The sequence below is a fragment of the Mustela nigripes genome, chromosome 14, assembly GCF_022355385.1.
Source record: "Mustela nigripes isolate SB6536 chromosome 14, MUSNIG.SB6536, whole genome shotgun sequence".
Lineage (NCBI taxonomy): Eukaryota > Metazoa > Chordata > Mammalia > Carnivora > Mustelidae > Mustela > Mustela nigripes.
The window spans coordinates 30,678,674-30,821,336 of NC_081570.1; the positions used below are offsets into that span (position 1 = coordinate 30,678,674).

The window sequence follows — 142,663 nt, forward strand, 5'->3', positions numbered from 1 at the left end:
GAAAGTGAAAAAGTCTAGAAGGATTGGCTTTGTGTTGGTAGCATCGATAAATAAATATGTAGCATCGATAAATATTCAAATGAGTTCTTGAATTATAAGGTTGTATAAAAACCCTACTATAAACTAGTTCTATTTTCTTTTTTAAAGATTTTATTTATTGAGAGAGAGAGAGTTGGCACACCCACATGAGCAGGGGGAGGGGCAGAAGGAAAGGGAGAAGCAGGCTCCCAGCTGAGCAAGGAGCCCCACATGGGGTTTGATCATGACCTGAGCCGAAGGCAGACATTTAACCAACTAAGCCACCCAGGCACCCCCAAAGGTAGTTTTAAAATACTGTACTTTCCCATTGTGGCAGTTAATATACATTGTAATTTCAGCAATTGCCTGTTTACTCATTTATTATCTGTGACTCAAATGTGAGTTCCATGAAGGTAAAAATCAAGCTGACTTGTATCCCCACTACTTTGTAAATAACACTACTTTGAAAGATGTGTACATTTTAATTTTAACATGGCTGTTTTTTTCCTGTGGATTTTGTGCAGAGGATTTGGGGTATCATTTATAAGACTGTGCTCTTGTCTTCAAGGAATTCATAGCTCAAAACAGGAAAATAAAAAGGCCAGTATGAGTCACTAGTTCAAAAGCTGGCCCAAAGTGGAATAAAAAATAGCCCAATTAAAAATGTTGATAAGATGCTGTGAATTCACAGCAGGGCAAGAGATCTTGGACACTAGAGTAATCTGTAAGGAAAACTTCGTGATAAAAAAGTTTTCACTGAGTGTTGAAAGATGGGGAGGATCAGCTTGTCATGCCAGAGGAGGAGAGCTCTTTGTTTAGGCTTATTATACCCTATCAGGTAGTGTTTATCTGTAGAGTATTTGTAATAAATGGAAATAATAGAACTATCTATGCCTTCTAACCTACTAATCTGGGGGCATCTGGGTGGCTCAGTGGGTTAAAGCCTCTGCCCTCAGGCTCGGGTCATGATCCCAGGGTCCTGGAATTGAGCCCCACATCGGGCTCTCTGCTAGGCAGGGAGCCTGCTTCCCTTCCTCTCTCTCTGCCTGCTTGTGATCTCTGTCTGTCAAATAAATAAATAATAAAAACTTTTTAAAAAAATAAACTAATCTGGATTTTTCATATTATTTCCTCCTCCCCCATCATTTAAGGTTAGTGAATTTTGACTTGATACCTGTATTTCTAGCTTACTTCACTTTTGTCCCCATTTTCTTAACACTTTGGTTCCAAGGTGAAAATTCTATCTCTGAATTGTACTCTTTTAAAATTTAAGAGCTTCCCTGTAGGAATAAAATGACATGAGATTCATTTTTCATTTTGTTTATTCTTCTGATTGTTAGCCACAGTTCTTTAGGCTCATCTTTTATTTGTGAAGTAGAAATAATATTGCCTGCCTTGCCAATTTTATGTATTTATCATGCTAATAAAATGAGATAATAAAATTATCTCATTCAAGTTACTTGAAATGGATGAAAAATGTTCTAGAATGGCAAGTTGTATGTTCATTCCATTCTAATTTATATGTCTGACTTAGAGAGATTTTCATGCTGTTTCTCAGTGTAGAGATGTTGCTGTTACATTGCAAAATCAAATTTAGAATTCTTGGTTTTGGACAGGAGCTTGAACACGGCCTAGACAGTAGATGGTTGCTCTGGAATAGCTGTTTTTATTTGCTGTAGAATTCTCATTTTGGTCCCTCAGTCACTTTAGTTTTAAAACCGCCCTGTGGTGGACCTTTGTCTCTAGATGACCCTTCTGATATATTTAGCTGTGAATGAGGTTATGGTTGTTTAGGGAGGGCATCAGTGGAATTCCATCTTCACTAAGTATGATGAGGTTTTTTTTTTCTCTTTTCCTTACCTGAAAACTGAATTTTAACTTTGTGTTTTAGGCTTTAGCAACTTAACTTTACCTCCCAGTACCCCTTAGATATAAATTTGCATCAGGTGTGATCTTGCATCTGAGAGTGATCTTTTGAAATGATTTCTAGTATTCTTTTTTAATTTTCTTTTCAGTGTAACAAAATTCATTGTTTATGCACCACACCCAGTGCTCCATGCAATACATACCCTGCATAATACCCACCACCAGGCTCTCCCAACCTCCCACCACCCACCCACCCACCCATCCCCCCCCACCCCTTCAAAATCCTCAGATTGGGGGCGCCTGGGTGGCTCAGTGGGTTAAAGCCTCTGCCTTCGGCTCAGGTCATGATCCCAGGACCCTGGGATCGAGCCGCACATCGGGCTCTCTGCTCAGCGGGGAGCCTGCTTCCTCCTCTCTCTCTCTCTCTGCCTTTCTTTAGGAAAAAACAAAAAAACTCTCAGATTGTTTTTGAGAGTCCATAGTCTCTCATGGTTCATCTCCCCCTCTAATTTCCCTCAAATCCCTTCTCCTCTCCATCTCCCCATGTCCTCCGTGTTATTTCTTATGCGCCACAAATAAGTGAAACCATATAATTGACTCTCTCTGCTTGACTTACTTCACTCATGAAATGCTTTCTAGTATTCTTAAGGTTGACTTTCTTTTTTTCTTTTTTAAGATTATTTATTTATTTGACAGAGAGACATCACAAGTAGGCAGAGAGGCAGGCAGAGAGAGAGAAAGAGGAGGAAGCAGGCTCCCCGCTGAGCAGAGAGCCCGATGCAGGACTCGATTCTAGGACCCTGAGATCATGACCTGAGCCAAAGGCAGCGGCTTAACCCACTGAGCCACCCAGGCGCCCTCTTTTTTTCTTTTTCTTACATGTTTCATGAAAAAGTTTTTAACAGCTCTTTAACATGCTCCCTATTAGCCAATTTCTTTTAGAACATATATATTTTTTAAGATTTTTAATTATTTATTTGACAGACAGAAATCACAAGTAGGCAGAGAGAGAGATTGGAGGAAGCAGGCTCCCCGCCAAGCAGAGAGCCCGATGCGGGGCTCTATCCCAGGACCCTGGGATCATGACCTGAGCTGAAGGCAGAGGCTTTAACCCACTGAGCCACCCAGGCACCCCTAGGACATATTTTTTAAGACTTAGCTGTAACTTTTAGTAGGCACAGATACCACATTTTTATTGAAGTATAATTGATATATTAACATTGTATTATTTCAGGTGTACAACATAATATTCGATATGTGTGTTAGTTGTGAAATGGTAACAAAAATAACTCTAGTTGATGTTCACAATTTTTTTTCTTGTGGTAAGAACTTTTACAGTCTATTCTCCTAACAGCTTTCAGATATGCAATACTATATTAGCTATAGTCACCATGCTTTACTAAAACATATTAAATTCTTATAACTCCATGAGGCAGGTCCTATTATTTCCATTTTACAGACGAGGAAACTGATACATAGAGTTACTGAGAAGTTTTGACTTACCCAGGGTCACACAGCCAGCAGCTATAGATCTGAGAAGAGAATATACACCATCTAGTTTTAGAATAATTGCTTTTAGGCACTATACTATACTGCTTATTGTATCATTGCATTATCTTTGAAAACATTAGAAACGCACAGAATTGTTTGAGGTTCACTTTGTAAACATGAACATTTTACTCCTCTGCTCCATTCATCAGCATCTACTTACTCTTTTACGTGTTTCAGACAGTATTAGGTGCTGAGTTTTGAGCAAGCTATACATAGCCCCTGATCTCATTAACTTTACGTATTAGCAGAGAAGACAAATGCTAATAAGTTCTTCATCTAATGATTGAGTTGCAGTTGTGATAAATATTACAAAGTAAGAATTAAGAGTAGAGTTTTTGTATGTGGTTTTGTCCTTTTTTTAATTAAAGTGTATGTAGTTGACTTTTGGAGGAATTATTTTTTTGTTTTTTTAATTGATAAGAATAGAGATTTTGGTGGGGATTCTACCATGGTCTTAGAAGTGAGATGATTCTATGAGAAAATGACATTTGAGCTAAACTTTGAAAGAAGCCTTTCTGTGTCTACCTGAGGGTCTGACTAAAATTACAGACTTAAAACCACCTATTGGAACTGCATAGCACTTGGAAGATATGAGCTAACTCTTAAATACCTCATTTGCTCTGATAATGCTTTATTTATCCTGAAATTTAACATTGTTTTGTACATTTGGTGTCTGGTATAATTAACATTTTATAATACTGACACATAGACAAATGACAAATTATCCTTCATCTTCTTTATTAAGATAGGGAAATGATAAAATAGAGTTGAGAAAGGGTCTTTAAAAGCCTTATTCTCCTGTTTTATTAGTATATAAAAAGAGCCCCAGAAAATTCTGATTTGCCCAGAGGTAATTTTAAGATTTCTATAAATACCATAGATGAAAAAGATAGATTTCTAAGTGTTTCAGTTGTTTGAAAATTCACTTACACCAAAAAATTTTTTTTCTTAACTCCATGAGAAAGTGATATGTTACCAGCATTTGAATTTAAAACAGTTTCTCAACCAGCCTCCTTTAGCCTTACTGGCAGTAAGGATAAGCCTTGTATTTTTCTGTCTGTAACTAGAGTGACTTGAATTATATTGAAACAGAAATAGAGGCACCTGGCTGGCTTAGTTGTAGGAGTATGTGACTCTTCATCTTGGGATCGTGAGTTTGAGCTGCGCATTAGGTGTGGAGATTATTTTAAAATAAAAAAATATTTTTTAAGATTTTATTCATTTGACAGAGAGAGCAAGGGAGAGGGAACACAAGCAGGGGGGTGGGAGAGGGAGAAGCAGACTCCCTGCTGAGCAGGGAGCCCAGTGATGCGGGGCTCAGTCCTAGGACCCTGGGATCATGACCTGAGTCGAAGGCAGACACTCAACGAATGAGCCACCCAGGCACTCCTCTTTTGGCGGGGGTGGGGGGGATTTTATTTTATTTCATTTATTTACTTTTTTAAAAGATTTATTTATTTGACAGAGAGAGATCACAAGTAGGCAGAGAGAGAGGAGAAAGCAGGCTCCCTGCCGAGCAGAGAACCCGATGTGGGACTCAATCCCAGGACCCCGAGACCATGACCTAAGCTGAAGGCAGAAGCTTAACCCACTGAGCCACCCAGGCACCCAAAAGATTTTATTTTTAGGGGTCTTGTGTAGCTGAGTCATTGAGCATCTGCCTTTGACTCAGGTGACCGAACCCCGTGTTGGGCTCCCTGCTCAGCAGGGAGCCTGCTTCTCCCTCTCCCACTCTCCCGCTTGTGTTCTCTCTCTTGCTGTGTATCTCTGTCAAATAGATGAGTAAAATCTTAAAAAAATATATATTATATATATATAACATGTTATATATATATAACACATACAGCATGTTATATATATAACATAATATATATATATATATATATAACAGTGGTACTTCAGGTGAAAATAATCTGAAGTTACTATGTTTAATCTGACTTATTTATATGGTAGCAGTGTTCATGAATAATTTTTTTTTAAGATTTTTATTTATTTATTTGGCAGACAAAGATCACAAGTAGGTAGAAAGGCAGACGGGGGCGGGCAGCGGAAGCGGGCTCCTTGCCAAGCAGGGAGCCCAGTGCTCGATCCCAGGACCCTGAGATCATGACCTGAGCCGAAGCCAGAGGCTTTAACCACTGAGCCACCCAGGAATAACTTTTTTTTTTTAAAGTAAGCCCTACACCCATTGTGGGGCTTGAACTCACAGACCAGAGACCACAGAGCCAGTCAGGCACCCCATGAATAATTTTTTTTTTAACTGTACAAGAATGTTTTTATCTGCAGTCTGCTCTTTTCTCTATAATATTTTCTTTTGTTTTTTTAAGATTTTATTATTTATTTGACAGACAGAGATCACAAGTAGACAGAGAGGCAGGCAGAGAGAGAGGAAGGGAAGCAGGTTCCCTGCTGAGCAGAGAGCCCGATGCAGAACCCTGAGATCACGACCAGAGCTGAAGGCAGAGGCTTAAACCACTGAGCCACCCAGGCGCCCTCTTTAGTATTTTCTAATTTGAAATATTCTAGAAGACTCAGCCATGAGTTAATAGAAGAAAATTATATCCTTCTAATTGCCTCATCAATTATCAAAGATAGAAAACATTAAAAGAAGCTTCATATTGCATAACAGAATTTACAGGAAAGTCACCATTTTCTTTTCTACTTGCATCTTCTCATTTTTGATAGATTGCAAAGGTCGACTGCAAGGAGATACTAGACATCATATGTAATCTGGAATCTGAGGGTCAGGATAACACAGCATTTGTTCTTTGTACGACGTACCTTACCCAGCAGCTTCAAACTGCAAGTGTATACTGTTCTTGGTAAGTATACTTACTTTTTATTGTTTGTTTAGCACAGAGTATGGCATTTAGAGTTGATGTAAAACTTAGGCTTGTTTCAAATCTAATGCCTAGCTGATAACATGTGAATTAAATCTTGCTTAGAAGCTAAACCATTTAATTAAAAAATGTTACTAGTTTAATCTTTTCCAGAAGAATCCAGAAGTAAAGAGAAAGTGAAAAATTTGAGCTCCTCTTGATCATCTTATAGAGGGTTGTCTGTTAAGATATGTTGTCTTTGAAAATAAAGTTAGGCAACATGAAACGAATTGGTATTAGGTCATTTTCCTTAACACTTACTATACTTTCTGATAGTCATTTTTCCACCTCATATTTGGAAACCCACTAATTATGTAGGTTTCTAGGTCAACCTGGCAGTAGAGAAGGATATCCATTTGAATAGTAATCTTGCAACTTTGGTACTAAATAGCAGAACCACACTTAAATTTTTAGTTTTAATTTAGTTTATATGTGTTTGCCTACAAAATAGTTGGTAAGAAAGAAACAGTAAGTGTAACCCACAGTTCTTTTATTCTAGCTGTATAGAATCTATTTAGACCAAAAGGACAGACCTGGTACACAGGAAACCTCTAGAATGTAAGACTGTGAATAAGTACCATATCAGTAGTATGGATAATGCTATAGGATACTAGAGAAAGTTACTCTCATAGTATGTTTAAGAAGGGTGTCAAGGAGGAGGTATTATCAGCTTTAATTCAAAGAGTGGATTGGATTTGCATGATCTTGATGGGATGAACCTTGAGCATTTTAGAACCTAAGGATGGCTTGAGGTTGAAGATGAGCATTTTGATTATAGAAAAACTTAGTAAAGCCCTTCATGTACTTTAGCCTTCATTGATCTCCTTTTGGAGCTTCTGTGTGTATTTATACAATTTTACTATTATTAGCATTATTTCTTTTTATTTACTATTTTGTATAGAAATATTATTTATATACTATAAATTATCTTACCCAATCCTCATAATTATCATTGTGCAGATGAGGCAATGGAGGACAGAGGAATCCGAAGTCTTGTGATTGCCCAGGGTCTTAAGGCAAAAAGTGACAGAGCTAAAATTCACATCCAGGATTTTTGACTGCTAATTCAGTGCTTTTCTTCTTTGGTTGTTTTCTTGGTACAGGGCAAGAATTCAGATTGTAATCTTCTGCCACTGAGTCCACTACGCCAGAGTTGTATCTCCTATGAGAAAGGAGATAGTGGAATAGGGAGTTAAATATATTTTGTAATAATCATTATGGGCATTTTGTTAAGAAACTAAAAAAGAGGTGATACAAATAAAAAGAATTAAGATAGCAGTGAGGGTTTTGTTTATTAATTTAAGTAGAGGAGTTTTGTTTTGTTTTATTTTTCATACGTTATAGATTAGAGATTTTAGCCTCAGTTAAAACAGATGTATTTCTTAAAGAACAAACAGCCAATTTTTTTCTTGTTACAGTTAATTTCTTTGCCTGTAATGAAAAAGTATCTGCTAATGATACCTAGGTTTTCAGGGCAAAGAAATGTATTAAATCACATATGGGATGTGTTATAAGTTACAGAGGTTTTTGTGTTTTTTTTTTTAAGTTTCAGATGTACAGTATAATGATTCAACATTCCTATACAGTACTCAGTGCTCATCACAATAAGTGTAGTCTTAATCCCCTTCATCTGTTTCACCTATCACCACTCTTGACTTTCCCTCTGGTAACTACCAGTTTATCATCTGTATTTAAGAGTGTTTTTTCATGTGCCACTTTTTTTTCTTTGTTCATTTGTTTTGTTTCTTAAATTCCACATATGAGTTAAGTCATATGGTATTTGTCATTCTCTGCCTGATTTGTATTGTACCCTCTAGATCCATCCATACTGTTGCAAATGGCAAAATCTCATTCTTTTTTATGGATAAGTTATATATAGATAGATACTACAAAAAATGTATATTATATAAAATATATATCATATATTTACATATATCTCACATCTTACACATTTGTCTGTTGATAGACATTGGGCTGCCTCCTTATCTTGGCTATGGTATATAATGCTGTAATAAACATAGGGGTGCACATATCTTTCTGAATTAGTGTTTTTGTGTCTTTTGAGTAAATAGTAGTAGAACTGCTGGATCATATGGTAATTCTATTTTTAATTTTTTGAGGAACCTCCAAACTGTTTTCCAGAGTAGTTGCACCAGCCTACATTCCTACCAACAATGCTTGAAGTTTCCTTGTTCTCCACATCCTGGCCAATACTTGTTATTTCTTGTGTTTTTTATTTTAGCCATTCTGGCAGGTGTGAGGTGGTACCTCATTGTGGGTTTGTTATTATTTTATTATTTAAAAAATTTTAAGCGAATACTCAAGCGGAAGGGAGGGGCAGAAGAAGAGAGAGAGGGAATCTTAAGCAGACTCCATGCCCAGAGTGGTGCCAGTGCTGGGCTCCCCCTCATGACCCCAATATCATGACCTGAGCCGAAATTGAGAGTCAGACACTCAGCTTGACTGAGCTACCCAGGCGTCCCTCATTTGTGGTTTTGATTTTCCCTGATGATTAGTGATGTTGAACATCTTTTCAGTGTCTGTTGGTCATCTGTGTGTCTTTAGAAAAATGTCTTTTTTTTTCATGTGTCAGAGATACAGAGAAAGAAAGAGCTAGAGCAAGAGAACACAAGCAGGGGGAGCAGCAGGCAAAGGGAGAAGCAGGCTCCCCACTGAGCAAGGATTCTGATGGGGACTCATTCCCAGGACTCTGGGATCATGAACTGAGCAAAGGCAGACACCTAACTGACTGAGCCACCCAGGCATCCCCTCTGCCCATTTTTGAATTGGGTTATTTTTGTATGTGTTCCATTGTGTAATTTCTTTAAATATCTTCTCCCATTCAGTAGCTTGTCTTTTTACTTTGTTGATGGTTTCCTTTACTGTGCAAAAGCTTTTTATTTTGGTATAGTCTCAGTAGTTTAATTTTATTTTTGTTTCCCTGGCCAAAGGAGATTTATCTAGAAAAATGTTTCTCTGGCTGATATCAAAGAGATTGATTACTGCCTATGTTTCCTTCTAGGAATTATATGGTTTCAAGTCTCACATTTAGGTCTTTAATCCATTTTGAGTTTATTTTTGTATACGGTCTAAGACAGTGGTGCAGTTTCATTCTTTGCATGTAACTGTTGGTTTTCCCAACATCATTTGTTGAAGAGATTGTTTTTTTCATAGTGTATATATTCTTGCCTCCTTTGTTATAGATTAATTGACCATGAAAGTGTAGGTTTATTTCTGGGTTCTTTATTTTGTTCCATTGAATAATGTGTTGATTTTTGTGCCAATATCATACAGTTTTGATTCCTATGGCTTTGTAATATGATCTTGAAATCTGGGATTGTGATACCTCTAGCTCTGCTCCTCTTTTTCAAGACTTCTTTAACTGTTTGCCTTCTTTTGTGGTTCCATGCAAATTTTAGGATTATTTGTTCTAGTTCTGTGAGAAATGCTATCAGTTTTTTAATAGGGATTACGCTGAATGTGTAAATTGCTTTGGGTACTATGGACTCTTTTTTTTTTTAAGAGAGTGGGAGGGGTTGAGGAAGGGCAGAGTGAGAGGGAGAGAGAATTCCCAAGCAGGTTGCACACCCAGCATAGAGCCTGACACAGGGCTCAATCTCAGAACCCTGAGATCGTGACCGGAGCCAAAATAAGAGTCATGCTTAACTAACTGAGCCACCAAGGTGCCCCAGGTAGTGTGGACATTTTAATAATAATTGGTTTTCCCAACTCATAACCATGGGATCTTTCCATTTGTTTATTTCGTCTTCAATTTCTTTGATTACTGTTCTATAATTTTTAGAGTACAGGTCTCTTACTTCCTTGATTAAGTCTTTTCCTATGTATTTTGTTCTTTTTGGTGTAACTGTTAATTGGGATTGTTTTCTTAGTTTTTCTTTCCACTATTTTATTAATGTATAGAAATGCAACAGATTTTTTATATATTAATTTTATATCCTGTGACTTTACTGAATTCATTTATCAGTTCTGATAGTTTTTTAGTGGAGTCTTTAGGGTTTTCTGTATATAGTATCATGTCATTTGTAATGATTTGGATACCTTTTTTTTTCCTTTTGTTGTCTAATTGCTGTGGCTGGAACTCTCAGTACTGTATTGAATAAAAATGGTGGTAGTGAATCTTTGTCATGTTCCTGATCTTAGAGGAAAACCTCTAAGGTGAAATGCCAAACATCTAAAGAACAGTTAGTACCTATTTTTCACCATTGAGTATGATGTTTGCTGTGGGTTTTTCATATATAGTATTTTTTATGTTGAAGTATGTTCTTGGCTAAATAAACCCACTTCATTCAGAGTGTTTATCATGAATGGACATTTTGCTTTGTCACATGCTTTTTCTGCCTCTGTTGAGATGATTATATGGTTTTTATCCTTCCTCTTATTAATGTGACATATCATGTTGATTGATTTGTGAATATCGAATCACCTTGCATCCCTGGAATAAATACCACCTAATCATGGTGAGTAGTTTTTTTTTTTATGTATTGTTAAATTTGGTTGCTGATATTTTGGTGAAGATACTTGCATCCTTATTCATTAGAGATACCATCCTGTATTTTTCTTTTTGTGTAGTGTCTTTGCCTGGTGTTGGTATTGGGGTAGCACTGGCCTGCCTTATAGAATGGATTTGTAATCTTTCCATCCTCCTCTGTTTTTTGGAACAGTTTAAGAAGAATAGGTACTAAAACAGATGTTTGGCATTTCACCTATGAAGCCATCTGGTCTTGGACTTCATTTGTTAGGAGTTTTTTGATTACTGATTCAGTTTCACTGCTATTTGTTGACATTCACATTCTCTATTTCTTCCTGATTTGGGTTTAGAAGATTATATGTTTCTAGGAATTTATCCATTTCTTCTAGGTTATCAAATTTATTGGCAGGTAGTTTTTCATAATATTCTTTTGTAATCCTTTGTATTTCTGTGGTGTCAGTTATTTCTTTCATTTCTGATTTATTTGTACCCGCCCCTTTTCTTTTTTAAATGAGTCTAGCTAAAGGTGTGCCAATTTCGTTGATTTTTTTTTTTTTTTTAAAGAACTGGCTCCTGGTTTCATTGATCTGTTCTATTTTCTTTAGTTTCTGTTTCATTTATTTCTTCTATAATCTTTTTTTATTTCCTTCTGTCTACTGGCTTTGATCTCTCTTCTTTTTATAGCTCCTTTAGGTGTAAGCTTAGGTTCTTTGAGATTTTTCATGATTACAAAGTAATTTTAAAACTGTAGTTACACAGTTCTTTTAATATTCCTGATAGAGTTTCCCCTTTAGAGTGACCCATCCCATAACTTTTTCTTTCTTTCTTTCTTTCTTCACTCAGCCACATTAGCCCTTCCAAGGATGTTAGTGGCTCTAGGATTAATGCTGCTCTGCTGCAGCAGGAAGGGATTAACAGGGATTTCCCTTTTATTGGCCTCCTGAGGAGCTGTAATGAGTAGAGGAAAGAAAATATAAGTCACTTCACACTTTGTTAAAAGTAAGCTTATTCCAAGCAATTCAAAGGAAAATAGGATCTAAAATTTTCAGATTTGGCAGCATTTTTTTTTAACCCTTTTGTTGTTTTCATAGGTGTTTGTTTTGTTCTTGGGACATTGGAATTAGAATAGCTATAACATAAAATGGTGAATTTTACTAAAGAAAATGAAACTCAGGAATTCTGTTTAGATAGGATAGATTCTTTTGTTGTGCTAGAAATTTCCTGTATTGAAGATAGTGGGTATATGGACTAGGACTATTTGTCTAGAAAAGAAAATTTCTTTAAATTAAATGGTATTTTTTATAGTCGGTATTTGTAAAAATGTGACAAAACTGGAATCTGACCAAAAAAGTCACTTATTTTTATTTTTTATTAATTTTTTAATTTTTTTATAAACATATAATTTATTTTTAGCCCCAGGGGTACAGGTCTGTGAATCGCCAGGTTTACACACGTCACAGCACTCACCATAGCACATACCCTCCCCATTGTCTATAACCCTACCACCCTCTCCTGACCCCTCTCCCCCCAGCAACCCTCAGTTTGTTTTGTGAGATTAAGGGTTTCTTATGGTTTGTCTCCCTCCCGATCCCATCTTGTTTCATTTTTTCTTTCCCTACCCCCACAACTCCCCATGTTGCGTCTCCACTTCCTCATATCAGGGAGATCATATGATAGTTGTCTTTCTCCGATTGACTTATTTCGCTAAGCATAATACCCTCTAGTTCCACCCACATTGTCGCAAATGGCAAAATTTCATTTCTTTTGATGGCTGCATTGTATTCTGTTGTATATATATGCCATATCTTCTTTATCCATTCATCTGTTGATGGACATCTAGGTTCTTTCCATAGTTTGGCTGTTGTGGACATTGCTGCTATAAACATTTGGGTGCCCATGCCCCTTCAGATCACTACGTTTGTATCTTTAGGGTAAATACCCAGTAGTGCAGTTGCTGGGTCATAGGGTAACTCTATTTTCAACTTTTTGAAGAACCTCCATGCTGTTTTCCAGAGTGGTTGCACCAGCTTGCTTTCCCACCAACAGTGTAGGAGGGTTCCCGTTTCTCTGCATCCTCGCCAGCAAGTCATTTCCTGACTTGTTAATTTTAGCTTTTCTGAACAGTCAACTTATTTTTAAAAACATGCACTGGGGTGCCTGGGTGGCTCAGTCAGTTAAGCATCTCCCTTCATCTTGGGTCTTGATCTCAGGGATCCTGGGATCGAGCCCCACATTGGGCTCCTTGCTCAGTGGGAAGACTGCTTCTTCCTCTCCCTCTGCCCCTTCCCTCACTTGTGCTCTCTTTCTCACTCACTCTCAAATAAGTAAAATCTGTAAATAAATAATTGTATGTATGTATATTTGTCTGCCTGCCTGGCTGCTTTCGGCTCAGGTCATGATCCCAGAATCCCATTTTGGTCTCCCTGCTCAATGGTAAGTCTGCTTCTCCCTCTCCTTCTGCCCCTCCCCTCTGCTTGTGCTGGCGTGCACTCTCTGTCTCAGGTAAATGAATAGAATATTTTAAAAGAGAAATTTCGTTCAGAGGTATTTATAAACCACAATAAAATATATTACTTTATAGCAGTCACCACATTATTGATTTCAAAAGGTATATTGCTTAGCTTATTCATTAACCCTGGCCCAAATGAGTTTTGGCTCTCTGCAAAAATCAAAGATGTGTTGGAGGAATGAGTTTCTTATAGCTGTTTACAGTGGTAGTGTTAGAGCAGCCACTAAAATAATAAAGATAACCATTTTTGAATGGGACAGTATGCATAAAGATGTGTAATTACTATTGCTACTTTTTTATTTTATTTAAATTCAAGTTAGTTAACATATAGTATATTATTAGTTTCAGGGTTGGAAGTTAGTGATTCATTAGTTGCATATAACACCCAGTGCTTGTTTATATATCAGGTGCCTTCCTTAATAAGCCCATCATTACCCACACCCACCCCCAGCAACCCTCAGTTTGTTCCTTGTAGTTAGGAGTCTCTTGTGGTTTGCCTCCCTCTCTTTTTTTTTTTTATCTTACTTTATTTTTACTACTGCTGCTTTTAAAATAAAGTTCATACAGATGAACCTTAAACCTCCACACAAAGTTTGCAGCAAGTGTTTGATAGGTTGACCTTTGCTTGCTTGCCTCTTTTTTTTTTTTTTTTTTTTAATTCATTTGACACAGAGGGAGAAAGAGAGAGGGACACAAGTAGGCAGAGTGGCAGAGACAGAGGGAGAGGGAGTGGGAGGAGCGGGCTCCCCGCTGAGCAGAGAGCCCAGTGATGCAGGGCTTGATCCCAGGACCCTGGGATCATGGCCCTAGCTGAAGGCAGACTCTTAACTGACTGAGCCACCCAGGTGCCCATGACCTTTGCTTTCTTAGAACTGAGTTTAAATCTTGTATTTTGTACATTTGTGTTTTTCAGATGTAATTTCATGCCTGTTCTCTCCCAGCTTAGACTATGATGTACCAGGGTCGACATATATGTTGCCCTCAGTGCCTGTCAAAGACCAGATGTCCATATATGTTTCATTTAACCCAATTTTGTTGGAAATAAAGAGTAAAAAAAAGTGGTCATGAGAATCAGCTACTGTTTTTGCAAGAGCCGCCTTTAGGGATGGTTACTCCTTAATTCCAAAGTTTTCTTTGCCTTAATCCCCAAATGCCTAAATTCTGGGTATCAGTGTGACATACTAGCTGGACTCCACGGGCTTCCTGTTGTGCCATAACACAGTGTAGCTTAAAGCTCTTGCTGGGTAGCTAGATCTCTGCCAAAATATGTTTCCCACTATTAATAGAACTAATTTCCTTTCCAGTTTTTATGAATTTGTATATAATTTATTGACTTATGGTAGGCAAGGGGCTAATCTGAGGCATTGGGTTAATAAATTATCTGAACACTAGAAGCATCCATATAGTGGAATCATTTTCAGTGTATTACTTAACAACTATTCATTTTTTAAAATCATGTGAGTGTGGTAATTGAAGAAGTGTTTGTCCTTCCTAGTGCTGCATATACGATCCAGCAGGCTGAGTTACTGTTTATTGGTGGTTTCAGTTTTCTAGTGTGCAGATTTGAATGGATGGCATCGTAGCATTTTTAGGAATAATACACTGTTTGTTTTGGTTTCATTCAGGCAAGTTTATATGTTTGGGTGGGTAATAGCAGTTCTAAATTATTGAATTGTAATTGTGTAAATAATGTATAAAAACAAAATACATGATAAAGATGACCTTTTTTGGTCATGGTTATTTGGATTTAAGATAACTATAGCTTGAAATATTTAATCAAAACCACAATGAGATATCACCTCATGCCAGTCAGAATGGCTAAAATTAACAAGTCAGGACAAAATGACAGATGTTGACGAGGATGCAGAGAAAGGGGAACCCTCCTACAAAGTTGGCAGGAATGCAAGCTGGTGCAGCCGCTCTGGAAAACAGTATAGAGTTTCCTCAAAAAGTTGAAAATAGAGCTACTTTACGACCTAGCAATTGCACTACTCTGTATTTATCACGAGGTTACAGTTGAAGTGATCTGAAAGGGCACATGCACCCAAATGTTTAGAGCAGCAACGTCCACAATAGCCAAACTATGGAAAGAGCCTAGATGTCCATCAGCAGAAGAATGGATAAAGAAGTGGTTGTATATACATACGATGGAAGACTATGCAGCCATCAAAAAAACCCTGAAATCTTGCCATTTGCAACAATGTGGATGGAACTAGAGGTTATTATGCTAAGCGAAATAAGTCAGTCAGAGAAAGACAATTACCATATAATCTCTCTGATAAGAATTTGAGAGGCAGGGCAGGGGTTTGTGGGGGTAGGGAAGGAAAAAATGAAACAAGATGGGATCGGGAGGGAGACAAACCATAAGAAACTCTTAATCTCACAAAACAAACTGAGGGTTGCTGGGGGGTGGAAGGGTAGGAGGAGGGTGGTTGGGTTATGAACATTGGGGAGGGTTGTCCTATTGCGAGTGCTGTGAAATGTTTAAGCCTGATAATTCACAGACCTGTACCCCTGGGGCAAATAATACATTATATGTTAATAAAAATAATTTTTAAAAATATTTAATTTGGAATAAATCAAGCCCTAGACATACTGATTTATTTTATTAAAAATGTATTTATTGGAGTTGGAGAAAGAGCACACACAAGTGGGGATGGGGTGGGGTGCAGAGAGAGAAGAAGACCCCCTGCTGAGCAGGGAGCCTGGTGCTGGGTTCAGTCCCAGGACCTTGAGATCGTGACCTGAGCTGAAGGCAGACACTTGAGTGGCTCAGTTGTTTAAGCATCCAACTTTTGATTTTGGCTCACAAGTCATTTTTGGTCATGGGATCAAGCCCCGTGGTGGGCTCTTTGCTCAGCAGGGAGTCTACTTGAGAGTCTCTCTCTCTCTCTTCCTCTGCTTCTCCTCCCTAAAATCAAAAAATCTTAAGAAAAATTATTTGAGGGGCGCCTGGGTCGCTCAGTGGGTTAAAGCCTCTGCCTTTGGCTCAGGTCATGATCCCAGAATCCTGGGATTGAGCCCCGCATCGGGCCTGCTTCCTCCTTTCTCTCTCTGCTTGTCTCTGCCTGCTTGTGATCTCTGTTAAATAAATAAATAGAATCTTTAAAAAAAAAAAAAAGAAAGAAAAGAAAAGAAAAAGTATTTGAGAGACTTTAATTCTCAGCTTTACTTAACAGTTTATTAGATTTGCCTAACTTTAAACCTCTAGCTGGTTGATGAATTTTAGATCCTAGGTATTCCTTATTTTTTTTCTCTTCATAATCCGATTTTTACTGGTTTTGGTAATTTTGTTCTTCTCAGATAGGATTTATTTTATACATTATTTTGATTGAACTCCTTTTTATCCCTGAGCATGTATAATTCTGTTTCCTTTGTTACTCTGAATTTTGCACTATTCTCAAAACTTTTTATTACTCAGGTACTTAATATCTAAAAGAAGCAATCTTGTGAGTTTAAAAGTGAATTACTTTGCCTGGCCCATCCCAATTACTTGCCTGGCCAGTAGCTATTTTCAAAGGAGACCTGTCTCACTTTTTAGTTTCCTGGTTAGAAAGCAACAGTAGTCACCAACGACAAATATTTAAAGGCATTTCAAGTTAATTTTATTTATTTCAACTCAAATTTGTCACTATGAAATATTATAAGCTTTCATCGTGCATCTTTTAAGGTGTATATCCATTTCAGTCTTTGAGACAAGTTTTATATGTTTGTAAGAATTTCATTATATGAGGGGCACCTGGGTGGCTCAGTGGGTTAAAGCCTCTGCCTTCTGTTCAGGTCATGATCCCAGGGTCCTGGGATCAAGCCCCGCATCGGGCTCTCTGCTCAGCGGGGAGCCTGCTTCCTCCTCTCTCTGCCTGCCTCTCTGCCTACTTGTGATCTCTGTCAAATAAATAAATAAAATCTTAAAAAAAAAAAAAAAGCATTTCATCCTATGAAAATCCAGTTTACCTCTTTATAAGTTCTGTTAAATATGTTTATTTTCTGTTATAAAAAGATATACATTCATTTGTTAAGCATTGTATTTGTGCCCAGCTTCCTAGAATAGTGTTTTAACAGCAGTAAGATATTAGTGTTCTAAAACTGGCTTGTGAAAATAATAATTTTTTAATGAAAATTATTTAACAAATATTACCCAGTAGATATTAGAGCACACAAAAAAAGTCCCTTTTTTTTTAAGTGATAACATTCTTTCTTTGGTTTTACTAAGTAACTTACCTTGCATTCATATTTCACATTCATATTAGCATTTTTATCACAGGCATTTTTGAGTTTCTGGTGCTTTTCCTTAAGAGTATTCTCTTAACCCATTCAGTGCTTTTAATTAATTTAATCTTTCCAACCTTTTGTTTCCATTAATGAATATTTGTAGGATTCTTGTATTTTAGCCATTTCCAAGAATGCAGTTTTACTAACTGTATTAGTAATATTTAAACATCCCCAAGTACATGCCTAAGTAGCATCATAACATTTTAGAGCTGGAAAGGAGCAGGAGATCAGTGTGGAGAAGTGTACTGTTAGGATATTTATTAGTTGTGTATATTTTCTTAGCACTGTAGGGATATCTGATGATCCCTGCCCATTAGGATAAGGTTTAATTCAGTCAATATAATTACCAGTGTAAGGGGTAAAATCTTTTGGAACACAGTGGGATCTAAGTGTTTTAAAATGTCAACATAAAGGGGCGCTTGGGTGGCTCAGTCAGTTGAGTATCTGACTCTTGGTCTCAGCTCAGGTCTTGACCTCAGGATTGTAAGTTTGGGCCCCTTGTTGGGCTCTACGCCTAGCCTAGTGTGGAGCCCACTTAAAAAAAAAAAAATGTCAACATAAAGGGAGTAGTCTTTGTTGTTTTTACTTTTCCCCGCCACAAAGAAGAAAGAAGTGGTGGAATTTTCAGGGAGGATTCTCAGCAATTTTACCAGTTTGAGAGGACACAAATAGGGAATAATAATAGCTTCCTCCCCCCTCTTAGATTTTGATTGCTATTAACTTATTTTTATAAATAAACAGAACACAAGAATGGGGTGGGGAGGTGGACAGCAAATACCAGTTACTTTAAATGTTTTACCTTAATCTTTCTTTTTATAGGGAATTGACTCTCTTTTGGAGTAAACTGCAAAGAAGAATTGACCCTTCTTTAGACACTTTTTTGGAGCGCTGTCGTCAATTTGGTGTCATAGCTAAAACACAGCAGCATTTATTTTGCCTGATTAGAGTTATACAAACTGAAGTGAGTAATTTTGCTTTTTTATGATTGTCCTGAAATGAAGAAATGAGTGGGGAGATAACTTCTCAGGCAGCTCCTCTTAGATGAGAGAAATAATGGGCTTTAATAAGATTTGGAATTGGACATACCTACCCATTTCTGCATATTGATCTTCTGGGATCCACAGCTGTTCTTAATGGAAAATAGTGATTTGAGGTGACCATTGTAGGAAAGGAAGGTTATGTTTTGGGGCTGTCACCTCAGTTACCCTATATCTACTTTTACTAGAACAGTTTTCTGTTTTTTATGGAGGCATGTTTGCCTATTAAAATAATTTTTCATAAATGAAAATATAATTGGATTTTTAATATTTTCCTTAAGAATGGAGTGATACATTTTCTAACTTTTAAAATAATAGAACAGTTCTAGAGTTAATTTTGTACAAATTATAAACTTTGGTTTAAATCAAAAGCAAATATTTATTTCCTGAAGAGAAATAAAGTGCTATATATAAAGCCTTGTGTTTTGAGGTCAGCCCTATATATGTATTGTATTAAGACTACCAGCCTGGAGATTCAGGATGAATCTTCTCCTGTGCTCTATTTTTATGTTGTTTTTAGTATCTGCTCATGACTGAGCTCTCAGTATACCCATATCTGTAGTGGCTAATGGATATGTTTTATGGGTTACTTCTTTGACAACATCCAAGGATTATTTATACTGAAGTCAAGGCACAGTTATATTTTGATACATCCTGCCTCCTTTAATGTTGTAAACATCTGTATCCTATACTTTATTTGAAATATGTTGTTCTGGTCTTCTCCGGTGAAGACAGGAAAAGGTAAAACATTAAGAGCAAATTTGTGGTCAGATAAGTTAGGTGGCAATTATTTCTAATCACTGTGAATGCAGTTGTATCTCCTATCACAGAAACAACATGTACAAATAATTATATTTTAAAAATTAGTTTTAGAACTGGTGTTTTAAAAGTTTTGTAATCTTTAAGGAAAGTATTAGTTTTTTTTATTGCTTCTTAAGAAATTACCACAAACTTAGTACTTAAGACAACACACAATTGTTAGCTGCAGTTTTGTATGACACAGTGTAGCACGGTGTGGCAAGGTTTGCTGCTCAGAGTATCACAAAGGTGAAATCAGGGTGTTGGCCAGATTGTTTTCTTACCTAGAAGCTTTGTAGAAAATCCGCTTCTAACTTCATTCTTACTGCTGACAGAATTCAGTTTCTTTCGATTGTAGGACTAAAGTCCTTATTTTTTTGCTGCCTGTCAGCCACATTGTTTTCAGCTACTAGAAGCCTCCCTGCATTTTAAGCCAGCAGAGGTACAAGGAATTCTCCTAATTCGAATCTGACCTTCTCTAAATCTGACTTCCAGGCCTAGATTTAAAGACCTTAAATGTTTAGGTCAGGCCCCCCTAAGTAATGCACCTGTTTTAAAGATCAACTCACTTGGGACCTTAATTACACCTGCATGGTCCTTTTTGCCATATGACATAATCATAGGAATGGGTATCATATTTACAGGATCCACTTAAACTTGAGGAGATCATTCAAAGGTGAGGGTTACTTGGGGTCATCTTAGAATTCTGCTTGCCATGAGGAACCACAGAGAATGGGAAAGCTACTTGAGGACTAGGGAAAATGGGTTTCTGACACAGGCTAAGGAACTTGCTATCTACTTGCATAACCAGAACCCATTTCTCTTTAATCCTAGTCTTAGGGTACTTTCCACTATAATCATTATGGTAAGTAGCCTGAATGGTAGAAAAGATGTGGACTGGTAGGTAGAAGGGGGAGTGAGTGTAGAATTACTTTCAAATTAAGAGACTTGCCTCTAGGTTTGTAGAGATGATCTAACCTATTGCAATTAAGATCTAGTTCTGTAATGAATGGTAGATATCCCACAAGAATAGTGGTCTAAAGAAGATGGAAGTTTCTACCCCTCTCATATAGGTAGATAATCTAGGCAGACAGGCCAAGGATGCTTTTAATGGCAGAAAGCCAGGGGTTTTTTTGTCTGTCTGCCATCAACACAGTTTCCATCTCATTCTAAGACCTATATATTCTAATCCTAGGTATCATGTCTCCATTCTAGATAGCACAGTGGCAGGGGATGAGGAGAGAGGGGTAAACCACACAAACCACACTATGATACATCTTTTCCTCACTCCCTCCAATACACATACACATGGCCATATGTATCTGCAAGGGAGAGGAGATAATGTTTATTATTTCAGATTATTTTGTAACCAGATAGAAAGCAGGCATTCTGTTTTTGTAGCAAAAGAGGGGAGAGGATATTGGGAGATAACTAGTAACCAGTGACATAGCCCTTGGAATGGAATATGTTAATGATGCTAAAAAGGTTGTGTGGAGTTTAGGCCTCTTGGAGGAGGCAACTGTGAGTATATAATGGCGAGGGCTTTATAATAGTACCTCTTTATTTTCTGGGCTTCCATTTTCTATAAAGAGCTTATACCAGATCATCACATAAAGGTGATGGGGCACCTGGGTGGCTCAGTTGGTTAAGCATCTGACTCTTAGGTCAGTTTAGGTCTTAATCTCAAAGTCATGAGTTCAGGCCCCGAGTTGGGCTCCACACTAGGCATGGAGCCTACTTTAAAAACAAACCAAAAGGTGCTTGGAATTGTTAGACTTTAAAAATAGTATAACAGAATGGATGTAGATGAGGTTATATTTTGAAATGAAAGTAACAAGAAGAGGGATCATCTTGAATCCAGTTTATTTGGCCATATGGGCCCTTTATGGTGGAACATGCGGTGCTTACTGTTTGCAAAACAAGACTTTGTCTAGTTTAATTCCTTCTCTTTAGTAATGATGAGGTTGAAAATTGGAGGTGTGTGACTTGTAAGGATCATAAACCTAGTTTGTAGCATAGTGAAGACTGGCCATAGGTCTTTAGACAAATTGCATAATGTGATAGAAGATTATCACTTCTAAATCAGAGCACAGGGGACTTGGAGGGTCTGATAAGTTTTAAAATAACTCATAGGTTCTCAACAAATTATTATTTAATAATTTGGAAGACGAAGATAAACAGCAAAGAATGCCCATTCTTTCTTTCTTTCTTTCTTTCTTTTTAAAGATTTTATTTATTTATTTGACAGAGAGAGATCACAAGTAGGCATAGAGGCAGGCAGAGAGAGGGGGGGGAAGCAGGCTCCCTGCTGAGCAGAGAGCCCGATGTGGGGCTCTATCCCAGGACCCCGAGATCATGACCTGAGCTGAAGGCAGTGGCCCAACCCACTGAGCCACCCAGGTGCCCCAAGAATGCCCATTCTTTCTTAAATAGCCAAATTTGTTTGAAATGGTAAAATCTATGAAATCGCTAAGCACTTTTCAAAAAACAGTCTAAAAACACTGTTATCCGTTCTGAATAGTTATAACAAGAAGTTACTTGTTAAAAGAGTGATGAATAAATTAGAATTAGGATATGGAATATGGAGCTGAATTTTGAAGGCATTGATGGACATGACTAAATTGATTTTAAACCAGGTAGCTGAATAAGAGTGGTGTGGCATATTATATACAGAGAACATAGATTATAGCCATGTTAGGTAACCTTTGGAATTCTTACTGGCTATAAAGTGGTTAAGAACTGAGGTCATGCACAAAGATTGCTTTAAGTTTAAATCCTTTTTCCTCTGCTCACTACTTGGTGATTTTGGGCAATTAACATGATGAGCCATGGTTTCTGCATCTATAAAATGGGGATAATAGGGGCACCTGGGTGGCTCAGTGGGTTAAAGCCTCTGCCTTCGGCTCAGGTCATGATCCCAGGGTCCTGGGATCGAGCCCCGCATCGGGCTCTCTGCTCAGTGGGGAGCCTGCTTCCTCCTCTCTCTCTCTGCCTGCCTCTCTGCCTACTTGTGATCTCTGCCTGTCAAATAAATAAATAAAATCTTAAAAAATAAAATAAAAAATGGGGATAATATATGAAAAAAAGTATTTGGAATAGTACCTAGAATGTAGTAAGGGTTCTATAAATTGATGATAGTTGTTTCTTTGTGTTCCTAGAATTTGGAATGGTGCCCAACACAGAATAATTGCTTAACAAATTGATGACCAGTTTGAACAGTAGAACTTATCCTCAGTCATTTTACATAGTATTCTGATGAATACTTAAGATGTGCTAACAATGTAGTAATTATATTATCTTACTTCATTTTTAGAATAATGTTAGGAGGAAAATCTGATATTATCACTGCTGTTAGCATTTTATAGATGAGGCAGCAACAGCTTGGGAGTTAAGAACTTGTCACTGCATTGAAGCTGGGGTTCAAAGGCCTTCAAAGTCTGACTGAAAATTCTGTGCTCTTGGGGCACCTGGCTGGCTCCATTGGTAGAGCATGCGAGTCTCGATCTCAGGGTTGTGAATTTGACCGCCACTTTGGGCATAGAGATTCCTTTTTTATTTGTTTGTTTGAGGTTACTTTTTTAAAAACTTTGTTATGCTCAAGTATTTTAAGCCACTGGGCCATATAATTCCACTTGTCTTTGTTTATAATATTTTCACATTCTATTTCAGCCTCTCACATAAGTTGTTAGTATGCACTAGCATTTTATCACATGACCAGATCTTTTTCCTGATTTTTGATTGGTTCTGAGAACCTGTTGCTATAGACAGATTTTTAAATTTCTGTTGTTTTTCCCATGGGAAGCTGAAATACATTACACCTATAGCTAATTAGTACTAAAGTACTAATTTCTTTAGGAGAAAATGCGGAGGTGCCCTTGGGTGGCTCAGTCAAACATCGGGCTCTTGATTTTAGCTCAGGTCATGATCTCAGGGTTTGTGAGACCCAGCCCCACATTGGGCTGGATGCTGGGAATGGAACCTGCTTAAGATTCTCTCCCTCGCTGTGCCCCTTCCCCCTCTCTTTAAAAAAAAAAAAAAAAGGTGGGGGAGGAAATTGGGAGAATCATTTATTTTAGCCTTAAGATTTTGAAAATACCCAGCTGTTCATTACACATGTGTTTCTTCAGTCGAATTGATTCCCAAACTCACTTTTATACAGGTATTTCCTCTTATACCCATTTAAGCCCTGTTCTTCCTAACCAGCTTAAGACAGTTCTTTTTTGAATCCTTCAGTGACTTTATTTATCCTGAGTTCCTTTGAGTTCGTGTACTTTATTGTTTATACATTTGACATATATTCCTTAAGGGTTAGAGATTGCTTTGGTATGCAGTGTCTTATAAAGTTGGACATTCTATAAATGTACATTGTAACTGTTCATGGTTGTAACATTTAATCCAGTCCTTTGCATGTTGAGACAAGGAAGGATCTAAATGTAACTTGCAGGAAGAAAGATTAAAGATAAATTTAAGAATTCTAAAAGCTTTGAGATGCATATGTCTTACTAGTGAAAGTTACGCAATATTTCCGTAATGAAAAAGAATAGTAACTCCCCTCTCTTCTCCTCCCGTTTTTCTTTATAGGCACAAGATGCTGGTCTTGGGGTGTCAATTTTACTATGTGTCAGAGCTCTTCAACTCAGATCAAGTGAGGATGAAGAAATGAAGACATCAGTCTGTAAAACAATTGCTTGTCTTTTACCGGAAGATTTAGAAGTCAGACGAGCCTGTCAGCTTACAGAATTCTTAATTGAACCCAGTTTGGATGGATTCAATATGTTGGAAGAACTGTATTTGCAGCCAGATCAAAAATTTGATGAAGAAAATGCACCAGTTCCAAACTCTCTCCGATGTGAGCTCTTACTAGCTTTAAAGGCCCACTGGCCTTTTGATCCTGAATTTTGGGACTGGAAAACTTTAAAACGACACTGCCACCAACTGCTCGGACAAGAAGCCTCCGATTCTGATGATGATCTAAGTGGCTATGAAATATCAATTAATGACACAGATGTTTTAGAGTCATTTCTCAGTGACTATGAGGAAGGTAAAGAAGACAAACAGTATAGAAGAAGAGATTTGACAGATCAGCATAAGGAGAAAAGAGATAAAAAACCCATTGGTTCTTCTGAAAGATACCAGCGGTGGCTTCAGTATAAATTTTTTTGTTTGTTATGTAAGCGGGAATGTATAGAGGCCAGGATTCTTCATCATTCTAAGATGCATATGGAGGATGGAATTTATACCTGTCCGGTTTGTATTAAAAAATTCAAGAGAAAAGAAATATTTGTTCCTCATGTGATGGAACATGTTAAAATGCCACCAAGCAGAAGGGACCGCTCTAGAAAGAAATTACTGTTAAAAAGCTCTCAAAAAGGAATTTGTCCCAAGAGCCCCTCTGCAACCCTGGAGCAAAACCAGTCGTTAGATGAACAAGCCAAAGGAGAGTCTCATGAATATGTCACATTCAGCAAATTAGAAGATTGCCACCTGCAAGACAGAGATTTGTACCCATGTCCTGGCACAGACTGTTCCCGTGTATTTAAGCAATTTAAATACTTAAGTGTGCATCTTAAAGCTGAACACCAAAATAATGATGAAAATGCCAAGCACTACTTGGATATGAAAAACAGAAGAGAGAAGTGTACTTACTGTCGACGACATTTCATGTCTGCTTTTCACCTGCGGGAGCATGAACAAGTGCATTGTGGTCCTCAACCATATATGTGTGTATCTATAGATTGCTATGCAAGGTTTGGATCAGTGAATGAACTACTTAACCATAAACAAAAACATGATGATCTGCGTTATAAATGTGAATTAAATGGCTGTAATATTGTTTTCAGTGACTTGGGACAGCTTTACCACCATGAAGCACAACACTTTCGGGATGCATCTTACACATGCAACTTTGTTGGCTGTAAAAAGTTCTATTATTCCAAAATTGAATACCAGGATCACCTCTCAATGCATAATGTTGAAAGTTCAAATGGAGATGTGAAGAAATCGGTGAAACTTGAGGAGGCTGCACCAAGTGAAAAGCAAGATTGTATTGATCAGCCCCATATACTTGACCAAACTGATAAATCGCATTTACCGGAGGATCTTTTCTGTGCAGGATCAGCTAGTTCTCAAATAGAAACTACAGAAAATCTGAAAGAAAACAGTGACAGTAATTCTAGTGATCAGTTAAGTCATAGCTCTTCAGCTTCCATGAATGAAGAGTTAATTGATACACTGGATCACTCTGAAACCATGCAGGATATATTATTATCTCATGAGAAAGTCTTCATGCCCTCCAGTTTAAAAGAAAAATGTTCCAATGTGGCAGTTTGTTTTGATGGGACTAAGTTTACCTGTGGTTTTGATGGCTGTGGGTCCACATACAAAAATGCAAGAGGGATGCAGAAGCATCTACGGAAGGTTCATCCATACCATTTCAAACCCAAAAAGATAAAGACAAAAGATCTCTTTCCCTGTTTGGGTAATGAACATAATCAAACAACTGAAAAGTTTGATGCAGAACCTAAACCCAGCTCAGATACAAATAGTGACTCTCCAGATGAAGGTCTTGATCATAATATCCATACTAAATGCAAACGAGAATATCAAGGTTATTCCTCAGAAGCCTCCATTTGTGCTTCTAAAAGGCCGTGTACGGAGGATACCATGTTGGAACTCTTGTTACGCTTGAAACATTTAAGCTTGAAAAACTCAATAACACATGGATCTTTCTCAGGGTCATTGCAGGGGTACCCATCCAGTGGTGCTAAGTCTCTTCAATCAGTTTCACCTACTATCTCAGACCTTAACTTCCAGAATCAAGATGAGAATATGCCAAGTCAGTACCTTGCACAGTTGGCAGCTAAGCCTTTTTTCTGTGAGCTTCAAGGATGCAAATATGAATTTGTGACCAGAGAGGCTTTGTTAATGCATTATCTTAAAAAACACAATTATTCAAAAGAAAAAGTCCTTCAGTTAACCATGTTTCAACATCGGTATTCCCCATTCCAGTGTCATATTTGCCAAAGGTCATTTACAAGAAAAACACACCTTAGGATTCATTATAAAAATAAACATCAAATTGGCAGTGACAGAGTAACTCACAAACTATTAGATAATGAAAAATGTGATCATGAAGGCCCATGCTCAGTAGATAGATTGAAAAGTGATTGCTCCACAGAACTTGGCGGTGATCCCAGCAGTAACTCTGAGAAGCCACACTGTCACTCTAAAAAGGATGAATGCAGTTCAGAAACAGATTTGGAGTCATCCTGTGAAGAAACAGAAAGTAAGACCTCTGATATTTCATCACCAATAGGTGGCCATAGAGAAGAACGAGAAGGACGAGAGGGACGAGGTAGCAGGAGAACTGTTGCTAAAGGAAATCTCTGCTATATTTTGAATAAATACCACAAACCATTCCATTGTATCCATAAAACTTGCAATTCCTCATTCACCAATCTTAAAGGCTTGATTCGTCATTACAGAACTGTACATCAGTACAACAAAGAACAATTGTGTTTAGAGAAAGACAAAGCAAGAACCAAAAGGGAACTTGTCAAATGTAAAAAGATATTTGCTTGCAAATACAAGGAATGTAACAAACGCTTCCTATGTTCCAAAGCTCTTGCTAAGCACTGTAGTGACTCTCATAACCTAGACCATATCGAAGAGCCTAAAGTGCTTTCCGAAGCTGAATCTGCAGCAAGGTTTTCCTGTAACCAGCCTCAGTGCCCTGCTGTTTTTTATACGTTCAGCAAGTTGAAGCACCACTTGATGGAACAGCATAATATTGAAGGAGAAATACATTCAGATTATGAAATTCATTGTGATCTTAATGGCTGTGGTCAGATTTTCACCCATCGCAGTAATTATTCTCAACACGTATATTACCGACATAAGGACTATTATGATGATCTGTTTAGAAGCCAGAAAGTGGCAAATGAAAGGCTACTGAGGAGTGAAAAGGTGTGTCCGACGGCGCTCGCTCAAGGGCATGGACATCAGACTACCAGGAGATCGTTTAATGCTAAGGCTAAAAAATGTAGTTTAATCAAAGAAAAGAAGGCACCAATTAGTTTTAAAACAAGAGCTGAAGCCCTTCATATGTGTGTGGAGCAGTCTGAGCACACACAGTATCCCTGCATGGTTCAGGGATGCTTATCTGTGGTGAAGCTGGAGAGCAGCATAGTGAGGCATTATAAACGTACCCATCAGATGAGTAGTGCCTATTTAGAGCAACAGATGGAAAATCTTGTTGTCTGTGTTAAGTATGGTACCAAAATTAAGGAGGAGCCCCCTTCTGAAGCAGAGCCCTATATAAAGAAAGAAGAAAATAGCTGTGAATCAGAGCACACAAAGCACAGCCATTCCCCAGGTGACAGCGTGCCTGCGCAGAACACGGATTCCCTTCATCCAGGCGAAAGGGAAGGAGGTCAGAAAGGATGTACAGAAAGCAAACCAGTGTTTGATGCAGATAATCTGCTCTACAGAGGAACTTTGAAATGTAATCATAGTTCAGAAACCACTTCTTTGGAACAATGTAATATAGTTCAGCCTCCTCCTTGTAAAATAGAAAATTCCATACCTAATCCTAGTGGGACTGAAAGTGGGACTTACTTCACAAGTTTCCAGCTGCCTTTACCAAGGATCAAAGACTCTGAAACTGGGCAGCAAAGTTCAGGGCAAGAAAACACTGTAAAAAATTCAACCCATGTCGCAAAAGAGAATTTTAGGAAGCATCCACAGCCCAGGTCATTTGATTTGAAGACTTATAAACCTATGGGATTTGAATCTTCATTTCTGAAATTTATTCAGGAAAGTGAAGAGAAGGAAGATGATTTTGATGATTGGGAGCCTTCGGAGCACTTAACATTAAGTAATTCTTCACAACCCAGTAATGACTTAACAGGGAGTGTTATGGCAAATAATATGGTGAATGACAATGACCCTGAAGTTGACATACCTCATTCTTCCAATGACTCTGCAATTCATGAGAACCTGACTGCAATCCCACCTTTGATAGTAGCTGAGACAGCAGCAGTTCCTTCCTTGGAAAACCTGAGGGTTGTATTGGACAAAGCATTAACAGACTGTGGAGAGCTTGCCTTAAAACAGCTTCATTATCTTCGGCCAGTGGTTGTCCTTGAAAGATCTAAGTTTTCCACACCAATTTTAGACTTGTTTCCAACAAAAAAGACAGATGAGCTTTGTGTAGGAAGTTCCTAAATAGCAATTTTGTTTTAGAAACAGACTGGCTCCAACACTGCAACATGGGGACAATTGCCAACTTGAACAAAGGCTGAGAACCAGCCACACCGTTGTTTAGGGTAGAATAGGCTGTGTATTTACATGAATGTATAATATCTATGTCAGCAGTATTGGCTGAGTCCATTAGCTCTCCAGTTGGTTTATTGATTGGGGTTTTTTTTGTTTGTTTGTTTGTTTATTAAAAAAATGGAACTGTACTCTTGTTTGGTGCTAATTAATACATCAAAATATATTGGGGCTTCCTTTTTCAAATTAAGTGTGCATGATTGTATATGGAACAAATACTAAGATCCCAGGGTGGGAGGGCTAGGGAAAGGGATATGGAGTTCTTACTTGACTTGAATGTGCACCTGAGGGTGCTTTGTGTAATATATTGTACACTACAGCATCTTATATTTTTTGAGTTGAGTTTCAATAAATTACAATTTTTCACCCATTTCTTGTTTACTCATAATGAGTTTTCATGCCATACATAAACTGCACTTGTATTTTCTGGAACGTGCACTAGTATTTTGCCCCACTAGTTTTTTGTTTTTATTAACCAAACCACTTAGATCAAGCTTCTTTCTGAATGACTATTACCTTAAAATTTTTTGTGCAAAGAAAATACTGAAATTGAGGAATTAGCTCTGGGAGTCAAGGTAACCCCCAAAAGAGGATGTCCAGGAGTTGTTCAGGTAGAAGAAAAGTTGTCTGGATAGAAAGCATAACATGATGGGCATAGATGGTTGCAATCACGTTTCCAGGGAACTACAAAGAATTTGGTAGGCTTCAGTGAAAGGGGAGCGCTGAGGTGATGAGATTATTACAGAGCTAGCCCACCATGAATGCTAAGGAGTTTGGACCTGAGTCCACAGGCAGCTGAGAGCCTTTGAAGGATTTGAACAAAATAACATAATATAACTTTAATAATGTTAAATTAATAATTTGTAGATCACGAGCATGATTTGAGGGGCTGAGAATGGAAACCGATACTAAGACTGTTGAAGTATGAGAGGCAAATGTGATGAGGCTTTATACTGACAGCTGCAGAACAAGAAAAGAGGAGATGAAACTGAGAAATTTAAAGAAAGGGTTGCTGGGCCTTGGTAGGTGAAAAAAATACTTTGAGGAAGACAACGATTTGGTAGTGATGGCATCCAACTGAGGAGGAAATTCAGAAGGTGGAAATGAATTTGGGGAAGAGGATGGAAAGCCAAGATGAGCTTGGTCTTTGGATGTGTTGAGCCTCAGTGGATTGTAAGCCATGTATGTCTGCTGACAAAGAAAGCAGTGTGTTCTTACAAATAATGGCAGCTTTATTCTCTGTTCTTGTGAGATTCTCAGTCACTTTCATTAGCTAGCAGTGAAGTGATTCAGACACTCCTAACATCCCTTTCCATGTCCGTGGTTAGGATTTTAAGATCTTTTCTCTGACTCTTAAACCTTGTTCTTTTGTTTTGTTGGCTCTTAAGGAATTTAATTCTGCCACCTCTTACTCTTAAGTCTAAAGCATACCCCTGCCCTGTAGTTTCTTGGTTCAGATTCCAGTAGGTAACAGAGGGCTCTCAAATAAGAATCTTTTGCAAGGAAAAGTAGCAGAAGCCATGGAACATCTTAGAGGCTAAGGCTACTACTGACTCCTTGGGACCTTTAGCTAATTTCTGTTGGCTTGTTTACTCATCTGTGAGGAGATAATAGTTTAGCCTCTTGAAAAAGTCACTCTGTGATCTGAGTATGAGAAACATCTGGTGGCTTCATTCTTAAAATTCCTTATACTAGAGATTTTGAGCCCAGAACAAGAGAAAGTTGCTAATTTGCTTAAGACTGAACTACATCCACTCAGCTACCCCTAATTTCTATCCCCTGAAAGGACCAAGTGAGTCTGTTTGTGGTGGAACCAAATCCTATTTTTCAGAACTCTTGAAAGTTTGCTTCAAGTGCAAGCCAAAGTGGTTCATCATAAGATTACTTTCTGTTCCCACTGGGGCATCTTGCTTTATTTGATTTTTATTAAAAACAGTGTTTTATGTCAAATGTAGCATGTGCAGTTCTATGATAATACAGAAGGTCAGAAAATTAATTCTTGTAGCTTTTAGGACTCATTTTTACTTGATGCATCTTTGGGATTTGTCCCCATGCTGGTACAAATCTGGAAACAATGGCTTCGTTTTTAAAGCCTTTTTTATTTAAAGATTTTAATTTATTTATTAGAGAATGGGGGAGGAACAGAGGGGACAGAAAAACCAAACTCCACACTGAGCCCAGAGCCCATGCAGGGGGCTGAGATCCTGAGATCACGACGTGAGCTGAAATCAAGAGTTAAAGGCTTAATTGAGTCACCCAAGTGCCCCTCAGAGCCTTAAAAAGGCTTGAATTTTAAAAATTCGAGAATGCCCCCTAAATGATAGGTATAAGTTGGGAGTGCCCAAACTTTTATTCTATCCTTTTACCCAGAATTCCCTGTTTCAGTGTTTCCCCTTGTTCATGAACACGTGTGAAAGAGGGTGGGGAATGATGGAGAAGAAAGTTTTTGATGAGTATTCTAGAGGTTCCATCCCAAATCTATCCTCTCTTCTTTGTCCCAGGTTGCCTACTTCTGACCTGCATTGCCAACACTGGAGGATGGAATTAGTCATTAACCAAATACTTAAGTGCACCCATATTTAGAGACTGTTTCAGATGCTTTGGGTGATAAAAATACCAAAGTAAATTTGTCAAAGCATCTTCCAGTGTGAAGCTTTCATGTGAGGTCTGGGGTAGCTTAAACATTGTTAGTCGTTGTGTGATAGTGGACCAGCAGTATGGGCATCACGTTGGAGCTTTTGGAAATGTTGACTGTCAGGCCAGATCCCACTCCAGACCTTCTGTCCCCAAATCTGGATTTTAGTAAAATCTCTATAGATGATTCATAGGCATGGAAAAATTTGTGAAGCAATGACTAGAACAAAGTGGAAAGTACTGTGAGAATTCAGGATAATAAGGATAATTATAATTACACTTTTTTTTGTTAAGAGAGAAAGCACAAATGGGGTGGGAGGGGCAGAGAGAGAGGGAGAAGCAGAGCCCACCTCAACAGGGAGCCTGACGTAGGACTCAGTCCCAGGACCCCAGGATCATGACCTGAGCTGAAGGCAGATGCCTAACTAACTGAGCCATAGATTTTCTTTTCTTTTTTTAATATTTGTTTGACAGAGATAGAGAGAGATCACAAGTAGGCAGAGAGCCAGGCAGAGAGAGGGGGAAGCAGGCTCCCCGCTGAGCAGAGAGCCTGATGCCGGGCTCGATCCCAGGACCCTGAGATCATGACCTTAGTCGAAGGCAGAGGTTTAACCCACTGACCCCACCCAGGTGCCCCTGAGCCATAGATTTTCTTACTGAATTTTCATAACTTCTGTATTGGTACTTTTACCCTCATTTGACAGATAAAAACTTGAGGGTGAAGTGTTTTGTCTAGCTGATAAAAGCTGGGTATGGATGGAGATTTGTCTCCCAATTTCTTTCGACTGGAAGGATATCAGGGGAACTTCACGTGAAGGAAGAACATTAGAAAGTTGCAAGTGGCATTTAAAGTACAAAAAAAACACAGTTCTATAATTAAACCGAGCATATTATTTATGGAAGTGAATAATGGGAGATAAAGTTTGAAGTCTAATTAAAATCCAGGTAATGCAAATCCAGTTCCAATCATATCTATTGTTGACATTTCCTCATTTGAGGAAAGAGGAAAACTTTCATTTCTGAGAGAAACTTGTAAAAGTCGGGAAAGTTGCTCAGTCCCTTCTCCCCACCTCCCACCCCTACAACAGACTGTGGTACCTCATGGCTTTATCCTGCTGACTGAGGGGCAAAACCTTCTGTTAGGCAGAGGTGAGTCTGGAAAGAGTGCCCCCATCGTAATCTTACTTCGTCTACACCTGCAGGAATAGATTCTGTGACAGACTGCATTTGGAGGTCTGAACCACTTTGAGAAAGGTAACCAGAATAGGAGATTTAAAAACCCGTCAACATGTATTTGACAGGTTTAGCCTGGAAAATAGAAAAGAATGGAAGTGCAGCAAAGATATATCCAAATATTCACTTAAGCCCGTGACATCTGCTAGCTCCTGGGTGTTGAACATTGACACAGTAGGTTTCCTGCATTGTGGAGGTTAGAGTCTCTTAAAGAAGATAGTCGTCTTCTATCTAAAGAAGATAGACAATCAAAAGTGCTGTGGCTGCGATGGGACCTCAAAAAAGGCCAGGAAAAACTTCCTTGAGGAAGTTATGTTTGCACTGAAACCTGAAGAACCAGTAGAAATTAGCCACCAAGGTAATCCTATTGTGCGCTAATGCTTTGTGGTGTTTTCATGACACTGAAAAGTCTGCTATAGCTGGTGTTGAGAGTAAAGATGGGAAAGAGAAAGGAGAGGAGTCTGGGTAGGTCAACAGCAACCAGGTAGTTTAGTGTCATGTAACCAACTTCTACATTTTGAATTCTGTTTGAAAGGCAATGAAGAACCTTCTGAAGGTATGAAAGTAGGCATTGGATGAGTCATTAAGCTGCAACGTATGCCAACAAGTCCTGAGACAGTCTGATGTGGAAGACTATTGGGTGGAAGTAAGTGACTGCTGGCTGGATGGCTGGATAGATGGATGGGTGGCTCTGACTAAAGGTGGGCTGAGATGCCTTGCATAGGGGTAATTCTTCACTGGAGGTTTTCAGGTATATAAGAAGGCAGTCAAACTATAAATGGGCTTTTCGGACTAGCTTCTTTTAAGGCACTTTACACTACTGAGATTTATAATACCTTGTATTTGGTCATGGATGTCACTACAGATAATAGTTGCAACTTACCTGTATTGGTAGCTTGTTCTTTTATACAAATTACCAAATTCTCATTACAGGCCTACAAGGTAGGAATTACTACCATTTCACAAGTGAAGATATTAGGACTCAGGTTAAGTATAATTTGCTTAAGGTAACAAGGTTAATGAATAGGAGAGCCAAAAATTTTAACCCAGATCCATTGCACTCCCAAAGGCCTATCCTCTTAACAGCTACTCGATAAAGATTCTATCTGAACAAGGATACAAATACAGTAATAGGCACTTGATTAATGAACAGATTAGGCCATAACGATATTTAGAATTCTTCCAAGGGACTTCATAGTCACCGAATATTTAATGTCTGCTCTGTGCCAAGCCATAGAGTTACAGTAGTCAGTAAAAGGGACATGGTCCCCGTGTTCCTTAGGTTTACAACAGTCAGGGAAGACAGATGTGAAGCCAAAAATTGCACAAATAACTATAATTGTGTTAAGTGCTTTAAAAGTGAAGTGCGAGGTGCCATTTAATAAGGAGCTCTTCTCTAGTATGGAGAGTCTCAAGTAATGATTTGATTGTCACATGGGCTCCTGGGTGGCTCAGTGGGTTAAGCCGCTGCCTTCAGCTCAGGTCATGGTCTCAGGGTCCTGGGATCGAGTCCCGCATGGGGCTCTCTGCTCAGCAGGGAGCCTGCTTTTCTTACTCTCTCTCTCTCTCTCTGCCTCTCCATCTACTTGTGATCTCTGTCAAAACAATAAAATCTTTAATTGTCACAGCCCTATCTTTCTCCAAAGTTTCTGGTTACCATTCTTTAATGGTTCCTGACCTATGTTTAACCTGTAATAGCCAAATCCAAAATCTTATCTGAGTCATTATTATGCCTTCCTAGAGAGGATTCTGACTGTTGACATTCACTAGCAGTCTACGGGTTCAACATCAGTAGCAGTCACTTGTAAATCAGTACGGTATTTCACGCTGTCATAAGTACTACATTTCCAACAGCACACTAGACTCTGTTTTCTGGATGTATCTCTAACACCCCAAGCAACTTGCCATACCACCCCTTCCTGCAAGAACAGAAAAACTATTCCTCCTAACCAAGCCCCCCATTACTGTTATTTCAACCAGAATGAACAAATTGGAATAGCATCAGACAGTATTTTTCTAAAAATTGTCATAACTGACCCTTTCTCCTCTTCCTTTTTGCCTCTCCCCCTCCTATTGGTGCAAATCCTCATTTGGATTCTTGCTGTCTTCACAATTGATCTCAATTTAGAATATAAATGTGTATGAGCTCTTTTCTTGTAAGTGTTTTGGGTGCGGACCATACATACTATGTTTTCATACCTCCTTGCTGAATGTAGATAGGTACTAGTCAGTAAATAATTGTTTTGATAACATGCCATATAAGTTATTGTATAGCACACTATAGTTTACAAAGTGTTTAGAAAATTATACCATGTTTCTAATATAAGCTTTGCAAAGGATGTGGAATCCCCATCTGTAAACAGATAAGCAAAATGAGGCTCAAATATATTTAAATAGTCTCCCCAAAGATCACAATTTCTAAGCAATAGTGACATGTGAAAAAAGGGAATGCTGCAAAATAATCCAGGAATAACCTCCCTCCATATTTACTGAGTAAACTATTAACTCTTTAGAAAAGCTTTCTTTAAGCTCTTTCCTCAAATCTCCATTCAATCTGTTTTCTCATTTGCCATGTGTAAATAATTGCTGTCCCTTCCATGCATCTTCAGAAATGTTCTTCAAGAAGGTAACCACTAGCCACATTGGCTACTTAAGAAGGTAACCACTTCAAGAAGGTAACCACTAGGGGCACCTGGGTGGCTCAGTGGGTTGAGCCTCTGCCTTCGGCTCAGGTCATGATCTCAGGGTCCTGGGATTGAGCCCCACATCGGGATCTCTGCTCAGCAGGGAGCCTGCTTTCCTTCTCTAGTAACCACTAGCCACATTGGCTACTTAAATGTAATTAAAATTAAATAAAATGTAAAATTCAATTCCTCGGCCACACTATTTACATTCCAATTTACTAGTGGCTACCATACTGGACAGAGCAGATACAGAATATTTCCATCATTGCAGAAAGTTCTATTGGGCAGTGCTGTGCTATAGCTAGAACTTGTCAAAAATCAAGAAAAGCAAGATGACAGAACTGAAAATCCAAGCCAGTGTCTGGTTGGTTTTGAGTGAGAAAGTTCACCGGGTGAGTGGGAAGCAAGCTGACCTTTAGAACAGTGACATCATAATGCACAGTTCACAATGGCTCTAGAACACCTGGGCTCCCAGGTTGCTCTCGCTAACTCATATCTAGGTTCCTGAAGCCTCTGCACATGTAGTTCTTGGAGCAGTTCTCTTATTAAAATGTCAACAACATCTCCTTCATCTTCACCTGTCTGGAACAGCATCGTAGATTATCTTTCTTTGAGCTCGATATGGAATTGGCTGCAAGCAAGTCTTCTGGGAGACACTAGTCCACCTCAGCAAACAAATTTGGGTCTACTAGATAATCTTGCTCCAACTGTGCAAGTTATCCTGGGGATTTTCTTTTTGCTTTTGTTGGCAATAGGAGTATATGCCTTATGGAAACGAAGTATTCAGTCAATTCAGGTCATACTCTTTTGTTACAAAGGAATTCAAATAGTTCTAAATTGAAATTTGGTTATCTCTCTCCTGTCTGTATTGCTGCTACCCAATTTTAAGACCATGCGGATGAGCAAAGGTGAACCCTAATCTCTGAAATTGGTTGAAACCAGGTTAACCTTAAAAACTTGCCAATTAGGTTTTGAGCATAGAATGCTCTTTCTCACAGTGGCCTTTGGCTTGTTTTAGAATAAAATAGATCAAAAAAATTCACAAACTGAGAAGACAGCCTAACCCCAAATTTATTTGATCACATATTCATCTTTGATTTCCTACTATGTGCCAGAGACCATGAGGGGCACCTTTTAAAAGAATAGGCATTGCAAATATAATTGGGATCTTGGGTTTGGCCTTTCTATTCTTACTGTGACATTGTTCTGTAACTGATGCCAAGGCATGTATATTCATTTAGGCATCAAAATATTTTCATTATTTCCTTGTTTTAACAATAGCAGGCTCAATATATATACTGGAGTTCTTTTGGGGACTAGAAGTATAATTGGCTGGGGTTGTCAGAAACATTTAGGATTTTACATACTTCTAATCACCAATAATAATAACTTGATAGTTTAATCACCAGCAAAATAGCTATATTTACAATATAGTCAAAATGCTTTTAGAATCCCAACAATTCTGAGTTGGATAGAGGTTATTTTCATATGACAAACAAGTAAACTGAGGTCCATTGAGTTTCAGTGGAAATCTTAAGGGGGTAGGATTTTAAAAGGACTTTCTTAAGTTTTATTTAGTAAATGCTGAGAGAAGTTATTACTGGGATCATTTTGTAGCATTCACTTTTTTCATATATCACTACTGTCGAGGAATCACGGTCACATGCATTCTTTTAACCTTTCCAAACCCTGCATGGTAGGCAAGGTAGAGAGTATCATGTCTGTCTTGTGGGCAAGGGAGCTTAGTTATCACTGAACCAAGGTGACAGATGATAAAACCTGGCAAATCTGAGATTTGAACCTAATTTTTAGGATTCCAAATTCAAATCTTCTCCAAAATCTTATTTACTATAACCCAACTAACCTAAATACCCAACAAGGATATGTGGGTATATACACATTTCAATTAGCTAATAGAAGACTATAAGGGAGAAAATAAATAAATAACCCACACTATTATCTATAATTCTGGGTTCTGCTCTTGTTTGGTTAATGTTCAATTCAGTTAGATGAATTTGCAGCCCTCCAGACATCTCAGCCAAGAGAGAGGTAGTATAATAAGTGGTTAATAGCACGAGCTCTGGAGTTGGACTGCTGGGTCTCAAACCTTGGTCCTATTACTTGCTGTGTGAATGGAGAGCAACCAGCCTCCAAAAACCCCACTTTCCTCATCTATAAGATGGGTTTGTCAATAGTGCCTCCCTTAGGGTGGTCATGAGGGTTAAAGGAGATACTGTGTGTATAGAAGCTCAGCATATGATGAATACTCAATAAGCAGTGCCAGTTACCATATAAGGAGAAAAGATGATTGGTTTTTAATTTGTCTCCTGACAGGAATCTGTCTTAGGTCCTTTAAAAAAAAAAAAAAAAAAAAGTTTTTCCCTACGACCAGCAAATCTAGTTTTTCTGACCACTGTGTCCTGAGGGAACTTAACATGGAAGTCAGAATTCCTGGATTTCAGTCCTGGCTCTGTCATTCCAAGTATATGACCTTGGACAATGTCAGGGTCCAAACTGGAAGATGTTTAAATGGCTACCCAGTTCTGGGCTGTTTCTACGTAAATAGGTCACTCGTAGACAAAATAACCTCCTAGCACAGAGCCCTGCGTGTGGCAAATTTTTAGCAAATGGTATCTGTTATTATCATCTTGACTAATTAAATGCAAATAACAATCTTTGACCTGCCTATCACTCTGTTTTGTGAGAAAGATCAAAAGACAAAATAGATGTGAAGATGCTTTGTGAAACAGAGGCTTGGCATAGGAATGAGGGATTATTATTACTATGAAGTTTTTGTTTTGTTTTGAATCTGAATTGCTATGAATAAACAAGTAACACTCAACTTCTGTTGTTTTGTTTTAGAAAATACTGTTGTTTATGATCACCCTCTACAAACTTTACAAGAAGGGCTCAGATTTTTTTCAGACTTTGCTGGTCAGCCCAGAAGGAAATCTTCCAGTTCAAGACAATAATCTCTTCCTGTCCTTGGGCCTGCAAGAGAGAATTTTGAAAAAACTTCAGGCAGTGGAAAACAAAGTGAAGGACCTGGAGGGAATGATCATTTCCCACAAACCTGCCACGAAGAGGGATTGCTCCTCGGAGCCTTACTGCAGCTGCTCTGACTGCCAGAGCCCCTTGCCCACATCGGGGTTTACTTCTACATCTGAAATGTGATGGACTCCAATCTTTCCCAGAAAAGCGCTGTTTTTCTCTCATGTGTGTGGTGGTGTATCAATAAAGATAGAGAACTATATTGAAATTACCCTGCAAGGACTGGCTCTCTCTTTGGTAGGGCTCAGCTTCTACTTATGTGTGTGGTGGGGTAATGTAGGGTGTACTACTTGTCAAAAATGGCTCAGAGAGGGATGCCTGGGTGGCTCAGTTGGTTAAGCTTCTCCCTTGGGATCAGGTCATGATCCCAGGGTCCAGGGATCGAGTCCCACATCCGGCTCCCTGCTCAGCGGGGAGTCTGCTTCTCCCTCTGGCCCTCCTCCATCTTGTGTTCTCTCTCGCTCGCTCACTCTTTCTCTCAAATAAGTACAATCTTAAAAATGTCTCAGAGAGGGGCGCCTGGGTGGCTCAGTGGGTTAACCTTCTGCCTTCAGCTTGGGTCATGATCTCAGGGTCCTGGGATCGAGTCCCCTCATCAGGCTCTCTGCTCAGCAGGGAGCCTGCTCCCCTGAGCTCTCTGCCTGCCTCTCTGCCTACTTGTGATCTCTCTTTGTCAAATAAATAAATAAAATCCTTTAAAAAAATAAAGAGGAACAATTGTTATCATTAAAAAAAAAAGTCTCTTGGGACGCCTGGGTGGCTCAGTTGGTTAAGCAGCTGCCTTCGGCTCAGGTCATGATCCCAGCATTCTGGGATCGAGTCCCACATAGGGCTCCTTGCTCTTCAGGGAGCCTGCTTCTCCCTCTGCCTCTGCCTGCCACTCTGTCTGCTTGTGCTTGCGCTCACTCTACCTCTCTCTCTGACAAAAAAAAAAAAAAAGTCTCAGGGGCACCTGGGTTGCTCAGGGGGTTAAAGCCTCTGCCTTCGGCTCAGGTCATGATCTCAAGGTCCTGGGATCAAGGCCCGCATCAGGTTCTCTGCTCATCAGGGAGCCTGCTTCCCCATCTTTCTCTGCCTGCCTCTCTGCCTACTTGTGATCTCTGTCTGTCAAATAAAATCTTTAAAAAAAGTCTCAAGAGATAATGACGCTACTCAGTAGGCTGGAGGCCATAAACATCCATATGGAAAAGGAGAGCCAAACTGGAATCCGTGGGAAAAAAAGGGAAAGTGGGCAGAGAATACGGCCTTGAGCTCCATGCTGAAGAGGTTGGATTAGATATAATAAAAACAGCAAAATAGATAAAATAAAAACAGAAAAATAATAAAAACAGCAACATTTTTAATGATAACAAATGTTCCTCTTTATTTTTTGCTGTTGAAGGGCAATGCTGTGTACTGTCCTGTACAGGTAGGCCAGTTTTGTGCTGGCCTTCAGCCTAAGGGGAAATATGTGGCCTATGAGTCTGTCTGCATTAATTACCCAGAGATAGACAAGGATGGGATGGACCTAAGAGCCACTTTACTTTTATCCAACTTTTATTGATACTTACTCTGGGCTAAGCATTATGATAGTCCTTGGGAATCTGGCCTTTGTGCTTCAGGAACACCCAGTTTGGCTGGTTGGGCAGGTATTTTCAGAACAAGGAGTTATATATAATACAGTGGGATCACATCATCTTGAACTTAGCTGAATTCTCCTTTGTGAATCCCAGCTTGGGGAGGCAGGGAGGTACCTACCTGTCCTTTCACTTGATGAGTGTGTCCTCTGATGGGGCGGGGCAAGGGGCGGGGCGGATGTCCATAGACCATCCCCTCAGTGGGTGCGTCTCAGAGTCCACAAGCCTTATACTGTGCGCATTTTTGCCACAGTAAATGTGATTATACAGTCATTGAAATACTTTGTAACTATCTGACAGCCAAATGAAATATTTCATTTGTGCAAAGAAAGAAGCAGTGATTTATTGCCATGCTGAAGAAAAAGTGACTATGCAATCCAACAGGAGACAATATAACAATCTCCCTGGTGCCATCTTCCTAGGGGATTATGAGGGTAATTTTGATCATAATTTTTGTCCAGTGTACTAGTATCAAAATGCAACCTCTGTGTACTATAGTGTACTCAGTGTAAACAAAGGTCAGTGAATACAGAGTAGGACCAGGAAGTGACACAAAGTAGTCCCGTAAAGGATTACATGGGCAGACAATGAAATGGAAGGCATTCGTGCTTCAGGAATTACCTTGGAGACATAAAAAAGAGGGTGGCTTGGCTGGAGAACAGAAGAATTTCAGGGTGGCTGAAGCCCTGGCTATCTCCTAAACTACAACAAAGAATTTTGGCTTCAGGGTAAGACACTGATCTTATCCTCCAATCAGCTCTAATTCATGATGTGCTGAACAGAACAGATGGAAGTTACCGACAATGTGCGTTATCTGGAGTGTAGGTGAGAAGTTTGTGAACTCTGCCGCTGAAGGAGTGCCACGCAATCTTTTAAAGTCAGTTTCTCAGGGCGCCTGGCTGGCTCAGTCAGTGGCACATGTGATTCTTGATCTCAGGGTCATGAGTTTGAGCCCCACGTTGGGTGTAGAGATTACTCTGAAAAAAATTAAAAGAAATTTGGACAAGTTGAAGTGTCTCACTTTTTGCCCTGTCTACATTTCAGTGTCTTCCCTTATAGTTCCAGTCATCTTGTCTTAGTTACGTCTCTGGGGTATTTCAAAGGGAAGTGTCAGAAGAAGGGCCTAGACAATAGACTGATGTCAGATAATGAAGGCACTTAAAGGTCATACCATATTGTTGGAAATGGATCACTGTAGGCTTTTAGACAGGGGAGTAACATAGATACGGTATTCTGTGTGGGAGACAGAACAGAATGAACTAGATGTAGAAGATAGAACAGGCTGGCTGCTTCTCTGAGGAGGCACTGTGGTGGTAGAAACTGAGGGAGCCACCTTGTTTCTGGTTCTCAGCTCCCCAGAAAGGGTGTGTAATTCACACCACAGTCACAAGAGATTGACACGGAGTATTCATTCCCAGCGTGGGGGGTGGATCATTCTTAAGACCGAAGCACTTAGGTACAAGGCATCAGTTAAGGAAATTCGGACACGTGGTAAGAAGAGAATTAAGGCAAAATGGAGAAAGGGCTTGGGAGCTACTTTAACCTTCAAGTTGGATGGAGTAGATGAACTATCCTACACCAGCGTCCACCACTCTACAGAGGAGAGTCCTTATCCTCCAAATTCAGTCGGTCTCCTCTGGCAAAGCCCTGCCAATAACCTGTTTTGAGTCTCCCATTTCGATCTTCACACACATCAGCCCTTCTATTTACAAACACTATCTTTCTTTTTTTTATTATAAAGATTTTATTTATTTGGCAGAGATCACAAGTAGGCAGAGAGGCAGGCACAGAGAGGGAGAAGCAGGCTCCCTGATGAGCAGAGAGCCCGATGTGAGGCTTGATCCCAGGATCCTGGAATCATGACCCAAGCTGAAGGCAGAGGCTTTAACCCACTGAGTCACCCAGGCGCCCCCAAACACTATCTTTCTGCACAGGGGAACAAATGATCACTTTCCCTACTTCTCCTTCCACTGATACCACCTTAGGCAAAACCCCCCTCATTTCTCAACCGGATTCTCAAAATGGCCCCTTAATTGGACTCCCTGCTTCCGTCTCTGTCCCCATTCAATTTATTCTCCACCCAGTGAGCAAAGAGATATTACTTCTCTGCTCAAAACCTTCCAATGGTTTCTTATTTCACTCTGAGTAAAAGTCAAGCTCTTAACTGAAGGATTGTGCATGTTGAACTGAAGGATTGTGCATGTTGACGTGATCTGCCCTCCCCCTCCTTCTTACTCTCCTCTTTCCACACCCTCTTACTCCTCAAATATGCTAACCTTGTCTGGCCTTAGGGCCTTTATTTGCTATTCTCTGTGGCACACTTTGCCCACACACCCATGTGGCTTCTTCTCTTTCTTTGGGTTTATGCTCCAATGTCAATCTGAGAGGTCTGCCTTGACTATTTAAAAAAATCTTTTATTTATTTATTTGACAGACAGAGATCACAGGTAGGCAGAGAGGCAGGCAGAGAGAGAGGGGGAAGCAGGCTCCCCGCTGAGCAGAGAAGAGAGCCTGATGTGGGGCTCGATCCCAGGACCCTGGGATCATGACCTGAGCCAAAGGCAGAGGCTTTAACCCACTGAGCCACCCAGGCACCCTTCCTTGATTATTTTAAACTCTTTTTAAAAAAAGATTTTATTTATTTATTTATTTATTTATTTGAGCGAGAGAGTGAGAGCAGGGGGAGGACCAGAAGGAAAGAGAGAATACCAAGCAGACTCCTCACTGAGCCTGGAGCCCAATACGGGACTTGATACCACCACCCCGAGCTGAAATCAAGAGTTGGATGGCCAACAGACTGAGCCACTCAGGCACCCCTTCCTTGACTATTTTATATAAATAAGGTGCCCCTCATGCCAACATGGTGTATTCCCCTTTCCCTGCCTTTTCTGCCCAGCACCTATCACCTCCACTTTTATGTATTTGCATATTATCCATCTTCCCCTCCATCTACCCAGCCCACTAAGAATGTAAACTTCAGGAGACAAAGTTCATGTCTAGTTCACTGCTATATCCCAGGAACCCAGAACAATGCCTGGTACTTAGCAAATACTCATCATTCACTGAGTGAACGAGATAATTCCAGTCTTCACTTTTAGAAACTTCTTACCAGCTCCCTCTTCCCTTCTCTCTTCAGACATGGTGACAGATAACACTGTGACACGTTTCTCCCATTACAGGGAGCTAGTAGCTAGTCTTTATAGAGCCAGACACATTGCCAAAAGCTTTATATGATTTTTCTCATTTTTTCCTCACAATAGGAGGTGGTAAGTACTATTTTTTTTTAAAGATTATATTTATTTATTTGACAGAGAGAGAGATCATAGGTAGGCAGAGAGGTAGGCAGAGAGAGAGGGGGAAGCAGGCTCGCCGCTGAGCAGAGAGCCCAATGTGGGGCTCGATCCCAGGACCCTGAGATCATGACCTGAGGCGGAGGCAGAGGCTTAACCTTCTGAGCCACCCAGGTGCCCCAGTGGTAAATACTATTATTCTCATTTTACTGATGAGAAACTGATGCACAGAGAGGATAAGTAGCTTGCTGATACTTGGTGCAACTGTGACTGGCACTCAACCAGCCTCATTCTAAATCTGTGCTCTTAGCCACAGTTTGAGGCTTTTGGACAACTGCAGCAGGATGGAGCTGGAGGGACCCAGACAGATGAAGACAAGAAGACCAAAGAGGGCATGGCAACGACACACTAGGGAGAGAGAATTTTGAAAAAATGTTTATCCCCTCATATTTTTACGTTGATATTTAAAAATTTTCATCATAAGGGCAGCTGGATGGCTCATTGGGTTAAGCCTCCAACTCTTGCTTTCAGCTCAGGTCATGACCTCAGGGTTGTGAGCATGGAGCCCCGCTGGACACGGAGTCTGCTTGGGATTCTCTCTCTCCCTCTTCTCCCCAGCCCTGGCACTCCCACTCATGCACACTTGCACATGTGTGTGCACTCTTTCCCTCTCTAAAAATTAAAAAAAAATTTTTTGTCATCGTAAATTTATTTTATTTTTTTAAAAAAGATTTTATTTATTTATTTGACAGACAGAGATCACAGGTAGGCAGAGAGGCAGGCAGAGAGAAAGAGGGAAACAGGCTTCCTGCTGAACAGAGAGCCGGGTGGGGCTCGATTCCAGGACTCTGGGATCATGACCAGAGCTGAAGGCAGAGGCTTTATTTAACCCACTGAAGCCACCCAGGTGCCCCATCGTAAATTTAAATAGTTGCAATAAATGTAAACTCTGGCAATTCCAATGACAATTTGAGATAAAACTTTTAAATCACTTTTTATAATGTAGGCAACAGACTCTACATAACAATGACCATCATCATCCATTTAAAATGACACAAATGAACTCTTTAACATTTGGTAATTCTGTATTGTTCTTTCATCATCTCTAAATTGTATTATTTTCTACTCCCCCATGTTATCCAAAGGTAATAATTTTTATGTTTCAAAGACCTTTTATTGATCGCTTATTCCTGATAAAAATATGTATTAAGGGAATTTAAAATTTTTTCCTGTCATTGCATAGCTCTGAGTATCAGAATTCTTGCGAATTGAGTAGTCATTACTATTATCTTTAATATACACCTGCTCAAAATGATACAATTATTAGTTTTGATAATACACAAATATAAAAGGTAAAGTTCTACTGGAAATGCTCTCTCAGTGAGATGGATGGGGCCTCCCCACCAATTAATGAATGTATCTAAATGACTATTTCTTACAGTTAGATGAACAGGGTTCAGTTTCAGTTTTCCCTTTCCGTAGACACAGTGCCAAGAAATACTACTCACATAAGTAAATGGGAATGCTGGTAATTTTGTTGTAGAAATGCCAATCAAGGGGCGCCTGGGTGGCTCAGTGGGTTAAAGCCTCTGTCTTCGGCTTGGGTCGTGATCTCAGGGTCCTGGGATCGAGCCCCACATGGGGTTCTCTGCTCAAGGGGAGTCTGCTTCCTCCTCTTTCTGTCTGCCTTTCTGCCTACTTGTGATCTCTGTCAAATAAATAAATAAATAAAAGTTTTTTAAAAAGTTAAAAAAAAAAAAAAAGAAATGCCAATCAATTCTTTGGTTTCCTTCTGAGTGGTAAGCCAAAAGTCAAATAGCTCTCCTTCATTCGCTGACAGGTCAATTAGGTCTACTACTAATTCTGTTGAAGGCAAAAAACCAAAAACCAAAACGGAAACAATCTGTCTAGAAAAAGAATGTTATCCTGTCATTAGAGTCCTTCACTTTCTCAAGTGATTTTTAATTATACTGATTACTTTCTCTTAGAGGCATTTAGGAAGCGTCGGGAAGTTGGACATGTTAATTTCAACCATCTTTCGCATTACAATATTACTGTAATTTAAATATATTTTAGTTGCAGCTGCAGATTTAGCTCAATTTATTGCAAATAATAATTATGCAAATTAGCAACGCCAGTCTCTTCGACAAACCAATTAACCAAATTAGGCTTTTCTTTGGTGAGAAAAATTTTTCCCTTTTCAAGTCAAATAAATGTGTTAACAGGTGTTCCCGTCACCCCATTTCACTTTCCAATTCCAAGATAAACAGGGCCCTGGGCTTTAACATGAGTTTGTCCTTAGAGAAGGCAAGGCCCTTTCAGTTTAGGTGTTTTTAACCTATGTTTTCCCGGTTTGCTCCAGAACACACACTCAGGCAAAATGCCACCCCCACCTTCACCTGGCGTTGGGGGGAGCAAAGGCGACGCCTTTAAATGAACATCTGGTCACTACCGCGCACTCTCCCACGGACCTGCACTCGGAACACCCCAGTGGGGTCCAAAAGCCTGCCCTTTTAGTCCCTATTCCCGCCATTAGGTATCCCTTTGGCTCTCAGGTCTCCCGGGCGTGGGCACGGATCGTGCTTTCCAGCCGCGTCAGGGCCGGAGCGGCGGTGGCCGGGTTTGTGTCAGCCCCCGCCGAGTCCGGACTACCAGCGGGCTCGCCTTGGCGGGCTAAGCCAGGGCGAGCCCCCGCCCGGATGCGCCAGCCGCCCGTGAGAAAGCGAGAGCTCCAGCGCCCTGCCGGCCCCAGGAGGAAGGCCGGAACCCCCTCGGCCGGCACCGGGAGGGCGAGGGAGGGCAGGGGAAGAAAGCTGGTGTAACGCAGCTCAGCGCGATCGCAGCACGCCGCCGAGCCGGGACTGGCTGAGGCCGGAACTCTCCACAGGGACTCCGGCCGGCCTCGGGCCGGAAGTGGGGAAGGCGCGATTGTCCTTTTCCGGCCGAAAGTAGGAGGCCCTGGGGGCGCCGCCACGGGGAAGAGTGTTGGTGAAACACTGCGGGGTGCGCGGAGGGGGTGGGATGGAGGCGGGTGTCGGTGTAGGGGCGCTCGGAAGGGACGGATATCGCTGTGGCACTGCGGGGACGCTCTGAGGGGACTGGTGACGGTGTGGCACTGGTGCACGCTGAAGGAGCCGGCGGAACCGGGTGGCCATGGGGATGTGGGCGTCGCTGGACGCGAAGTGGGAGATGCCGGCTGAGAAGCGTATCTTCGGGGCCGTGCTGCTCTTCTCCTGGACAGTGTATCTTTGGGAAAGCTTCCTAGCACAGCGGCAGGTGAGCCTGGACAGGGCCCACCCGACCCCGACACCTGGGCAGCCCGGGCCAGCGTCGATCTCGACCCCGGGTCCTTGGGGGATTGCTTGCGGCCCCAGCACCCGCTTCGACCCCGTGGGTCCCTGCGAGGCCTCCTGACTTGGCCCCGAGGGCAGGCTTGGCCTTGAGGGTCTCTTGTGCTCTGGGAGGTTTTCCGCAACGTGATCCTGGGACCCAGGCCTCCCAGGGCCCGATGAAAGGGAAGGCAGGGCTGACGCCTGGTCAGACTTGGGCTGTGCCTGGCCCACAGCTTTCTTAGGGCCCACCGGCCCGGACTTAACCTCCTTTAACTTTGGCAGCGACCCATGTGCCTTCAAAAGGAAGAGGCAAAATTTTTAGAATCACAACTTCCCCATGACATTCGTGTAACCATGCTCAACCACGGGGTTAGGAAACCATTTTCTGAAAATTTATAAAGACTTCACAGCCTTTCCGGAACTTTTTTTCTTAAAAAAAAAAAAAAAAAAGGATACAGTATGTTGTTTTGTCCAAAGAGCAGTGTTTTCTTGTTTTACTTAAAACGTCTTTATCATGGCTTAAGCGATGAGGACTGTAAAGCAGTTCTAATATTGGAAGTGAATATTACTTAATAAATTTCTGGAGATAATCATAATGAACTGCTCGCTGGATTAGAGATCTGAACTTCTAAATGAGATTTTAAGTTTGTCTGCTTTATTGCCATCTCTTACTGCTGATGTCCTTTACCTACCCTCTTCTGTGTTGTCATTGAATTGTGTCAACCGTGATGGTTATTTTATGAGAGCCTTTCTCTTTTTAACTGCTGGCACTCTTTTTTTTTTTTTTTTTTTTTTGAGCATTACAGCCATTTTCCTCTGCAAATTTCTTCTCGGATTACATTCTGTGTGAGTCTTTAAATTGAAATTTTTAGTTCTTCATCAAGAGCTGTATCTTGATCTCTTCTTTTAGGCCAGAATCTTTATTTATTTATTTTTAGATAATATTTTGAGTCATTTTGTTTGTCTTTTTAAAATTGATCTCTGTGCCCAACACCAGGATGGAACTCAGGACCCCAGGATCAAGAGTCACATGCTCTACCAGCTGAGCCAGCCAGGTGCCCCTTGCCCAAGAGTGTAGCACTAGATTCTCTGACGCAGATACGATTGGCTAATCCTTTAGTCCAGAATCTTGAGGGCTTAAGAAGATCCTTTGCATAAAGTAAAAACACAGTATATACTGTCAGAATTGGGGATGGGTTATTGAACTTATGTCTTACTTTAATGATAAGCCCAATTACAGTAACTACTTTTCATTAATGTCTCCTTTACTCTCTTATGCTTTAATGTAATGCCTTTTATTGAGGGTTTGGTAAAGTGCCCAATAATATATAGAGAAGCCATGTGTCATGAAACCATTGCGGGAGATGCTATCCATTATATTGCTTAGTTTCTGTGCCCTGTATTATGTCCCATGGGCTGGAATTGCTGTCTAGAATTTAGTGTAATTATAAAGTTTGTCTTTCTTGAAGACCTGGTCTGTTTCTATTTGTCATTCCTCAAATTTCCCTTAATTTGGTTTCTAGGACCATGTTTAATAACTAGTTACAATATCTGTTAATACTTATGGCTGGCATATTTGCTTCCTTCTCCTTTCCATGAATTTGTTTTCTAAATTATATAGGAGGTATGTTTTGCTTGGAGTGAGTGGAACCCTTTGCCCTTTACCGTTCTGGTTCACATATGCATACTGAAGTGTAATGACAACCCTGATTTTAATTTTACCTAGCGAGCTAGCCTCAACTTCTCATTCTGCTTTTACTTTCCTGAATCAGTTGTTTTAGTGGTCAATGCACTTGATTAAATGAAATGTTTTTGTGTATATAAAGCAAATTCAGTAGGCTTCAGTGACAATAAATGCTATAAACCACTCAGTATTTGATCATAAATGACTGCTGTAATAAAAAATGAGTTGATTTGACTGTCTGAGTGTTTTCTTCAAAATATTTCAGAGACGGATATATAAAACAACAACTCATGTACCACCGGAGTTAGGGCAGATCATGGATTCAGAAACCTTTGAGAAATCCCGACTGTATCAGCTGGATAAAAGTACTTTCAGCTTCTGGTCAGGACTCTATTCAGAGATTGAAGGCACTGTGAGTAATTTACTTCTTGGAGAGATAATCTATCGTATTGTTTAATACTTTGTAATGTTTGTTTTCATCTTGTATTTTTGTGACACAAAAGAGGGTACTGTACCTATAAATCCCAGAATACTTTCTTAATCTTCGTTATCAATAGTAATGGGTGTAGAGCAAAAGACGCTGAAACGTAATTGTAAGGGAGCTGAAAACTGTGGTGTGTGATAACTGTCATAGGTCAGGCATGAAAAATGACATGATATTGTTAAGTTATCCTTTTTCTTTTTTTTAAGATTTTATTTATTTATTTGACAGAGAGCACAAGCAAGGGGAGCAGCTGAGGGAGAGGCAAGCTCCCTGCTGAGCTGGGAGCCCAATGTGGGACTCAATCCTGGTGCTCCAGGATCATGACCTGAGCAGAAGGTAGATTCTCAAAAAGCTGAGCCACCCAGGCATCCCTTGTTAAGTTATTCTTGTAGCAGTCCCTCCTTGTCTTCCTGCTGCCTTTTTTTTTTTCTTTCTGAGATTCAGTTTATTTATTTGAGAGGGAGAGGGAGAAGCAGGCTCCCTGCTGAGCAAGGAGCCCAGTGCGGGGCTTGATCTCAGGACCATGGGATCATAACCCAAGCCAAAGGCAGGTGCTGAACTGGCTCACCCTCTTTTTTTTTTTTTTCTTAAAGTAGCAGCCCTTCCTCCTGTTTCTGTCTCTCTTTTTTAAAAAATATTTGTTTAAGCAAGCTCTTTACCCATCATGGCGCTCAAACTCACTACCCCAAGATCAAGTGTCACTTGATCACCAACTGAGCCTGTCAGATGCCCCTCAGAATAGTTTCTTTCTTTTCTTTTGTTTTTTTTTTTTTTTTAAGATTTTATTCATTTATTTGAGAGAGAGAGAGAGAGCATAAGCAGGGGGAGCGGCAGATTTCCCGCTGAGCAGGGAGTCTGACCCAGGGCTCCATCCCAGGACCCCAGGATCGGGACCTGAGCCAAATGCAGACACTTTTTTTTTTTTTTTTTTAAGATTTTATTTATTTACTTGAGAGAGAGAGACAGTGAGAGAGAGCATGAACGAGGAGAAGGTCAGAGAGAGAAGCAGACTCCCCATGGAGCTGGGAGCCCAATGCGGGACTCGATCCCGGGACTCCAGGATCATGACCTGAGCCGAAGGCAGTCGTCCAACCAACTGAGCCACCCAGGCGTTCCCCAAATGCAGACACTTAACTGACTGAGCCATCCAGACATCCCCTTCTTGCCTCTATCTTTTTTTCTCTTTTTTTAGCAATTTTTTTTAAAGACTTTTATTTATTTGAGAGAGAGAATGTGCATAAGCACAAGGGGGGGCAGAGGGAGAGGGAGAAGCCAACTCCCCGTTGAGAAGGGCAACTCTTCCTGCCTCTTTTTTTTTTTTTTTTAAAGATTTTATTTATTTATTTGACAGAGAGAGATCACAGGTAGGTAGAGAGGCTGGCAGAGAGAGAGAGAGGGAAGCAGGCTCCCTGCTGAGCAGAGAGCCCGATATGGGGCTTGATCCCAGGACTCTGGGATCATGACCTGAGCCGAAGGCAGAGGCGCCCCGTCTTCCTGCCTCTATCTTAACTCTTAACTGTCCTCCACATTGCAGCCAAAGGAATTCTGAAGCACAGTTTTCTGATCATCTTATTCTCTTATATTAAACCTATCACTGTTTCCTTCAGGGTGAAGCCCATATTTCTTCGTATGGATTTTTGAGGTCCTTTTTGACCTGGCCATTGCTTACTTCAACTTCATCTTTTTATTTTGTCCATCTCAAACCCAGCTTGGTTTCCTGTGACTTTAACTCTTTTCACATGCTGGTATTTTCCAGCATCTTTAAGTCCACTCTCACTAGAAGCTGATTAATCCTCACTCTTCCCATTAGGTTCCAGCTGAGATGTGTCTCTTTTAAGAAACAGTTTGAAACTTCCCCTGTCCCTCAGGACTGAATAAGATAGCATCCTATCATTATTCCTATCAGAGTACTTACCACATTGTATTGAATTTTCCTGTTCAGTTGACAGGCTGGGAGTTCCTTAAAGAAAGGATGCTTTAAGGTTTTGTAATCTTTTGGTACTTAGTGCCTGGCAGAAAATAAGCATTTAATCCATATTTATTGAGTGAAAGAAGTGACCGTTCATTTTTACTTAGTAAAACAGACCCGGTCTTACCCCCATGCTAAAAGAAGAAAAGCTCTGTAGTGTAGAGCAGTGTTCTCGGTTTTTTTTTCATGATCAACTCTGGCCCCTGGCCCTGTATATTTTTAGACTTTTTTTTTCTTTAAGTAGGCTCCATGCCCAACATCGGACTTAACAAACTCACGACCCTGAGATTGAGGGTTGGATGATCTCTACCAGCTGAGCCAGCCAGGTACCCTAGGATATTTTTTTCTTAATCATCCCTCCATGAGATTTTGATACCACAGATATATTGTGTATCTATTTCTGAGCTATATGTATGTGTATTTGTGCTTTATGAATAAAATGAGTAAGATTTTTTTCCATTCCCAAAAGCCAGTTCTTGGTTTTCCATCTCTAAGAATAATTGAAAGCGCATGGTGCAGAGGTTAAGAGCAGACTCTGAATTCAGGTGGCTTGAGTTTGAATCTCAGTTCTTCCGCACTAGCTATGGGACCTCAAGCAAGTCACCACTTCTGTGCCTCAGTTTTCTCATCTGTTAAATTTCTGTGGTTAGTGGGGCCCCTGGGTGGTCTGCCTCCAGCTTAGGTCATGATTCCAAGATCCTTGCGTCAGGTTCCTTGCTTGGCAGGAAGCCTGCCTCTCCCTCTGCCTGCCACTCCCCCCTGCTTGTGCTCTCTCTCTCTCTCTGACAAATAAATAAATAAAATCTTAAAAAAAAATTGTGTGGTAATAATTCCTTATTCATAGTGTTGTTGAGAGGATTAAATGAGTTAATATATGTAAGATGATTAGAACAGTGCCTGATTATTGTAAGTGGTCTGTAAATGTTGGGTATTATTATTTTTATCATCAGGATCATGATTATCATCACTTTTCCTCCAGAACTTTTCTTAGATCTCCCAGTAGCACTAAGAGAAAGACTCCTATTGAAAATAGATGAGATTGGCTATCACGACTGTTTTGTCAGTTAAAGAGAAGAAACCAGCTGTTCATGGCTTTGTTAAGTGATGAAAATATTATCTAGCTAGTTACAAAATTTTCTGACAGTTATGAACTAGTATGGTTAGGACCAAATATTAGAAGACTTTCCCATTTCCTCAGGGTGATGAAAAGTTGCAAAGAGTTAAGAAGTAGAGTTGAATCTTGGTATTTTAGGAAAATTAGTAAATAATCTAAAAAAATTGCTTTGGTTTTTGGCATACATAGCAATTACTAGTAATTAATCTTTTCAGTGTTGATTTTTTCCCCCCAATATTGATTTTTTAATTATATTTTTACTAGTACAAGCCTGGTTTAGTTACTGAGACATTGAAAGATTGGTATTGAAACCTGATGTTTTCCAACCAAGCCAGGAAAGGTAGCTTTATTGTGGATTATATTTGGCTTCGTTTAATTTATCTGAAGCATTTCTTTAAGATAGGCTTCAGATAAATTCAAGATTATCCAAGTAGATAATCAGCCTTTAGAGAGACATGGAAGTAGAGGTGGTGAATTTAGACATCATCCTCTTTCCTCACTAATGTTTGATTCTGTGAAATTCTTTGTCTTACGCATCACAGGTTCATTATAAGAAAAAAAGACAGAATATTTTGTCAGTCTCCTTGGTTGTCACTAGTAAACAGTTCCAGGAAAGATGGGCAATGGCTTGGTTGGTGAGCATGGGGATGGCTTAGTTTGTTCTAAGAGAGGACAGAAGCAGGGAGAACACAAATAGAATGAGAGCTTCATAGTGTTCTGTGGCTCAAACCAGAAGCAGTACTGGTTTAGTACTGGGCTAAAGCTGGGGACAGTAATTGTCACCATCATCACCATCATATGGGTAGTAGTGACTTTCACTTCATATATTATTTTTATATTTATCATTTTGTTTGATATTACAAGAGTGCTTGGAGGTAGAAAGTATAGGCATTGTTAGTCCCTTTTTATGGACGAGAAAGCAGAGACTCAGAAATTAAATGACTGGTCCATTTACTGGCCAAGTGACATTAATAAGTGGGAGAACTGGTTTTCAAACTTTGCTCTTCTGAGTCTTTTTTTTCTTTCTTCCAATTTGATACACAGGGATCACAGGTAGGCAGAGAGGCAGGTAGAGAGAGAGAGGGGAGCAGGCTCCTCCCTGAGCAGAGAGAGCCCGATGTGGGGCTTGAGCCCAGGACCCTGGGATCATGACCTGAGCCGAAGGCATTAACTCACTGAGCCACCCAGGCGCCCCTCTTCTGAGTCTTTAAAATTACATTGAAGAAACCATTCTTCTTTTAAAATTTATTTATTTTAGAGAGAGAGCTGTGGGAGGGGCAGAGAGACAGGGAGAGAATCCTCAAGCTGACTCCCTGCTGAGCCCACAACTCTGAGATCATGAGCTGAGCTGAAACCAAGAGTTGGGTGCTTAACCAACTGAGCCACTCAGGCACCCTGGAGAAACTATTAAAACTCCAGGGACTACATCCTAAATGTGCTGCATTTATTCTTGGGGAATTCATAGCTATATTTGTCATTTGACAGGAAGCATTTTGTGTTACTTTGAAATCCTGTTCTGTTTGAAAGGAGGTTCATTAATTCCTGTTTTGTATTGATTAAAATTAATAGGTTTTTATCACAAAGAACAAGTACAAAGATTAATTTAGACTTTTTTTTTGCCTCCTTTTTTCTACCTGAGAGAATATAAGCAGAGGTCTTCTGTGACCAATTACAGGTGCCGCTGTTCACACAAATGTGACAGAGCACCCACAGAGAGGATGGCCAGCCTTTCTGAGATAGACTTTTCCTAATACCCCACAGATGTCAGTGAAGACCCGTCAGGAAGTGGAATGGTTGGGCAGTCAAGGAGGGCAGTGTAGAAAAGTTCAAATTGTTGCTTCTCCAATTTCTGCACATTTTTGAGTGAGCACCTTAGACTTTTTGAAATTCATTTTTTCCCTCTTTAACATGAGAAGGTGAGGGGCACCTGGGTGGCTCAGTCTGTTAAGCGTCTGCTTTTGGCTTTATTCATGATCCCAGGGTCCTGGGATTGAACCCAACATTGGGCTCCTTGTTCAGTGGGGAGCCTGCTTCCCCCTGTCCCTCTGCTGTTCCCCTGCTTGTGCTGTTTCTCTGTCAAATAAAATCTTAAAAAAAAAAAAAGATGAAAAGTTGATCCATCTTAAACTATGTCTCACATGATTTGTGGCAAGGACTAGATGAGTGAGACAATGTAAATGAAGCAGTTAGTACAGTGCTCAGTACATAGCAGTGACTTTAACCTCCCTGAGTTTCAGTTGTCTCTTCTAGAAAGTAGAGATGACTGTATGCCATGCCTGTTTTTTAAGACTAGTGAAATCGTGTATTTAAAAGGTACTGGACTTGTTTTTGTTGGGTTCATTAGTTCTGTTCTGAGACAGCCCCAGCAGCATGCTCAGTGAGATTATCAATAGGAAGAAAGTTTACTGTTCACTGGGCTTTATATTTCATTCCCCAGTGCATACTGAACAAGGCTTGCAACAGCAGTTTCCAAAAGCATTCATAGATGCACGCACAGTTCATATTAAAGCTACCCTTGATGCATACTTAAAAGCTGGGCTTTTAATAATAGGTGTTTCAACCTTTCACCAGGAGATTTATAAATCCTTAATTTTGCATTATTTATTAGTTTTGAGAATAGGATGAAAGAAGTGTCGTCTCAAGTCAATTACTTCAACAAGTGGAGCTTATACCATACAGTGGTGCCAAAGCATGTCTTTTGGGAAAACAGGGTTTATATCCAAGATTGAGTTGGGTGAAGAAAAGTGGAAACAGCTGGACATAGGGTTAAGGAAGCCTTTAAGACAGCAATTTATTAAACCAATGATTTTCAGACTTCGGTGTACATCATTTTACCTAGAGACTGCTGGGCTCCACTTCGTTTTCTTATTCGGTGGTTCTGGGGTGGAGCCTGAGAATTTGCATTTCTAACGCATTCCCTGGTGATGCTGCTGCTGCTTCTCAGATACCATATTTAAGACCCATGGTATTAAACCAAGCCAGCATACAGGAGAACATCTAAAAGATGTTTGAGATTATGGGGAACAGGAACCATCAGGTACTGCTGATGAGAGTGTAATTTGGTATAAACACTGTAGAGAAAGCACAGGCTGATAATATACTGAATAAAGGGGGCACCTGGGTGGTTTAGTTGTTAAATGTCTGCCTTCGGCTCAGGTCATGTGGGATAGAGCCCCGCATCAGGCTCCCTGCCCTGCGGGAACCCTGCTTCTCTCTCTCCTGCTCCTCCTGCTTGTGTTCCCTCTCTCACTCTGTCTCTGTCAAACAAACAAACAAACAAACAAACAATGTATATTTACTGAATAAAGTTACAGATCACCATGGCTGGATCTAAAAATTTGTAGAGTATAAAAAGCAAGTTGTAGAATGATAAATACAATATGATGTCATTTATATATAGTCTTAAAAAGCATATATAAACCACCATAGTATTTATGGATATATACATAAAAATGGAAAGTACATTGGACGCCTACCCATGAGATATATAATAAGTGCCAGAACTCCTCAAAAACCACAAGGAACCATGTGTGAACCAGTGAGAAAACTGTGCTTCTAACCAAGGAGTGTGATCGTTGTGTTCCTGAGGCTCCACAGAAAGGAAAAATAATTGATCCTTTTGAGTTCCATAAATTTAATATCTGTTGGGGGAAGTTTTATTTTATAAGCATGTATTCTCTTCAGATTTTAAGACCAGCTCACTCATTCGAATGACGTGATTTTTTTTTTTTAAAGATTTTATCCATTTACTTGACAGAGAGAGATCACATGTAGGCAGAGAGGCAGGCAGAGAGAGAGGAGGAAGCAGGTTCCCCACTGAGCAGAGAGCCTGATGCGGGGCTCAATCCCAGGACCCTCGACCATGACCTGAGCCAAAGGCAGAGGCTTTAACCCACTGAGCCATCCAGGCACCCCGAATGACATAGTGATTTGGTGAATGTCTTTATTTACTTTATCTGCCCAAGACAAAGGGTGGTGCCAAAAAGGGGGTCTCCTATGAATTCCTGATTCCTACCTTAGGATTCCCTTTTCATTACCTGGGGAAAGCACAGATACCCCATTCTGTCTCTCAGTTTGGTAAGTGGACCTGACTGTCCACTTACACTGATATGAATACTTTGTCCTGATTGACGGGGACTATTTCCTTTCAAGGAAAAGCCACTTAGGTAGCCACATAGCCTGGTTCACATCCCATTTATGTTACTCATTAGGTGTGACATTCTGGAAAAATTGCTTACCTTTTCTCTAAGCCTCTTTCCTCATTCAGAAGGCCTTTGTTGTGGTCTTCGGCAAGTTTTTTTTTTTTTTTCCTTGCAGCTTTATAGAGATATAATTCACATGCCATAATTTATCCATATAAAATGTACAGGCAAGGGGCACCTGGGTGGCACAGTTCGTTGGGTGTCTGACTGGTGGTTTCGTGTCTGACTGTTGGTTTCGGCTCAGGTCATGATCTCAGGGACGTGAGGTCCGGCTCCATGCTCAGTGGGGAGTCTGCTTGAGATTCTTTCTCTTCCTCTGCACCCCACCTCTGAGACACTCATGCTCTCTTGCTCAAATAAATAAATAAATATTTTTTTTTTCCCCAAAGATTTTATTTATTTATTTGACACAGAGAGAAAGAGAGAGAGAGACTGTGAGAGAAGGAATACAAGCGGGGCAGAGGGAGAGGGAGAAGCAGGCTCCCCGCTGAGCAGGGAGCTAGACTTGGAGCTTGATGCCAGAACCCTGAGATCATGACCTGAGCTGAAGGCAGATCTTTAATGACTCAGCCACCTAGGTGCCCCATAAATAAGTCTTTAAAAAAAAATAAAATAGGGGCGCCTGGGTGGCTCAGTGGGTTAAGCCTCTGCCTTCGGCTCAGGTCATGATCCCAGGGTCCTGGGATCGAGTCCCGCATCGGGCTCTCTGCTCAGCGGGGAGCCTGTTTCCTCCTCTCTCTCTCGGCCTGCCTCTCTGCCTACTTGTGATCTCTCTCTGTCAAATAAATAAATAAAATCTTTAAAAAATAAAATAAAATAAAATAAAATAAAATGTACAGGCAAAAATCATTACAGGTCTAAACCTAGTATCTCTGTTGGTTTGTATTCATCTAAATGCATAGTTTATCCTAAATAAGATCTCTTTTTTTTCTGTAGAGATAATTATTTTTTCCTTATTTTCTTTATAAAATGTTCTCATCTTATAGTTTCTATTCTGTTCAAATGTAACCAAAATATGTCTTGTTTTATAGCTTATTCTTCTTTTTGGAGGAATTCCTTATCTCTGGAGACTTTCTGGACGATTCTGTGGCTATGCTGGCTTTGGACCAGAATATGAGGTATGTGATTCATTAGCATATATTTTTTTAGAGTCTTTTTGCTTGGTCAGCTTTACGTGAAAGTTAATTTTTTGGCTCTGACTTTAGGCTTGCTTCTCTGTTTGTACAGTCCGTGCCCACACATCCTCTGTTAGGATAATGCTGCTTATTGTAGCAAACTCCAGAATTCCAGTGGCTTATCACAATAGTTTATTTCTCAATCACATAATAGCTTAGTGTGAGTATAGTTTGATCATCAGGTGACATTCTTCTATGTGGGAAGCCAGGGACCTGGTCTCTCTTCATCTTACTGCCCTGCAGTCCCTTGAGTGCCCCACAGTTCTCTGCATCCAGCAGGCAGCTGGAATGAGGGGGTGGGGAAAGAACATCCTCTTCTTAACTCCCTTGTCTCTGAAGTATCCTTTGCATTCACGTTTTGTTGGCGAACCAGTGATTTAGTCTCAGATAGAAGGGAACTGGGAAATGGTGGTCCCCGGTTAGGTAGCCATTTCTCAGGGACAACTCCTTGCAGTGAAAGGAGAAACCTGAATTTTGTTGAACCCGCTAAGCAGATACTCTGTACCATAATCACTTAGAGATAACTTCATACAAGGACAGAGAGTGTAACTTCAGAATCTCCATGGAGCTGGTTGAGGTGACTACCCAGTCTTACAGAAGCTCCATTTACTGGGCAAACCATTAAGTGTGAGACTCCCCACCCGTGGTGGATGATAGGACACTGTCTCCCGACTTTTTCTTGGAAATTGCCAAGTCTCTTCCCTCTTTCCTGATTATTTACTTTAAACGATGGCTCTTTTCTACATGTATAAGGTATCTTGGGTTTAATTCAACTCCTCCTGTGTCCCGCTTCCATATACCTTTTTCTAAAGCAGCCAGATCCTTTGAAGTCCTCTTCTTCCTGGGATATCTCTGTATCTTCATTGACTCTTGTCCTGGTCTGTTCTATCTGGCATTGTGGTTTACTTACATATTCTCTGCCCTGTTTCAGAAATTTGTAAAGATTTTATTTTTTTAAAGTAATCTCTACCCCCAGTGTGGGTCTTGTACTCACAACCCTGAGAGTACTAATAGAGCCAGCCAGGCACCCCATTGTTTCAGAAATTATTTAAGGTGGTTTCATGTAAACATCATGACTGACTCCTTATGCATTTCTCTTCTTAAATGTCTCTTTCTCAGAGAGACCCTCCCTGACCACTCCATCTAAAGTAACAATTCTGCTGTCACTCTTCAGTGACACACATCACGTTATTTTCTATATAAAAGTACTCAACGCTCTCTTCAGTTACCTTATTTTTTATTTATACGTAAAAGCCTTGTTTATTTATTTTTTATTAAGAATTTTAAGCTCTAAGGGGACAGAGACCCTATATATTTTCTTTACTGCTGTGTCACCAGTGTCTTCAAAAAGTTTGATACCAGATATTTAACTTTTTTTAATTCATGAAGAATGAGTGCACAGACACATGTATAAAGTGGTCACTGTAGTATTAGAATGACTGCTGTCATGGAAGTAGCCTAGGTGTCCACTTATGCAATGGAATACTCTAGAGCTGTTAATAAGGAAGAAATAACTATATTGATATGGAAAATTTTTATGAAATGTTATGTGAGAAAACAAGTATTCATAAAGTCATAATGATTGCATTTTGGGGGGATGGAATTCTGATTCAGTAGTTTTGAGGAAGGTCCTAGAATCTCTTTTTGAATTTTTTCCCCCATTACCTGTTTGGGAACAGTGCTGAAATGAACCACCCTGCATGTTACAGCCAGACAAATCTTCTTTCTCATCCTCTCTCCCTTCTTCCTCTGATTAGAAACTTACATTGGCTGCATCTTTGTTACCAAATCAAATGTGTTTTGGTGGTGTGTAGTACACTCACATTTACCTTAAAAGAATTCCATTTTACACCATCTGGTGAGAGGGAGAGAGCAAGGATTCTATTTATCTCATCCCTCTTTCTCCCTCCCCCAGCTCCCTTCATACTAAGTATCCCATTTCCTCTACTATCCTAGGAAAAGTTTGGAAAGATAAATGAGGCAGTTCTTGGCTTTTGATTTCCTGAGGATCTATCGTGAAGGCACTTGAAGTAGTTCTTGACGGTAATTTTCTCTATTGGTCTTTGGCTTCTTGTGAAAACTTAAGGACACCCCACCCCACCTGCCCCAGTCCAGCTTTTTTTTTTTGATGCTCTGGGATAAATTTTTCTGCCTTATCCAGGCCTTTTCCCAAAGCCTGTCATCGTGTCCTCTTCCTCTTATAGAGTGCTTATTTTGCAAATTGGAACACATTTCTCCTCCTTTCCTTATCTCTCCTGTCCCATTAATTTACTTCTTTCTTCACAGTGGCATCCTGGGTCTTCTTAGCCTAGTAAGCCTTGCTTGAATTCACCAGTGTATGTGATTGTCTCTCATTTTTTAGTTCTTTGTTTCTGTAGCTTTAGGTAACTTTCACATAGTGCCTGTATAATAAAAGAGACATTGTTTTATTGCTTCCTTCTCTCACAAGTCAACTTGGAGAGTAGAGATGATGTTGTCAGACCTTGTATTACCCATAGAATCAAGCACATGGCTTGAGATGTATTTTTCATTTATTCACTAATTATTCATTTGAAGAATGAATTAGTATTACACTATAAAAACTGCTGTTTATTTCTTCCTGTGTTTAGATCACTCAGTCCTTGGTGTTTCTCCTGTTGGCTACACTTTTCAGTGCATTGACTGGTTTGCCATGGAGTCTTTATAATACCTTTGTGATAGAAGAAAAACATGGTTTCAATCAGCAGGTAAACTAGAGAACACATATGTTCTCTTTTAAACATAAAGACTTTTTGTGATTTTTCCCTCTCCTAGCAATAATTAAACATAATTTGCTATTTTATTTTTTAAGGATTTATTTATTTATTTGAGAGAGCAGGGGGAGGGGCAGAGGAAGAGGGAGGGAGAGAGAATCCCAAGCAGACCCCTCACTGGGTGCAGATTCCGACTTGGGACTCCATCCCATGACCCTGAGATTATAACCTGAGCTGAAATCCAGAGCAACCCAGGTGCCGCCATAATTTGCTATTTTGGAGCAAGAATTAACTGAGGGAAAAGGAACTGCAAATATGGTAAAGATGATAGCTTGAAGTCTTGCCCTAAGCTCTTCTAGTACTAAAGTCTAGTGTTTTTCTGCTAATGTTGAAATGGTGTATCTTGAACTATAAAATGCCAGACACTTGCTTTTCTTTTTTTTAACATCTTAATTTTATTATTTTTTTAAGCGTTCCAAGATCACTGTTTATTCACCACACCCAGTGCTCCATGCAATACGTGCCCTCCTTGATACCCAACACCAGGCTCACCCAACCCCTCTCTTTCTCCCCTCCAAAACCCAACTCTGACAGACATTTACTTATGGTCTTAGGCTACCCCTAGTGTCCTATTATATAGACTCACTACCTTTTAACTTTTAAAATTGCTTTAATAATGTATCCTTTGCATATACTTTATTTTTCAGGTTTTCTTTTCTCAGTTTCTTGTGATCTTTTCTTTTTTCAGACTTTGGGATTCTTCATGAAAGATGCAGTCAAGAAATTTGTTGTGACTCAGTGCATTTTATTGCCTGTGTCTTCACTTCTACTTTACATTATTAAAATTGGGGGCGACTATTTTTTTATATATGCCTGGCTATTCACATTAGTTGTTTCTCTGGTGAGTAAAATCTTTGTTTTGTTTTCTTTTATAAAATTTCCTTGGTGAGATAATGCTGATTTAATCTTCATTAGCATGTGAACAGTTCTTAGGAAGCAAATGAAATATAAATAAGTGGTCATATAAATTTCCCTCTTGGTTTCTGCTTTTGGGTATAGAACTAGGAGAGCTGACTCTGACCGTAGATTTTCTTCTTCTTATGCTGACTCAGATCCTAGAAGCTGGTTATTAGTTATTGTTAATGGTCCAGTTGTCAGGCAGTTTTGGGCTGTACATTTGTGAGTTGTCACTAGAATCGATGACTGAGTTGGATTGTGTAATGACTCTTCACTGAGCTCCCATGCCTAAACATTGTGGATATTCTGAAGAGACTAGATTTAAGAGGGATGAGAAAAAGATACTATAAACTTACCTGATTTTTTTCTGCCCTCTTGCCCCTGCCTTTCCTCTCCTCCTTTCTCCCTTCTTTACCCCTTCTTCTCTGTTCTCTTCTCCCTTCCTTTCTCTCCTTTCTCTCCTTCCCTCTCTCCCTTGACCCCTCACTCCCCATCTTCTCTTCCTCACATCTTTGCCTCTTCTCTCTACCATATTGTAAACCACTTCACAACACACACTACGACACAATGAAAACGGTCTGTTCACAGCCTCCAGAAAATAGCATCTGTTAGCTCTTCAGCTCCTGATGATGGGGTTTACTTTAGTCTGAATTGCCGTGATACTCACTGCTTCACTTTCCACTGGTGGGATTGAGCTCTGAAAACAGGTGCTAGTTGGATTTATACACATCTGTGTATGGCAAATGAAGTAAGAGGAAAGAGAACAGAGGAAATGCTCTAGAAATGCTTAAGGAAGTGCTGCTTCAAACACAATGGATAGTTGTGCACTGCAGGTAATTAATTTTAGCAGACCAACCAAATAACAGCACACAGTCAAGCTCTAGTAATTATTTTCTAGCAAAGACTGCAGGTCTCTCATGATTACTCTCAAAGGCAGAATTCTAAGTTATGATGGGATTATGAAGTGTCAGAAATTCCCAAGATAGTTTTGAATGGATCATTTGACTTTTGAGCTATTACCACATAGAGACTACTCATTTTGATTTGATTTAACAAACAGATTTTGAGCACTTGCTATCTGGTATTATTTGGGGCTGGGAATACCAGAGCAAATAAGAAAAGATCCATGTTCTCAAGGCTGGATCACACAGTTGTTTTAATATAATCTATATAAATAGCAGTTTTTCTTTAAGAACATATTCATAGGTTGTTCTGACATTTATTTTTCAGGTGCTTGTCACAATTTATGCTGATTATATTGCCCCTTTATTTGACAAATTCACACCTCTGCCTGAGGGAAAGCTTAAACAAGAAATTGAAGTAATGGCAAAGAGTATTGACTTCCCTTTGACTAAGGTGTATGTTGTTGAAGGTAAGGCTACCCGGGGGTAAGGAAGTTTTATTCAAGTGATTTGATTTGTTAGGGTTTTATATTTGGGCTTTAAAAAGCCAGATTTCTAGGAATTGGTGGCATACTTCAGGGATAGAAATTGGTAGCCTAATACCAATCCTGCTGTTGCCTACAGCTGTGTTTGGTTGGCTTTACAGTGTTGTTTGGCTAAGGCCTTCCTCACTCCTTCTTATATCTTGTATATTGGACTGATTTATGAACTTAACGTTACCTGCCTGGCTCCCTCAGGTAATTGAGCTGGACTTTTGCATAGTCAAGTTCCATTTAGCACTAGTTTGGGGGCTCATAAAGAATTTGTCTCATCCAGCAAAGCTTTCAGTGTTCTGGAGGCGTCTGATTTCACTTGCACATTACCAAAAATGTAGTACCATTGGACTTCAGATCAGTTATTTTCTGCTTTTATGATAATTGCTTTTGAGAGTTAAGCTATATGTTAGCTTACATAAGACTACTAAAGTCTCAAGCCCAAAAAGATGTAGAGTAAAACTGTTGTATGATACCATGACTTTCAGAATCCATAAATTAAAATCCACGTAAATGCGTGAGACTGGTTCTGCCTCTGCCACTTAGCACCTGTGGAATCTTTAATGAATCCCTTCACCCTCCAGGTTTCAGTTTTGCGTCCCCTAACCCGTGCTTTGGCAAACATTTTCTGTAAAGGTCTAGTCTATAAATACTTTAGACTTTGTGGGCCACATGGTCTGTCTCTGTCACAACTGTTCAACCCTTCCTTTAGAGTACAGAAACAGTCACAGATAATACATAAACAAATGAGCATGGCTGTGTTCTAATAAAACTTCATTTATAAAAATAAGTGGCAGAATAGATTTGGCCTGCAAACAATAGTTTGTCCATCCCCTCTCTAAACTAAAAAACAACAACAACAACAACAACAAAAATATCACCAGAGAAACAGCTGTATTGGATGAAGGAGTAGAAACTGAGAAGTAATCATGGGATTGGGGAGAATAGAGATGGCCACAATGGGAAAGAATGAATTAACAGTGACTAGAAGAGTATAGAAGTCTCAGACATCTAGTGGTTCTGAGGTAACAGCCCAGCTAATGGCACAGTTGGGACATATCTGGCAGAAATGGTAGAATGACAATTCCTACTATTTTTTAGGCCCTGAGGTCACTGCTTTTAGTTAATAGTAAACTAGAAGTATATCAATCAGTACAGTAGGACTGTCTTTTAGGGACTTTTACTGATGGGGCAACCTAAGTTGCTTATCACTTAAGGGATAATCAGATAATATGAAACGACAGCTAATGATATCACAATAGAGGTAATTGATAAGATGTGTAATATATACTGTCAGTGCCATGTGGTTTTAGATGAAATAGGGAAGGCTTTATGGAGAATTATAACATGAGCTGGTACTTTATGGAATATCAGGATTTAGCCTTTTATTCATCGCTCCCTGACCATCTTTCGGGGCCAGCCCACACTTAAGACAGGAAGACAAAAAAGCCACTGGAGTTGATCTTTGTGCTCCAAATCAATATGAAGAGTGGAAAGTATGTGCTGGGGTGCAAGCAGACTCTGATAATGATCGGACATGGCAAAGTGAAACCGCCGGCCTTGAGGAAACCTCACATAGAATATTATGCCATATTGGTCAGAACTGGTGTCCATCACTACAGTGGCAGTAGTACTACTGAATTGGGCTTAGAAAATGGGAAGTACCGTGGAGTATGCACCCTGCCTGTCATTGCTCTAAGTGATTCTCATATCATTAGAAGCATGCCAGGACAGACTGGTGAAAAGTGAGTCATACAAGGCTTTTTCTTTAGTAAAACTGGCCAGAGCTCATTTTTTCTTCAAAAAAAAAAAAAAAAAAATTGAGTAGTTGGAAGGTAGCATTTCAGAGGTGAGGCTGTGGGGTCAATAGGCTTTTATCCTGGTTTTATCACAAGTTACCTGTTGTGACTTTGGTAGCTTACCTTTGCTAAACATGAGTTTACTGGTCTGTAATGTAATTTTTAAAATAATAGTAATAATGCTTAGAAATATTTTGAATGATTGTTATTACTAATAATAACAACATACATTATGTATCTGTAAGTTGATAGGAATATTGTTGTGAAAAACCAACATTATATTCTAAAAAATTATCAGATAGCAAGTGTTGTGCAGAGAATGAAACTAGTGTGATGTGATCAAGGATGACTGAGTAGAGAGATACTTTAGATTGGGTCATTAGGCAAGAGCTCTCTGAACAAATGAATTTGAGCTGACGCCTAAAGGAAGAAGCCATCCATGCTGAGATCAGTGAGAAGACCTTCTAGAGCTTTGTGTCGGCAGGAAACAAAGCCGAGTGTGGCTATAGCACAGCAGGAGGGTGTGAGGACACGAAGTGTGAGACAAAGGCAGGAGTCAGACCACATAGGCCTTGGTGAATCAGGAGAAGAGCTTGGGTCTTACTGTAAATTGGGGGCGGGGGGAGGGAGCCATTGAAGGTTTTAGTGACATGGTCTGGTTTGTAGTTTTTAAATACTATGGGTTGCTCTCTGGAGAAGAGATTGTAGTCGGAGGGCTAGAGTGGCAGCCAACGAGCTGTTCGGAGGCTATGGCCATGGTCAGGGCAGAGATCAGGCAGCTTAGATTAGGATATTACAGTAGTAATCTATGCAGAGAAGTAGATGCACTGGGGATCTGGTTCAGAGGGAGAGTTGAAGAAATTTACTCACAGATTACCTGTGAAGGAATTGGGGAAACAGAGGCATTAAGGGTAATGACCTAGATTTTTGACCTGAGCAGCTGGATAAATGGTGGTTTACAGAGATGGGAAAACTGAGTGAAGAGCAGGTATGGGGGTGGGGGGATTAAGTTCTGTTACATGTTGAGGTATCTGTTGAACACTGTATTAGAGTTCCTCAAGCAGTGGTTAACTCCGAGTAAGCAGTGAGCCAACTATGGCTGATCGAAGCAGGAAGATTTCTTTCTTTTTTTTTTTTTTTAAATTTTTTATTTTTTATAAACATATATTTTTATCCCCAGGGGTACAGGTCTGTGAATCGCCAGGTTTACACACTTCACAGCACTCACCAACACCACCGTCCTCACCAAACTGCTTCTCCCCCCCCTTCTACCAACCCCCCTCCCCCCAGCAACCCTCAGTTTGTTTTGTGAGATTAAGAGTCACTTATGGTTTGTCTCCCTCCCAATCCCATCTTGTTTCATTTATTCTTCTCCTACCCACTTAAGCCCCCATGTGAAGCAGGAAGATTTCTTATCGAGACAATCTTTGATAGCTCACAAAATCATCAGGAAGGTTAAGTTTACAAGCTTGGAAAGTGGGCTATTCCCAGGGAGAGGAGGAGCTCAGAATCTCACTGTAGAACCAGTCTGCTGACAACCCTGCTGTTGCCTCCTGCTGTCGAAATTGGCAGTTTGCTCTCTTAACATCCTACCACTAGCACCCATGGCATTAATTTCTCACTGCCCTGCTTCTTTGCGTAATTAGCTCAATCTTCAGAGTCCCCAGTGGGTGCATGTATCTGATTGACTGAGCCAGGGCGTGGGCCAGGTGCCAGGAGTCTCCCACAACACTTACATGGTGAGGAAGTCTCTGAACACTGAATGGAGAATTTGACACTAGGCAGGGGAAAAGCACACACACAGGCATACACACACAGGAATATAAACAACAAATCTGCATTACAGACATCCCTGTGGAGATGTAGGGAAGGCAGATAGGCAGCTGGATATATGAACCTGGAGTTCTAGGGAGAGGTTAGGGCTAGAATATCGATAGGAAAGCATCTGACACAGATGCTGTTTAATGCCATGGTTGGGGGCATTTAGAGAAGAAAAGGGGCTTCAGGTTGGAGTCAGCAGGAAAGGAAGAGCCAGTAATGGTGGCTGAGGAGGAGAGACCACGGAGGTAGGAAGTCCAGGAGAAAGTGGTATTTCTTTCGAGATAGGAGAAGAAGAAAGTCTTTCGAGGTGGGAGCTGTGTCAAGTGCTGCTGAGAGGTGAAGGTAAGACATCATTAAACAGAAAGACACAGATGGCAATGCCTTACATTGGTTTTCAGAGTTCTTAAGTATATTACTTCAAGTGACCTCATCAACCCGTTCTGTAAACGCTCATTGAATATATATTATATGCCAGCACAGTGATACAAAATGCTTATGGTATAGGGCAGGGACTCCTATAAGCTTTAGTGACTAAGTTTGTTCAAAGACAGAATCTTGGGCTCCATTCCCAGGTGTTTTAGTATCTACTTTTAACAAGTGCCCCTAGATGATTCTCGTATAAGTATTCCTTGGGCTACACTTTGAGAAATTTGGACCAGTGGGAGATATTAAGACATTAACTTTATTTTGTTTATAAGTATACAGTTTGCCTGTTTCCATAAATAACTTAAGGCAGCTTTTAAGAAATACTTGTACTTAAAAATTAGAATCGGAGAAGAGAGAAATAAGAGAGAACTGTAAGACCTCTGACTGACACCTGATACTCCAGATACTGAGGTCCTACCTGATACTCCAGATACTGAGGTCCTATACCACTGTCAGAATTGGACCACATGTTTGGCTCTTCTAGGCAATGAAACCAAAAAATGAGATAGTAATAAAATAAATAAACTACTACTTATTAAAGCCTTCCTAAATTCTAAACATACTTCAAGCATACTGCTATATATGTAGAATATGTATCTTAAACCTACTGCTAACCATAATTTATATTAGAAGTATGAGTAGATATAGAATATGTATTTTCTGTGAGATATCTCAAGTTCTCAAGAAAAACAAATGTTTTATCATTTCTTTTAAAAAATGTGTATAAGTAATAGTAATAGTTTGTGGATCAGGCAGTATATGGATTGATTCGCTTAGAATTTATCATGTAATCTTTAATACAGCTCAGTCAGGTAGAGATTAGCCTCATGTCATAAACTGATAAAAAAAGATCAAGGAAGTTAAGGAAGTTTCTTACATTTACACAACTACTACATGGCAGAGCCAAGATTTGAACCCAAAGTCTGCTCTTAACCACACAGGTCCCTGCACAGTGTAGAACATTTAGAAAATAAAGAAAAATATAAAGAAGCAAATTAAAAAATTAACCACAGTTCAGCTCTTGTTAGTCATATACTGTTAGGTATGTTTTTTTCCCCAGTCTTTTTAAAAATAGCTTTAACTTTTTCTAATAGAAGTAAGTATACTTATTTTTAAAAGCCTTGAAAAGTATAAAGGAGGGAACAAAATCCATAGTTCTAGAAGCCAGTGGTAAACACTTAACTATTTTGAAATATGTCTTTATAGGCCTTATGCTTTTCTATTTACATATACTTTTTTTCCATGACAATAATAAAACTACGTATATATATGTTTTATATCCTCCACAGTATATTGGTGAGCTTTTTTCTGTCTTGTTAAGATTCTTCAGAAGTATTGCTTTATTTCTGGCTGGTTAAAATTCCATTTCATAGCTCTACCATAATTTAATCATTCCACTACATTGGATATTTAGACTTATTTACTTATTGCTATAAAGCTGCGACGAGCACAAGTATTTGTTTGCAAAACTTTAGGGAAGCAGACGCTCTCCACTGCAGGTGGTGATTTATGTTGATAACAGTTTTCTTCAGGTATTAAACAGTTTGAAAATGTTAATGTCCTTTCCAGTAATGCAATTTCTAGGAGTCTCTCCAAAGAACCCCAAACTTTTTAATTATTTTCCATGCTTTGAACTGTCTTTTCCTTAGGATCTAAACGCTCTTCCCACAGCAATGCTTATTTTTATGGCTTCTTCAAGAACAAGCGAATAGTTTTGTTTGACACTCTACTAGAAGAGTATTCTGTACTAAACAAAGACATCCTGGAGGAGTCTGGCATGGAACCCCGCAAAGATGGAGAAGGGGACAGTGAAGAAATAAAAGCTAAAGTTAAAGTGAGTTCTTCTTTTCCTAAGAGACCCTGGCTTCGTTTTTCTAAACAGTTCCTATGACAACTCAAAATAACACCAGTTTCTATGTAGTGAGCGGTAAATTCAAGGAGACTGTCAGATAAGAATCCCATGGCCCCTTTATAATTCTGGTATTTGGGAGAGATTATCACTATTATTATATGCTAACTACCTTGCAAGCTTTCGCAGAACATAACACATGAAACTTGGAAGCAGAAGATAGGAAAATTCTTATGACTATAAGCTATCTTTAAAACAGGGACATCATATATATTCCTTATATATTTATGTTCAGAGAATTCTCCCAAGCAGGATAAAGAGAAGATAAACATCTGATTTTTAGCTCATTGAGACACGCTAATGATAGGCTTCGGCACTGGAGAGACTTGGATTTGAATCCTGGTTCTGTCATTTAGTAGCTGTGTGTCCTTGGGTACACTGTATAGTGTGTGGTCAGTTTTCTTTTGTTTGTTTGACAAATATATATGAAACACATTTTGTGCTGAGACACTTTGCCTGGCACTGGAAGTGTAAGAATAAGAGGGAAACTTCACTCTCAAGGAGCTTATGGTCTAAAGAGAAGAAGCCCAGTACAATATGATAATTGTAACAGTGAAGCTGTGTATCCCGGATGCAGTGGGAGCACAAGAGAAGACTTTTATTTATTTATTTATTTATTTGAGAAGACATTTCTTAAATCTGACTTAAGTCTCAGAAACTTTTTCTGATTTCTTTCCTGGATGAGGTGAGCTGAGGCTGATAAGCAAGATCTCAAGTATCAAGACTAAATGGGGGAGAAGGGATAGTGATAAGAAACAACCCAGATTTAATCAGAGACAGCTGCCAGTATTTGTATATGTATGGGAATGTGCTATTGGCTTTGGTGTCATTCAGAGATGATTTTGAGTTTATGTAACTCTGGGTTAAGCTCTGTTCTGGATTTCTTTCTTTTTTTTTTTTTTTTTTTTAAGATTTTATTTATTTATTTGACAGAGAGAGATGACAAGCAGGCAGAGAGGCAGGCAGAGAGAGAGGAGAAAGCAGGCTCTTTGCTGAGCCGAGAGCCCGATGTGGGACTCGATCCCAGGACCCTGAGATCATGACCTGAGCCGAAGGCAGCAGCTTAACCCACTGAGCCACTCAGGCGCCCCTGGATTTCTTTTTTTAAACAATTTTATTTTTAAAGATTTTTATTTATTTATTTGACAGAGAGAGATCACAAGTAGGCAGAGAGGCAGGCAGAGAGAGAGAGGGGAGAAAGCAGGCTCCCTGATGAGCAGAGAGTCCCATGCAGGGCTCGGTCCCAGGGCCCTGGGATCATGATCTGAGCCGAAGGCAGAGGCTTTAACCCACTGAGCCACCCAGGTGCCCCTGGATTTCTTAACTAAAGGGTGATACTAACGGGGTTTCTCACCTTGGCACTGTTGACATTTTGGGCCAGGTAATTTTTGTTGTGGGAGGGTATCTTGTGCATCATAGGGATGTATAGTAGTATCCCTGGTCTTTCCCCACTACATGCCAGTATCAACCTTCCCTACCCCCGACAATTGTTACAACCAAAAATATCTCCAGACATTGCCAGATGGCCCTGGTGGGGGATAGGGTAGGGTTTGTGGGGCAAGGTCATTCCTGGTTGAGAAATACTAGGCTATAGATGCCTGCCTTTTAGGGTTGGGAGGTAAATGAAACAGTATAGGGGAAATACCTTGTACTCCATTTTATACATTTTAACTACCAGAAAATAATTATTATCTTTTGAACATCCATTTTGATGCTAAAAAAAATAGTCAAGTAAAGTGCCTAACCTATCATAAATATGTACAGGAGGCAAGAGTCTGTGAAGGGATTAAGCATTGGGAGAGGGCTAACTGCTTTGATTTTGCTTGTTTTTGAAGTGGGGTTATCCTGCCAGTTAGGATGATGGAATAAAAGTCACTTTGGTCTGAATAAGCATCCGGATTTTAAGCTAGGAAGAGATTCTTAAGGTCATCTTATCAGTAGGAAAACTGAAGTCCAGAAAGGGTAACCCAGAGGCAGCACGGCGGAATCATGTAAGTTGAGCAAGTCAGGCTCCTTAAGAGGTAACTACATTCAGGGGTGTGGGGATGGGGGCAGATAACATCATAGTCAAACAATGATGTTAGGTAGTGGTCCATTCCAAACAATGTAATGAAATTACTGACCTTTAGTATCTAGGGGAACATTATTCTTTGGCTTAAATCCTACAAAAGATTAGATAGTCTTTAGAAGTGTTTTGAGTGGAGTTTGAGTTATTTTGCTGACTTGAAAAGCCTGCTTAATTTCATTGATTAACTACAAATTTTTAGCATCTAGATATAGGTTACATAACAAAGATACATTAGACATATCCTGCCCTGAAGAACCTGTAGTAGGGGAGACTAGCCATGAATACAAATAGCCCATAAATGAAAGCAGGGTGTGGTTAAAGTGACTGTAATAGTGTGGCCTTTAGAAGTTAAGAAATTACTGAGAATTCTAACAGACAGTTTTCTTAAAAGAGAAGATACTGGCCTAAGTAGAATTTTGACTGGGAATGGGGCTTTTCGGGTTGAAGGTATGGAATGAATAAAACTATAGAGATTTAAAACAAAACAAAACAACATGGTAGCTCTCCTAAGACTAATAATTATGTGGATTTTTATACATGGAGATAGAAAGGTAGCCTAGGATCAGTTTGTAAAATTCTTCCTGAAGACATCAAGCAGTTTCCAGTGGCCTGGAAGGGTTAGATTGATTTGGGTAGGAGCCAAAGCTTGCTTTAGGAAGATTACCGTTTAGTGGCAGCATACAGGATGAGCAGACTGGAGGCAGGGTGACTTCTAGGGGCCTATTGCATTAAGGTAATCAAGATAATGAGGGTCTGCACTAGAGTGAGAATCAGAATAAGTGCAGGACTCATGGTAAAAAATGGATTTAAAGTACCTGATGATTGCTGTTATGGGGAATGAAGGAAGTCAAAGACTGACTCAACACAGAGAAAGACAAATAGCATATGATTTTGCTCATATGTGGCATTTAACAAACAAAACAAACAAGCAAGGAGAAAAAAAAAGGCAAAGCAAGAAGCCAACTCTTAATGATAGAGAACAAACTCATGGTTGCCAGAGGGGAGGTGGGCAGGGGGATGGGTGAAATAGGTGATGGGGATTTAGGGAGACACTTGTGAGTATTCAGTGTTGTATGGAAGTGTTGAATCACTACTTTGTACACAAACTAACATAACACTGTATGCTAACTATACTGGAATTAAAATAAAAAATTTCATAAAAACAACAACAACAAATTGGACTCAACACTCATTAACTGTAGTGCTTTCCAGTGCATGTGCCATAGCACTGTTTTAGGTAGCATAGCAGTATTTTAAATTTGAAAAGCTGTATATTTATTAAGGTACATTAGGACAGAGATAGAACTAGCATACAGCGATTTCATGAATATGGCCATTTAGGACAAGGCTAAGTTTTAAAAAAGTGAATTGGTTTAAAGAAAGCTATTGAGTAAATAATCACACAGAGAGCACACAGATGTAGCAGAAGTTTAGGAACCAGTGGTTTAGTCACCTGCTACTGAACGCCTACTGTATACAGCGCAGTGGGGTGGGAGGCTGCAAAGATGGTTTTCAATCTGGATGAGGGAGAGAAAAGGAAGCATTTCTTTTTTTTTTCTTTTTTCTTTTTTTTTAAGATTTTATTTATTTATTTATTTGTCAGAGAGAGCACAGGCAGGCAGACCGGCAGGCAGAGGCAGAGGGAGAAGCAGGTTCCCCACTGAGCAAGGGGCCCCATGTGGGACTTGATCCCAGGACACTGGGATCATGACCTGAGCCGAAGGCAGCTGCTCAACCAACTGAGCCACCCAAGCGTCCCAGCATTTCATTTTTAACAGAAGTCTAAAGAAGGAAAACTAAGTGATCTGAAATCCCTCCTCTCAGAGAGAGCTAGTAACATTTTGGTGAATGGTTCTGTATTGGTTATTAACATTTTAAAAGATGCTGACAAAACTTAACTCTGGCATTTTATCCTTCTGGAGACAGACAATGTTTGGAGCAACCTGTCTCGAAAGTAGTTTGAGTAAAAGGGAAAATAAAACTATAGAAAAGCTGCCCTTTTGGGGAAGAAAAGAAGTATGTCCCAGCAAGTACTAGGGTTATGTGTAGTGTTCCCAGTTAATAAGAGTAATAGAAAAGGCACAGGTCCCAGGGATGTGGGGTTGGGATTTACCCACTACTCACTAGCAAGATGATCTGAAGCAAGACATTTTAAATTTGTCAGCTTCCTTTTCTTCATCTCTAAAATGAAGATAACACCCCTCCCCCAGTTTGGTGGTATTGGGATCAAACAAGTCAGTGGGTAAATCTTGTGAAAAAGAAAGTGATAGAGAAAAGTAGAAGATGTGTGATAGTTCTCTTTATTCCATTACTTGAAGTTAGTTTGGGAAGTAAAGGAAATCTAATTTTGTCCAAGAATCTATCACAAGGAAGCAAGTCTTCTTTGTGTGGGAAGTGACCCTTTTTTATTAAGCTGTCATCATTCCAAATCTTTGTGACTCTGTGTACTTTCTAATAGTGTCCTAAAACCAGCCTCATGCTAGGACACAGAGGCCTGTGCTATCTAGCAGAGAGCTGGTTCTGTGAAAGAATTCATAGTTCATATCGGGAAGCTGGCAGCTAGTGAAAACAGTCTGTGCACCGCGCTACCTTATCTACAGTGAGGCTACTGATAGCTGCCTTACTGTAGTGGAGAATAGTGAGCTGCATGTAAAATGCCTAATACATCCAGTGTCTGCACATAGGCCATTACGGAATGGGAGCTATTACCATTATTATTACTATTAAACCAAACAGCCACATTTTTGCTTATTATGAAAGCAATAGAAAAGTTAGAAAACATGAATAATTCAGCTGACCATAAGTATCTTACTATGTATTTCTCATCTTTATAAATTATCATTTTTTTCATCATTCTCCTACTGGATGTATGGATTGTTTCCAGTTTTTGGCTGTTAAAAATATTCTGTGAATATTCTGTGAATATCTTAATATTATCTTAATATAATATTATGAATATCTTAATGTTATCTTAATAATTCTGTGAATATCTTCATATGTGAATTTTCACTCTTTGTTTCCCCCTTAGAATAGATGTCTGTTAATTGGTGCTTAAAATTGGTACTCTTGCTTAACAGCCCTGGAGGTACAGGTACACATGTGTCTCTCTGCCTTTTAAAGAACTAGGTCAGTTTTCTCATTCTTTTCTTCGCCTACCAGATGTGCTCTGACCTAAATTCTAATATTTGAAAAGAAAAGAGATAATAAATGTCAATACTATCTTACAAATCTGTTTATCCTCTTTCTCATGTATCTACCCAGAGGAATTGGGGAGGGAGGGGGAAAGTGGTAGAATAAATGTGGCCCTTTGTGTTCCCATTAGGTTACATTTTTCTGAATTGTATAAAACAAAATCAGTTTCCATTTTCATCTGTTTTTTTTGTACTTTTTTTGTACGCTTTTAAGTAGCTGCTGTTTATTTCAAAACCCTTAGCCTTCACTTTCCTAGGATGCATATTCTCCAATTCTTTGTTGCAATATACTGTGTATGTCAGTAGATCAGCTTGTTTATTATTTGGTTCCAATCTTTGTATCTCTTTGATACTTTATTTGCTTTACATTTCAGTTATTGAGAGAGGTATGTTAACATCCTCTATTAATAGATTTGTCAGAACTGATATATTCCAAAGAAATAGTATTAGGTACATATAAATTCAGAATTAATGCATCTTCCTGATAAATTGAACTTTTGACCATTCTGTAGTGACCTTCTTTAATAATGCTGTTAAGTCATCTTTTTTTTTTTTTTTAACAATTTTATTTTTAAGTAATTTCTACCCTCAACATTGGGCTTGAATTTATCACCCCAAGATCAAGAGTCCCATGCTCCACCAACTGAGCCAACCAGGCTCCCCTTGAGTCGTCTTTTAAGTTGATTTTGTCTGATGTTAATATAGCTACACCAATCTTCTTTTGGCTAAAGTGTGCTAGATGTCATCCATTTACTTTAAAAAAAAAATTGAGGTAAAACTTACTATTTTTAAATGTACAGTGCCGTGGTTTTTAGTATATTCGTCATGTTGTACAGCCATCCACCACAATCTCATTCATCCTTTTACTTCCCACCTTACCGTCCTCTGTCTTAGATGCCATATACAGAGCATATATGTAGGTTTTGTTTTTACGGTTGTTTTTATTTTTATTTATTTATCTTTTGAAGATTTTATTTATTTATCAGAGAGACAGAGCATGAGTGTGGGGAAGGGCAGAGGGAGAGGGACAAGCAGATTCCCCGCTGATTGGGGAGCCCCACATGGGCTCTATCTATCCCAGGACCCTGAGATGACCTGAGCCAAAGTCAGAAGCTTAACCGACTGAGCCACCCAGGCGACCCCTTATGGTTGTTTTTAAATCCAAACTGAGAGTCACTATCTTTTTTTTTTTTTTAAATCTTAGTTTGTTTATATATATTTTAATTACTGATATGTTTGGGGTTATTTCTACCATACTATTTTATGCCCTTTTCTTCTGTCCTTTCCATACCCCCACCCTAATCCCAAACATATACACGTACACCTTCCTGCTTTTTTTTTTTAGAGCTGTATCAGGGTTTTTAAAAAAATTTATATTGAGTTGTTATTCAGGTTGGAAGGTTGTTGTATGATTGTTCTTTCAATGACTGCTGTTAAAAATTTAGCTTAACTTAATTTACAATTTAAATATCTTAAAATATATAACTTAAAATCTTAAAATATCTAGTATCTTCACTGCTACCTAACCAATCCAGGGACCATACACACTTTAACCCAATTATTCCTTTCATCTTGTGTTTTAGTTTTGATTAATTTTTACCCCACAAATTAGCATTATTATTTTATACAGTCATTATTTAGACTTATCCCTGTGCTTACCTGTTTCTTTGCTTACCATTCCTTATTCATCTTACACCTTCCTTTTAGACATAACTTTACTTTTTCTAGAAGTATATGTTGCTAAAACATTTCTGGGTTTTGTTTTTGGACATTTGGACATTTCTGGGTTTTGTTTTTATTTCATTCTCATTCTTGAATGTCAATTCAAGACTCTCTTATTGAGTTATCTTAGCACTTTATTTTTATTTTTAAGTATTTATTTATTAGAGAGAGAGATAGTGAGAGAGAGCACAAATGGAGGGGAAAAAGGAGAGGGAGGAGCAGACTCCCAGCTGAGCAGGGAGCCCCACCTGGGGTTTGATCCAGAACACTGAGATCACAACTTGAGCTAAAGGTGGGCACTTAACCAACTGAGCCACCCAGGTGCCCCGTTATCTTAGCACTTTAAAGATGCCATTCTAGGGACTCCTGGGTGACTCAGTTGGTTAAGCAGCTGCCTTCAGCTCAGGTCATGATCCCAGCGTCCTGGGATCAAGTCCCGCATCAGGCTCCTTGCTCGGCAGGGAGCCTGCTTCTCCCTCTGCCTCTGTCTGCCACTCTGTCTGCCCTTGCTTGCTCTTTCTCTGACCAAAAAAAAAAAAAATCTTTAAAAAAAAAAAAAGTGCCATTCTAGGGCGCCTGCGTGGCTCAGTTGGCCAAGCATCTGCTTTCAACTCAGGTCATAATCCCAGGGTCCTGGGATCGAGCCCCACATCAGTCTACTTCTCTCTTCTCTCTGGCCTTCCCCTGCTTGTGCTCACTCTCTTTCTCAAATAAATTTAAAAAAAAAAAAAGGATGCCATTCCATTACGTTGTAGCTTACTTTGTTCCTGTTGAAAACATCTGCTCTGGGCTTATTGTCATTTCTTTATAGCTCTGTGTGGTTGTTCTTAAGATTTCTCTTTGATTTTCATGTTCTGTAGGTACAGACTTCTTTATCTCAGTCCTACTTGGGATGTATTGTTGTTCCTATATCGAACAACTTAGATCTTTCCTGAAGTTTTGAGAATTCTAAGCCAATTACACATTCAAGTGTTGCCTCTTTCCCATTCTCACCAGTCTGTCTTTCTGGAATTCCAGTTAGGTGAATGTTACATCCATATCCATTTACATGAATGATACATACATAGCTCATTCTGTCTTCCACAAATGGTAATCACTCTTTTATATTTTCCCTCTTTTGGTCTCTACATTCCAGTGCACTGATTCTTTCTCTGGGTATATTTATTCCATTCTTTAACCAGCCCATTGTGTTTTAATTTTAAAGCTCTGTTTGTTTCTTTTTCAAATCAGTTTGGTTGTTTATGGATATCTCCTATTCTTATTCATGTTCCTAGATCTCTTTTGTGTAGAGTATGCTTTTAAAAGTATTTTGTATCTAATAGTTCCATTATCTAAAGTCCTGTGGAGCTAATGATGCTCTTTATTTTTTCTGCTCTTACTCATTGTTCCATCATTTTTTGAAGTCTTTGGCAGTTTTTATTGTGAGCTCAAAATGCGTCACTGATTTTAATCTTTAGGAATCCTGAGGGGTCTGAGTTTAGGGTGCAGTCCTCATTTAGAGGATTTGCATTTGCTTCTGTCATTTGTCCCCAATGCTACCAAACCAGAAGTACTTTAATCTGTCGCCTTGGGATGTTTCTGGACCATACCAATCATGATTTTGATTTTGATTTGATTTGATTTTTTTCAAGATTTTATTTATTTATTTGACACAGAGAGAGAGATTACAAGTAGGCAGAGAGGCAGGTAGAGAGAGAGGGGGAAGCAGGCTCCCTGCCAAGCAGAGAGCCTGATGTGGGGCTCTATCCCAGAACCTTGAGACCACGACCTGAGCCAAAGGCAGAGGCTTAACCCTCTGAGCCACCTAGTTGACCCATGATTTTGATTTTGCTTTTTTTTAAAAAATATTTTATTTATTTATTTGACAGAGATTACAAGTAGGCAGAGAGGCAGGCAGAGAGAGGGGAAGGGAGCAGGCTCCCTGCTGAGTAGAGAGCCTGATGCGATCCCAGGACTCTGGGATCATGACCTGAGCCAAAGGCAGAGGCTTTAACCCACTGAGCTACCCAGGCGCCCCATGATTTTTAATCAGAAGTGCTTTTTTCCCCCATTTTAGGTAAGACTTGACACATTTGGATGATTTTGCCACCGTATTTTTTTCTAGCTCACGTGATCTGACTCAGAGTGTAGTTCTTCATGGATTTGTGCAAAGGATCTCAATTTCAACTCCTCACCTTTGACTTTCCCTTACTTTCTAATGAACTAAACTATATGTCTAAAAGGATATTTATGGGGCTACTGGGTGACTCAGACAGTTAAGTGGCAGATTTTGGCTAGGTCATGGTCTCAGAGTCCTGGGATTGAGCCCATGTGGGGCTCTCTCTACTCAGCTGGGAACCGGTTTCTCCCTTTCCCTCTGCCCCCCCCAACTTGTGTGCACACTTTATCTCTCTTTCTCCCCAATAAATGAGTAAATAAAATCTTTAAAAAAAATTTTAGGGGCGCCTGGGTGGCTCAGAGGGTTAAGGCCTCTGCCTTCGGCTCAGGTCATGATCTCAGGGTCCTGAGATCGAGCCCCGCATCGGGCTCTCTGCTCAGCAGGGAGCCTGCTTCCCTTCCTTTCTCTCTGCCTGCCTCTCTGCCTACTTGTGATCTCTGTCTGTCAAATAAATAAATAAAATCTTTAAAAAAAAAAATTTTTAAAGAGATATTTGTAACCTGTTAATAAGCATTTTTAGATATCTGAATGTTTTTCAGACTATTTAGTTACTAACATTGCCAGAAGCTAGCATCTAGTGGTGGGTATGTGTGTATGTTTGTGTTGATGAGTGAATATGTGTGTGCATGTGTGAGTGTGTAAAAGATTACATTGTTCATTGTGTATTGGCACTATTTACATTGAATCTGAGAAGTTTATAAACAATTTTTTGTGGCTTAGTAAATGTATTTCATCATTAATATGACCATCTGCCATTTATGTTTAATTATTTTGCGGTACTGTAATAATATGCAAGCGGTTACACATGTGTCAACTAAAATTCCTGTATTTGATTAATGAATGTTGAATAATTTCCTTTTACATCCGTAGTTGTGTAGAAGTTGAAAGCACAGGTCTCTGGCACCAGACTGCCTGGCTTCAAATGCCAGACTTTGGCTGTGTGGCCAGAGGAAAATTAGTTAACTTCTCAGTGCCTAGATTTTCTCAATCATAAAGTGGAAATAATAAGAATTTTGTCATATGGCGGTTGTGGTGTATAAATGAGATAATTAAGTATTTAGCACAGAGGGTCTATGTAGTTATTGTTTAATAAATGTTATCAATTTTTGTACTTATTTTTTTCACCTTTCCTGGCCCAGTCTTCATATGTCTTGAAGGGTTTCGAAAAAATTAAAATTTTCTCCTTATATAATGTCTGTTTCTTCCATACTGCTCTTTTTCTGGATCTCCCATCTTAACAACTTCCCTCATATATCTAGTAATTCTTGGTTGTCTACTCCTTAGTAGGAGAATGGGATTAAAAACTTCATTGGAATCTCTGAGCCTGTCGATAAGGCGTGTTCACTTTGGGCTTCGCTATAGGCTGGCCTGGGTGGGCTTCTTGGCTGGACAACACCTGGTGTTATTATCCTCCAGCCTTTCCTGGTGGAGTGGTCAGAGTTCCCAGGGAGTACTCTTTTGATCTTCTGCCTGGAGGGTAATGTTCTGGGAGCCAGGTGCAGGGAGAAGACTGGGTCAGGAGAGAGGGTTGTCAGTATTCAGCATACCCTGCCTACAGCTGACAAGATACATAGTCTGTTGCTAGTGCACTCTAGCCCCCCACTATCCCCAACCCTTGTTTGAAAGGTTCTCTTCTTTAGCCCTGTCCAGAGAAAATAAATGTTCGGGCTCTTGCCACAATGAGGGAGGAGCAGTTCCCTTTTGGTGTGGAGTTGAAGAAGGAATCTGGAGCTTTAACCACTTCTGAAGCCTCTTGAACCCAATTTTTATTGTAGGGCCTTCCCCTTTTCTCCCAGTTCCAGAAGTACCTAGTATTGTTAGTTCGCAAGCCCTTTGCATACTGTGTGGTGTAAATCAGGCTGGTTCTGTTTGGTCTACTGCTGCCTTGTGAGTCAGCTTTCTTTATCTGCTAAGTCTGTTCATAAGCCCATATGCTTTCCTGCTTCCAGAATGTTGCTGTAGTCACCTTTCATGTTTTCCCCTTCCATGCGGGTTTATATCTTTTTAAAAAGTTCCCTTGACTGTAGTTTTATTGGGGATTTTGGAAGGAGTCACATTAGTTGCGAATTGTGAATGTTCTTTCTGCCATCTTAACTTGGAAGTCTCAGTTTTTTAAAAGGCAATTCATGGTGTATTGGGGGGGATATCATAAGTGATACGTGCTTATTTGTAGGTAATTTGGAATATAGGAAAGATACAGAACAGTTAAACATCACTATAATTATATCTTATAGAAAAAGGGCGCCTGGGTGGCTCAGTGGGTTAAGCCGCTGCCTTCGGCTCAGGTCATGATCTCAGGGTCCTGGGATCGAGTCCCGCATCGGGCTCTCTGCTCAGCAGGGAGCCTGCTTCCCTCTCTCTCTCTCTGCCTGCCTCTCCATCTACTTGTGATTTCTCTCTGTCAAATATAAATAAATAAAATCTTTAAAAAAAAAAAAAAAAAAAAAGCTGCTGTTAACATTTGATAAACATCCAGCTTGTTTTCTGTATTTGTGTTTTTATTTTACATTTAGAATCATTATTTTTAGTTTTAATTGGAATCATTATTTTTGGTTTTGTATCATGCTTTCTTCACCTAATAAACCATTCCCCATGTCAGAACATAATTTTGGAAACAATATGGCTGTCATATAACTTTGTCATGATTTATTTAAGTATTGTCTATTGATATTTATACTTTTAGCGTTTTTTTTTCCTAATCCAAATTAGACTGTAAGCTTCATGAAATCAGGGAATATCTGTCTTGTTCATGATTCTTTCTCCAATGTTTAACCCAGTGTCTACCATGGAGTGATTCAGAGAATGTTTTACTAAGTGGAAGAGAAGTTTTACATAAAGGTCTGATTGTTTTCTTAAGTTAGTTAGAATTTAAGAAGGCCTCTTACTGGGTTAAAAGGCATAAACTTTTCGAAGGTTGTTAATTTATTTTCAATGCATTCTTTGATTTAGAATAAGAAACAAGGATGTAAAAATGAGGAGGTGCTTGCTGTACTTGGCCATGAACTGGGGCACTGGAAGTTGGGACACACAGTCAAAAATATCATTATCAGCCAGGTAAGTGGTAGTGACAGTTCTCTTTTTTTTTTTTTAAGATTTTATTTATTTATTTGACAGAGATCACAAGTAGTCAGAGAGGCAGGCAGAGAGAGGGGGAAGCAGGCTCTCCGCTGAGCAGAGAGCCCGATGCAGGGCTCAATGCCAGGACCCTGAGATCATGACCCGAGCTGAAGGCAGAGGCTTAACCCACTGAGCCACCCAGGCGCCCTGACAGTTCTCTTTTTATGGCATGATAGTCAATGAAGGGGAGGTATGGCAGGCCGGAGAGGTGGTCTGGTGGAAAGGTGGCTTCATCCCACAGCTCCCTGACTTACTACCTGTGACCTCAGGCAAGTTCCTTAAGCTCTCTCTGTCTCCGTCCCAGTCTTACATCTTGACTGATGTGAGAATAAATGAGCTAAGGCATGTAAAGAGTTTGGAGTAGTGTGTGGAAGCAGTAAGGACCGTGTGAGTGTTTATTGCTGTTGCCACCATTGTGGCCACCTCCGGAGTCACTCAGCTCTAGGAACTGCGAAGATCAAAAGCCGTGTGCCTTGATAAGCTGGACGTTAATTAAAATGCTTTCTTTTTAAACTTTCTTTCTCATTTACAAGCCACTATTGAAGAGACCTGTAGTGGCTATAGAGAAGAAAGTAACAGTTCCTATAACATTCCTCCTCTGGGGTCTAAATCAGCTGTAAAGCAGCAGTTACCACAGTTGTCAGGCTTTGGGCAAAATAGCACTATATCCTGTTGACGTGGCCTTAAACCCAGTCTGAAGTGGGTGTTTGTTTTTGTTTTGTTTTCCTGTCAGAGGGGTAATGTGCCAAGGTAACAAGATTTGAGGGAGGCAGATATCACACAACAGCGTAACTGTCCAATCACCATACTGAGGAACTATATAAGGATCAGAAGTGGATCTTCGTACTTTTCTAAAGGCCCATCGGTTCTGGTGACGGTCTGCATGAGAAGGCTTGTGAGCCTCTGTGGGCCCTTCTGTTGCCTTGCATCTTTCAGTAGAAAAATGAACCTGTGGCTTGAGGCTAGTTGTGTGGATAGATAGCAATAAGTAAGACAGTAAATAAGTCTAAATCCAAGTTTAAGTATTTGGTCTAAAGAGGAAAATCAGTGCTGTTTTCATAAAGGAAGGGGTGCAGTGGAATCAGGCTACCTCGAGGTAGTAGGCTGGTCTGTGTTGTGTGATGCCTGATCCAGGGTGGAGTTGACTGCCCCTTCTAATAGACTGTGCACTCAGCAAAAGCCAGTGGGGAGATGTCTGGGTTGTTGACTAATGCACTGACTCCAGCCCTGGCATCTTGGCCACTTTGTTCAAGAGCTCCTTGACCAAGTCCTAGAGTGGCTGGGGAGAGAAGCCGATTAACATCCACAGAGCAGGTATCTTCTCTCTACCTTATTGACAGTCTCCTTTACTGTGGATTTTTTTTTTTTTTTTTTAAGATTTTGTATATTTATTTGACAGAGATCACAAGTAGGCAGAGAGAGAGGGGGGACGCAGGCTCCCTTCTGAGCAGAGAGCCCGATGTGAGGCTTGATCCCAGAACCCCGGGGTCATGACCTGAGCTGAAGGCAGAGGCTTTAACCCACTGAGCCATCCAGGCGCCCCCTACTGTGGATTCTTTTAGTGAACATCCACTTTGGGCCAAAGTATTATCATACTCTGGGATAATTTTGGAACTTTTTCCACATACCTCTTTTCCAGATCTTAATAGCCGTCCTGGAGTTCATTCCAAGGCCTTGATCATTCAGCCATACCATTATTTGCTAGTGCTTATATAGTCTTAGGTCAGACCTTCTATCCTTCTAGACTACCTAAAATTTAGATAAACTACTTAAAATTTCCCTCACTGAGAGTATTTCCTTCACCGCTGTTTTCCAGACAAGCCCCAAGTGATTCTGTAATGCCACAGCAGTCCCCTTTCAGCCAGTGCCAGCATATTGTATTATTTGTAAAATGTGCTCAAATTTTTTATCCTCAATTAATGATCATAGGGGGTTCCCCATGAGTAAGGGTTGATGGAGGGGTGAAGAGTGGCAGGAGTTGGGATACTGGGACTATGAGCCACTTGCTCATTTAACTTCTCTCTTCGTGGCATCCTTCATTCCTACTTGCATGTACACCACTTAGCCTGATGTTGGAGTGCTTCAGGGCGGAGCAGTTTCCTGGCTATAGTTGGGTCAGTTCAGGAGGGGCAGCTCAGAATGCAGGATGGTAGTGTCCGATGGTCAAGAATCAGTCTCTGGATGGGCCCAGTAGCAAAGCAAAGTTGTTTTTCAAAAGGCAGGTAGTTACTGACATAAATGGCACGCATAGCTTATAATCGTAGGGGCCTTCCCTGTGCATGAAGTTTTCTGTTGGAGCTTGTCATGTTACCAGGACTGAATGGATCTGCTTGCACTCCTCCCTGGGCCAGCTGGTGAACCTTGTGCCTAGCCGCACTCTTAGCTGATAGCTTTGGGGTCATCGGGCAAATGGTTTGGAGCAGCATATTCACATATGGTACCTCTGGCCTTCAAGACCCTGACCTGCCAAGGGGAAGAATGGTATTTGTTCTCCAACCTTACTCCAGTACCCCTTTACTCATATTTTGGTGCAGACTTTTGATTTTTTTTTTCCTCTCGTTTATTGTTAAAGATACGGCTACACTTTTTTCTTGCACCTAACTACTCAGTACAGCTCCAGTGATCCTAAAGAGTATTCAAGGTGGGACGCCTGGTGGCTCAGTCAGTTAAGCATCTGCCTTCGGTTCAGGTCATGATCCCAGGTTCAAGTCCCACATCAGGCTCCCTGCTCAGTGGGGAGCCTGCTTCTCCCTCTGCCTGCTCTGCCTGCTGCTCTCCCTGCTTGTGCTCTCTCTCTAACAAATAAATAAAATCTTTAAAAATAAAAAAACAGTATTCAAGATTCAAGAATCTTGTTTTTTTGCAGCTTCCATATCAAGGTGAGGTGGAAGGCCTTGTGTCTGATTATGATTTAGTGCAAACAAAGCCAGAATCCATTCTATCCCTTCAATTTTCTACAGAAAGAAGATACTCAGTTGCTATTGGCCACTTCAAACCCTCAGTCATAAGAGGCTCCACTTACGCCTGTTCTTATAGAAAACTATACAGCTTAGACATTTGGGGAAGTTTTACTTTATCTTTCGAGAATAACTTTTTCTGTGATTACACTAACACCATTCTTAGAATCACACCCTGATGTCTGATTCTAGTTTTTTCATGCTTCTGATCCCACAGTGAAATTAACCTTATTATGTAGTTAGAAATTTTGTGTCTTTCTTTCTAGATGAATTCTTTCCTCTGTTTCTTCTTGTTTGCGGTATTAATTGGTCGAAAGGAGCTTTTTGCTGCATTTGGTTTTCATACCAGCCAGCCCACTCTCATTGGATTATTGATCATCTTCCAGTTTATCTTTTCACCATATAATGAGGTAATGTATAATCGTTAAAATTATCTCACATATACCCTTGCATTTCAAATCTAGTACCTTTAGGATAGTGAAAGAAATAAAGAAAGCTATAGTTTTAACAAGTAGATGAAACAAAGTGTTTTAGTCCCTTGACTGACTGGTGGATCTAAGAAAGTAGCAGAAAAAGCCAAACCCAAATGAACAAATGCTTGCATAGTATTAGTGGGCGGAGCAGGGGCGGGGAGTGGAGGACTAGACTGTGGTGGTAGAAACCTTGATCTAACATATATCTCCGAGACTTGGTAGATGGAGATTAACTATTGGAATGCTATGCCCTCAATCACATATTGGGGCATGCTTGGCGGAACATGTTCTGTGTGTGAGGGAATGGAACAGTGATAGTTGAGTATATATATGGCTAGGTCTGGGAGGCTGTATGACACTGTTCCTCTGGTCTGTTCTCTGACTGCCTACTTCAGAACAGCCATGGGGGTCCCACCACAGGCCCTTTAAATCAAAATTGGGTGTATGATGATAAGTAGATTTTAAGAACCACTACTCAGATTGCTCAGTAGGGGGACTCTATGCAGGTGGTAAGGCATGGATTGATGCGACTGTGTATTAACAAATCTTATAGTGACAACATGTATGATATTTGATAAATTAAGCCAAATTAAGCCAAGAAATCATTAAGCCAAGAAATAATATTGGGGATTTTGAGATGTCTCCATTCAGAACGATTCTTTCTTTGAGACAGATTATAAAGATTTTGAGATAAACCAAATGTATCCTGTTTCTCCATTACAGAGGGGGAAAAGTTTGGAAAGAAAAATAGAGAGGAATAGATCATATTTGCGTAGCATTGTCCACATAAACTAAATTTTAAATTTTAAAAGTTTTCCAGAGCACTGAGATTTACTACCTTTAAAATCTTTTTTTAATTTTTTTTTACTGAAAATATTTATAAAAATTCCTTATGCAGTTTGTTACTGCTTAAAGAGGTTAAGTGACCTCTATACCCAATGTGGGGCTTGAGCTCACAACCCCGAGATCAAGAGTTGCATGCTACACCGAGTGAGCCAGGCAGGTGCCCTGAGAGAACACTTTTTAATGTTCTGTCTACCATTTCTGTCTTCTGTCACAGTTCAGGCATGCCTTAGGGACAGTGAGCTATGTATACTAAATGACCCCCCACTACTTTGCTTTTTAAGCAGTTATGCTGTTTATTTAACTTTTTTTGTCTCTTCCTTACTGTCAGGCTGATAATCCAGTACTGTTCAATGTGACTTTGCCTTATCGTCATCCTTTTCTAGTTTTCATCCTTAACCTACCGTAGATGGGAAAACCAGATCATCAGACTCATGAAGTAGCAGTTACTAGATCTGGCCTGATTTGAAGGGTCCTATTCGAAGTAGAGGCGCGCACAGTATTAGTGGTTATCCTTTGTGGCAGCTAATGCGGCTGTGCAGAGGGTTTTTGTTTGCTTGTTGCTTCCTTATATTGAGTGGTTGAGTTCACTTCAAAACCACCTAAATAAATGTTGGGTATTAGAGTAATTGGAAGTGTGATTAATCTGCAGAGATGCTAGCAACTGCTTAAAAAACCTTACTTAGCCCAGAAGATTTGTTTCAAAAGGACTAGATACTTAAACAAAAAAACTTATCCTTAATGTCAGTGTTTAAGAAAGCATGATAGGAGGGACACCTGGGTGGCTCAGTCCATGATCCCAGGGGTCTGGGATTGAGTCCTGCATTGGGCTTCTCACTGAGCAAGGAACCCACTTCTCCCTGGGCCTCCACTACCCCTGCCTGTGCCCCCACCCCGACAAGTAAATAAATAAAATTTTAAAAAAGAACCCAATATGACATTTTTTCTTTAAAAGAAAAAAAAGAGGCATGATAGGAAAGAGCTGTTTTCCTGGGAAAGTTGGGAAAATTGCCCTATTAAGAGTCTGGAAGCCTACAGCAAAGCAAGAAGGTGCAGGTATAGTATCTTCTTATGTTTTTACTTACAAGTTTAATAAGAGATCAGATAGGTCGATAGGGACCAACCACATAATGATCCTGTCCTAAAAAAGCATCCAAGATGTAGAAAGAAATTGTAGGCAGAATTCAGATAATAGCTTTATATATGTTTAAGAAGGTATTAGGATCTCCCAGACTTTATTTTGAAGCTCTCTATCTGCTAGTAGCAGTGAGAGGTACAAATAAGAGACTTATTTTTTGTTTTAATGCTGAAGTATTTCAAGGTAAGAACTAGAATTCACGTCATTCATCCTGAAGTTCTTCAGTGTACAAAGAAATTGTTTTTTTCCTGGAAATTTGTATTTTCAAATGAAATTTGACTCCTTTGTAATGGTCATTCATCTTCAGTGATTGGATACATATTCTAGCAATGCTGCCATAGCTCAGGACACTGTAGAAAACTCAATTTTGAGGTTGTCATTAGAGGCTGTAGCCTCTTATGTGGAATTAGTGAGCAAAAATATGTTTTCAATAGAGAAAGAAAGAGTCTGAATGGAAATCACCACGACTTAACGCTGACACTGAGGAAGGCAGTATGCGTGGTCGGTGGAGCCACCGAGACTCTCAGTGCCAGCACCTTCTAGCTCTGTGACTTCCACTAAGTTACTTCACTCCTCTGAATGTCACCTTCCTCATCTGTGAAACAGCAGTAAGAGTAATGACCATGTGGGGTCGTTGGGGAATATGTACAGCGGCTGGCACATGGCAGATTCTTAAAAATTCATGTGTGTGTTTGTCAGAATCACATTCATTGGGATATATATCTGTTACTGTTCTGTTTGCTTGTGTGTGGGTTGGGGGAGCTCAATTAATAATTCCCCACCTCAGATGCCCTAAATATGAGTGATCTTTCTTTGGGCCTGCTGCTGTGCTTATTCCCTGCAGCCTTGCTCATGCCGCCGTCGGGGACAGTGGTTAAAACTCTTCTGTTTACTTTTTCAGGTTCTCTCTTTCTGCCTGACCGTCCTAAGCCGCAGATTTGAGTTCCAAGCTGATGCATTTGCCAAGAAACTTGGGAAAGCTAAAGACTTATATTCTGCTTTAATCAAACTAAACAAAGATAACTTGGGATTCCCTGTTTCGGACTGGCTTTTTTCAATGTGGCATTACTCTCACCCTCCACTACTGGAGAGGCTTCAAGCTTTGGAAAACTCAAAACAAGACTGAGGTGCCCAGGGTCTGCGGCTGAAGACATTTCTGATTATTTCTGTCCTGGCAGCATGTTCCAGCTCTTGATGTTTTTAAACTTTTTTTTTAAAAGGAAAATTATTAAGTACAGAAAAACCCAGATTTAAATACATTTACTATCTCATGTCAAAAAATGATTTTAATAATCCATTTCTTTAAAAAAAAAAAACACCAGAAGAAATTTTGAGGCTTAATGTTTTTAAAAGGCATGATTTTATCTTTAGCATCTAATTTACCATCAACTTTTAAAATTACTTGAGAAAATACAAAACTTGTTTTATTTTCACACTTATATGGAATCTGCATATAATGTGTTTAGGGGCATATGTTGAAAAGAGGAACACCTCCTCAGCATCCTCTGTGTGAGGCAGAGACAGTGGTCCCAAATCATTGTGCTCATACTTAAGTTGAGATTTCTTTTTGCTTTCATGCTATTGTGATCTAACGTGGCCAATCAATGTTTTAAATAAGGAAGAAAATAATCGGTAAGGCTGGTGTTAATTAAATGAAAGCAGTGAGGAATACGTTCTACTGTTCTACCAAATTTCTGGGTTCCCTCTCTTGCTTCACACTGATCAGGAGCTTCTAATACTACTTTGAAATTATAAATTATGTTTAGAATGTTTTAAATCACTGGGTTTTGTTTTTGTTTTTAGGAAAATATCAGTCTTTATCTTTATTTCTACAAGGTGGATATGATCCCGTTAGGGTAAACTAGTATTTTTCAGAACCTTCAGCTTTTTCCTCATTTATACTCTTTTATTCAAAAACAGTACATCCTTTCACTTAGCAGAAATTGCCCTATTGAACAGGTTTTGCTATTTTTAAAGTGCCAGAATGTGGAAAGAAGAAGAAAGGAAATGTTAAGAGACCTAAGGGTGAAATACTGATGTTTCTCTTAAGGTATTTCAGGAAAAAATATAGTTTTATATCTCTTTCAAAGACAGAAGAGATTTGGTTTTTATTTTTGTAATTTTTATCAGGAGGTCATAAGTACTATTTAATCAGGCCTGATTCCATTTTTGAAAATTACAGTTCTTGATATGCAGCTAATTTTTATTTTCAAAACAAGTATCATGAAAGATTTCCAGTTTTCAGAGCTGTGTGTTTGACTGCTTCAAATCTCTGTCCATTTTCTGAATGAGAACTGACTTTGCCTAGAGCTCCCACTCTCTGGTAGTGTTTCCCTTCTGGGCATTTATTCCAAAGTGGAATCAACTGCACTTTGGTATCTGGCCAGAAAGTCTTTTACTCAGCTCATACTAGGTAATGTCTTTACATGGAAATACAATAAAAATAAAGGTCTAGTTTAGTACTGCATTATTTATTTTCCTAAAGCTAAAGAGGAGCAGTCTTTTGCTTTTATCCAGCATCCTTTATCCATGAATTCACGCTGTGATAACTGCCTTTCCTTCCTTCTGTGCCTTTAAATACAAATTTCAGTTCTGCACAAGTGAAACATTAAAAATTGCCAATGCAGATTGATGGACTTTGTCTTTGATTTGACAAAATTGTGTGTCATTTGTGACCTAGATGTATGTTTATTACCCTGGAAGGGCTGAGGGCTAGTCATGAAGAGTAGGAAGCAGCACCCCCACCACTGAGTGACGTTAGCGCCACCCGTGCCTCAGCCGCTCCGGTCCTCCTCAGTGCCTTCCTCCTGCTTTGCTCCAGAGCACCGTGGGTTCTTGATGTTTCCTCAGAAGCTTCGGCTGGAAACCCTCCTCCATTTCTGTTAGCTCAGACGGTCCTGGGCCTGTCTGGTTTGCTCCACCTGCTTCCTTGGGCTCCTTTACCTGGGGCAGCCGTCACTAGCTAGTTAACAGGTGATTGTTTTGACCTAGTCCCCTCCAGTTTATGGATGGCACAGGCATAGGGATGGTGGACAGTACCGGTGGGTTCCCGAGGTATAATCCAATCAGGGGCAGGAGGAGAGAGGCCAGCCAAGGAAGTAGGAGGCCTTCTGTACCGATACTCGCTGCATGTGCAGGGGCAGGACAAAGCAGATCCAGGCCTCAGGTAAAATGGCATGACCTCAGTGTGTTGATCTCCGAATCGAAGGTAGAGTATACGCTGCTTTTGTCTATCTTGGCCCTTTGCAGAAGTCTGAGAGTTTCTAGTAAACCTTACCTCTGTTTAGGATAGGAATAGAGTTCCTAGGATTAAGTCAATAATTTTAGTTCCACTGATGGTGCCAGCTTGCCCTTGGCCTTTATAGTCTCACTGTCATCCTTAATCCTTTGTGTGGCATTCCCCTCCCCGAGGAAGCCTTTTTCCATTTGGTCTTCTTCATCAGTCCTTTGGATTCTTCTGCACATATATGCACTGTGTTGCTTTGACTGTTTTGAGTGTTTTCTCATCACTAGCAGGAAGTTTACTAAGTACTACCTGAGAGCCTTACGTTCTGTCCTAGGTGCTGTGCAAAGAAAACACGACTGAGCCTTCAGTTCTCCACATGTTACTTAGCAAATACCGAGTTCCTGCTCTGTACCAAGGTGTGTTCTCTCAGTGCTGGGGGATATGCTAGTAAATAGATGATAGAAGAATTATTCCCTCATGGAGTTTACATTCTAGTGTGGAGGAGATAGGCAATAGAATATGTATATAATAGATATTAAACAGTGATACATGTTTTGGAGGAAAAGGAGAGCCTTTTACAGGTGTGCGTATGTGTGGGGAGTGGGAGTTGCAATTATTTTTTTAAAGAATTTATTTAAAAATGTTTTAAAGATTTTTTTATAAAGGTATTTTGGAGAGAGCACACATGGCATGCAGGCAGAGGAAGGGACAGAAGAGAGAGAATTTCAAGCAGACTCCATAGTCGGCGTACAGCACAATGTGGAGCTCGATCTGACAACCCTGAGATCATGACCTGAGCTGAAACTAAGAATCAGATGCTTAATCGGATGCCAATCAAGCCCCCCTGGCACACCAGGAGTTGCAATTTAAAATACAGTGATCAGGGGCACCTGGGTGGCTCAGTGGGTTAAGCCACTGCCTTCAGCTCAGGTCATGATCTCAGGGTCCTGGGATCGAGTCCCGCATTGGGCTCTCTGCTCAGCAGGGAACCTGCTTCCTTCTCTCTCTCTCTGCCTGCCTCTCTGCCTACTTGTGATCTCTGTCAAATAAATAAATAAAATCTTTTAAAAAAAATAAATAAAATACAGTGATCATAAGATGTTGCTAGAGATAATGTCCAAACAAAGAAGACCTGATGGAAGTGAGTAGGTGATTTGCAGGAAGCAGGTATTTTGGGAAAGAGCATTCCAGGAAGAGGGAATAGCAAGTATAAAGGCTTGACAAGTAAGAGTGAATCTGGTGTGTTTGAGAAACCCCAGAAGGCCAGAGCAGCTGGGATGGAATGTACTAGACAGAAATAGTGGGAGATACAATCAGAGGTAGGGATGAGGCAAATTTTACAGGGTCTTGTAGGCCATTGTAAGAACTCCGGCTTTTCTTAGAATGCAGAGGAAAGCATCAAAGGGTTTGGGGCCAAGAAGTGATAGGATCTAATCTCTGTTTTAACAGGATCACTACGCTTGCTCTGTTGAGGAACGAGGGTGCCACCAGAGGACTAGTTAAGAGGCTCTCTGCAATACTTCTGGCAAGCACTAAAAATGGTGCCTGGGTTGTAGTCGGGGAGGTGGTGAGAAGTGGTTGGATTCTGGATGTATCTTCAAGGCTGAGCCAACAGGATTTGCTGATGGAGCAGATACGGGGCGTGAGGGAAAAAAAAAATAGAGGATGATTCCAGTGTACTTAGCCTCAGTAACTGAAAGCACAGAATTGCCAATAACTGCTGGGGAAGGTGGAAGGAGATGGGCATTCTGGAGGGGCAGGTGGGGACTCACACTGCGGACCGCTTAAGTTTGATTTGCCTACCAGACTCTCAGGGGAGATGTTGAGGAGGCGCTTGGAGAAATAGATTGATTTAAGAGGTGAAGTCTAGGTCAGGGACGTAGGGGTGGAATTTAAAGCCATGAAACTGAAGGAGATCACAAGAGGAGTGAGAGAACAAGAGTCCAAGGACAAGCCATGTAGCCTTCTGACCTTCGTGTACGGGGGAGATGAGAAGTCAGCAAAGCAGTCTGAGAAGGACAGTGTGGAAAGCTAGTAGCCAAATCAGACAACACTCTGTTCCCATAAAAGAGCAAAACTATGGGATGGTAGCAGTAGGTAGAAGTGGGGTTGAGAGAGTACTGTGTTTTTTAACATGATAGGTGGGGATAACACCTGTGTCACAGGGTTGCTGTGAGGGCAGAATGAGATCACGTTGGCAGGGTGCTTTAGCACGATATCTGATCATAAAAGCTCAGTAAGTGGGTAATAGTAATAGTCACTGTTAATAATTTAGCATAATTGCTATGATGCAAATAAGCACAAGTAGCAAAAAAAGTGCCTAACCGAGCTGACAGTTGGGAAGGAGGAGAGGCTCACCAAAGGACATGATCCAAGTTTTGAAAGAGAAGTAGGAATCCACTAAAAAAGGGCGGAAGTGGTATTCCAGGGAACAGCAGTTGTAAAAACATCAGAACATGGGGCATTTTAGGAATTGTAAGAAGTTAGATGAAATGAGCCTGCAGAGGAAGATGGGCCAGGCCCAAGGGGCATGTGTGCCATAATAAAGCAGATATTTTCCCAAATAATACTCGTTTAATAGGTATTAAGTTCCTGCTAAATACTGTATATCATTGAAGGCGCAGAGGATCCAGCAATCCAGCAGTGAGCAAAACAGACAAAAACACCCTGTCTTCATAGAGCCTACGTTCAAGCTGGGGAGACAGCAGTATTTGTGGAATAAAGGGATATTTGCTGAACAAATGAGTGAAAAGGAGAGATCAACCTGGTTTCACTAGATGGGGTGAAAGCCAAAGGAGTTAAAGATGACCCAGGTTTCAGGTCTGGGCACCTGGTAGATGGTAGAACTAGTTACTGAGATAGGGTATGGTGAAGAAGCGGTTTGGTGGCAGGGGAGTCTTCGGTTTGGGACAGGTTGCGTATGTCGTCTTTATCAGATAGGCTAGGCAAAGGGACATAGGACAGATTTCTCCTAATCCACCTAGAGCTAGACCCACTAGACTTTGTGACCTCATGGGTGACATGACAGGCCCAGAAACCAAAGCAGCTGGCTGTGTGGGTCCTTGTCCTGTGGATGAGAAACAAGGTCACCATTTATCCTGGGAATATCTCTGCCCTTCTGCAGATACTTAAGCTTAACCTCTGGTTAAGCACAGCCTCTCTGCTGCTCTGCTGTTCTTATGCAGTGCTTTACTTGGCAGAGGACCTCATCTGCGTCTGAGCCCATCGGGCTCCACCAGATCGATGCCCACTTCAGAAAGTGCCAAAATACCCAGCAGCCACCCCGAGACCCTGTGTGTCAGTAAAACACCAGAGCTCTGGCTGAAAGCCCTGGTCACTGTTGATTTTAGCAGCATGGGTTGGATGCTGGCCATTTGGGTTGGAAGATTAGTGATTTACTAAGTTACTTGAAACAAAATCCCAACTTCCAGGCTCCTGGAGCTCTGCCAGGGGCAAGTTTGGGACCTTGAGTCCTCACAGGCTACATGATGGAGGAGAAGCTGCTGAACCTTTGGAGGGAACTGGGCTGACTTGATGCAATGCTCTGTTAGGCATCCCGAATCCCCCTTTTCCTAATTGCAAACAGGGGAGTTGAGTTCCTACTTCATTTTTGTTACACTAGACTTTGTCTCTTGGTTCAGTTGGGGAGATTCCTTCTTGATGATGAAAGAAGTGCCATCTTGGAACATGCCTCAGCCTCACATAAGCTGAGACCAAATGCCAGGCGTCTTTTTGTTTGGTTTTGATTTCAGTTTTGAAACTTTTTTTATTTTCAGGTGCTTTTTCTGTTTGTGTGTGTGTGTGTGTGTGTGTGTGTGTGTGTACCCTTAAGTTCTTAGCAAGCTTTAATTATACCATACATGGTTCCCTGCTGTAGTCACCCTGTGATTAGCTCCTCACACCAGGTAGTTTTAGGTGCCGGGGAATGGAGCAGCAAACAAGGGACCAAATTGCTGCCCTACGGAGCTTCCATGATGTTGTTGAATAGTGACAAGTACAAAGGGGAGAGACTAAAGCCCGGGAAGGGAATCTGGGATATCAGGGTGGGGATGAGAAGGTCACTCCAGAGTGAAGACCTGCAGTGAGGACACTGGCAGGGAAGGGATTGTGGGGAAAAGCAATCCCAGCAGGGGCGTAACCTGTGTGAGGAGCTGCCCGGGCGCTGGCATGGCTGGAGTGCAGTGTAGACATGAGGTCAGAGAGGCTTAGCAGAGTCTTGTGCATCAGACTAAGGACATGGAATTTTCCTTGGGGAAATTCAGCCTCCAGGAAGTCTTAGAAAGGCTATCAGGCACTGGTACCTAGGAATCCTCAGCCCCCTTCAGCCCTTTTTGATGCCCGAGTCGTAGGAATGAGGTGTAACTCTGCCTAAGATTCAAAATCAAATCCTCCAGTGGACCTGATTTCTGAAAAGTTGCAGAGAAACCCACGGAAAGCCCAGGGCCAGCACTTGAGGACACCTCAAGGGGTACACTGGCTAAGTCCAAGGCTTCCCGCAGCGACGTGACTCCGCCTAGGAAGGGGGTCCCTCGTCCCCACCAGGTACAAATCGCCTCCCTGCTACTCCCACCCTCTTCCCTTCCTCCCCTGAGCCTGCTCCAGTAGCCACGGTGAAAGTGGGCCTCCTGGGGGACGTGGGGGGCGGCCTGGGATGCTGTGATACAAGATTTCTCCAAGCATTGAGACTGAGGCCACCTCTGCCTCAGCTTATCTTTCCTGTTTGTCCCTCAGTTGGGGTAAGGGGACTAAGATGTCACATGTGTTTGTGTGGGTGTGGGTGTGGGGGGCAGGGGAGGGACAACTGGGGGAGGAGTTCTTTGTCCTGCTGTTTGGAGAAGGGTGTCCCAGCCTGGGTGGGGACCTAGTGCCAAGTTTAAGGTGAGGTGTAGGAGAGCCTGGACTCCGTCAAATGGTTGGATCTTAGACTGGAGTCCTATGCCTTCAGGAGGGGCTGAGACCTGCAGAATGCTTCCTTTGGGAACAAATGCCCGAATCAGTAATAGGCGCATGAGGGCTGGTTACTCCCTGAATATGAAAAGTTCCCATCCTTGCATGAGTCCGAGGTGCCCATCCTCCATTGCCTGCCCCTCCTGCTGCTCCAAGCAGCTTTGATGGCCTACAAAGCTATGTGTGGGAGTGTGTGCAGAGGTACCCATCAGATCTGAGCCAGTCTCCCCTAGACGCCCCGAGTGAGTGTGGCGTGAATGCATGTCACTTCTGCTATCATCCAGGTCCCACAGACCTGCGAACCCCTGAAGGCAAAAACCAAGTCTTTGAGTCTTGCACAACCAGTTCCTCCCCAGGGCCAGCGTATGGTGCATGCTGGGTCTCAGGAGGACCTTCTGTGTGCTGGGCCCTGGCAAGACCCTGGGTGTGTCCTACTGGGACACAGCTGAGTTCCTGCGGAGCCATACCAAGGCTGTGAAGGGATCTGCCAAAGTTACACAGCAGGTCACATCCTGACTCCAGCCCAGGTCCTTCCCACAGACCTTCCTCAAAGGCAGCATGCTGTCCTCAAGCTCACAGTTCAGGGTGTGCCCAGAGGAAGGTACATGTCTCCCCTTGAGGAGCCCCTGACCATCCCGCCCAGACAATGGTGGCCCAGTGACAGCCCACCACCCTGGGTCCACCAGGATTGAAGCCCAGCAACTCCCATCCTAGTTTGTACCCAAGTCAGGGGCTTTTATTTACAGAAAGGCCGGGATGGATTCAGGGTGGGTGGGTGGGAGGGGGTCATGCCAGGAAGAGAAGGGGGATGGGTGTTTAAATACTCAGATGGGAGGGAGGCAGGGAGGAAGTAGTGGGGCTGGCTTCAGGACAGCCACCTCAGGGTAGTCACCCACCAGCAGTCACCCAGCAAGTCCAGGGGAAGGAGGTGGGATCAGCGACCGTCAGAGACCTCAGTACACCCACCCCAAAGAGGACGGCCACTGGAGGATGGCAAGATTAAGGAGACATTTGTTTTGGTAACTTCTGAGTTGGGCTCTGGGAAGGAAAGCCACCCATCCCTTGGAGCTGGGACTCTCCCGTGACACTTGCCCTGTCTGTTGGCCTCACCTTCTCATTTCAATGCCCTCCCTTCCCTTCCCCCAGATTCTAGAATTTCCTTTTTCTCAGAACCCCAGGGTCCAAGATGGAAGGTCCTGGGGAGGCTGGCTTCCTGGTCTGAGGGCTGGGATGCATGTCCACCCAGAGGGAACCCAGTCCTTTCCCCCCGGGATGCCCGCCAGGCTCTATCCTGGCCTCGTGCTCATGGCCCTTTGATGGATCCAGGTTCCGTGAGGCGTGCGGAGGCATAGGCTGAGGCTCCAAGGCAGGCTGCAGGCTCACAGAAGCCTGGCAGCCCCACGGGGCCTGGCAGGCCTGGCCGGCCTGCTTCTCCCGCAGCCCCTGGGGACCCTCGAGCTCCATCCTTGCCGTTGATTGCCTGGCCGGGCCGGCCAGGGAGTCCTGTAAAAGGGAGAAGACCAAGACATCAAGGCCTTCTCCTGTCTCAGCCATAGGATTCCAAGTCCCGTTTTTCAGGGCGGTGGGGACCGGATGAGATCGAGATTGAGGCCTAGACACAGGGTCTGAGAGTCGCATGACATTGTCCATCACTCCCAACTCCCATTCAGTGAGTTTGGGGAGCAAATGCCTTCTCATTTTCCTCCATGAAGCAGATTTTGGTGCAAGCCAGGAATTCCTCAGCATCTCAGTGCTCCAGTTCCCAGCCAGACCCCACCCAGTAATCCTTGGGTGCCTCAAAGGAACGCCAAAGCTGGAGGCATGGGACTGAGATGGCCAAGCAGGAGGCCTCCATGGCAGAGACCCAGGCATCTGCGGGTCAGGAATCCCAGAGCTGAGGGCCAGGGCTGCTAGGCAGGGTCAAAGTCTTACCTGGGATCCCCGGGGGCCCTGGCATCCCAGGGTGCCCGCGCCCCATCTCTCCCTGGTCACCCTTCTCTCCGCGCTTTCCTGTCAAGAAAGAAGCGGTCATTTTTCAGAACTGGAGAATGTTTTTTTCCTACTTTGGTTGCTATTTCATTTCTATTTCATACAGCAATTATTCCTGGTTTGTGCTAGTTTATACTAGGGGAAAGTTGGAAATGTCTGCAGTTAAATAAAGGAAGGTCCAGGCAGGATGGAAGGTGACAGCCAATCAAGGTCATTACAGGAAAGCATCTAATAATAACCATAGCATTTGCTATGTGCCAACTCTACATAAATTACCCCCACATGTAACCCTCAGCACAATGCTATGAGGTGGTTGTTATTAAATCCCCCATTTTACAGATGATAAATCTAAGGTTCAGGGAGATTATCAGGTAAATTGTCCAAGTCTACAAGGACAAAGTAGTAGAGTCTAGACAGATAGCTGTCTTGTGACTCGAGTTTGCTTGCTTCACTACATTGCTGACCTGCCTCTGGGCTTCCAGAGGCACAGAATGATGTTTATGGGGCACCACTAAGCAGATCTGTAACAAAACAACCCCCCCCCCCAAAAAAAACCCAGGTTATAAAATAATACATTCATTTCCATCAATTTGCTACTGAGAAAGCAAGCCCAGGAGTCACATAGGACTTCTGGAAAACTTTGCTGTGGGAATGGGGGAAAGTGTACCTCATCCTGAGACGGGGATGATGAAAGAGAAAACAAGAGGCGGAGCCATCAGTCCACATAACCCATAACCCAACCCAACCGGCCTTGGCCTAGTCCACACCGCCCAGCCCCCACTCCCACCACAGAACAGCACTCACCCTTGGGCCCTGTGTTGCCAATCTGACCCACGGCTCCCACGATGCCAGGGACACCCCGAGGGCCAGGGTGCCCATGGGGTCCCTGCTTGCCTGGATACCCAGGAGGCCCAGGGGGTCCTGGAGGACCCACCATCCCGACTGCACCCAGGGCCTCCCGCTTGGCACTCACAGCGACCTCTGCCAGTTGCTCTGGAGGAGGGGAGGGAGATGAGAGGTCTGTGGCATGGGGGTCAGCTCCGTTAAACAGAGCATCCCTAGGCCCAGCCCCTGGATGTGCAGAGGCAAAAGCTGTGTGTTTCATCTCCCCTTCCTCCACGGTCTGCAGAAAGATCCAGGGAGGCGGGAGATGTACAGAGGATCCCGGCCTCTCGAAGCAAAGCTGGAATGAGTACCCGGGCCTGCAGCCCCTTGGGCAAGACCACTCGGAGAAGCTGCTGAAGGGTGGCACTGCGCGGACTTGGATTGGGAAGAGGAGGGGTTGCCGCGCCCTCTCACCTTGCATCATCTTCATCATCACGGTCACAATGTGCTGGTCGCTGGCATCTCGACCCTGCGGGCGGACAAGGCCTTCCAGGAAGAAGCCCCTGGCTGGCCCCCCATGCTCCCACCAGAAGTCCATGCACCATCGGACTAAAATCCCTCCTGCCCCACCCCGCCCCCCCCCCCCCCCCCCGCCTGCCCGTTGTGGGGCCTGGAACCGGCCTCGGGGAAGCCAGCTGGCTCCAGAAACTCCCGGCCTTTGGGGGATCAGCAGGACCCGCAAAGGGATTCCCCCCATGGGCTCCCCGCTCGGCCGGGCCCACTCACCGCCACTCCCTGTCTTCCGGGCAGTCCGGGCAGGCCTCGGTCTCCAACCAGTCCTCGAGGGCCGGGGGGCCCGGGGTAGCCCTGCACCCCTGGGGCGCCCGCATCCCCGCTGGGGCCCGGGTAGCCGGGTTCTCCGCGGACTCCTTGCTGCGGAAGGGGGTTGGGGGTGGGGGGGTCCATAGCGGGGATGAGACCGCCTGTGCGGGGGAGTGGAGGTTGGCGGGGAGGGGGGTTGGCGGGGAGGGGGGTTGGCGGGGAGGGGAGCTGGTCAGAAACAGCGGCGGCGGGGGTAAGGAGAGGCTGCGGGACAGGGGCTGGACTCACCTGTCCCTTGGGCCCCGGCTCGCCAGACTCGCCCTGCAGACACAAGGCAGCTCTGTCACGACCCGCGGAAGCCCTGGGGTCCGCCCCCTGCCCCCGTCCCGCCGCCCGTCCCGGCGCAGCCGGCTCACCTTCTCGCCTTTCTCTCCCCGGAGGCCGGCCACCCCCGGGTCGCCCTGCAAAGGAAGCACAGCGAGTCAGGGTACCGGGGACCCCTGCCCGCCGCCGCCGCCCCACACGCCTCCCGGGATGTGGGTAAGGGAGGCGCTGGTACTCACCACGCTGCCGCGGGGTCCGGTCTTCCCTGGGGAGCCCTGCAGCAAGCGGGGAGTCAGGGGCTTGCTGAGTTCCCTTCTCCCCGGACCGCTGCCCACTGGGGTTCCCGCAAACCCCGGTCCTGGCCACACCCCTCTGCAGCTCCGCCTCGCTCCCGCAGGGCTGCGCGGACCCGCTCTAGCCCTGGAGGGCTCAGGAAGTACCTACCAGCCCCATGCCCTCTCTCCCCCCCCCCCCCCCCCCACCCCGCTCTCAGGACTTGGGGCTTCTTTTCAGGTATTTTCCAACCCCGTTTGGTACCTTGTCTCCCTTGATGCCTGGCAAGCCTTGGGGCCCTGGAATTCCGGGGGGGCCTTGCTCCCCTTTGGGTCCCTGAGGAGAAAAGAATCCAGAGCAGGAAATCAAATGAGGTGCCCAGACCTGCTCCCCACTGCCCCTCACAGCTGGCCTCCACTAACCTGCCGTCCTTGAGGGCCTGGCTGCCCCACAGGCCCTCTCTCACCCTGGTCACCCTGAAACAGAAAGAAAAGGATGATCCAAGGACTTTCAGCAGGGGCACCCCCCTCCTCCACTCCCTCTCCAGCCCCCAGCCCCTGCTGGCCAGGATGCCCTCCATTCCTGTCCTCCCAGCACGGAGGTCCCTTGCTCCACTTCACAGACCAGCAGACTGGGGCCTTTGTGGGAAGGCCTCACATAGGCTGGGCAGGACTAGGCAGGTGCTGGAGCCATTGAGGGGACCCAGATCCTGGGTCTAGTAGTGCCAACTGCTGCAAAGGCCCCTGGGGGAGGGGGAACCACTGTTACCTTCTGCCCTATGATGCCTCGGGGTCCGATTTCTCCTTGAGGTCCTGGCTCTCCCTGAGGGACAGAAATTGGGAAAGAGCAATAGGCCTGGTGCCCCGCCCCCCACCACCGCCATGGAACCTGCTGGGTTCCACGGCAGCCTAACTAACCCCGTATCCAACCTGGGTCTCAGCTAACTCACTTCCTCAGGGAAGCCATCCCTTATCCCCTGTTCTTAGGGTCCCCGTACTTTTCCTTCAGTAGGACCCCACACAGTTGTAGTCAGTCATCATGTGATCATATATTTAAGATCTTTTTCACCAAACTGAAAGCTCTGTCTGAGTAGGAGACTATCTCAGCATCTAAAATGTTGCGGGGATTTGGTGAATGTTTATGGAAAGAATGAATGAATGAATGACTCTGCTGGATTCTTCGCCCCAGTCAGCTTGGCTATCTGAACAGATCATGCCCATACGGGGCAGAAGCAATCCCCACCATCACTGCATTGTACATAGAGAAACAAAGACCCGGAGAGGAAAAGGGAGTGTCCCCGGATCAGTGGGTCAGTGGGTCAGTGGCACAACCCAGACTAGCTTCCTGATCACCCCCAAAACTAGGGCTTCACCCACACTCTCACTCAGGTCCCCATGCTGGTGCAGGGTCTTCAGGCCTGGGAGGGAGACCAAAGCAAAAGCCTGTGTCAGGGGAAGGACACTTACCTCCTTCCCAGGAGGACCAGAGAATCCAGGGAGGCCCTGCTGGCCTGGTTCACCCTGCAGGAAAACACAGGTTTAAGGTGAGTCTGGGGGAGGGAGCAGGGACAGTCAAGCCCTTGACCTTGGAGAAGGCTGTTCAACCCTAAACAGAATCTAGAACCACATGACTTGGGTAGAAAGTATTCTTGGTCAGGTCCATGCCATCCTGTCTCCACAGAGGTTGGGGGGAAGCAGCAGGAGGGAGGTGGTTAGGCCCAAGGGATTTGTGTCCAGGCCATGCCTTTGAACCTGGGGTGAGGCCCGGGTCTTGCAGTCTTTTAGCCATTACCCCTGGACCCTGCCTGCAGGCTCCCTTGCTGATATGAAGCCAAATCTGTCCCCAGCTTGGAGTCACCTTACCTTGTCTCCTGGACCTCCTTTTGTCCCGGGCTGGCCCGGCACACCCTGGAGAAAGAAGTTGATATCAGTTTCTCCCCCGGCATTGGGGAGCCCCAGGCACCTGCTGCTTTACCTTCCACCCCCAATCCAGATTCCCCCTCTTCTTCAGCGCTGGCTTGTTGAAACCAAACAGCAGAAGGCCCAGCCATGGCATCACAAACTTGACCATGCCCTGAGCCCTGTGTATACGGGAGCCTATACATACATATAGTCTGTGGGGCGAAGAGGAATACCCCGCGCTCACAGGCACATGCGATATGGGAACATGGTCTGCACCTGGGTGTGATATCTGGCTTTGGCCTCAATACCCCCAGCAGGGAGGGAGGGGGGCTCCCACGGACTGGGCTCCCAGAAGGTGTGCAATGGAGGTGGAAGGCCGAGAGAGATGGGGAAGGGCATTCCAGGCAGAGGCACCGCAAAGGCCTGAAGGCATGGGGGTAGAAAAGGCAAGGCCGTGTGGAGAAAGGAGAGGACACAGAGGCACAGTGGCTGATGAGGATGGAAGGCTAGGGTGGGGTCAGATTGTGGTGGTCCTTGAATGTGAAGATGAGCTGTGAGGACAAGCATTGTGGTTTGGGGACTCAGTAACTACTTCTTGGATGACTGGATGGAATGACTCTCCTGGAGGCAAAGAGGGCCATGGAAGGTACTGGAGCAGGAAGCAGCCAACATGGAGAACTAGAAGGGTCCAGGAGAAGGCTGGAGCAACTGTCCAAATGAAGAGGCCTAAGCTAGGCCAGAGGCCACAGAGGTGGTGATGAGGCCTGGGCTGGGTAGGGACAAGGGACGACAGCAAGGACCCTGGGTTTGTGGATTTCCGCCTCATCAGCCACTCATCCCACCATGGGGAAGTGGGCAACATGGAGGAGGAGAAGCAAGTTGCCCATGGGGCAGCCCCCGGTGCTCCACCCCACACTCACCGCTAGGCCCTGGTGGCCTTGGTTTCCCGGCCGCCCCGCCTGTCCTGCACTGCCCTGGGAAAGACAGAGAACCAGAGGCACAAGTGAAAGCTCCAGCTAGAGAGCCCATGGCTTCAACCCAAGTGCAAGTAGGGAAACTGAGGCCCAGAGGTGAGGAGGGATGTGTCAGTGACACACTTGAGGATCTCAGTCTCCTAGGTTTCTGGGATCCGTGTGATGAGACTCAGGGCCTGAGCCGGGAGGGGCCCTGACCCTCCGCGACCAACCAGCAGTCTCCACACCTACCTTCATGCCAGGTGTGCCTGGGGTCCCGTCCTTGCCGTCGATGCCTGGAGGGCCCTGCTCAGAAGAAAAGTTAAAGGGAGACTCACAGTGAGGAGATGCCTGGGGTCAGGCTGCCCAGCCGTATCCCTCTGTGACAGCTGCTGTGTGCAGGTCAGAAGTGGGTCTGGTTATCTCGAGAACCCCCACCAGCCAACTGGGAGAAGGGAGCAGAAAAGGGAAGAGGATTTTGGGGAATGGACCACAGTCCTTCCTCTGTGTGGGTGATAGGTGTTCCAGATGGCCACAAGCTTCCCCAAACCTCTACTACATCACCACATGCCCTATTTACAGGTGAAAGAAGTAAGGCACAGCAAGAGGACATTTCCCAAGGTCATAGAGCAGCCCGCCTGCAAAAGAGTTCAGTCTACAGTCCCAGGCTCCTCATCCTCTAAGAGCTTGGACAGAGCTGACCCTGCTCTTTGTCTGGATAGGCCCAGGCCACTTACAGTTGCTCCCTTTGGGCCCGTTATTCCCTGGGGTCCTTGAACACCTTGGCTGCCCTGCAAAGTAGATAGAAATGAGGTCACCTTCAGGATGCTGAACCCCCATTTGCCTGTTCAGAGAGGGAAGCAGCTGAAAAGAGTGACCTCCAGGTCCCAGGATCCCTCTTGGAATAACCCACACTGTGCAGGGGCTGGAGGAGAGAGGCCTGGGAGGGAGTCGAGGTCAGTGCTGAGCTGATGGACCTGGGCCTGGGCCAGGCTGGGCAGTGCAGGGGAAGAATCCAGTGCTCACTGAGACCTCCCTCACCTGAGCTCTGAGCACCACTTATTGAAGAAATACAACAACTAAATACAATGCGTGGACTTTGTTTGGGTCTTGATTTGAACAAGAACCATGAAAAGACATTTTTGAGGTACCTGGGAAACACGGGATACAGACTGGTTATTTGTTGATATTAAGGAATCATTGATAATGTTGTTGGTATGATAATAAAGATACTGGCATTATAGGAGGAAAAGTCCTTGTTTTTAAGAGAGGCATACAGAAGTATTTAGGGATAAATGACATGATATTAAGGAATTTGCTTGAAAATATGAGCAACAGTGGTGGCAAAATGTCAATTTGGGGAGACAAGAATATGGAGGTTCATTATATAAATCTCTACTTTTAAGTATGTTAAAAAGTTCCATAATAAATAAAAAGGCTACTTTCTGCTCAATTTTTCTATAAACTCAAAACTTCTCAGGAATGAAGTATATTAATTAAAAAAAAAAGTTAAGAGAATTGGGATGTGGACCAAATCCCATTAGCCCCATGGCTGATTCGCTGGAATTTCATTGTCTGGTTGCTACGAGCTTGGGACGGGATCCCATGGCTTCTCCCAAAGTGAGTTTGATCAGCACAGGCTGGGCTTGCAGGAGTGGGGGCTGGTGGGGTGACTGGGCCCCTAGCACAGAGGCTCCTGCCCCACACTGGTCACTCACCTGCACAGACACACAGAGTAATGCTCGCACACACACTCATGCAGCCACACAGACACAGAGTAGCACAGACTCGCACACATGCAGCCTCAAAGACACACAGGCTAATGCACGCACCCACTCACACATGAGCCCTGCGGGGGAGCTGAGCCTCTCCCAGGACTCTCTAGGGCCCCTGACTGGACAAGGGGTTGCTGAGTACTTACCACATCGCCCTTCTCCCCTGCTCGGCCTGGTGGCCCCCGTGGACCTTCCTCACCCTGGCAAGAAGGACAAACGAATTTAGATCACATGGGCTCCGGGGAGCCACATTCCCTTTGCAGCCCCAGGAGCTCCAGCAGGAGGAGGTATGTGTGCAGGAGCAAGAGGATACTTACTGGTGACCCAGAGGCACCAATGGAGCCCACCATGCCTTTGTACCCACGAGGACCCTGGGGAGAGGAAAGGGTCACAGTCAGTCCAGGCTTGACCCCAGAGGCCAGAGCGCTGGTCGTGACAACCCTTGCATTCCATGCCCTACTTACTTACCGTCTCTCCTTTGGGTCCCTCCATGCCCGGGTAGCCCCTGATGCCCTGGGGACCCTGTCAAGACAGAAGAATGACAGCAATGGCAATTTCAAGGCCCACTTCACCATATCTTCTTTGATCCCCACCCCTGATCTTCACAATGCCCCTAGGAGGCAGGCAGCATAGTCCTTATCTCAGAGAGGGGATCCTGAGGCTCAGCAATGGGGGAGGGGCTCACCAGGGTCACTCGGGTGGGGGGGGCAGTGGTAAAGCCAGGGCCTTGGTTGGGTCTTCTGGCTGAAAGCCTTAGTTCCCTCCCCACCGGGAGACATGCCAACTGGACACAGGTGTTTCTTCTACAGGTTGGAGGCCAGACCCTGGGAATGGCTCCACTAAGATCTCCTGGGATGGAGAGGGGAGGGCCGGGGGGAAGTGTTCCTTACCGGCGGTCCAGGGATGCCTTGCTCTCCGGAGGCACCCACATCTCCTTTGGGACCCTATGGGGCGGGAATGAGTGATCAGACAGGCAGGCAGATGGAGAGACAAACATACAGACAACCAAAGATACTGTCCCCTTCCCAGAGAAAGCAGACAGGAAGGACCCTAGAACCCATGTAGGCCCTTGGGTTCTAGGGGACAGAAAGGACATTTGCCTGGGGCAAAAGGACCTGGAACATAGGCCTCCTGCCTCTCAGCTCAAAGCTCAGTCCCCAGAGACTCACAGGGGAAGGAGAAGGGAGGAAGAAGGGAAGGCAGGCTCTGGTTAGGTCCTCTTCCTACACACTCACCGGCTTCCCCTGGCGGCCAGGATCTCCCAGAACCCCACGTTTGCCAGGATGCCCCTGGAGGGAAGGAGGGAAGTCCATGTGGGGTCCCCTCCCAAACACCTGCTCTGCCCCCCACAAAGACCAAACACCTGCTCTGCCCCCCACAAAGACTCGCGCCAGTGGCTTACCTTCACTCCCTGCAGCCCTGGGGGGCCTTTCACCCCCGCCGGACAGTTGGTTGGACACTGGAAAGAAAATCCCACCGGGTTCTGTGCTCACCGGCCTGCTCAGGTCGGCTGGGCAGTGCTGCCCCAGCTTGCCAACTCCCAGATCTTCCTCTCACCCGACTTGGTGGAACCTCTGTGCCGCAGCCCCTCCGCAGCGCCCCGACTCTACCTCGGAAGAGGACCCACCCCTTCCTCCCATGAGCCCCGCCCCACAGCCTCCTCACCAAGAATTCCGCGCTGCCTTCCAGGCCCTGGATGGTTCCAGGTCGGCCCTGAGAGGAGATGTATGAAGATGGAGCCCGACCCGAATCTTCCCACCCCGGGTTTGTGCCAGAGACCCTTGTTCTTACCCACGTGGGAAGTTTGAGGACACTTACCGGTTTGCCGGGTGGCCCCGGGGGCCCCGATGGCCCCTCTGGCCCAGGATCCCCCTGGAAGCAAGAGGGGCCAAATCATATTCCCACCTGGCTCTGCCATTCCCGCATTCTCCCTTCCCCATCTTCCATCCACCCCCCACCCCCAGGTCCCTGCTAACCCTATCCTCCAGGACACTTTCTGTGATCTGGGATGGCCCCAGCCCTTGGTTTCCCTGAAAGACCTAGAGGCCTGTGGGCTCAGCAGGAGGGGGTTCTGCCCCAGACCTAGAAGACCCCTCTGCTGGCCAGAAGGAGGCCCAGGAGCTACTGGCGAGACTACCCAGCTTGCCAGCTTGGAGTTAAAGGGCAGGAGGCGGAGTGAGCAGAGGGATGGCTGGGGCTCACCTTAGGGCCTGTGACTCCAATCTCGCCTGGGAGGCCAACAGGTCCGGGTGGCCCCTAAGAGCAGAGGCATCACTGGCCAGGCTGCCTCGGAGGGTTAGCCCACCCCGACACAACGATAAGCCCCTTCCCCACTTTTACTTTGCACCCAAGACCAGAGAACCCCAGGGCCTGCAGACAGGACGTGTGTGGCTGGCCCAGAGTTCTCGGGCACGTCTGCCCATTCCTGACACCATCACAGTGTGCTGGCCCCTCCCCTGGATGGCCAGTCCCCCCAAAGCACTTCTGTTTCCTTCCCCAAGAGTCCCAGGGGCCCTGCCCTATCCAAGAGGACTTACAGGAGGTCCAGCAAAGCCAGGGCCCTGGAACAGAAGGAAAGGAGATTAGGTTCATGGCTCCTTCTGCAAGTCCCCCTGCCCCCCCACCCCCCCCCACCCCCGCCAAGGGTTCCTTGAAATCCTTGCAGATTACACTCACTGGTAGACCAGGGGGACCTGGGAGACCGGGCTGGCCCTGAAAGAGCAATGGGAGAGGTTCAGAGGCTGGGGTCTCCTGTGTCCCCCCTCCTCTTAACTATAGACCCTCCCTAAGACTGCCCAAGCCAAGCCCCCAGCAGGCCACTAACCTTGACTCCAGGGATCCCCATGGGGCCAGGCTCCCCCTTGGCTCCAGTTAGACCCTGAGGAAGAAGAAGAAGGTAGATCAGTGAAGGGCAAACCTGACCCCTGAAACATGGGACAAGCCAGGGCCTGAGATCACTCCTGGGTGGGACCAAGCTGCCTTTTACCCCACTCCATGAAGGACGAGGGGCCTCAACACCTTGTTTTCTCTTCCCCCCGTTCCCACAGCAACTCTGGGAGGCAAGCAGGCAGAACGATTACCCTTTTTCAAAAGATGAGAAACCAAGGCCCAAAGATTTATCTGCATAGGCTTCACACCTCCCAGTTTAGGAGCCTGGAAGACCTAGATGTAGATCTGGATGGGCCATTTCTTGACATCTGCCCTTGGCAACGTTTCCTGAACCTTATTGTTCACATCTGCAGAATGGGTTAATCATGTTCACCTGTCTGCATACATGTGAGAACCATTGTGCTAGTGGAAGGCCATGTTTTGTTTTGTTTTGTTTTTTAAAGATTTTATTTATTTATTTGATAGAGAGAGATTTATTAGGCAGAGAGACAGGCGGTGGGGGGGGGGGAGCAGGGTCCCTGCTGAGCAGAGAGCCCGATGCAGGGCTCGATCCCAGGACCCCGAGATCATGACCTGAGCCGAAGGCAGAGGCTTAACCCACTGAACCACCCAGATGCCCAAGGCCATGTACTTTTTAATTTTTGCAGGGTTGGGAAAATCTGGAGAGGCCATGGGGCTGCTCATAGCCCCTGTGACCCCTCTTGAGACAGCAGGACAAAGGCACTTCATGGGATCTCTTTTCCCTCCCATCTTTTAGTGATGGACCCAAGTGTATTCCTCAATCAGATGACTGTCCCAACGGTCCTGGCTGTGTCCAGAAGCTCATGACCTTGGAGCCCCTGGGAATTCTGTGGTATCAGCCAATAATCTTCCTTTCCTGAGTTGCTCCTGGGGCTGCGAGGGGGCAGGGTAAGGCAGGGAAGGGGGAAAGAAAGGCCAGCTCCATCCGACTAAATCGGCTACAGGTGAACAGAAACCCCTCTTTGGGCCCCCATGTGCCCATGACTCATGCTTCTGGGGTAGCCCTGAAGTCATGGGTCATAAAAAGGTGAAGGGAACTCATAGCTCTACAGTCTCCATCCTGCTTTCCTGCTCTGAACAGGAGAGCAGGGAAGATGCCTGAATGGGGCTCTGGAAGTCAGTGAGTGGAGCCCAAACCTGCTTTATTTATTTATTTATTTATTTAGTAAAAGTTTTATTTATTTATTTGACAGAGAGAGATCATAAGTAGGCAGAGAGGCAGGCAGAGAGGTGGGCACTGAGCTCCCTGCTGAGCAGAGAGCTCAGTGTGGGGCTTGATCCCAGGACCCTGAGATCATGACCCGGAGCCAAAGGCAGAGGCTTTAACCCACTGAGCCACATAGGCGCCCCCCAAACGTGCTTTAGCCGACACTCAGGTACTCACATCAATCCCAGGCTTCCCGTCAGGCCCATCTGGCCCCGCTTTGCCAGGCTCTCCCTTAGGTCCCTTAAAGACAGAGGTGGGCCACATATCAGCCAGAGGAGGCCAAGAACTGGAAGGGTCAAAGGTCAAAGGTGAAAAAGCACTCACCGGAGGGCCAGCTTTCCCCGGGGGCCCCTTGTCACCCTGAAAGATACAAGTTGGTCAGCCTGCTGTGGCTCGTGCTACGGCCAATGAACACATATAGGCCCTGGCTCTTCCCACATGCTGCTCTCCTCACCCTCTTTTCTTCTGCCCGGGTCCCCTCAGCCTTGCTTTTTTCTTTTCTTTTTTTTTTTTTTAATTTAAAAAAAATTTAATACCTTCCTTTCCCTCAAAACAAAAACAAAAAACAAACAAAACTAAAAAACCCCCAATCCTAGGTGGATTGAGACCACCTGCAGCCAGGTTGGAGAGGAGGTTGTCCACAGGCTTGCGGGTTACAGGCACACAGGTGTTGCTGAGGTGCCAGTGACAGGCCTGCAGAGAGGGCTGCCGGCTCCAAGTTACCTCAGAGAGTAGGTGCCTCTTGGATTTGGTCAAATGTGGGAGAAATTTGGGACTTTCAGAAAAACATGAAGGGGAGGAGAGCTGGGTGGGCAGCCCCTCTTTTTTGGATTGGGGTCAGGAAAAGAAAAGATGGGGGCAAAGACAAGGACCGAGAGGGCCTGCGCAGGGGGCCGACTCAGTGTGTTCCCAAGGCAGGCAGGACGTCCTCCAGCGACAAAGGACTCATGGTGGCAGATAGACATGGCCTGTGGAGTCCCAGTCCACCGCAGAGAGGCCTTCTAGCCGTCCAGGGTCTGCAACAGCCAGAGAGCCTGGCCGGGACCCAGCGCCCTGTGTTGGGGGGGAAGGGGGGCCCGCACCAGGTTAAATAGAAGTCTGTCCAGACGGGTAAACATGGAGCTGGCCTCCCGGGGGAGCCTCCTGAATGAGGCATTTAACCCTCCCCATGCTAGGGAGAGCAGGGAACAAGGCCTGCTGGTTCTAAATCGGGGAGAAAAATGCAAAGGGAGAGACAGGAGTCTAGCCTCGGCTGGTCAGCGGTCTGACCAAGGCTTCCAAGCCACCCTGAAGAAGCATCCGGATGTGCCAGGGGGCAGAGCGAGATGTTAAGGCGTCTCCCGTCCCAAAAAAGACGGGAGAGTAGGGGTGGCGGATAAGGGATCGCTGGGAGCTCCGGCGGGCAGACGGTAACAGCAGCTCCTTGTCCGCGGGCGGCTATAACGGGCTCCAGGCTCCCCATCTCAGGGCTGGTTTGAGGTTTTCCAAGAACAAACGGGCTCCTTGTGGCGCAGGCCAGCGCCGCCTACTCACCACAGGGGGGCGCTGCATCTGCAGGCACCGACCCCACCGCCGGGGCTTCCAGCCCCCCACCCCCACCCCCGGGCTCACAAAGTTTCCCTTTGTCCGCAGCTTCCCTCCCCCTCCCGTCCCAGGTTAGAGACTCACGTCGATGCCGTCAGATCCAGGCACTCCCGGCGGCCCTGGGGGGCCCGGGGGCCCCGGTTCTCCGGGCGGACCTCTCTGAAAACACACACAGGGGTGCAGCCCTCAGACTGTGCAGGGAGCCGGGCGTCCCAGCAGTGAGCCTCTCCGGGAAAAAGCTGCGTCCTTCTTTGAACTGAGAACCTGCTGTATCCCGCACTGTGCACCCCGAAGTATATTCATCTTACGGAATGCTCAGAACCGGGGGTGCGGATACTAGGACGAGCCCCAGTTTGCAGTTGAGGACACAAGCTCAGAAAGATTAGGAATGATCGCGGAGAGTAAGCGGTGGAGCCGGGACTCCGGGCTGGGGCCGCCCGCCTCCTTCCACGGGACCTCTTGCCCTCGCGCCGTGCGGTGGGGAAGAGATGGAGATGCTGATGGCGCAAGGAGTCACGGCTGGCAGGGGAGGCGGTGCCCAGCAGACGGTTGGCTCCAATCAAGGGTTGCTCGTGTTATTTTTTTTAGGTGAAAAACAGGTACCCCTCCCCAGTGCGGGTAAACCCGAAAGGAAAGGGGGGGAGGCGCAGGGAGAGGGGACGTAGGGAAGGGAAGTGTGTTCTCCCTTCCCCTCAGAGCACCCCTCTCCCAGCACCGTTCCTCCGTCCTCCCCTGGATTGTCCTCTAGCGGGGACCAGCCCGACCCAGGCAGGGGGTCTGCGCCCGCCAGGTGCCCTCGCCCTCCTGGGCGAGAAGTGCCAGCCTGGAGCCCGCGCCCAGCCCCGTCGTGCCCCCGGCCCATTAGGCCCCCCAACCCCCCCGACGACTCTCGGCAGCGCGACTGGGGCGGGAGCCGGAGCGGGGCCTAGGGGCAGCAGCCCGGCCCAAGCGGCGTCTGGCTGGAGCCGGCGCCCCCCGAGAGGAGGCGGGGCGGAGGCTCCGGAGCCCCGTGAATGGGCACCATTGTCTCCCCCGCCACCTGGGCTCTCGGGGCTGCCAGGACCGGGCTCCATCCAGCTCCTGGCCACGCTGCGTGTCCCAGGCTGGGCCGAGCGTCGGCGGACAGGGTCCCTCCGGCTCCCCCGCTCGTCTGCCTCCTTTCGCGGCACCGGGGCGCGCCCTGCATGCGCACCCAGGGAGGGGACGGGCGCTTCGGGGCTGCGCCCAGCCGGGGTCGGGGGGTGCCTGCCAGGCGAGCGGGGAGACAGGCCGAGCCCTTCACCAGCCTTCCTGGGTCCCTCACCCTAAACCCCACTCCCCGCACCCCGGCTCCCGCGCAGGGACGGCCGCGGGACTTACCATCTGCGCCAGGGCGAGCCCGAGCACCTGGAGGAGCAGCAGGAGGCTGCGGGGGGCGGCCGCGGCGGCCATGGCGGGCAGCAGGGTCGCGGAGGACGGGTGCCCAGGTCCACGCTCGTACCGGCCCTCAGAGGCTCCCGGCGCGGCGGCGCTGGCTGCTCTCCGACTGGGCAGGCCGGGCGGCCGGAATATGCGGCAGGGCGGGGCGCGGCGGGGGCCGCGGGGTCTGTCACCTGAGAGCGCCAGGGGAGGAGGGCCGGAGGTGGGCGGCCGGCGCCCTGCGCCCAGCTCCGCCCCGCTCCCTCCCGCCGCCGGCGCCCACCCTCTGAGGTCCGAGGAGCCGCCGGGGCGCAGGACTGAGACCGTGGTCCGGTTTCTCTGGGAGGAGGCGCAGGGCCGTCCGAGGTCTCCCTCCAGCCTGACCTCCAGGGCCCGGCACCTTCCCGCTGACCCGCAGCCCGCGCCCGATCACTTGAGCCGTCCTCAGCCACTTCTGCCCGAGAGCCCCGGCCTGGGTCCGTCGTCTCTCCTCCAGGGCCCAGGCGTCCGAGAGCGAGTCTTCGGTCCTGCAGACCTTGGAGCAGAGGCCTCCACCCACCTCGCCCAATTCCACAGACCATCAGGCCTCTTCCGTGTGAAAACCCACGCAAGCCCTTCCTGGATCGGCCATCCCGGGAACACCCCCATCCACCTCTTCCTTCTTGCTTCACCGCCAACTCCATAGCGGAGTTGTCTGTGCCCTACCTCCAAACTCCCTCATCTCCCTCTCTCCTCCCTGCTTCCCCCAGGCTGGGATTTCAGTCTTCTTGGAGGCCACCGGTGAGGCCCAGCCCCTCTTCAGTGCCCCCTGAAGCACTGTGTTTTCGTTGCTCCTGGAGCTGCCCTTGGCCATTCTCTCCGTGAAGCCTTCCCTGCCCAGGCCCCCACGGTCCAGCCCTCCTCCTTCTCCTGTCGCTTCACGGAAGCTTCTTTAGGCCCGGGAGTCTCTAAGGGCCTGGTTTTCTCTCGCGGGGCTCGGGGTGTGTGTGTGACCTTCATGAAACCACCATCCCCCTATTCAGAGTTTCCAAAGCTCACCTGCCCAGCATCTCCTCTCTCCCAGTCTCTAAGAATTCCTTTTCACTCACTTAAGCGATATTGGTAAAGTGCTTTGGAATCTGTCACTAAGACCACAGGCACCTAAAACTGGATAGTGTCTGTTTCCTCCTCTGTAAAAGGGGATAATGATAGTCCCCACCTTACAGGGTTTTTGTGAAGATTGGATGAGATCATGCCTTATGAAGTAGTCAGCTTTGCTGAAGCATATAGTAGGTGTTTCATAAATTTTAGCTTTCATTATGTTTTTTAAAAAGATTTTATTTATTTGACAGAGACACACAGCGAGAGCGGGAACACAAGCAAGGTGAGTGGGAGAGGGAGAACCAGGCTTCCCACTCAGTGGGAAGCCCATGGCGGGGGCTCCATCCTAGGACTCTGGGATCATGACCTGAGCTGAAGGCAGATACTTAACAGATTGAGCCACCCAGGCGCCCCACTTTCATTATGATTTATGGAGGACACTGTGTTTACCAGCCCTGTACCCAGTGTGGGGGAGAAAGCCAGAAGATCAGCCAAAATAGACAAGGAGAAAACCCTCAGGAACCTAGGAAAGTACAGTCCCACGCAGCACGTGGACAGAGGGCGCTGGGCTTTGAGAGGAGTTCCTGGAGCTGAGCTGGGAAAACGGGGGCTTGAGAGAACTTGATTGCTCTGCTTAACGGAGTGAGGAGGAATTTGGAGTTTATAGGAAGTAAGATGAGAGGAGGTGGGGAGCCATGGTGGGTGTTGCCCCACGTGGGAGGGTAACAGGTGGAAGGGACTTCTCTGAAATAGGGTGGCCAAAGTTGTTGATTTTTACATTGCTCATTTCTTCATCTCTTTGTGGGCTAAACACACGAGAGCCTCATGGGAGTAGGCTTTCTTCTGTGTCTGTGTGTAAATTATGGAAAGGTGATGCTCCTTACATCTGGATAGCACACATGAGTGTATTAGTTGTCTATTGCTGCATAGGAGGAGCTCTGAAAAGCATAGTGGCTCAAAGCAGCAATTTCTTGGAGCAGGAATTCAGGAATGTCTCTGTTGATCAAGGTCTGTTACGAGGTTGCAGCCAGATGGTGGCTGGGCTTGGCTCGTCTAGAAGGCTTCTTCACTCATGTGTCTGATGTCTGGACTAGGAAGCCTCCAACAGCTGGAGCTGGAACAGCTGGGATTTCTTGGGATGCTCTCTCCTTTATCTGTTTGTGGGCTTTCCATAGGGTCTCTCTAGCATGGCAGCATCAAGGTAGCCGAACTTCCAACACTGCAGCTCAAAGAGAGAGGGAAACACCAGACCATAGCAGAATTGCTTCTGAGGACTGAAGTCACACAGCATCAATGTCACCACATTCTTTTGGTCCAGGCCATTTCAAGGGGTTGCCCAGTTTCAAGGGGAGGCAACAGAGACTCTACCTCCTGATGAACCAGTATCAACGTACAACATTTCGGGGCACCTGGGTTGCTGGGTCGGTTAGGTGTCTAGGCGTCTACCTTCCACTCAGGTCATGATCCCAGGGTCCTGGGATAGAGTCCCACATCACATCCAGCTCCCTGCTTAGTGGGGTGGCTGCTTCTCCTTCTCTCTCTGCCTGCCACTCCCCCTGCTTGTGTGCTCGAGCTCTGTCTCTCTCTTTCTCTCCCTGGGTCTCCTGCATACAAACGCGTACTCTCTCTATCAAATAAAATAATTTTTTAAAAAAATGTAAAAACGTCTCAAGAGGAGCGTGGAGTATATGTGTGTGGGGGAGTGGGATAGAACATATACCGGTGCAGCCACCTTTGGATAATGTAACCTATCACACTTGGGCTTAGAACCTGAAGCATTTCAGTGGAAAGTGAAACTCAAAGCAGGGGCTGATCAAGAGAAATAGTAGGGAGGGCTTTGGACCCACAAATCATGGACTAGAGGTTGGGCCAGTCATATATAGCTTTTAAGGGACAGGGAGAACCTGAATAAATGGAAAGTTATATACCCATATTCCTGGATAGGAAGACTCAATGTTGCAAAGATGTCAGATTAACCTGGGGCACCTGGCTGGCTCAGTTGGTGGAGCACGCAACTTTTGATCTCGGGGTTGTGAGTTCAAGCCCCGTGTTGGGTAGATATTCTAGGAGAGAAACGACATGAAATAGTCAAGAAAATTTGAAAAAGCAAAAGAGAAATGTCTTTCCCCACCACAGATCAAAACATACTATAAGGGAGTGATCCAAATAGTGTTTTATCAGCCCAAGATTAGATTTTTTCTTAAAAAAAAAAAAAAAAGAGAAAGACCACACACACACACACACACTTATGTTTAATTTATGAGAAAGGTGTATATATTTAGTTTATGATAAAGGTTAAATTTGAAGTCATTGAGGAAGGGAACCTAGGTGGCTCAGTCAGTTAAGCCTATGACTCTTTTTTTTTTCCTTTTAGATTTTATTTATTGATTTGACACAGAGAGAGAGAGATCACAAGTAGGCAGAGAGGCAAGCAGAGAGAGAAGCAGAAGCAGGCTCCCGGTCCTGGGCTTGATCCCAGGACCCTGAGATCATGACCTGAGCCGAAGGCAGAGGCTTAACCCACTGAGCCCTCCAGGTGCCCCAAGCCTATGACTCTTGATCTCAGCTCAGGTCTTGATCTCAGGATTGTGAGTTTAAGCCCCATTTTGGGTTCTACACTGGGCATGGAGCTTACTTAAAAACTAACTAACTAACTAACTAAATAAATAAATGTCACTGAGGAAAGAGTAGCCCAGTCAGTTCATGTTAACGCAGTTGGATACATAATCAGAAAAAAATTCAAGTTATGGGACACCTGGGTATCTCAGTCAGTGAAGTAAGCATCTACCTTTGGCTCAGGTCATGATCCCAGAGTCCTGGGATCAAGCCCCACGTTAGGCTCCCTCTCAGCACTGAGTCTGCTTGTCCCTCTCCCTCTCCTTGTACTCATGCTCTCTCTCTCTCTCTCAAATAAATAAATAAAAGATTTTTAAAAAATTCAAGTTAAGGGTGCCTGGGTGGCTCAGTGGGTTAAAGTCTCTGCCTTCAGCTCATGTCATGATCCCGGGGTCCTGGGATCGAGCCCCACAAGGGGCTCTCTGCTCAGCAGGGAGCCTGCTTCTCCATCTCTCCCTGCCTGCATCTCTGCCTACTTGTGATCTCTGTCTGTCAAATAAATAAATAAAATCTTAAAAAAATTTTTCAAGTTAAATTTCTATATTAGTATACAAAAATATATTCCTGGATAAATTAATTAGGGACCTAAATATAATGATAACAAACTATTAAAACCTGGAGGAAAGTGTGTTTTTTTTTAATTTTGTAGTTAAAATAAATCAATAAAAATAAATTTGTGGTAGGGAAAACTTTCCTGAGCAATACACAAAACTATTAAAGGATGCTGAAGTTTGACTCCATAACCTTTAAACATGTCTTTATAATAAATATGTATGGGGAAAATTAAAAGACAGAAAGGAAATATTTATAATATATATTACCAGACAAAGAACTAATATGGATGGCTTATAAAGAAGTCTTACAAGTCAATAGGGCAAGCTCTAGCAAACTTTTATTTTTTTTAAGATTTTATTTATTTATTTGAGCTAGAGCGAGAGAGAGAGAGAGAGAAAGAGCAAGAGAGAGAGAGCACCAGCAGGGTGGAGGGGCAGAGGGAGAGGGAGAAGAAGGCTCTGGGCTAAGGGAGGAGCCCGATGTAGGGCTCGATCCCAAAACCCCAAGATCATGACCTGAGGTGAAGACAGACACTTAACTGACTGAGCCACCCAGGCATACCTCTAGCAAACATTTAATGGAATATCTAATTTGAATCTTCTACAAGCTTTGAGAGAATGAAAGAATACAACACTCAAGCTCATTTTGTGGGACTAATATAACTTTGATTTTCAAACCAGTGATGGGAAGTACGAAAAAGGGTATTAGTGGCCAATCTGTCTTATGAACACAGATGGAAAAGTCATGTAAAGTATTAGCAGACTGAATATAGCAATCTATTGAAAGATACATTATGACCAAGTTGGTTTCATAGCAGGAAAGTAAGGATGCTGTAAAGTTAGAAAATCTAGGGGGACCTGGCTGGCTCAGTTGGTGGAGAGTGCAACTCTCAGTCTCAAGGTTGTGGGTCACTTTTCCTCACTCACTAATGATGCGGGCACTTGGGTCACACCTTCCCCTCCTCTCAGAGTCCTGCCATTTGGGGTTCTTCATTATCTTCTCGAATGACTCCAACACCTTCGATTCCCAGTGCCTTAACCACCTCCTTCTTTTCTTTCTTTACCTCCCTTATTCTCTTTCTTTCTTTCTTTCTTGAGAGGGAGAGAGAGAGAGAGAGAGAGAGACAGCGGGGATAGAGGCAAAGGGAGAGAGAGAGAGAGAATGAATCCCAAGCAGGCTCTACACCCAGCCCAGAGACAAACATGAGGTTCAGTTCACAACACTGAGATCATGACCTGAGCCAAAACCAAGAGTCGGGCACTCAGCTGACTGAGCCAGCCAGGCGCCCCTAACCACCTCTTTTCTAGTGACTGTCTCCTCCACTCCATGTCAGCCATATTCTCAAGGCCATCCCTGGGGCTTTGGTCTCATTTAGAAGGCCTCATCTCTGAGATATTAAAATCAATATCCCTGGGATCCCTGAGTTGCAGTGTAAGAAGTCTGACCATCCTGCTGGGGAGACCACACAGAGAGAGAGGCCCAGCTGAGCCCAGCCTTCCAGCTGTCCACACCAAACCACCTTCCAGACCAGACTGATCACCTGCTAAGTGCGCCTGAGGGCCTGAGCAAACACCGCAGGGGATAGAAGAATTGCCCATTTAAGCCCTAATTCCTCATGCAAAAAATTGTGAGGTTTTCTTTTTAAAGATTTCAAAACCTTTTTTATTTTGAAGAATTACAAACTCACAGGGAACCTCAACAATAGTAGAGAAAGGTCACATGTTCCCTGTACCCAGTTTCTCTCAATCATAGCATCTTACATAACTACAGAGCAATAACCGAATCAGGAGGTAACAGCATGGTCCCCACGCATCGTGGTTTCCAGCAAACATGTACTGCATGGGTTCAGATAGTAGCTCTGTAGTTTTGTTATATATTATAAATATGCAATTTCTGGGGCACCTGGGTGGCTCAGTGGATTAAGCCACTGCCTTCAGCTCAGGTCATGATCTCAGGGTTCTGGGATCGAACTCCGCATCAGGCTCTCTGCTCAGCGGGGAGCTTGCTTCCCTCTCTCTCTCTGCCTGCCTCTCAGCCTACTTGTGATCTCTGTCAAATAAATAAATAAAATCTTTAAATATGCAATTTCTAAGTGATTGTGAGTGGTATTGTATTTTTTTAATTAGCATGTAATGTATTGTTTGCCCGAGAATTACAGATCTGTGAATCATCAGTCTTACACAATTCACTTCACTCACCATAGCACATCCCTTCCAATGTCCATAACCCAGACACCCCATCCCTCCCCCCGCCCCCCCGCAACCCTCAGTTTGTTTCCTGAGATTAAGAGTCTCTTATGATTTGTCTCCCTCCCAATCCCATCTTGTTACATATTTTCCCTCCCTACCCCCATGACCCCCCCGCCCTGCTTCTTAATTTCCTCATATCAGAGAGATCATATGAAAATTGTCTTTCTCTGATTGAACTTATTTCACTTAACATAATACCCTCTAGTTCATCCATGTCCTTGCAAATGGCAAGACTTGGGTTTTTTGATGGCTGCATAGTATTCCATGATATATATATATATATACCACCTCTTCTTTATCCATTCATCCTTTGATGGACATCTAGGCTCTTTCCATAGTTTGGCTATAGTGGATATTACTGCTATGAACATTTAGGCACATGTGCCCCTTCAGATCACTATGTTTGTATCTTTTTTTTTAAAGATTATTTATTTATTTATTTGACACAGAGAAAGAGAGATCACAAGTAGGCAGAGAGGCAGGGAGAGAAAGAGGGGGAAGCAGGTTCCCTGCTGAGCAGAGAGTCCGATGCAGGGCTTGATCCCAGGACCCTGAGATCATGACCTGAGCCAAAGGCAGAGGCTTCAACCACTGAGCCACCCAGGCGCCCCCCACCCCTTTTTTTACATTTGTATCTTCAGGATAAATACTCAGTAGTGCGATTGCTGGTCACAGGGTAGCTCTATTTTCAATTTTTTGAGGAACTTCCATACTGTTTTCCAGAGTGGCTGTACCAGCTTGCATTCCCACCAACAGTATAGGTGTGTTCCCCTTTCTCTGCATCCTTGCCAACATCTGTCATTTCCTGACTTGTTAATTTTAGCCATTCTGACTGGTGTGAGGTGGTATCTCATTGTGGTTTTGATTTGTATTTCCCTGATGCCGAGTGATGTTGAGCACTTTTTCATGTGTCTGTTGGCCATCTGGATGTCTTCTTTGCAGAAATGTCTGTTCACGCAAAAGATTAGTTCCTAATTTCCTTGATTTTCTCTATTGTTTTCTGCTTTCAATTTTATTTCTCTTGTTATCTTTGTTGATTACTTCATTGTTCTTGCTTTGAATTTTGCTTTTCTTCTAGGTTGTATTTAACCATATTTTTCTGGTTATTTTTAAGTCCTTGGTTACTAATCTCAATATCTGGGGGTTGTCTATGGCTCTGTTTCTACTTTTGTATTTGACCTCACATTTTCCTGTTTTTTTTGTTTGCTCATTTAGCAAGCCTCTTAGTTTTTATTGTATATTGGGCACAAATGATGTGTTGTAGAAACTCTGAATTGTGTTATAGTCCTCTGGAGAGTGTCCAATGTTTTTTCAGCCAACAGTCAATTTACTGGTGGATTATCTTGAACTTGTGTATGCTGAATTTTACTCATTTTTAGGGTAATTCTACTTTTCGCTTTGCTCCTAATCCTTGGGTATATCTTTTAGTTACACGATATAGAATTTTCTCCTAAGGTATCACCCTTCTGGGACTTTAACAGAATGCCCTGGGTGTTTACCAAGCACTTCTACATTGACATAACTTAAGCTCCAAACTGTCTTCCTTGCATTAGGCAGTAGCTGAAATCTTGGCTCAGTTCCTTGATCCTTCCAATCACTGATTTCCACATGGGTTATTTGGAATCTGGTCTGTGCATGTGCAGCTCAGAGGTTAACCATGAATTCAAAGGGAGTTAGCTGATGGATAGATTTTTGGCCATCTCTCCTTGTGGCTTTTTTGTATCTGGGGTTTTCCCCTCGATCTTTTATCCACTGTGGCAGCCCTGAACTCTGTCTTCTGATTCATCAAACCCATAGAATCCTAGCTTTTTATTTGATTTTTAGCTTGTCTGTTCTGTGAAGACTAAGTTCTCCCCATTAGCAGAAAATCCATATAAATGTGGACCATATCTAATGTGGTTCTCTTCTTTTAAATGTTGAATCCTCCCCCAGTTCATGGTTGCTTTTGGTCACTTTACAGTTTTTTGTTACGTATTTTGACAATTTACTGCACCATGACCAGAACTGGAATTCAGCCCTGTTTAACAATTAAACAGCTATTTAGTGAACATCTGCTTTGTACAAGGTATGTATACTTTTGAGTAATATAGATACAGTTTCTGCCTTGACAGCGCTCACACTGGGAGACAGGGGCTCAAGTAAGAAAGCAGTGTGCTGGGGGCTGAAATCTGGAGGACTAAGGGGACCTAGAATATATTGATACCAACTCTCTACTAAGCATTTTGCTAGGGATCCTGTTTGCAGTCCCTTCTCAGAGATCCTTAGTGAAACTCAAAACCTCCTTGAGCTTTTCTTTCATTCTTCTCTCTTTCCTTTCCTTCCTTTCTTTCTTTTTTCCTCATTTCATTTCTTTCTTTCTTTCCTTCCTCATTCCCTGTCTTTTTTTCTGTCTGTCTCTAGGCACTGTCCTTAGCTAGTCCTTAAAGACTCCACCTCCAGAAAGCCTTTCCAGACTCTACAAACTCTACGGCCCAGAGAATGGGATTGAAATTCATTTTTAAAATGTTTTATTCCACTAATATTTCCCAAGGACCTGCTATGTATCAGGTCTATAGTGTGAGGAAATGATCAAATAATTGACATAATCATAAAAAGGGTAGCTAGGAGCTACTAATTAGTGCAAAGATTTTATTTATTCATTTATTTTTAAGTAAGCTCTACGCTCAATGTGGGACTTGAACTTGCAAGTCCCATGCTCCACAGACTGAGACAGCCAGGTGCCCTTTGGAACTACTAATTGCTGCTAATAAAATGTATCATCTACATAGTTAAATGATTATAATTATTTTATATTTATAATCATACTTATTGAGCACCTGTTATAGGACATTGTACTAGTCCGTTCTGTGGGTTTTGTTGCTAAGTCCTCACAACACTCAGTGAAGTAGGTCTCGTGACTATCCCCATTTTATGTAAAGTCTAAGGCTTAGAGGAACAAATGGTTTTCCCAAGGGCATCCAGTTGTATTTCCACCATTTCTGGCTCATGGCAAGTACCAATTATGTGCTTTTCCTCCTCCCCACCCTTCCCCCCAATGATCACAGCAATTTGGGCTCTGTGCGAAAACGGATGACAGAGAGGAGAGGGGGGCTGAAATCCAGTCCCAGCCACAAGCTTGCTACAAGCTTTTATTTTGCTGGTCCTCGATTGAATTGCTGGTCTTCAATTGGGTCACTCCAGTGTACGATCCTCAGACCTCTAATCTCTAACCTTCGGATTTCCTGCTCTTTTCTCCCCAGCTCTGATAGGGAGGAGGGGTGGGCGTGGAGAGCAAGACGAAAAGGCCGGGCTCCCTTGTCCACCGCCCCGCCCCCCCTTTACCGTCCCCGCCTCGCCCAGACGGGGTTCCTATTAACTCCTGGTCAGCAGGAAATCAGGCTACCTGATACTCTGGCGCCACCTAGTGGTTCGCTGCTGCAGCACACAGTGCCAACAACTTGACAAGTTGGAAAAAAACCTCTTTCTCAGGGAGAAAAATTCGCGGGGACGTGAAATGGGGAGAGAAGAAAATAAAACACGGTGGGAACTCAAGGAGGGAGCGATCATAGCTTTGGGGGAATTAGAGCTTAGAGTTTGTATTCGGCTAGCCTTGGGTCCTGATTCGACTGCATACGAATTGTGTGACCTTGGGCTAGTCCCTTCACTTCTTTGAGTCTCCGTTTCCTCACGGGCAAGATGGGGGAAAACACCAATGCCTCTTGATGTCCCGGAAACGCTTAGCACAGTGCCAAGCAAACTTTGGATATTTACTTTAGGCAGAAGGAACTTTGTAAGCAAAGGCAAGGTACAGGGCTAGTGTTTAGAACACAGGGTAGGTGACTTGATCCCCCTTCCCTGCTAGAATCCTTTCCTGGAAGGGAACCTGGTGCCCATTCTAGGCTAAGCTCCAGTCCTAAGTAGGTTTGCTCACTGTGGACTCCAGCTGCTGTCATATGCCTGGGCAGAAAGTGCCAACCTCTGTATTCTCTTCTTGCACTGGAGCAGAGCTCCTCCAAACTCCTCTAAGCTGCCCAACACTGCTCCTGGTTCTACCTGACCCCCTATTTGTTCCATCCGATTCTCTCCCAGTGCTGGTGCAACACCGACAGACTGTGATGCTGGCTCCCAAGAGCTATTTTCTCCTAGTTTTCCTCCTACCTCTCTGGCTGTTCCTTCTGATGTTCTTTTGTAGGTTTCCTTTCTCTGCACACCCTCACTTACCACTCCGAAGCATCCTGTCCTGTCCTTCTCTTATTCCCCATGTTCTTCCTGGGCCATCTTACCCCCTCCTCTGACTTTTACTATCACTTCTGTGTCTTCTGTAGAGCCTCAGACCCGCTTATCCAACAGCCTCTTGGATGTACCATAGGCAGTTGATACGTTCAAAATGAAATTATCTGTTGGCTCCCAAACCCATTCTTCTTCCTGTCTGGCCTGCACAGCCAATGGTTTCTCTGCCCTATTGCTTACATCAAAAATAGGGGTGTCAGCCTTGACTCTACCCTCTTTCCTCCCCCGGCTTTATCACCATGCTCCACTCACTATACTTATGTATGTTTATCTAATTCTTCCTCTTCTCTCTCCCCCTGCCTCTGCCTCAGCCTGGACACCATCCTCTTTTGCTCATTGCAGCTGCCTCTGAATTTGACTGTAGGCTTCTTTGCTTCTTGTGTTCCCTTCTGGAAGCTCTAGGAGAGAGTCCATTTCCTAACACTGTTACCTTTTAGAGGCCTCCCACATTCCTTGATTTATGACTCCTTTCCTCTATCTTTAAAGCAAAAAAATTACACCTCTCTTATCATTCTCCCCTGGTTGGAGCTCCCTCTACTTTTCTGCTTTCCTCTTCCACTTTTAAGGACTCCTGGGTTTGCACTGGACCACTCTTTTAATCTAGTGTAATCTCTCCCTCACAAGATCCTTAACTTGATTATATCTACAAAGACCCCCTTGCCGTGTAATCTAACAAATTCACAATTCTGGGGATTAAGGTGTGGACATCCTTGGAGGGCTTCAATTCTCCTGCCGCAGTCTTCTCTCTGACCTCCAAATATTCATGTCTGCATGCAAAATACACTTACCTCGTTCCAAAGAGTTCCCAAAATTGTCTCAAAGTCTCAGCCCATTAAAGCATCAACTCAAAGTCCAAAACCAACCTCATCAGCTCTCTTTCCCGCGTCTCATCATCAATATCATCTCTATTAGGTAGACAGTGAGACTCAGTGTGGTCTATGCTGAGGTAGAGCTCCTCTCTCTGTGTGGACCCAAGAAACTAGAAACAACTTCTTTCTCCCAGAATAGAATGTCAGGACCTGCATATGGCCAGAGTCAGAGACATTCCTGTACCAACAGAGAGCAAATGGAAGAAATAAAGGAGTCCTGGGTCTCATGTAATTTCAAAATTAGGCTGGTCAAGCTCCATTAGGCTTCAAGTCCTAAGATAATTCTCTGTAGTTTAAGGCTCAGCTCTCTGAGTCATTTTTTTTCTTTCTCATGAAAGACAGCACCTGCTTTCAGCTGGACCGTTTTATCAACCTGTCTCCTGCCTGCAGAATTTTGGGAGTCCTGCTGCCTTCTTTTATTTCAGACTCTCTCCGTCCCTTTCAGTCCAGGTGCCCCCAGTTTCACCCAGTGTAAAAGTCTCAAGAACCCTGTGGGTCTCTCATGTGTGTCTCAGGGATTCGCTCCCTGCCACCAGAGGCTCCTTCACAAGACGCTCTCTGGATGATTCCATTTCTGCTTTTGGCTTCCATCGAGACAGCTGATGTGGTCTATGAGTCACACTCTAAAGCTCTTCAAAAAGCCTTTTTATGTGACCACCTACTTGGACCTTCACATCTTTCAGAGATGCTAACAAAAGGTGGCCCAGGCACACCCTCAGCTTTTTCTCTAGAATACCCTTTTCCTGACAGTGACTCTCTTCATATTAATATAATTTCTGATCTAGATAGGCTGCGAATTCCTCCACAGCACCAAGCCCCGGTTCGTTTTGGTCTGATGGTTCTTTTCTCAGTGTACCTCTGTCCCCTCCGGCTTACTGCCAGCCTCAAGAAGCCAGGCCACACTCTTAAAGGCTTTGTTTGGAATCTTCTCAGCAAAATACCCAAGTTCGTTGTCCATAAATTCTGCTTTCCACATGACAGCAGACATGCAATTCGAGGCTTGCTACCGTGAAATGGGTTTCCAATAACATGTTCCTCATTTCCTTCTTAGCTCTTATGGACAGCGCCTTAACATCCTTTAACATCCATAGTTCTTTCAAACTGGGATAAAATAAAAATATGAGCAGGTCTGCCTTCCTTTCTGAAGACTCTAGGGGGAGTCTATTTTGTTTCTCTTTCTAACTTCTAAAGTCTTCCCACATCCCTTGGCTTGTGGCCCCCTTTGCCATCTCCAAAGCCAGCAACCATACATCTTTGTCTTCCATCACAAAATCTCCTCTGCATCTCTCTTCTTCCTCCCTCCTCCCCTGTCACGATGCTTGTGGTTACATTGAGCCCAGCTCATTGATCCTGAGCAGTCTCCTCTTCTCAAGAGCCTTAATGTAATCACCCCTGCAAAGCCGCTTCTGCCTTGTCATGGAACATATGCACTGGTTCCAGGAATTGGGATGTGGACATCTGATGGAGCACTGTTCTGCCCACTGCACCCTCCAAATGTTAGCCAGTGTGATCTCACTGAACAGACTCAGTCATATTCTCCTGTTTTAAAACTTGTGATGACTCCCCATGGACTTCGGGATACAGACCAAATTCCTACCTTGGCTGATCTAGAGCAACTTTTGTGATCTGGTTGTTCTTGCTGTTAAACACTGCCTCTCATCTTTCCCTCCCTCCTGCCCCACGCACCCTGCATTGCAGCCACACTGCCTGCTGGCAGCCTCACAGTTTCCACGATGCTATCAAGGTCATGGTTCAGCTAGCTCACTCTTATTGTTCTTTGGGTTGACTTTAGGCTTCATCCTTTTCCAGAAACCTTCCCTGGGTTATGTGACCCCCCCTCTCCCCTCCCTCCTCTGCAACATGCTCCAGCACTTTCCCCATCAGGGTGTACTGTATGGCATTGGCATGACCATGAACTTCTCAGCCTCCTCTGGTAGACCGCAAATGCCATGAGGGCAGGACTGTGTCTGCTTCTTTGCTACGTCCTCGGGGCCCAACCCAGGTCCAATATGAGAGAGGCTCTTCATGAGTGTTTGCTTTGAGACGTTAATGGGCAGGATTCCTCCCAGTTCACGCTTTCCGTTCTGTGAGGTCTAATGGCATGACAAAATCCTCATTGCTCAAGGACTTTGGCAAGGTGTTGAAGGCAATCATCATGCTAGTGGGGAGCCATCTGAGCTGTGAATGGGAGTGGCAGAAGCGAGAAGGCTGAGCTGCGGGCCAGACCACTCACTAATGACGGTGCTGGTTTCAGCTCATTCCTAGCTCAGGAGACAACACGGTGACCTTCTGCTGTCACACTCCAGATTAGTCAAGGAGGATTTCCTTTCTGTTGCTGGAAAGGGACTTGAAAGGTTGTGCTTATTTGCTTTACTTTGCATTAGCATTCATATTCCCACCTCTTAAAAAACGTCCCCTCTCAGCTTTCTTTCTCTCTCTCTTTTTTTTTTTTTTTAGATTTTATTTATTTGACACAGAGAGAGAAATCACAAGTAGGCAGAGAGGCAGGCAGAGAGAGAGAGAGGAGGAAGCAGGCTCCCTGCGGAGCAGAGAGCCTGACGTGGGGCTCGATCCCAGGACCCTGGGATCATGACCTGAGCTGAAGGCAGAGGCTTTAACCCACCGAGCCACCCAGGCGCCCCCCCACCTCAGCTTTCTTGATAAACTTGACCAAAGAGGTAAAAGACCTAAACTCTGAAAACTATAAAGCCCTGACAAAAGAGTTTGAAGATGATACACAGCAATGGGAAGACATTCCATGATCATGGATTGGGAAAACAAATATTGTTAAAATGTCTGTACTACCCAAAGTAATTTACACATTAAAAAAAAAGATTTTATTTGTTCTAGAGATTGAGAAAGCATGAGTGGGGGAGGAGTGGAGGGAGAGGGACAAGCAGATTCCACACTGAGTGTGGAGCCTGATGAGGGCCTTGGCTCCATCTCACAACCCTGACATTGTGACCTGAGGCAAAATCAAGAGTCAGCTGCCTAACAGACTGAGCCACCCAGGGCTCCAGCAATCTATACATTTAATGCAATCCCTATCAAAATACCAATAACATTTTTCACAAGACCAGGACAAATAATCCTAAAATTTGTATGAAACCACAAAAGGCCCCAAATAGCCAAGGCAACCTTGAAAAAGAACAAAACTGGAGGTACCACAATCCTAGATTGCGAGATATACTACAAAGCTGTAGAAATCAGAATAGGATGATACAGGCACGAAGGTAGACACATAGATCAATAGAAAAGCAGGGACAATAAGTAAGCCCATGATCATATGGCCAGTTTATCTATCACAAAGGAGGCAAGAATATGCAATGGGAAAAAGAAGGTATTTTGGGGCGCCTGGGTGGCTCAGTGAGTTAAAGGCTCTGTCTTCAGCTCAGGTCATGATCCCAGGGTCCTGGGATTGAGCCCCACATCGGGCTCTCTGCTCAGCAGGGAGCCTGCCTCCCCTCTCCCACCCCCACCTGCATCACTGCCTACTTGTGGTCTCTGTCTGTCAAATAAATAAATAAAATCTTAAAAAAAAAGAAGGTCTCTTTAAATTGTTTTGGGGAAACTGGATAGCTACATGCAAAAGAATGGAACCGGACCACTTTCTTACACCATACACAATAAAGACCTAAATGTGAAACCTGAAACTATAAAAATCCTAGAAGAGAGCACAGGCAGTAATTTCTCTGACATTGGCTGTAGCAACATTTTTCTAGATATGCCTCCTGAGGCAAGGGAAGCAAAAGCAAAAATAAACTATTGGAGCCACGCCAAATGAAAAGCTTCTGTAGAGTAAAGGAAATAACGAATAAAACTAAAAGACAACTTACTGAACGGGAAAAGATATTTGCAAATGGCATATCAGGTAAAGTGTTAGTATCCAAAATATATGAAAAATTTATACAGCTCAACACCAAACCCCCCAAATAATCCAATTAAAAAATGGGCAAAAGATATGAACAGATATTTTTCCAGACAAGACATACAGATGACAAACAGATACATGAAAAGATGCTCGACATCACTCATCATCAGGGAAATGCAAATCAAAATCACAGTGAGGTATCACCTCACACCTGTCAGAATGGTTGAAATCAACAACATGAGAAGCAACAAGAATTGGTGCATATATGAAGAAAAAGGAACCTTTTGGTGGGAATGTAAACTGGTGCAGACACTGTGGAAGACAGTATGGTGATGCCTCAAAAAATTAACAATAGAACTACCATTTGATCCAGTAATTCTACTACTGGCTATTTACCCAAAGAATATGAAAACACTAATTTGAAAAGATATATGCACCCCTATGTTATTGCAGTATTATTTACAATAGCCAAAATATGGAGGCAACCCAAGTGTCCACTGATAGTTGAATGGATAAAGAAGATGTGGTATGTATGTGTGTGCATACATGCAGACACACAAACATGCAGACACACAGACACACACAATGGAATATTACTCATCCATCAAAAGAATGCAATCTTGCCATTTGCAATGACATGAATGAATCTAGAGAGTATTATGCTAAGTGAAATAAGTCAGAGAAAGACAAATACTGTATGATTTCGTTTGCACATGGAATTTAAGAAACAAAACACATGAACAAAGAAAAAAAGAGACGAATCAAAAATCAAGACTCTTAACTAGAGGGAGCAAACCAAGGGTTACCAGAGGGGAGGTGGGTGGGGGAGACGGGTGAAATAGGTGAAGGGAATGAAGAGGACACTTATCGTGATGAGCCCTAATGTATGGAATTGTTGAATCACTATACTGTACACCTGAAACTAACTTAACACTGTATGTTAACTGTACTGGAATTAAATTTTAAAAGAAGAAAGAAATCCGCTTTTTTGAATCTCACTCAGCTCTAGGCTATTTCTACCAGGTCATGCTGACTACCCCCACCCCTCCAACCCTCCTCCGCCAGTAGGAAGCAGCTGGCTGAGAGTGGAACACTCCAGTTTACAAAATAAGCTTATGTCACAGTCTTCTTTTTCAGGTCCCAAGTTTCCTATTAAATCTCTCTGAAAGAACCAGTCATGTCTCCATTTGACTGCATCCCATTACTTATTCATTCTATAAGCTTTTTTTAGAGTGCTCAGTACTGAGCCTGCAACAATGAAAGTGATGTTTTGGCAGTACTGTGCAGATAAGCAGAAACATGATGGACATTTCCTTGAGTGTCTGGAGCAGGATATTAATTTGGCATCACCTAAGCCAATAGTCTTTAAACATTTATTCTAAATTTATTTAGCAGAGAGGATGAATACTATATATAAAAAAAAAAAGGTTGGAGAAGAAGATCTTTGGGGGAAGTGTTCTCTTTCTCTCTTATTATATCCTAAGCAATTCAGCTCTGGCCCCAAACTTGCAAAACAAATGTTCTGCAACTGACTAGATCTACCCACCCTCTTTATCCTTTTTTTTAAAGAGTTTATTTGTTTATTTGTGAGAGAGATAGAGAGAGAACACAAAAGCAGGGAGAGTAGGAGAGGGAGCAGGAGGCTCCCGGCCAAGCAGGAAGGCTGATGCAGGGCTTGACCCCAGGACCCTGGGATCATGACCTGAGCCAAAGGCAGACATTTAACTGACAGCGACCCAAGAGCCCCTCACCCATCTTCTTTAGAAGTTCTGTGGGGTGCCTGGGTAGATCATTTGGTTAGGTGTCTTCTTTCAACTTAGATCATGATCTCTGAGTCCTGGGCTGGAGCCCCACATCAGGCTCTCTGCTCAGTGGGACTCTGTTTCTCCTCTTCCTCTGCCACTTGCCTTGCTCATGCTTACTTGCTCTCTCTCTCTCTCTCTCTCTCGCAAATAAATTAAATCTTTTGTGCGTGTGTTTGCATCACCTTCAGTGGTTCCTTGAGCAAAGTCTGGGAGTCTCAAGCCCTACATGCACACCCAACAATTATACACAGTTCTCTTGAAAGGAGTTTGACTTTTTTTTTCTTTTTCTTTTTTAATACAACCAGTATTTATGTTTCCAGGGTTTCTGCTTATTATTTGGGGTCTAGATCTGCATGGTAGCTGGCCAAGGGAAGAGGAGAGATGAGGTAAGGATGAGGGGTGTGAAGTAAGGTGTGGTCTTCCGGGTAGGAAGATAGCAAATTGAGGCCCAGAAGGGAGGAGAATCCTGACCCTTAGAAGAACTGAAATTGCATCTGGCTGGAGGGCAGAGGTAGGGAAAAGTGTGAAGTCAGTTTTTCCCTCCTCTTAAATATCCTATTAGAAAAATAGTCTTCAGGGGCGCCTGGGTGGCTCAGTTGTTAAGCAGTTGCTGTTGGCTCAGGTCATGATTGCAGGGTACTGGGATCAGGTCCATGGGCTCCCTGCTCTGCAGGGAGCCTGCTTCTCCCTCTGCTTGCTGCTCCCCCTGCTTGTGCTCTCTTTCTGTCAAATAAAGAAATACAATCTTTTAAAAAATTTTTTAAAAAGAAAAATAGTCTTCACACTGTATGTCATACTTTTTGAATCATTTTTAAAAATGATTCATTTAAATGCATTTATTTGAGAGTGAGAAAGAATACAAGTAGGACAGAGGCAGGCAGAGGGAGAAGCAGGCTCCCTGCTGAGTAGGGAGCCTGACATAGGGCTAATCCCGGGACCTGGAGATCATGACCCAAGCTGAAGGATGCTTACCTCCTGAGCCACACAGACTATCCTGAAATCATTTTTATATCTATCTGTGGTATCTACTAGAATATGCATGAGGAACTAGATGAGATCAATTCAACTGGTCTCCTCCTGGCCTTCTTCCTACACCCCTACAGAAACACATTACTTAACTAGCCTCTACATTCACAAAACTGTGAATAATGCTGTGAAGAAAGTTACAAAACATAATTATTAATGGATTTGGGGGATCATTTCCTTCGCATAGTGCTAGAATTGGAGCACGTGGTCTGATCTGTTTTTTATATTTTCATTTTCTTAATGATATATATACTTAGGAGTGGAATTACTGGGCAACAATTTTAATCTTTAATATTACATGTTTATTTTTTTACTTTATTTTAATTAATTTTAATTAACTTATAATGTATTATTTGCCCCAAGGGTGATTTTTTTAAAGCTATTTAATATACTGCTGGAGGTTTTCCAGAAAAAATTTTTAAACCAGTTTAAACTTCCAACAACAGTTAGTGGAAAATATATAGTTCCCTATATACCTTAACAACACTGGGTATTATAATTAAACTTCTTTTGCTGACTTGGTGCATTTCTCTTAATAAAGCTAAATATTTTTCTTATGTTTATTAGCCATTTATACTTTTTCTGTGAATTGCCTTCAGATAATTCTTTGTCTTTTTTCTATTGGAGGCTTTTTTATTTGTAGTGGTAGGATCTTATTTTGCCAATTTTGTGGTGCATATTCAAAAACAAGCTTGTTGCTTGCTTTTAAACATAATTTTTGTTTTTTTAACATACAGATTTCATTCTTTTGGCAATGTGAATTCTACTATAGTTTTTATCCTTAGGAAACTGTGGTGGTAACCTCCAGATAGTCCTTTTAAAAATTGATTTTGGTGTGTTTCCAATTTTTCAGTGCTTAAAGAGTATCCTTGCATTTAGCTATATTTATTGCTTTAGGATAAATTCCTGAAACCAGAATCATCATGGATATGCATTATTCTAAGATATCTAACATATATTCATGAATTGTTCCCCAGAATTGGGTTAATAAGTCACATGCCTGATGCCTGTGGGGCACCTGGGTGGCTCAGTGGGTTAAAGCCTCTCTGCCTTTGGCACAGGTCATGATCCCAGGGTCCAGGGATCGAGCTCCGCATTGGGCCCTCTGCTCAGTGGAGAGCCTGCTTCCTCCTCTCTCTGCCTGCCTCTCTGTCTACTTGTGATCTCTGTCTGTCAAATAAATAAAATCTTAAAAAACAAAAAAAAAAGGCACATGCCCCTCCAGCAATATATAAGATTACTGGTTTTCTACTTTCCAGCCCATAAGAGGGTATTGTAATTTTAAAACCTTTGCCAAAATGACAGATGAAACTGATTTTATTATTCCATTAATTTGTATTTCTTTCTAGTAAGAGCAAACTTTTTATTTATTGATCATTTTGTTTTTCTTTTCTTTCTCTCTCTTTTTTAAGATTTTATTTATTTATTTGACAGAGAGAGAGATAGTGAGAGAGGGAACACATGCAGGGGGAGTGGGAGAGGGAGAAGCAGGCTTCCTGCTGAGCAGGGAGCCCAAAGTGGGGCTGAATCCCAGTACCCCAGGATCATGACCTCAGCTGAAGGCAGATGCCTAACAATCGAGCCACTCAGGCGCCCCGTCATTTTGTTTTTCTTTCATCAAAGTGCCTGCTCATATCCCCTAGCCTGTTTTTCTATTGGGACTTTTAATTTATAAAATTTTCTCTCAATTGCGTTTCTGTGACTTTTTCTGAGATCATTATTTCTGCTTTTCGTTGTTGATGTTGCTGCTATGTTATTTAATGCATAAGATTTTATGACTTCAGTGATAAAGTGGAGGTCAAAATAGCCCAGTGCTCATAGTTAAGATAAAGACAGGCATCATTTGTTAAACACCCACAATATCCCAGATCCATCTCATACATTCTTTCAAATTTTTGTAACCACTCATTTAATCCCATGTTAGGGAGGAGGACACTGAGGCTCACAGAAGTTAAATATCTTGTCTGAGGTCACACAGCGAGTAAGTGGAGTGCACTTTATGGTTTCTAATCCTCGTGTTCTTTCTCTGCAGTTCAAGCACCCTCCCCCCGTCCATTCTCAGGCCACTAACAGGAGAACCTTTCCCAACATGGTAGCTTGTAGGGAGCTGTTGGAAAGCAAAGGGCTGATAAGTCAGAAAGAAGACAAGTGTTGTCGCCAACCATTCCATAGAGTTGAAGTTGGTGGGGTGGACTCTCTAGCCCTCTAAGAGGCTGTGTTGGGGCGTGAATCTTGCTCTAGTGAAGACAAGCAGGTATGTGTCCATGGGATTCCAGTCTCAAAAAGCCATGAAATGGTAGCCTAGCTAGGTGCTCTGAATTTACTGAATGAGCCACAGGATGAAGCCAATAGCTAGCTATACATCATTAGTACCAGTTGGCCCAGCAGAGAAATCAGTGGTTTCCTCAGCCATGACCTTCAGCAGGGATCAGCAAGGTACCCAGACAGAACCAGCTGTGCCTCAGGGTGCATCAGTGCCAGATACACGGGACTCAGATCCGACCCATCACACCATGTTGGAGATTAGCAAAGGGAACAAAGGGCAGTGAGCAAACCTGAGGTCCCTGCCCCATGACACCGTAAGAGCATGACCAGAAGAGACCCAGGAACCAGTGAGGACTTTGGGAATAGAGGAAAGTGGGCTGACTTGTCTCTTTGTGGTAAGAGACAAAACCAAGAGGAAGATGGTATTCTTGGTGCAAAACTGAATCTTTGCAATAGTTTGCGAATCTGGGCCACTTCCTGTTTAGGCACTAGTTGGATCACATGTTTGGGTAAGTGGGGTCCCGACTAGCTGGGTCTAAGGAAGTCCTTACCAAATCAAGGGCACTAACTGTTGAGGTCTTTTGAGTCTACTTGGATGAATATTTCCAATGTGTGGTACTCAAAGGGCTAAGAACATAAAACTCAGGAATTAATCCCAAAGACCCCAAATAACATCATTGGTGAGCAGGCTTAGCCATGTGAAGGACATTTCTGTGTCCTCTTCTGAAACAAATGTTTTTAAAGTTCTGTTGTTCATTGTGATTTTTGTAAAGAAATTTCTTTCTGAGTTAAGAAAACTAAGTGATAATATTCTGCCCCACCCACCATGATTGCCCACTCATTATGAAAAATGATTGCAAGCCTCCAGAGTTGAGATCTCTGAAGACTCAAGGTTGGGAGCAGACCCAATGATCCCACACTTTACCAGGAACCACAAGGGCAAATCATGAACAAATTCTCTTGCACTCATCCCACTCCCCTTGGAAAAAGGTACTCTGGTTCCATTATCTGGTGCCTTCCTGGAGTGCCTTTCTGGAGTGTCCCAGCTATGAAGGAAAGCTGGTAGATCTTTTTCATAGGTGTCCCATTCCTTCATTTCTCGTTGTATGGGTATAGTGACAGTGACAGGACTGAGAGGTTTTTGGAGAGACCTGTGACCTGGGAAGCATATCTCCCATACTGGAGGAGAATCTGTCCCTCTCTTGACACTTGTTGGAAATTGTCCATTGCAGAAATTGCAAAGAAAGGGCTCTGGATGGGAAAATGGAATCCTGGTTCTAGTGTGAGGTTAACCTGGATCTAGAATCTAGAGTCTGAATTTATTCCGGTGATAAAAAAAAAAATAATGACTAATTCTTTGACTTCTTAAAGAAGTGATTCCTAAATTAGTCTGAGTTACACATGTCTTTGCAAATCTAGCACCCTCCTCAGAAAAGTACACATACCCACACAGCCAAGAAACTTGTCATATGATTGCAGAGCATTGACAAAGTGCCAAAGTCCATTTGTGGACCCAGATAAAGATACTCTCTGACCCTTAAAGATACTAGGAAGAGTGTGGAGTCTAACCTCCTCAGCACAGCACACAAGGCCCTTTGTGATCTGACCTCTGCTCCTTCTCCAGCTTCTCTTGATGCTCGTCACATACATCCTCTCTAACAATTTGCAATTCTCCTTTCTCACTTCTGCACTTTCATGCATGCTAATTTCCCTGCCTGACATGTTCTCCCTGATTGCCTGGAAACTGTGATTAACTCTATTAAGGAAGAGTTAAGCACTTCTTTTTTTGTGTGATGGATATGAAAATGGGGCATTTTGATGGGTCATTTGGCCAATGATAGCAAAGTAACCACAACGTCAAATCTCCATGTTAGAATGTAAAAAGTTTTTCTTTAAGCCAATGTGGCAAGACAGGTTTTTCTCTCCTCTCTTCTCCATCGTTCTCTCCCCTGGTCATTTCTGATGGAAAGGGAGCCTTTCGACAAAATGAATTATGACCAGAACCACTATTCCATGAGAGACTGATAACATCAGTAAGAATGAGATTTCTGCCTTGGATTCTCCTATCTGAAGAATTTGGAAGTTCTAAGTCTATTCTTTCAGATCAGTGTTAAGATCTTTGGCTGCTTTCCCAGGTGCAAGTCAGGAATGATGTTATCTGTGGCTCTGACCGCTACAGGCCCTGTGGCAGACGTTATCTTCTGGCCGGCCACAGCCATTCCCAGCTCTTTCTCTCCTGCTGCCTCCCACTGGAGGGGCTGGAAAGCTAGATACATGCTTTCCTGGTTGCCTCTGTAGTTACGTATTGAACCATGAAACCTAGTTCTGGCCCAGGAGTCCTAAGAATTTTTAGAAGTTTTATTTTCCTGATAAAAGGAACATCCAGATTGGAGACATTCCTTTTCTCTTCTTCCTGCCTTCAAAGATGTTGTGATGTTTGGAGCAGTGGCAACTATTTTGTGACCATAAGGCGATATGCATGAGAAGTGGTTCTCAAACTTGAGGGTGCATCGGTATCATCCAGAGGGCTTCTTAATAAATAGACTGCTATGCCTTACCCCCAGAGTTTCTGGTTTCTACGTCTAGTGTAGGCCTGGGAATAAGCACTTCTAACAAATTTCCAGGTGATGTTGCTGCTGTTAGGCTGGGAACACACTTTGAGATCCCCTGAACATGTGGATAAAAATTCCACAGGCTAATGATGGCAAAACAGGATAATAGAGTCTGGATGCTGATGGCCTTATCAGAAAGCTGAATAAATGTAAAAACAAAACCAAACCAAATCCTGCTTCTGGATTTCTTGTTCTGTCAAAAAGTCACTATTTATTATTATTATTTTAAAAAATATTTTATTTATTTATTTATTTGACAGAGATCACAAGTAGGCAGAGAGGCAGTCAGAGAGAGAGAGAGAGAGGGAGAGGAGAAAGCAGGCTCCCTGCCAACCAGAGAGCCTGATGTGGGACTCCATCCCAGGACCCTGAGATCATGACCTGAGCCAAAGGCAGAGGTTTAACCCACTGAGCCACCCAGGTGCTCCAAAAAGTCACTATTTATTTAAGCTATGGTTAGTTGGGTTTCTTAAGACTTACATTCAAAAGCATTCAGAACTTTCAGGGAGGTGGGCACTGCGGAGCAGGCAAAAGGAGAGAAAGATCCAGAGGAATACTCATCCTGGGCTAACTTAGCATGGAGTCAAAACTGCCTCAACAGGAAGTAGTTTGAAACCTCTCTTAGCAACACTGAGCTTTGATAAAGGTAAGATTGTGGGGTTTTAAAAATGCTAGGGCCAATTAAAATTTTTTAAGTCGAAGTAAAACTTGTACATAGTTAAGAAGTCAAGTAGTTATACAACATTTATAATGACACATGATAATGCCCTGCCCCACACTTAACCCATCCTGATGCCTACTCCTCCAAGGCAGACATTCTCAACTTTTGTAATGCTTCTTCTGGAGTTTACAGATTTACCTAAATGACATGCTTATACTACCATTACCTACCTTTTTGTCTTTATTCACTTTCTGCTCTGGAAGATAAGAATTCAGATTCCTTTTTGTATATCCTCCCCTCTTACCGTGCCATAAATGTCCTCTCCCACATTTTCCCAACGTTAGGTAACAACATTTATGTTGTTACATTAGCGCTTGAGGTCTGTGATGTTATGACTAAATAGTATTGGCAGATGAACCTTAATTACACCTCTTTTTTGGTTAGACTTGTCAATAATCACCCCATATTTTTATTCGCTTCATTTTTATGAATCTCTGATGAATCCATCCACGTATCCTCTGACAGAGGAGACCTTCCTTTTAGTTCCAGCATATCGGCTCACCTATATGTTTCAATTTTCTTGGCGCCATCTGTTTTAAAGTTTCTACCCTGCAGGTCCAAGCAGGAGTAGGCATTCTGCTGTCACCCAGGAACCTCCCCTCACCAGCACACTGGGAATGACCTTTGTCTTTTCCTGTGTTAAGTGCTCTGTTTTCTGGATTTGATGTTTTCCTTTTTTGTTTTGTTTTGTTTACTCTGATATGCAGGGGAGGTGACCTGGTTAGAGTTCCAAGAGGAAGCATGTAGCTTGATACTAAAGAGGAAATTGAAGAGTTTGCAGAAAGGGTTTTTTTTTTTTTTTTTAAAGATTTTATTATTTATTTGACAGAGAGAGGGAGCGAGCACATCAGGGAGAGAGGGCAGAGCCAGAGGGAGCTGAGCAGGGACCCTGATGCGGGGCTGGATCCCAGGACCCTAGGATCATGACCAGAGCCTAAGGCAGATGCTTAACCATCTGAACCACCCAGGGGCCCCAGGATTTTTTCTTTTTTTAAAGTAGTCTCCATGCCCAGTATGGAGCCCAATGCAGGGCTTGAATTCAAGACCTAAGCTGAAATCAAGAGTCAGATACTTAACTGACAGAGCCACCCAGGTGACCCTAAAGAAAGGACCATTTAAAAAAGTATCGGCAAGGTTAAAAACACCAACAAACAGCACGATGTATGTTGGGGCTAGCAACAGCAAAAAAGCTGTTATCCCCAAAGCCTGAAAGGGTGAGAGGAGAGGGTATTCCCAGAACAGCCTTGGCTGTAGGAGAACGCCACACTCACAGGACTCTAGCTGTCATTTAGGGATGTGATGTTTCTGTCAGCAGGGAGCGAGCAGAGAAAATAGCTCTACCTCTCCCCACCTCTGCCTCTGACTTCCCAGTCATGCCTCCCATTGGCTGAAACCAAATCAGAAGCCAGTGGATGTCTTACCCAGAGGTTGCCTCTGGGGGCACAGAGCTTCCAGAAGAGTGGAATGGAAGTAGAGGGGCAACAGAACACAGCCAGCACAGGAGGTAAAAGTTTGAAATCTAGTGTATCTAAAACTGTCTCTACTCAACACATTGCCTCTAGAGAAATGGTGTGGCTCATATGGAATTCTGGGTTGGTGGCTCTTGTTTTCCTCAGAATTTTAAAGGCAATGTTCCATTGTCTCCTGGCTTCAGAGTGGCTGTTGAGAACTCTGTGCCATTCTGATTCCTGATCCTTTTCATGTAACTTGTTTTTGCCTTCCTGGAAACTTTAAGATCTTGTCTTTTCCCCCAGCGTTCTCCAATGTGGTGAGGGGTGAGTTTCTCTCATTATACAACAGGGTCCCCAGAGTAGGCCCAGATCAGGTACACTTCCTCAGTCCCTTGAAGGCCCTGAAAAGGCCAGAAATATAAATGTAGGTGCCCACTCTCCTGCATCAGTACATAGCTTCAATGCAACTGCTCATGTGTGATGTCTGGTCATTATTAGGCACCTGTGGGCAACACAGCAAGATTGCCATGGTGGGGAGTGAGGCTGGGATTCGGGCACTACTATAGACAACTCTGCCTCCTCCCTCTCCCAGAATCTGTGCTGGTTGATGGTAATGGGCGATGATACTGTAAAACTAAGGGTGAGGAGGGAAGAGGGAGATATTTGGTTGGAGTAGGGGGCACAAACTCTTTTGAAGAAAGTGATAGGTTGGTATGGTCTGGAGTCTGTTCCCATCAGGCTCCTCTGGTCCCTGGTGTAGGGCCTGAGGCCCTAGATTAGAGGGAGAGGTTCAAAAGCCAGCCAAGCTGTCTTTAACAAAGACTGTGAGATGGCACACGAGTCATCTAGGACCAAAACTACAATGTGTGACACAGAGTTGGGGAGAGGCCATTCAATCCTCGGCAAGGGATTGCCTGGAATCCGGAAGAGTTCATAATGCTATGAACATTAAGAAATAGCACTGTTGACACAGATACCAGCTTTCTCATAGTGGGCTCCATCAGCAATGGAAAATCAAGGCTCTTCCAAGAGTGTCAGGCTATGGACATTGACAGCCTATGCACTAGGAAGTGGGCTTTCACCAGACATGAAATCATTTGCTACATTGATCTTGGCCTTCCAGTCTCTAGAATTTTGAGAAATACATTCTGTTGTTTATAGCCCACCAAGTCTATCATTATGGCATTCTGAACTAAGAAAAACCACCATTTTGAATGTTGATAGTTGCCATGACAGAGGGAAAGAGAATCAGGGGAGTCTCAAAGTAGCAAATGAGTGATTTGGGTGTGAAGTGACACATGTCCTTTCTGCTTAAACTCACTGACCACATAAGAGGGCCAAGAAATAAAATCCTACCATGTGGCCAGAAGGCAGAAAGTCAGTAATATTTACTGAAGAGAATTAATAGTCTATCACTCACTTTGCAGCAAGAGCTGTTCTAAATATATTACAGGCATTAACTCAGTTAAGCCTCATAACAATTCTATGAAATACGTCCCATTAATATCATCATCATCTCCTTTTATAGATGAAATAACTGAGGTACAGAGAGGTTAAGCAACTTGATCAAAGTCACACAGACAATAAAGGTGAAGTTGAATGAATACTTAAACCCAGTCATTTTGGTCCTGTAACAGGACTATGGAGTCTGTCACTAGATGGGAAAATTTGAGAGGCACAGTCAGAGGTGATGGAGAGTCACTAAAGGATTTTTAAACAGGAGGGTATGATTTGATCAGATTTGCTACTGAGAAAGCTCTCTCCAGAGAGTAGAGTGAAAAATCCAATTGAACTAGGGTTAAACTAAGGCAGGAGGTCTATTTGCATAGTGAAGGGATGGAGATGAGGAGGATTAAACTAAGGCACATTTACTACAATTAACTGAATAATCTTGAGCCTCCATTCCATCAGCTTGAGCCTCCGTTTCATCATTTCTTGAAATATGATTATGGTAATACCTTTCTTAGTGGGTTTCTCTGAGGGTTATAAAAATAACATAAGCAAAACCTGAAAGTTCTATGGCTCTGAAATTACAGACATTTGAATTAAAAATCCCAGCTCTACTACTCACTAGATCATTAGTTTAAGTCTCAGTTTGTTCATTTATAAAACACGTGTTTAAGTCAGAAACGTTAAATAAGTTAAAGTAAGAAAAATGATTACAAACTGGTTGCAGGTTGAGAAAATTAGCTCAAGAGAAATGCAGAATTCCTTCTAGAAAAATAACCACGATTTTGTTTAGGAAAAATACCTTAATGAACTTATGTGTTTACGAAAGTCAAGTCTCTGAGGCATGACAAGAAGGGAAGAGATTTAGACCAGAGAATTAAATAATTTTGATTAATAAAGTAATAGAAAATTTTGGTTTTCCCCTGGTGAGATGAAAGTTTTGAGGGAAACCTGGGCTTGGGAAAAAGTAAAGACGGAGGGGAAGTTTTCACTGGAGAGAATGAGCATCTGGTCTTAATCAGTTTCCCTGATCCATTCTTCCCCTGGCAGCCAGAGTAAGCTTTTTAAAACCATTAATTAGATTATGTTGTTCCCTTTCCCAGTGCCTGAGACTTAGGAGTTTCTCAGTAACAATTTGTTGAGTGAACAAATGAACGAATGAAAACATTTCCAGGGAGCAGGTGAATCCCCAAAGAAAAGGACTTTTTTTTTTTTTTTAAAGATTTATTTATTTTAGAGATAGAGAGTGAGAGAGGGTGAATGAGGGCAAGGGCAGAAAGAGAAACAGCAGGCAGACTCCCTGCTGAGCACAGAGCCCCAGGACTCTTGAGATCAATAGTCTCAGGACTCTTGAGATCATGACCTGAGCTGAAATCAAAAGTCAGCTACTTAACCAACTGAGCCACCCAGGTGCTCCAAGAAAAGGACTTTTGTGGAGGAGTTCTGTGTAGTGAGGGTGGTTTGGGGATGTTTATATTTTTTAGTTTTATTTTTTATTTTTTATTTTTTTTTTTTAAAGATTTTATTTATTTATTTGACAGAGAGAGATTACAAGTAGGCAGAGAGAGAGGAGGAAGCAGGCTCCCTGCTGAGCAGAGAGCCCGATGCGGGACTCGATCCCAGGACCCTGAGATCATGACCTGAGCCGAAGGCAGTGGCCTAACCCACTGAGCCACCCAGGCGCCCCTAGTTTTATTTTTTAAAAGATTTATTCATTTATTTAGGAGAGAGAGAGCGAGAGCACAAGCAGGGGGAGCAGAAAGCAGAGGGGAAGCAGGTTCCCCATTGAGCAAGGAGTCCCATGCCAGACTGGATCCCGGGATCCTGGGATCATGACCTAAACGAAGGCAGCCACTTAACTGACTGAGCCATCCAGGAGTCCCCGAACACTGATGTTAGTCAATCAAGTAGTTCTCTATTGTGTGTTTTGCTGTAATCACCATTCCTCTTCACCACAACCCTCCAAATAACCTTCAGTGAAAGTCCGCTGCACAAAACTGCGCTGTTTGGGGGAGGATTTAAGAAATGAAAGAAAGTATCCAGGCACCAGGTAAACAATGTCTAAAGACGGCAGGAAATCTAATGAACAGAGGAACCCAGAATTCAGTGGGAGCAGCAAGAGGTAACCAGAATCCTCTGAAAACTTGGGGAGGACGTGCTGTCCCCCTTATCCTGGATTAGGGGGGTTGGCCTTGCATTTGGTTGTTGAAGAAAAGAATAAACGGATGACTTTGGAGTAGCTGCAACCCTCAGGTTACATAAGAACGATAAATATTTAACTCATAGAGACATTTTGAGGATTATATTGGGATAATTCTAATAAAGCGCTTAACACAGAGCCTGGCACCTAGTAAGAACTCAGCGAATGTTAATTGTTGTTTTCCTTCACTTTCCCCCACTCCATTCATTCTTTTCCAAGGACACGCAGGAGGCGTGCCCACTCCTCCCTCCGCCCACCGCAAGCTCCGCCCCTCACTTCTGCCCGGATTGGCTCCTGAGAGGCGGAACCGAGGGAAGAGCCCTGTGCGACGCGGTAGGGGCGGGGCGCATGCGCGGGCTGGGCTGGGTGGAGGTGGAGAGGAAGAGCTGCCGGAAGTAGGCGGCCGAGGTGGTGGCTGAGCAGGCGGCAGCTGCCTGGGAAACCGAGGCGCGGGACTCACGGCCCGCAGACAGGCCGGCGCGGGGGGGGGTCGTCCCTGCGCGCTCCGTTTGCCTGGGCTAAGGGTCTCTAGTCCGGCACCCTCCTCTGGACTCGGGCCTTTCCCTAAGCCCGCCAGGGGGCGCCGCACTGAGGGGCTGCAGGGTGGGGGGCGAGCGCGGCTGACGAGAGAAGGGGCGCGGGGCCGGGCCCGAGAGGAGGGGTTCCCCCCCTCCCGCCCCGCTCAGGAGGTGCCCCTGGGCGGGGGACCGGGAGTCCACACCTCCCGACTGAGGCAGAGGTTCCTAGGGGCGGGCAGGGCGCTTCGCCCTCTGCCCCCGCCGGCACCCTGGCCATGACGGGCAAGTCGGTGAAGGACGTGGATCGGTACCAGGCGGTCCTGGCCAACCTGCTGCTGGAGGAGGATAACAAGTTCTGCGCGGACTGCCAGTCCAAAGGTAGCGCATCCCTTCCGGCGGGCGAGGGGTCCAGCCTCCCGCCGCGCCTGGGAGGTGACCTGGGTGGGAAGGGGGTTTCTGGAGCTTAGGCCTCCCGAATCCTGGTAAATGGTAAGGCGTGCTCCTCTGACTGAGGAGGCTGCTGGGTGTTCTGCGGCGCCGGGGTCGGCGTGGGGAGAGGCTGCGAGGGAGAGTGTGAGTGCTTGGCGGGAGGGGTGGGGGGCGGGAGAGCGGTGGAGGTGGGGGTGGCATTGGCGTGGGGTGTGCAGGTGAGAAGGTCTGTATGTTAGGGCTCCGAATGGGTTCCGGGCCGATTGTCTTTCCCGAGGCAGCCCAGAGCTCACCGACTTACACTTGCAAAACGGGGGGATGAACTGCAGTGTGTGTGTGTGTGTGTGTGTGTGTGTAGGCGGGTGGGGGGGGCGCGGGAAGAGGCTGAGAGAGGGGGAGGAAGAGAAGGAGGGAGGAGGAGGAGGGAAGTGAGATGACGGCAGGAAAACCGCTTAAATAATTTTTTGAGGTGGTGATTGTTGCTGCCCGCTATCTGCTTAGCAGCTCCCTCTGTCATTTTACAGTCTTGCTGAGATCTGACAGAGTGCATAGGTGGCTTTCTTCTTCCTGGATGTGTGAAGTGGGAACCTGCCTTATGCAGTGACACAGTGCGGATTTCTAGACAGCCTAGCCCTGGCCGTGGAGTGCGTTGGAGGCCGTGTGTGTGTGTGCGCGCGCGCGCGTATATGTGTGTGTGTGTGTGTGCGTGCGTGCGTGTGCGCGCGCGCGCGCGTTTGTGCGGTGGCAGAAATTAGCAGATTGTGGCTGTAGTGCAGGATTCGTTTAATCAGTGGAGAGAAGGAAGCAGGGGATGCATCAAATTTGTTGCTTCCGTGGTCATTACCCTTCCAAAGGTGAAAAATGATCACTGTATATTGTTAGAACCATTTAGTCTTTGTTTGCTGTGCCCTCCAAGATGCAGGATTTGATCTGATTAAAAATCAGTAGTATAAGAAAGCTGGGTTATAAGTGAAAGCTTGGTTATTAGCACTCAAAATTTATAGATACAAACTTCTGTAAATATTTTGTCTCCTTATTTTCTTTCTGAATTCTTTGGAATGTAATTGGAGAAGTTGGGAAAATTCTTTTCGCTTTGGAGAGAAGGGGATAGTTATATTTTGGGAGCTATTGTTAGTTTGCTTCTGTTCATAATGCAGTGGATTTGCCACAGTCATTTGCCATGCAGCATGTTGGGTGCATAGTATACACCAAAGATTCAAATGTATTTGTGTTTATCAATATTGGGAAAGGAAGTACATGTGTAATTGATGCCTTTGGGTAATTACCTTTTATTTTGGAAAGAAAAAAGATTATGTAAGGAGAACAGGGGAGTGATACATTGGTTTAAACATCTAGTAGTTTTAATGTCCTCTGCCAATAAATAAATGGCATGTACTTTTAGGAAAGCATGTCTCCAGACTTCTTTCCTGCATTTTTGCTTAGTGAGAAATTGCTTTAAAAATATTTTAGAATCCATTTATGTTGAGTAGGTTTAATTTCTTATAGTTGAGTCTTGTTAAATATCGTCCTAGACTTTTTGGAAGATTCAGTTTAAAGTTTAGGAGTATATTTCCTGGCTTTACTCAAATTCCCTTTGACCTCAGTTGACAGATCTTGAGTCACAGTGAAGCATCCCACTAGAGTGAACATTGCTACATTTGGGGAGTCAGATGCCATTTTGATGATTAGTACTACCCCCAACTCTCTGTTTCTCCTACCACTCACACTTACTCATATTTCAGTGAAATACAGCATATGGAAGAGAGAGCTTGATTCATCACTTCTTCCCCCAAATTTTCCATTGCTCTTTATCAATAGCATTAGTGGGGATCAGATAATGAAATATTAGTTAGTTCTTGATGAGAACTAGTAACTGTTGGGTTGTAAACTTTGTTAACCCCTGTCAATGGTAGAATCCTGGTTCTTGAAACGATTTTTCAAAAATTAGTTTTACATTTTGGCTTGGTGGCTTCAGTGAATCGGCCATTGTATTAAACACGAAATGGTAAGGTGTCAGTCATCTTTCAGTTCAGTTAAATAGCATGTTGTTTAGGCCTTAGTTTACCCAGTTTGTATATTATCTAGCTCCTTCCACACTTTCAGCCCTTCTCACTAATTTTCCTCCTCCTCTTCCCTAATTTTGGTCATCGTGATGATCACACAGACAACTACTGGATCATACAGAAGGAAAAGACACTCTTATCAGATTAAGTTACCTATTAGCTCTGGTAAAAAATACATGTAGTGGGAGAATGTATTTAAAAACTATTGGGTTTGGAAAATGAGATTTGGATCTGAGTTTATCTCTGTGTCTCATGTTGTTTCTTTGAAAATTGAGAGCTAATCGTACAGGACGTGATGAGTGATTGCTAATCTATTAATATTAAATCAGATGATAAGGCCCTGGACCATAGACTATATGAGCAGTATTTTTCTGATGTTCTAAAATAACCCTTTGGCAGTGGCTCTTCTTTTAAAATCTTATACTTGTTTAAGGATCTTACTATCTTTGAATATGTAATGTGAACATCAAGAGTAGAGAACAAGCACGTGTCTTTACGTAGTATGAGTTTTGTTG

General features: G+C 43.2%; 5 protein-coding genes and 1 non-coding gene across 8 annotated transcripts in view; 4 read left to right on the forward strand and 2 right to left on the reverse strand.

Annotated features, from left to right (window-relative positions):
- The window catches only part of RLF (RLF zinc finger), a 94,993-nt gene extending 65,871 nt beyond the window's left edge, over positions 1–29,122 (forward strand). Inside the window, exons 6-8 of the mRNA XM_059374261.1 lie at positions 6,121–6,257; positions 18,404–18,545; positions 24,001–29,122. Of these exons, the coding sequence (XP_059230244.1) occupies positions 6,121–6,257; positions 18,404–18,545; positions 24,001–28,644 (4,923 nt within the window). The 3' untranslated portion in view covers positions 28,645–29,122. The remainder of the gene's footprint in view (positions 1–6,120; positions 6,258–18,403; positions 18,546–24,000) is intronic.
- Positions 29,123–35,853: 6,731 nt separating this feature from the next.
- Positions 35,854–38,477, forward strand: TMCO2 (transmembrane and coiled-coil domains 2). Its single transcript, XM_059377072.1, has 2 exons — positions 35,854–36,099; positions 38,166–38,477. Exons 1-2 carry the CDS (start codon positions 35,854–35,856, stop codon positions 38,475–38,477), a joined length of 558 nt encoding a protein of 185 aa, XP_059233055.1.
- Positions 38,478–46,279: 7,802 nt separating this feature from the next.
- Positions 46,280–88,594, forward strand: ZMPSTE24 (zinc metallopeptidase STE24). 2 transcript variants are annotated; one of them, XM_059374263.1, is made up of 10 exons: positions 46,282–46,536; positions 48,542–48,688; positions 57,077–57,163; positions 59,830–59,946; positions 60,701–60,853; positions 62,140–62,281; positions 68,040–68,224; positions 80,388–80,492; positions 83,779–83,922; positions 86,868–88,594. In XM_059374263.1, the coding sequence occupies exons 1-10, from the start codon at positions 46,414–46,416 to the stop codon at positions 87,090–87,092; spliced, it is 1,428 nt and encodes a 475-aa protein (XP_059230246.1). In that variant the 5' UTR covers positions 46,282–46,413; the 3' UTR covers positions 87,093–88,594. The 2 variants fall into 2 exon arrangements, with proteins under 2 accessions (XP_059230247.1, XP_059230246.1); XM_059374264.1 differs by lacking the exon at positions 80,388–80,492 and having other exon boundaries at positions 46,280–46,536.
- LOC132002390 (small nucleolar RNA U13) lies at positions 81,283–81,383 on the reverse strand. Its single transcript, XR_009399875.1, has one exon. It is a non-coding gene; the product is annotated as a small nucleolar RNA U13 (small nucleolar RNA).
- Positions 88,595–94,862: 6,268 nt separating the features above from the next.
- On the reverse strand, positions 94,863–110,702 carry COL9A2 (collagen type IX alpha 2 chain). 2 transcript variants are annotated; one of them, XM_059374281.1, is made up of 33 exons: positions 110,384–110,702; positions 110,062–110,294; positions 108,787–108,861; positions 107,443–107,478; positions 107,296–107,358; positions 105,826–105,879; positions 105,678–105,713; positions 105,539–105,562; positions 105,204–105,257; positions 104,820–104,873; positions 104,667–104,714; positions 104,404–104,460; positions 104,237–104,290; positions 103,892–103,945; positions 103,470–103,523; positions 103,319–103,372; positions 103,148–103,201; positions 101,964–102,017; positions 101,479–101,532; positions 101,194–101,247; positions 100,235–100,279; positions 99,839–99,892; positions 99,141–99,194; positions 98,795–98,848; positions 98,637–98,708; positions 98,339–98,374; positions 98,192–98,236; positions 98,064–98,096; positions 97,740–97,886; positions 97,428–97,482; positions 96,933–97,121; positions 96,072–96,149; positions 94,863–95,642 (listed from the first exon to the last, which is right to left on the reverse strand). In XM_059374281.1, exons 1-33 carry the CDS (start codon positions 110,679–110,681, stop codon positions 95,443–95,445), a joined length of 2,526 nt encoding a protein of 841 aa, XP_059230264.1. In that variant the 5' UTR covers positions 110,682–110,702; the 3' UTR covers positions 94,863–95,442. The 2 variants fall into 2 exon arrangements, with proteins under 2 accessions (XP_059230264.1, XP_059230265.1); XM_059374282.1 differs by lacking the exon at positions 104,667–104,714.
- Positions 110,703–139,492: 28,790 nt separating this feature from the next.
- SMAP2 (small ArfGAP2) overlaps positions 139,493–142,663 on the forward strand; it is a 46,398-nt gene continuing 43,227 nt past the window's right edge. The window contains exon 1 of the mRNA XM_059374288.1: positions 139,493–140,034. Within this exon, the coding sequence (XP_059230271.1) occupies positions 139,932–140,034 (103 nt within the window). The 5' untranslated portion in view covers positions 139,493–139,931. The remainder of the gene's footprint in view (positions 140,035–142,663) is intronic.

Coding starts and splice junctions, on each gene's coding strand:
- TMCO2 (XM_059377072.1), top strand. CDS start 35,854: ATGTCAACAACATCTCCTTCATCTTCACCTGTCTGGAACAGCATCGTA. Junction 36,100..38,165: donor GAAGTATTCAGTCAATTCAG/GTCATACTCTTT, acceptor GTTTTGTTTTAG/AAAATACTGTTGTTTATGAT.
- COL9A2 (XM_059374281.1), bottom strand. CDS start 110,681: ATGGTCTGTGGAATTGGGCGAGGTGGGTGGAGGCCTCTGCTCCAAGGT. Junction 105,258..105,538: donor CTGGCTTTGCTGGACCTCCT/GTAAGTCCTCTT, acceptor CTCTGCTCTTAG/GGGCCACCCGGACCTGTTGG. Junction 99,893..100,234: donor AAGGAGGTCCAGGAGACAAG/GTAAGGTGACTC, acceptor GTTTTCCTGCAG/GGTGAACCAGGCCAGCAGGG.
- ZMPSTE24 (XM_059374263.1), top strand. CDS start 46,414: ATGGGGATGTGGGCGTCGCTGGACGCGAAGTGGGAGATGCCGGCTGAG. Junction 46,537..48,541: donor GCTTCCTAGCACAGCGGCAG/GTGAGCCTGGAC, acceptor AAAATATTTCAG/AGACGGATATATAAAACAAC. Junction 57,164..59,829: donor GCTTTGGACCAGAATATGAG/GTATGTGATTCA, acceptor TCCTGTGTTTAG/ATCACTCAGTCCTTGGTGTT.